The 144179-nt window shown below is 44.0% G+C and overlaps 6 protein-coding genes across 14 annotated transcripts in view; all 6 read right to left on the minus strand.

The window, feature by feature from the left end:
- Positions 1-10815: 10815 nt before the first annotated feature.
- On the minus strand, positions 10816-41730 carry LOC109874192 (dual specificity testis-specific protein kinase 2). 2 transcript variants are annotated; one of them, XM_020466007.2, is made up of 10 exons: positions 41416-41730; positions 40853-40977; positions 22464-22660; positions 16310-16431; positions 16131-16179; positions 15662-15811; positions 13359-13535; positions 13126-13209; positions 12334-12420; positions 10816-12024 (listed from the first exon to the last, which is right to left on the minus strand). In XM_020466007.2, exons 1-10 carry the CDS (start codon positions 41496-41498, stop codon positions 11923-11925), a joined length of 1176 nt encoding a protein of 391 aa, XP_020321596.1. In that variant the 5' UTR covers positions 41499-41730; the 3' UTR covers positions 10816-11922. The 2 variants fall into 2 exon arrangements, with proteins under 2 accessions (XP_020321596.1, XP_020321597.1); XM_020466008.2 differs by lacking the exon at positions 40853-40977.
- Positions 41731-44943: 3213 nt separating this feature from the next.
- Positions 44944-71326, minus strand: LOC109874137 (calcium/calmodulin-dependent protein kinase kinase 2). Of its 3 annotated transcripts, none has more exons than XM_020465938.2 (17): positions 70955-71326; positions 64097-64665; positions 62689-62736; positions 61652-61705; positions 60568-60619; positions 57513-57646; positions 57164-57200; positions 56902-56923; positions 56684-56775; positions 55293-55492; positions 55137-55190; positions 54928-55001; positions 54757-54844; positions 54533-54664; positions 48383-48495; positions 47910-47963; positions 44944-47209 (listed from the first exon to the last, which is right to left on the minus strand). In XM_020465938.2, exons 2-17 carry the CDS (start codon positions 64595-64597, stop codon positions 47137-47139), a joined length of 1728 nt encoding a protein of 575 aa, XP_020321527.1. In that variant the 5' UTR covers positions 64598-64665; positions 70955-71326; the 3' UTR covers positions 44944-47136. The 3 variants fall into 3 exon arrangements, with proteins under 3 accessions (XP_020321527.1, XP_031664720.1, XP_020321528.1); XM_031808860.1 differs by lacking the exon at positions 70955-71326 and adding an exon at positions 68848-68959; XM_020465939.2 differs by lacking the exon at positions 47910-47963 and having other exon boundaries at positions 70955-71321.
- Positions 71327-72066: 740 nt separating this feature from the next.
- On the minus strand, positions 72067-75328 carry LOC109874122 (small nuclear ribonucleoprotein Sm D3-like). Its single transcript, XM_020465911.2, has 4 exons — positions 75197-75328; positions 72756-72894; positions 72430-72622; positions 72067-72287 (listed from the first exon to the last, which is right to left on the minus strand). Exons 2-4 carry the CDS (start codon positions 72879-72881, stop codon positions 72220-72222), a joined length of 387 nt encoding a protein of 128 aa, XP_020321500.1. The 5' UTR covers positions 72882-72894; positions 75197-75328; the 3' UTR covers positions 72067-72219.
- A 5787-nt stretch (positions 75329-81115) lies between these two features.
- On the minus strand, positions 81116-96135 carry adora2ab (adenosine A2a receptor b). Its single transcript, XM_020465379.2, has 3 exons — positions 95885-96135; positions 86928-87752; positions 81116-82827 (listed from the first exon to the last, which is right to left on the minus strand). The coding sequence occupies exons 2-3, from the start codon at positions 87257-87259 to the stop codon at positions 81753-81755; spliced, it is 1407 nt and encodes a 468-aa protein (XP_020320968.1). The 5' UTR covers positions 87260-87752; positions 95885-96135; the 3' UTR covers positions 81116-81752.
- Positions 96136-111339: 15204 nt separating this feature from the next.
- Positions 111340-140168, minus strand: specc1lb (sperm antigen with calponin homology and coiled-coil domains 1-like b). Of its 6 annotated transcripts, none has more exons than XM_020465382.2 (15): positions 140033-140168; positions 133639-133831; positions 133392-133515; positions 131539-133241; positions 131176-131383; positions 130819-130892; positions 130405-130574; positions 130036-130321; positions 123603-123681; positions 118867-118959; positions 118583-118700; positions 117739-117841; positions 113454-113570; positions 112943-113002; positions 111340-112267 (listed from the first exon to the last, which is right to left on the minus strand). In XM_020465382.2, the coding sequence occupies exons 2-15, from the start codon at positions 133792-133794 to the stop codon at positions 112178-112180; spliced, it is 3381 nt and encodes a 1126-aa protein (XP_020320971.1). In that variant the 5' UTR covers positions 133795-133831; positions 140033-140168; the 3' UTR covers positions 111340-112177. The 6 variants fall into 6 exon arrangements, with proteins under 6 accessions (XP_020320971.1, XP_020320970.1, XP_020320969.1 ...); XM_020465381.2 differs by having other exon boundaries at positions 118867-118956; positions 133353-133515; XM_020465380.2 differs by having other exon boundaries at positions 133353-133515; positions 140033-140167.
- A 620-nt stretch (positions 140169-140788) lies between these two features.
- The window catches only part of LOC109874411 (breakpoint cluster region protein), a 129357-nt gene continuing 125966 nt past the window's right edge, over positions 140789-144179 (minus strand). Inside the window, exon 23 of the mRNA XM_031808851.1 lies at positions 140789-144179. This exon is cut by the window's right edge and continues 1532 nt beyond it. The gene's annotated coding sequence lies outside the window, so the exon portion shown is untranslated.

The raw sequence follows: 144179 nt of genomic DNA on the forward strand, positions 1-144179 counted from the left end.
ACGGATGGCACTGTGATAGACTGCATCCAGTTTTCTGAGTAGAGTATTGGGGGCTATTTTGTAAATGACATCGCCGAAGTCAAGGATCGGTAGGATAGTCAGTTTTACAAGGGTATGTTTGGCAGCATGGGTGAAGGAGGCTTTGTTACAAAATAGGAAGCCGATTCTAGATTTAATTTTGGATTGGAGATGCTTAATGTGAGTCTGGAAGGAGAGTTTACAGTCCAAAATACTAGGTATTTGTAGTTGTCCACATATTCTAGCTCAGAACCGTCCAGAGTAGTGATGCTAGTCGGGCGGGCAGGTGCGGGCAGCAATCAGTTGAAAAGCTTGAACTTAATTTTACTAGCATTTAAATGCAGTTGTAGAACTCAGAAGCTCGTTTGGAGGTTTGTTAACACAGTGTCCAAAGAAGGGCCAGATGTATACAGAATGGTGTCGTCTGTGTAGAGGTGGATCAGAGAATCACCAGCATCAAGAGCAACATCATTGATGTATACAGAGAAAAGAGTCGGCCCGAGAATTAAACCCTGTGGCACCCCCATTGAGACTGTCAGAGGTCCGGACAACAGGTCCTCCGTTTTGACACACTGACCTCTGAGAAGTAGTTGGTGAACCAGGCGAGGCAGTCATTTGAGAAGCGAAGGCTATTGAGTCTGCAAATAAGAATCCGGTGATTGACAGAGTCGAAAGCCTTGGCCAGGTCGATAAAGACGGCTGCACAGTACTGTCTTTTATCGATGATATCGTGTAGGACCTTGAGCGTGGCTGAGGTGCACCCATGATCAGCTCGGAAACAAGATTGCATAGTGGAGAAGGTACGGTGGGATTCAAAATGGTCGGTGATCTGTTTGTTCAAATCAAATCAAATGTTATTTGTCACATACACATGGTTAGCAGATGTTAATGCGAGTGTAGTGAAATGCTTGTGCTTCTAGGTCCGACAATGCAGTAATAACCATCGAGTAATCTAACATAACAATTTCACAACAGCTACATTATACACACAAGTGTAAAGGGATGAATAATATGTACAAAAAGATATATGAATGAGTGATGGTACAGAACGGCATAGGCAAGATGCAGTAGATGGTATCGTGTACAGTATATACAGTACCTTGCGAAAGTATTCGGCCCCCTTGAACTTTGCGACCTTTTGCCACATTTCAGGCTTCAAACATAAAGATATAAAACTGTATTTTTTTGTGAAGAATCAAAAACAAGTGGGACACAATCATGAAGTGGAACGACATTTATTGGATATTTCAAACTTTTTTAACAAATCAAAAACTGAAAAATTGGGCGTGCAAAATTATTCAGCCCCCTTAAGTTAATACTTTGTAGCGCCACCTTTTGCTGCGATTACAGCTGTAAGTCGCTTGGGGTAGGTCTCTATCAGTTTTGCACATCGAGAGACTGACATTTTTTCCCATTCCTCCTTGCATAACAGCTCGAACTCAGTGAGGTTGGATGGAGAGCATTTGTGAACAGCAGTTTTCAGTTCTTTCCACAGATTCTCGATTGGATTCAGGTCTGGACTTTGACTTGGCCATTCTAACACCTGGATATGTTTATTTTTGAACCATTCCATTGTAGATTTTGCTTTATGTTTTGGATCATTGTCTTGTTGGAAGACAAATCTCCGTCCCAGTCTCAGGTCTTTTGCAGACTCCATCAGGTTCTTCCAGAATGGTCCTGTATTTGGCCCCATCCATCTTCCCATCAATTTTAACCATCTTCCCTGTCCCTGCTGAAGAAAAGCAGGCCCAAACCATAATGCTGCCACCACCATGTTTGACAGTGGGGATGGTGTATTCAGGGTGATGAGCTGTGTTGCTTTTACGCCAAACGTTATGTTTGCATTGTTGCCAAAAAGTTCAATTTTGGTTTCATCTGACCAGAGCACCTTCTTCCACATTTTTGGTGTGTCTCCCAGGTGGCTTGTGGCAAACTTTAAACAACACTTTTTATGGATATCTTTAAGAAATGGCTTTCTTCTTGCCACTCTTCCATAAAGGCCAGATTTGTGCAATATACGACTGATTGTTGTCCTATGGACAGAGTCTCCCACCTCAGCTGTAGATCTCTGCAGTTCATCCAGAGTGATCATGGGCCTCTTGGCTGCATCTCTGATCAGTCTTCTCCTTGTATGAGCTGAAAGTTTAGAGGGACGGCCAGGTCTTGGTAGATTTGCAGTGGTCTGATACTCCTTCCATTTCAATATCGCTTGCACAGTGCTCCTTGGGATGTTTAAAGCTTGGGAAATCTTTTTGTATCCAAATCCGGATTTAAACTTCTTCACAACAGTATCTCAGACCTGCCTGGTGTGTTCCTTGTTCTTCATGATGCTCTCTGCGCTTTTAACGGACCTCTGAGACTATCACAGTGCAGGTGCATTTATACGGAGACTTGATTACACACAGGTGGATTGTATTTATCATCATTAGTCATTTAGGTCAACATGGATCATTCAGAGATCCTCACTGAACTTCTGGAGAGAGTTTGCTGCACTGAAAGTAAAGGGGCTGAATAATTTAGCACGCCCAATTCTTCAGCTTTTGATTTGTAAAAAAAGTTTGAAATATCCAATAAATGTCGTTCCACTTCATGATTGTGTCCCACTTGTTGTTGATTCTTCACAAAAAAATACAGTTTTATATCCTTATGTTTGAAGCATGAAATGTGGCAAAAGGTCGCAAAGTTCAAGGGGGCCGAATACTTTCGCAAGGCACTGTACATATGAGATGAGTAATGTAGGGTATGTAAACATTATATGAAGTGGCATTGTTTAAAGTGGCTAGTGATACATTTTTAACATGTATGGCAGCAGCCACTCAATGTTAGTGGTGGCTGTTTAACAGTTTGATGGCCTTGAGAAAGAAGCTGTTTTTCAGTCTCTCGGTCCCTGCTTTGATGCACCTGTACTGACCTCGCCTTCTGGATCATAGCGGGGTGAACAGGCAGTGGCTCGGGTGGTTGTTGTCCTTGATGATCTTTATGGCCTTCCTGTGACATCGGGTAGTGTAGGTGTCCTGGAGGGCAGGTAGTTTGCCCCTGGTGATGCGTTGTGCAGACCTCACTACCCTCTGGAGAGCCTTACGGTTGTGGGAAGAGCAGTTGCCGTACCAGGCGGTGATACAGCCTGACAGGATGCTCTCGATTGTGCATCTGTAAAAGTTTGTGAGTGCTTTTGGTGACAAGCCACATTTCTTCAGCCTCCTGAGGTTGAAGAGCAGCTGCTGCGCCTTCTTCACCACGCTGTCTGTGTGGGTGGACCAATTCAGTTTGTTGATGATGTGTACACAGAGGAACTTAAAACTTTCTACCCTCTCCACTACTGTCCAGTCGATGTGGATAGGGGGGTGCTCCCTCTGCTGTTTCCTGAAGTCCACGATCATCTCCTTTGTTTTGTTGACGTTGAGTGTGAGGTTATTTTCCTGACACCACACTCCGAGGGCCCTCACCCTCCTCCCAGTAGGCCGTCTCTTCGTTGTTGGTAATCAAGCCTAACATTCTAGTGTCGTCTGCAAACTTGATGATTGAGTTGGAGGCGTGCGTGGCCACGCAGTCATGGGTGAACAGGGAGTACAGGAGAGAGCTCAGAACGCACCCTTGTGGGGCCCCAGTGTTGAGGATCAGCGGGGTGGAGATGTTGTTACCTACCCTCACCACCTGGGGGCGGCCAGTTGCACAGGGCGGAGTCGATACCCAGGGTCTTGAGCTTGATGACGAGTTTGGAGGGTACTATGGTCTTAAATGCTGAGCTGTAGTCGATGAACAGCATTCTCACATAGGTATTCCTCTTGTCCAGATGGGTTATGGCAGTGTGCAGTGTGGTTGGGATTGCGTCGTCTGTGGACCTATTGGGGCGGTAAGCAAATTGAAGTGGGTCTAGGGTGTCAGGTAGGGTGGAGGTGATATGGTCCTTGACTAGTCTCTCAAAGCACTTCATGATGACGGAAGTGATTGCCATGCGGAGGGAATAGCTACACTGTTTGTATTCGGTCATGTTTCCGGTCACCTTGCCCTGGTTAAAAGCAGTGGTTCGCGCTTTCAGTTTCGCGCGAATGCTGCCATCAATACACGGTTTCTGGTTTGGGAATGTTTTAATAGTGGCTGTGGGTACGACATCGCCAATGCACTTGCTAATGAACTCGCTCACCGAATCAGCGTATTCGTCAATGTTGTTGTTTGAAGCAATGCTGAACATATCCCAATCCACGTGATCGAAGCAATCTTGAAGCGTGGATTGGTCGGACCAGTGTTGAACAGACCTGAGAGCGGGAGCTTCCTGTTTTAGTTTCTGTCTATAGGCTGGAAGTAACAAAATGGAGTCGTGGTCAGCTTTTCCGAAAGGAGGGCAGGGGAGGGCCTTATATGCGTCACAGAAGTTAGAATAACTGTCATGCCCTGACCTTAGAGCTGACCTTTTATGTCTCTATTTTGGTATGGTCAGGGTGTGTTTTGGGTGGGCATTCTATGTTCCTTTTTCTATGTTTTTGTATTTCTTTGTTTTTGGCTGGGTATGGTTCTCAATCAGGGACAGCTGTCTATCTTAGGTAGCTTTTCCCCACATGGTTTTTGTGGGTAGTTAATTTCTGGTGAGTGTTTTCACCTTACAGGACAGTTTCGGTTGTTCTCTTGTTTATTTTTGTTATAGTGTTCAGTTTTAATAAAACAAGCATGAACACTTACCACGCTGCGCTTTGGGCCGATGATTCCTCTTCTTCAGACGACAAAAACAGTTACAATAGCAATGATGGTAGCACAATCGATGTGCTGATAGAATTTAGGGAGTCTTGTTTTCAGATTAGCCTTGTTAAAATCCCCAGCTACAATGAATGCAGCCTCAGGATATGTGGTTTCCAGTTTACATAGAGTCAAATAAAGTTTGTTCAGGGCCATTGATGTGTTTGCTTGGGGGGGGGAATACATGCAGCTGTGATTATAATCGAAGAGAATTCTCTGGGTAGATAATGCGGTCGACATTTGTGAGGACTTCTAAGTCAGGTGAACAGAAGGACTTGAGTTCCTGTATGTTGTTATGATCACACCACGTCTCCTTAATCATAAGGCATACCCCCCCGCCCCTCTTCTTACCAGAAAGATGTTTGTTTCTGTCGGCGCGATGCGTGAAGAAACCAGCTGGATGTACCGACTCCAATATCGTGTCTCGAGTGAGCCATGTTTCCGTGAAGCAAAGAACGTTACAGTCTCTGATGTCTCTCTGGAATGCTACCCTTGCTCGGATTTCATCAACCCTGTTGTCAAGAGACTGGACATTGGCGAGTAGTATGCTCAGGAGCGGTGTGCTATATGCCCGTCTCCGAAGCCTGACCAGAAGAGCGCTTCGTCTGCCCCTTTTACGGCGTAGTTGTATTGGTGTGCTGGCTGGGATCCGATCCATTGTCCCGGGTGGTGGGCAAAACATAGGATCCACTTCGGAAAAGTCGTATTCCTGGTCGTAATGATGGTGAGTTGACGTTGCTCTTATATCCAGTAGTTCCTCCCAACTTTCTGTAATAAAAACCTAAGATTACCTGGGGTACCCGACTCTGCAGCTTTCCAATCTTTGGGGATCTCAGACGATAAGAAAGAGAGGTTGAATCGGCTAGTAATAGGGCTTGCAACAATTTCAGCTGATAATTTTAGAAAGAGAGGGTCCAGATTGTCTAGCCCAGGTCATTTGTAGGGATCCAGATTTTGCAGCTCTTACAGAACATCAGCTGTCTGGATTTGGGTGAAGGAGACGCGGGGGGGGGGGGGGGTTGGGCAAGTTTCTGCAGGGGGTGCTGAGATGTTGGCAGGGGTAGGGGTAGCCAGGTGGAAAGCATGGCCAACTGTAGAAAAATGCTTATTGAAATGATCGATTGTCATAGATTTATCGGTGGTGACAGTGTTTCCTGGCTTCATTGCAGTGGGCAGCTGGGAGGAGGTGCTCCTTATTCTCCATGGACCTTACAGTGTCCCAAAATGTTTTGTAATTAGTGCTACAGGACGCACATTTCTGTTTGAAAAAGCTAGCGTTAGCTTTCCTAACTGACTGAGTATATTGTTCTGACGGTGAAAGGGGGTGCATTGCAACTCAATATTACGAAGGTGTTCCTAATGATTTGTACACTCAGTGTTTACCCAGAGCAGTGATGTGCAGGAGGGAGGGGGAGGGCTAGTAAGTGGGATAACAGGTAGTTAGTGAGAGAAGCAGTGAGCTTGTTGGGCTCATGGCCCAACACACGCCTGTCTAAGAAGAGCTGATTACAGTACAGTCTGTCTCTGCTAGTCTCTCTCTCTCTCTTCTCTTTTCTCTCTCCTCTTTGCTCAGCTGATGAAAGTGCTGAAAAGGGGTTTCTGTGTTTATATTAGCATCTCAAGAGTCAGGAGTGTGGAACTCTGAATTTACAGAATGAATTTGTTACTTTTCCACTCTCGGAGCACACGTTGTGAATATTTGTCTGATGCTGCGAGGTGCAGTGCATTGTGATTTGAAGATTCTGCATAGAGATTAAAAGGTGTGTGTGTGTTTCTGTGTGTGTGTGTGTGTGTGTGTGTGTGTGTGTGTGTGTGTGTGTGTGTGTGTGTGTGTGTGTGTGTGTGTGTGTGTGTGTGTGTGTGTGTGTGTGTGTGTGTGTGTGTGTGTGTGTGTGTGTGTGTGTGTGTGTGTGTGTGTGTGTGTGTGTGTGTGTGTGTGTGTGTGTGTGTGTGTGTGTGTGTGTGTGTGTGTGTGTGTGAATTTCATAGAACTACACTATTCATTTTTCAAACCAGGTCTAACTGAGGGTTATTTTCATTGTGAAGTACTTTGGGAGATTGGAATCAATATTACATGGCCTACATTCCCTGCAGCATCTCCGACGTCCCTAGACTCCTTACACAAAACATTTTCAGGAAATGGATATCTCTTCATCCGACAGTAATGCTAAAGTACCACCAGAGTTTCTCTTACATTTACGACCCAATAATTTATTTACTTTCTCTTAATATTTTATACAGACTGCGGTTACCTGGCTTCTTGCACTACAACAGATCCCAAAATAATATTTTCCTTACATCCCTCTCTCTTTTCCTCCCTCCCTCACCTGCTTTGTCAGCTCCCTCCTTCTCTTTAGAGGCCATTTCTCCAAATGAGGAGACCAGGGAAGGGCAGGGAGAAACAAGAGAAGCGGAGGAGCAAGACAGGAACCCGTGCAATTCTAAAACTGCTGACCTTTATCCTTTGTGTTTTTCTCTCACTTTCTTTATTCTCTCCGGTAAACAATTAAATGTGGACCAGGAGTGAAGGTTCACCATCCCCTCGCAATCAGCCCTTCCCGTCTGCTGACGTGGGGGTTTGGTCCCCCCCACCCCGTTCCCCGTTGGCTTAGCTATACCGCAACACAGCATTGCTGCCTGATATACAACGCTTTGTGATGAAATGAGTGCTGTAGTGTAAATCCGGTCCAAGTTGATCAAAGACTTTTTAAGCTTTGATATAATTGCCCCTTGGGATTTCATCGGCCATCTTCGTCATTGTTTATAACAGAACTGGAATGGTTCACTTTAATATACCTTGGTTTAGGTAAAAAGCTGTCGTTCTGCCCATGAGCAAGGCAGATAACCCACATTTCCCAGGGCACCGAAGACGGGGATGTCGATTAAGGCAGCCCTCCGCGCCTCTCTGATTCAGAGGGGTTGGGTTAAATGTGGAAGACACATTTCAGTTGAATGCATTCAGTTGTACAACTGACTAGGTATCCACCTTTCCCTTTTTCATCAGTTCCTACTAATGTTTGGTGGGTTATGGTTGTGAATATCAATTCCACATGTGTTTCTGCTGGAAACGGACTGGTCAAAGGACAGTTTGGGCAGTATGATGTACAAATCCACTCTTTAGAGATTTCTCATTATGAATGGTAAGCAGAGCAGCAAAACAGAGATCCATCTTTAACCCAGTGGGTCTGTCTGTATTGGGGTTGTTGAACTGAATTATAGTGATTAGGCTAATAATGTGGGCCTCGAGGAAGAAAATGGGCCGGTGTGTTAGAAATGCCAGGGCTGATTTCTGGTCCCAGTCTGTCCCTGGTTCCAGCTCTTTGTTTTGTTTTGCTGCTCTGCTTACCATTCATAATGAGAAATCTCTGAAGAGTGGATATGTACATCATAGAGTTGTTTTGCTTCCCTGGCTTTTTCTCATTTGCACTTCACATAATTTTCCTCTTTCACATAGGGGGAGTGTTTACTTGCTTGGAATGCTAACTAATGCTGTTTTCCACAGTTTGAGTTTCACCCAACCTCCTCTTCCTTCATCATCCTAATCTCCTGTTTCACCCCTGCTCTCTAGCACCCCAATGCAGCGAGGCTGAGCCTTGCTCCGATCACTCCACGTCCTTTTCCCAGTATTACACACACATTGTAAATGATTAACCTACCTCGAGTGAATTATCACCCTCCTCCCGCTGTGCTCCTCAGCCCCAAATAGAATTTTGATCTGTGTTCATCAATTATCCGATGAGCGGCTTGTCGCCCCAACTCTACCCAGCCCGTCCGTGGTGTCCGCTCGCGTTCTTCAAGCACTAGATCAGTAGCCATAGAATTGCAGGGGATTAGCTATCTCTCTCAGAGCAGGAGAGCCGAGTGCTGTCAAGTTCATTTAAAGGTGGGGAAAATAGCTCTTTCAAATGCAAGTGATTTTCTTGCCGTCTTTCTTGCCTTTGACCGATGTCCTATTGATTGGCAAAAATCACGGTCAAAAAGAAAACCCTTCTGTTGGACAAAAAGCAAACGTTTTAAAACCATTATGCTGTTAACCCTCAGGAAATGACGGAAGGCTAGAGAGGACATATAACAAATTAGCTCGTTATGTCGAGATCACGAGAGAAACTCTCTAGGAGTAGGCATATTAATAATAATTGAACAGCGGTGTCATAGTTAACCAGTTGCCGTATGACTCTACAAATATCTATTAGAGTAAATCTGTTGTAAGTAGCCATGTGCTACTCCATTTCAGGCCGGGGTCTTCTTATCAAAGCTTCAGCAATTACAGGCAAGCAATGGCAAACTGAGGAATTACAAATTCCAAACAAACTGGATGCGTCACAGTATGTGTCTAGTCAATGAGATGATTGCATAACTAAATGAATTGTGGAGCTGTCCTTCAGCACCACATTTTGCCCAACATTTTTTGTTGAAATGACAAATAGACTGTAGCCTACATGAAGTGTAGGAGTATTTACAAACCACAAGTGATTCCCTTCACCTGTTCTTCTATTTCTATGTGCTACTTGTTAATTGCTGTATGTGACTGTGTTTTTGCTGCTATTGACAGGCCAACCTCCCTGTTAAAACTATTAAAGAGATTCAAGAGATTGGTAGTCTGGTAAACCTTCATTGGTAGTGTTAACTCAATGTTAACTTTTCTTGCACTGAACATTCCATATTTAATCCATTTAAAATGGATGGGCAACCACATGTTTATGTCTTTAAAATTGGAATGTGTTGGAGCCAAAATTGGAAGCCATCTATAGCTGACAGACATAATGCCATTTTTTGCCTGAGTTAATGCCTGATCAAAATAAAAACAGAGGCATTGATCCACCATTGGCTCTGCTGCCTCAGCCATACCGTCAATCTATCTTCAATATGTCCACTCCTCTTCATTTATTTGTACCTTTATTTAACTAGACAAGTCAGTTAAGAACAAATTCATATTGTCAATGACAGCCTAGGAACAGTGGGTTAACTTCCTTGTTCAGGGGCAGAACGACAGATTTGTACCTTGACAGCTCGGGGGTTTGAACTTGCAACCTTCCGGTTATTAGTCCAACGCTCTAACCACTATAGGCTACCCTACCGCCCAATAGAGGTTATCTCATGATAAAACAACTTTTGTTATGTCGCGATCACGAACCAATTGTCTTGTGATCTTGCCAAAATAATTGTTTTAATTCATTTGTCCTCTCTTGCACAATTATATTCAGGTCTCTCCAGAGATGTTTGATCAGGTTTAAGTCCAGGCTCTGGCTGGGCCACTCAAGGACATTCAGAGACTTTTTTCCGAAGCCACTCCTGCGTCGTCTTGGCTGCGTGCTTAGGGTTGTTGTCCTGTTGGAAGATGACCCTTTGCTCCGTTCATCTTTGCCTCTCTCCTGACTAGTCTCCTAAGTCCCTGCCACTGAAAGAAATCCCCACAGCATGATGCCAGGTTTCCTCCAGATGTGACGCTTGGCATTCAGGCCAAAGAGTTCAATCTTGGTTTCATCAGTCCAGAGAATCTTTTTTCTCATGGTCTGAGTCTTTAGGTGCAATTTGGCAAACTCCAAGTGGGCTGTCATGTGCCTTTTACTGAGGAGTGGTTTATTTCTGGCCACTCTACCATAAAGGCCTGATTGGTGGAATGCTGCAGAGATGTAAATAAGGCAATAACATTTCTAAAAACACGTTTCCGCTTTGTCATTATGGGGTATTGTGATGTCATTATGGGGTATTGTGTGTAGATTGATGAGGAAATAGATTTATTTAATCCATTTTAGAATACGGCTGTAATGTCACAAAATATGGAAAAAGTCAAGGGGTCTGAATACTTTCCGAAGGCACTGCATCAATCGTCTGGAGGAATCACCTTTCGATTCCCCTGTTGCAGTAAAAAAGGAAATATGAGAATTGCAGAATGATCTCCAAGCCCATTTTCTGAGTGATTAACCACATATTGTTTTGAATTATTCAACAGATTGGTTTTAGCCAGACACAAACTAAAGACCTAAAGCTAATGAGGCTAATGAGCAAAATTGTGTCAATCTTTTTTCATCCATGGAAAGTCCAGTTCAATTAAATACACACAAGTCAATTCATGCATTTTATTACAACGCTTCAAATCTTCTTTAAGTAAAGCAAGATCCTAGTTTCCCATAGCAACTAAAATCACAAAATATAAACAGAGTATTGTATGGATTTGATGTGGAAAACAAAATGTATCCCCACAAAAAGGGTGAAGCAAAATCGTTATTGTACAAGCATGACAAGACATAAAGGCATTTCATATAAACTGATACACAACTGCAGTTAAAGTTGAAGTTAGTTAAAGCTGAGGTTAGTGTTTCATTGAGTTTAGTATTATTTCATTCACATCCTGAGAGGGAGGGATAGTGCTCTTTCCTCTGCCTGCTTAACCCCAGTACTGAACACCACTGTACACCAACCCTTACCTAACACCTGCCAACTCTGTTCATCAACAACAGAAAATATGTGACATTATAAACGAGAAAGGATGAGAGAAAGAAAGAGTGTAGTTTGGTCCTCACCCACACAATGGCACAATTCAGCCATCCTATTGACTTCAGCCACATACTGTAACAGTCAGTTCTAGTGCAAAGTCATCCTGACTCCTGTAATCCTGACTCAATGTAATCCTGACTCAATGTAATCCTGACTCAATGTAATCCTGATTCAATGTAATCGTAACTCGTCTCCTGTCCCATCAGCTCCACTGCTGCAGTCCACCAGCGGCCATTACCTCACTGCCAAATGACATCATTCAGATGACTAGTTGGACAGAGAGAGGAATTTCATTTTGCGTGCGTCGCCACGTGGCTGATGAAAGAGAGGAGGAGCAGTCCCTATTCAATGATGATAGGAGGCAGCTTTGAAAGAGAAGAGAGAGTGGACAAATCCTTATGCACTATTTACAATCAAAGGCTTCTACATCCTTAACTTCAAGTGGAAAGATACAATAATATCATACAATTAAAGAGCTGGGGGGGGGGGGGGGGTCATCTGGTCCTGTTTCAGAGAGTCACACAGAGTCAGCAGGGAGAGCTGCAATGGGAGCCCTGCATGTGTTACTGTAAAGAGGTCCTGAAGTATAAAGTGCCTCTGTTGGATAAGACTTTGGAGTGGCTGCCTGCTGCAGTCCACATGCTCCTGGAGGGGTTTGGGGGTGACCCCACACCCTCACCCCGTGGTCAGGTCTGAGTCGAGGGGTTCCAGGCTCTCAGCGATGTCCTCCAACTCGTCCAGCAGCTCTGAGAAGGAGGGTCTCCGAAACGCATCCATCTGAACCACAGGACAAGAGGACAACAAGCGTTAGCTTCTGCAGTAGATCGCACATGCAAGTCTTTCTCACACTCTTGTTATTGAGGTGGATTCTATTACCATGTTCAGATGCTGTTAAAGTGCATTCTAGCGCTACGCACAGAAACACAGACAGTGCGCCTTTGAAATGGAATTTTCCAGAAGATCACGGAGATCGCATTCATGATAAATGCTGCGGATATTGGCTCAAACTTAAATCACTTTAAAAGGGACACCTAAATAAACACTGTGTTGGTCGGTCCCCTCCCCTCCCCTCCAGTCCACACTGACCAGACAGCAGTTGGCTGACAGCTCCAGGATGTGTCGTGGACAGCCCTGCACCATCTTACTGAAGGCCTCCATGTCTAGACCATAGTCCTGCAGAGAGAACAAACACAATGTCAAATGCATCGTACACCATTTGTACAACATGTGTTTGTATGGGGCCATAGATTATCACTAAGTAGTTACAGGCTAGAGAGCTAGATCAGATAACCAATGTCATGGCAAACAAGGAAAGTTATGAGACCACCAGGCTACTGTTCACTCCACTTTTGATATCCGGGGCCTACTGACGAATTTGCAGAACAAGTACTGTATGGTTAGGATAACAGGATGACTAACACCCTGCGGTCCTCCCACTTCCAATGACAAATGTCACAAAACATAACAAATTTAAGTGAAACCTCAACTAGCACATTAAAGTCTTTCTCTACTCCCGGTTTCGACAGACAGGGACAATGTCACTGTCACTAATGGTGCTATCAAGTCACTAGACTTGTGGATGTGTGTGTGTGTGGATGTGTTTAACTATACTTGTGGGGACCACAGGAATAGTAAACAAACCAACATTTGACCAACTGGGGACATTTTGTTGGTCCCCACAATGTTAAATGCTACTTCTGGGGGGGGGTGAAGGTTCGAATGAATGTTAGAATTAGGTTTAAGGTTCGTTTGAGTGTTTTCGAACTAGGGTTAGGGTTAAGGTTAGGTTTTTGTGTTAATGTTAGGGTACAGGTTGTGTTAAGGGTTAAGGAAGTGTGTGTGGTTGTGCGCCAGTGTAAGCGTGTGTTTTGTGTTCACCCGTGTTCTGGGAAGGATCTCAGGATCTGCTGGGATCCGGCCCAGAATCTCACACAGCATGATCCCAAAGGAGAAGACATCCACCTGGAGAAAAAGCAGTTATCTTGTTTACTCAAGTCCTACTTCCATTATTACATTGTTATGAATTACTACATGTGTTAAATGAAGGTTAAATAGACAGTAAAAAGCAGTGTACTAAACTGGGATGCAGAGAGTGTGTGTAGGCTACCAACCTTGCGGTCGTAGGGTTCCCCTCGGAGCATCTCGGGGGCCATCCAGAAGGCAGATCCCACCAGAGACATCTTCCTCTCGGGGTCGTTGACCGGCAGTTCCACCATCACCTCTCTGGCCAGACCAAAGTCTGTCACCACCGCCTCCCTGCCCCGATACGTCTCCCGGATCAGACAGTTCTGAACACACAATGTTCAGACAACAGTTTATATATATATAAATACAGTATGTGACGAAATATGCAAGTATAGTGTAGAGAATCATTCTAGCATCTAAATCGATGAGAAATATATTTTCCGTAACCAAAAATATTGTATTTTCAGCTGTTAGAAGCTGGTGTACAGAACCGAAAGTAGAAAAGAGACACAAAACGGGAAGCATAAAAATAGAGCACACTGCTTCCAATGAGAATGACAGATCTATAACTCACATTTCTACGTGAATTTTGTCGGGTCGCCCAAAAAGTTGCAGCTTGAAACGTACAGTAGATATTCATAGAGCCGGTATTCACGAGAAACACAATCATTGAAGTCATACAGTAGTCACACCGCAGTGCAACATGTTGACCACAAGAGGTCAGTGTGACACTTCTACATCCACACAACAAGGCAACATAAACATCATCCATTCAATAAACGTCTCTTTGCATTTGAGCCTGGAGGTAGCAACCTAATTCCATAGAAAGTGTGTGTGTGTGTGTTTCTACATGATAGGAAACACCTCTTTATTCAGTGTTGAGTGCTGACAGGTATGAATTATCACTGTACTGGAGGTCAAACCACAAGATTCTCAAATGTACAAAGAGGCACAGGGACAGAGAATAGAACACAGTCATAACATTGGATACAACTGTCAAAACACACTTAAGATTACTGATCTGCATATGGCTCCTGCATTAAACAGTAGCCATATGAAACCAGCTGGTTTAGCAGGCTGCCTCATAATCCGGTCTGAAACGTCCCTTCACCAGCCATCCTCTCTGAACAGTGAATTATTGAGATGTGACCTGGGGGCCGAGGTGGCCATTTTGTTGTCCCGATACTAGTGATGACAGAGCGGAACAGTAACGTTCGACCAATACGTCTGTGACAGTGATTTAGACTGTATCCGTATGTAGACCTATGGGTCGGTGGCTAGACAGAGATGATCCGTGTCTGTGTTATATAAAACAGAGTATAGAGATCTCCATAACCTCTGTCCCTGATGCTGGTGATTTGGCTTTTCCTAGTTAGAGCAATGCAGGGCGTTTCCTGACACTGTAGTGACACAGCAATGGGAGGATCACAACCAAACAGCCCGTCGTTATCTCATCACTGATGTGTTTTACCACCAAAGAGAGGAGTTTGGACTGTGGTGGACAAATAATGAGAAAGGAAGACGTGCGTGTGTGTGCGTGCTTTGTATATAAACAACCCCCCTTTCAACCCGTTCACATACAGGGTTATCTAGGAGGTGGAATTACACCCAGCCCCTTCTTACTGGCACTAAAGACTAGAGTCCTGTCCAGGGGGTGTACTTGTACATCATGGTGCATCACGCTACAGAAACAGGAGACAGGCTCCTGCCCTTTGGGCTGTTTTGGCCTGGACAAAGCTTACTGACTGACTGACTTACGGTATAATGTACACGTGCAGGAGTTGGGCCTGTCTGGCAGCATCCCTAATGGTACTACCTAGTGAAGTAGGAATAGTTTCCATTTGTGAAAGGCTTACTGACTGACTGACTTACGGTATAATGTGCATGTGCAGGAGTTGGGCCTGTCTGGCAGCATCCCTAATGGTACTACCTAGTGAAGTAGGAATAGTTTCCATCTGAGAAAGGCTTGTTCTTATCCTTTAGTTGTCCAGTGGAACTAAAACTGACGGTGAAGAACGCAGACCCTGGAGCTTGGCATGTGCGTTGTATACAGTGAAACAGTGAAAGGCTCAGTTCTGCGAAAGCTGCTGGAGGTCAAATCGGCATTAGGTTGGGTCCCTATCAGGAGGGTTTGTGTAGGGGGTCAGATAGAATGGATGTCTAAGGCGGCTCCACGGCTACGTGCTTGAGAAAATAGTCAGCGGACCCCAGTTATCTGATTGACAGATCAAGAAATAATCAGAAACATTTACTTTACTTGTCCTTGATACCTTCAGTCAACTTCCAACTGAGACATGGGGGAAAAATGACGTCAAATGAAAGTGACGTACTTTTTAAATTATTTTGGAGCCCAGATTGCATTAGTAAGGTACTTGGCTCTGGCACCACTGTAGTTATCTGTCCAGACGTGACCCGAGCCCGACCGTGGTGTTTCTGTGTGTGTGTGTACCTTGGAGTTGAGGTCTCTGTGGTAGATGTTCTTGTAGTGCAGGTAGGTCATGCCTCTGCTGATGTCACATGCCAGATCCACCTTCTCCCTCCAACACAGAGACACGTCCTCCTGGGCCAAGAGGTCCTCCAGACAGCCCCCACTCACATACTGACAGCACAGAGAGAGGCTGCGTAAGAACCATAGATATCCTATATCCAAGGGTTATACGTATACATGGCAAACTACTCCCTCAAAACAACCGTGACTATGTGCACAAAATACAGAGGAGGGAATGTGCTGTTGAGATCCCTTACGTGTTTCTATGTGATATACCATATAGGTCGGGTTTCTAGGAGTTTTACACAGGCATACCAGTCTCTTCCCTTCCAACACTGCTACTATGGTGAGATGCACACATGTACTGAGAGGAAAACACATCTGCTATCTGTGATCATCAACACGATCACAAACATACTGACAATCTTACCTCCAAGATTGGATACAGCTTATCCTCCCGCACGCAGATTCCAAGATACCTAGGAAGAATCAGAAAACAGATGATAATAATGGTTAGCGTTAGTATCACAATGTCAAGCTGTTTTGGCAACAACTACACATCTTCCTCTAAAAACAGGCATTTGTCATATATGTTGGACAGGGACCGACCGGACAATGTTGGGGTGTGAGAGCTTCCGCAGTAGACTGATCTCTCGTACGATGCTGTCCTGGTCCACGTCGTTCTTATAGATCTTGACCACCATCACTTTTCTTGTGGTACAGTGTGACACCTAGACAACAGAGGGCGATATAGTGTATTTCTACAGTGGTGTCCTTGCTCAGGGTTGATTGACAACAGTTGGCGCGATCTCACTGTTCTGCATTTGTACAAGTTGTAAACGAGGCTGGATCTCTATGAACTGGAGTGAACGAGAAAAACAAACAGTGAATCGCTTCTTGTTTCTCTTCCAACACAACACAAAAGCGTGCTAAAAATAGAACGACTTAAGCAACAGCCTTAACTTCCTGAGGTGATTAAAGTTTACTGCATCCTATTGTCTCCCTGTAAGGCAATACTGGTTCAGTGGTACACCATGTTGCCTCCACAGTAGCATCCTCTGTCTGCATCCCAAAAGGCACTCTATTCCCTATGTAGTGCACTACTTTAGACCGGTGCACTACATAGGGAATAGGGTGACATTTGGGATTCAGCCTTTGACTGTTTGGCACAGGCTCTAGGAACCATCCATGGTTGACTGACTGCAAACTAATTACGCTCCTATCAGGACTGGGCTTTATATCGCCATATCAAATAAAATACAATTTTATTTGTCACGTGCCAAATACAACAGGTAGACCTTACAGTGAAATGCTTACTTACAAGCCCTACAATGCAGTTTTAAGAAAAAATAAGTGTTAAGAAAGTATTAACTAAATAAACTGAAGTAAACAATAAATAAACAAAAATGAAAAATATAAGAGAATAGAAAACGGGGTACCGGTACAGAGTCAATGTGCAGGGGCACAGGTCAGTCGAAGTAATTGAGGTAATATGTACATGTAGGTAGAGCTAATATGTACATGTAGGTAGAGCTGTTATCTATGCATAGATAACAGAGAGTAGCAGCATAGTAAAAATCGAAGGGGGGTGGTCCGGGAAGCCATTTGGTTAGCTGTTCAGGAGCCTTATGGCTTGGGGGTAGAAGCTGTTAACCTCTTCGAGTATCTGATATGGGCAGAAAGCTTAAATTCTTGTTAATCTAACTGTACTGTCCAATTTACAGTAGCTATTACAGTGAAAGAATACCATGCCATTGTTTGAGGAAAGTGCAAAATTTTTATCATGAAAAGTTATTAATAAACAAATTAGGCAATTTGTGCAGTCTTGATACAACATTTTGAACATAAATGCAATGGTTCATTGGATCAGTCAAAAACTTTGCACATACACTGCTGCCATCTAGTGGCCTAAATCTAATTTGCACCTGGGCTGGAATAATACATTATGGCCTTTCTCTTGCATTTCAAAGACAGTGCAAAAAAAATACAAAAGAACGGTTGTTTTTTTCTTCGTATTATCTTTTACCAGATCTATTGTGTTATATTCTACTACATTCCTTTCACATTTCCACAAACTTCAAAGTGTTTCCTTTCAAATGGTGCCAAGAACATGAAAACCCTTGCTTCAGGGCCTGAGCTACAGGCAGTTAGATTTGGCTATGTCATTTTAGGTAAAATTGAAAAAAAGGAGCAGATCCTTAGATTAAGAAGCCTTTTGGACCTAGACTTGGCGCTCCGGTACCGGTTGCTGTGCGATAGCAGAGAGAACAGTCAATGACTAGGGTGGCTGGAGTCTTTGGCCATTTTTAGGGAGTTCCTCTGACACCGTCTGGTATAGAGGTGTGGACAGGAGTGGACTGAGCACGCACCCCTAGGGGCCCCTGTGTTGAGGATCGGCGTGGCAGATGTGTTGTTACCTAACCTTACCACATGGGGGCGGCCCATCAGGAAGTCCAGGATCCAGTTGCCGAGGGAGGTGTTTTGTCCCAGGATCCTTAGCTTAGTGATGAGCTTTGAGGGCACTATGGTGTTGAATGCTGAGCTGTAGTCAATGAATAGCATTCTCAAATAGGTGTTCCTTTTGTCCATATGGAAAAGGGCAGTGTGGAGTGCAATAGAGATTACATAATCTGTGGATCTGTTTGGGCGGTATGCAAATTGGAGTGGGTCTAGGGTTTCTGGGATAATGGTGTTGATGTGAGCAATGACCAGCCTTTGAAAGCACTTCATGTCTATAGATGTGAGTGCTACGGGTCGGTAGTCATTTAGGCATGTTACCTTGGTGTTCTTGGGCACAGGGACTATGGTGGTCTGCTTGAAACATGTTGGTATTACAGACTCGGTCAGGGACAGGTTGAAAATGTCAGTGATGCCACTTGTCAGTTGGTCAGCGCATGCTCAGAGTACACATCCTGGTAATCAGTCCTATGACATTGTGAATGTTGACCTGTTTAAAGGTCTTCTCACATTGGCTACGGAGAGCGTGATCACACAGTCGTCCCGAACAGCTGGTGCTCTCATGCATGCTTCAGTGTTGCTTGCCTTGAGGCGCACATAGAAGTCATTTAGCTCGTCTGGTAGGCTCGTGTCACTGGGAAATTCATGGCTGTGCTTCCCTTTGTAGTCCGTAATAGTTTGCAAGCCCTGCCACATCCGACGAGTGTCGGAGCTGGTGTAGAAGGATTCAATCTTAGTCATGTATTTACGCTTTGTTTGTTTGATGGTTCGTCGGAGGGCATAGCGGGATTTATTATATGCGTCCGGGTTAGAGTCCTGCTCCTTGAAAGCATCAACTCTACCCTTTAGCTCAGTGCGGATGTTGCCTGTAATCCATGACTTCTGGTCTGGGTACTGTATGTACATACGGTCACTGTGGGGACGACATCATCGATGGGCTTATTGATGAAACCAGTGACTGATGTGGTGTACTCCTTAATGCCATCGAAAGAATCCCTGAACATATTCCAGTCTGTCCTAGCAAAACAGTCCTGTAGCTTAGCATCTGCATCATCTGACCACTTCCGTATTGAGAGAGTCACTGGTACTTCCTGCTTCAGTTTTAGCTTGTAAGCAGGAATCGGGAGGATAGAGTTATGGTCAGATTTACCAAATGGAGGGTGAGGGAGAGCTTTGTCCGCATCTCTGTATGTGGAGTAAAGGTGGTCAAGAGTTTTTTGTCCCTCGGGTTTGCACATTTAACATGCTGGTAAAAATGTAAGTTTCCCTGCATTAAGAGTGCCGCACTAGGAGTGCCGCCTCTGGATGAGCATTTTTTTCCTTCTTATGGCCTTATACAGCTTGTTGAGTGCGGTCTTCGTGACAGAAACAGTTTGTGGTGGTAACTAGACAGCTATGACAAAATATAGATGAACTCTCTTGGTATACAGTGTGGTCTACAGCTTATCATGAGAAACTCTACCTCAGGCGAGCAAAACCTAGAGACTAAATTACATTTTGTGCTACTGCTGTTATTGACAAATAGACACAGACCACCACCCCACTGTTCTATCTTGCCGATGCACGGAAAACCCAGCCAGCTGTATGTTATCCATGTCGTCATTCAGCCACGACTCGTGAAACGTAAGATACAGTAGTACAGTTTTTAATGTCCCGTTGGTAGGATAGTCTTGATCGGAGCTCATCCAGATTATTATGCAATGATTGCATGTTGGCTAATAGGACTGATGGTAGAGACGGGTTACCCACTCGCTGTCTGATTCTTACAAGGCACCCCGACCTACGACCCCTACAGTGCCTTGCGAAAGTATTCGGCCCCCTTGAACTTTGCGACCTTTTGCCACATTTCAGGCTTCAAACATAAAGATATAAAACTGTATTTTTTTGTGAAGAATCAACAACAAGTGGGACACAATCATGAAGTGGAACGACATTTATTGGATATTTCAAACTTTTTTAACAAATCAAAAATGGATAAATTGGGCATGCAAAATTATTCAGCCTTTACTTTCAGTGCAGCAAACTCTCTCCAGAAGTTCAGTGAGGATCTCTGAATGATCCAATGTTGACCTAAATGACTAATGATGATAAATACAATCCACCTGTGTGTAATCAAGTCTCCGTATAAATGCACCTGCACTGTGATAGTCTCAGAGGTCCGTTAAAAGCGCAGAGAGCATCATGAAGAACAAGGAACACACCAGGCAGGTCCGAGATACTGTTGTGAAGAAGTTTAAAGCCGGATTTGGATACAAAAAGATTTCCCAAGCTTGAAACATCCAAAGTAGCACTGTGCAAGCGATAATATTTAAATGGAAGGAGTATCAGACCACTGCAAATCTACCAAGACCTGGCCGTCCCTCTAAACTTTCAGCTCATACAAGGAGAAGACTGATCAGAGATGCAGCCAAGAGGCCCATGATCACTCTGGATGAACTGCAGAGATCTACAGCTGAGGTGGGAGACTCTGTCCATAGGGCAACAATCAGTCTTATATTGCACAAATCTGGCCTTTATGGAAGAGTGGCAAGAAGAAAGCCATTTCTTAAAGATATCCATAAAAAGTGTTGTTTAAAGTTTGCCACAAGCCACCTGGGAGACACACCAAACATGTGGAAGAAGGTGCTCTGGTCAGATGAAACCAAAATTGAACTTTTTGGCAACAATGCAAAATGTTATGTTTGGCGTAAAAGCAACACAGCTCATCACCCTGAACACACCATCCCCACTGTCAAACATGGTGGTGGCAGCATCATGGTTTGGGCCTGCTTTTCTTCAGCAGGGACAGGGAAGATGGTTAAAATTAATGGGAAGATGGATGGAGCCAAATACAGGACCATTCTGGAAGAAAACCTGATGGAGTCTGCAAAAGACCTGAGACTGGGATGGAGATTTGTCTTCCAACAAGACAATGATCCAAAACATAAAGCAAAATCTACAATGGAATGGTTCAAAAATAAACATATCCAGGTGTTAGAATGGCCAAGTCAAAGTCCAGACCTGAATCCAATCAAGAATCTGTGGAAAGAACTGAAAACTGCTGTTCACAAATGCTCTCCATCCAACCTCACTGAGCTTTTTTTTTTCTCTCGATGTGCAAAACTGATAGAGACATACCCCAAGCGACTTACAGCTGTAATCGCAGCAAAAGGTGGCGCTACAAAGTATTAACTTAAGGGGGCTGAATAATTTTGCACGCCCAATTTTTCAGTTTTTGATTTGTTAAAAAAGTTTGAAATATCCAATAAATGTCGTTCCCCCCCAAAAAATACAGTTTTATATCTTTATGTTTGAAGCCTGAAATGTGGCAAAAGGTTGCAAAGTTCAAGGGGGCCGAATACTTTCGCAAGGCACTGTATATCTCCGTCTCTTCTTCATGAGAATGATGGGGATCTGGGCCTTGTCCTGTGTCTGAAGTAAATCCCTTGTGTCCGACTCGTTAAAGACAAAAATCTATGTCCAGTATGAGGTGAGTACTCACTGTTTTGATATCCAAAAGCTCTTTTCGGTCATTAGAGACAGTGGCAGAAACATTATGTACAAAATAAGTTACAAACAACACGATAGAAAACACGCACAATAGCTCAATTGGTTAGGAGACCGTAAAACGGCAGCCATCTCCTCCAGCGCCATTATCTCTGATCCTTATCTGAGCATCTGGGAGTTCCAGCTCAAGACAAACACGCTAACAATAGCAGGAAAGCCACGGTGGCCCTGCTACAATTGTGACCTGACATGGCCTCCAAGGAAAAGGACTAGGACTGTTAAAGACGCTGCCAGTGTTCAGTCATGATCATTTAAATGTTGTTCACTTGACTCTACAGACAGTACCTTACACCGAGACAGTATTAAGGGAACTTAAACTGTGTTCCTTTGTCTCGTGGGAATATGAATGCAGAGAAGAACATGTTTGCAGTGTAATTAATTGGGCATGTTGTGTCTGATGCTCTGAGGGGTGTTTAAGGGATCAGCCAAGGCATAATGTTGTCAGTTTTGACACCGGAGTTGACAGTAGACTAAATGTAGGTTGCTCTTTGTATGGGACTGTATTGTATGTACAGTATGTACTCTGTTAAATATGTTGTAGTACGCTTATCTGGATGTGTGCCATATAAAGCTTGATGCCACTTTTGAAATATGCTGATTTAATGAGGTAATTGTAACTGAAACAAACATGGTAATTAAATCATAGACTTTAATTAGAGGGTGTGTGGAAGGTCAATTCTGTTTTGCTCTATCTTCCGCACACACAAGCGTACACATACATTTTTTCCCCCAGCCATTTCCAAAATGAACAGGTTCGTACCTTGTACACCTTGGAGAAGAAGCCACTCCCAATCAGCTCGGCACTGAAGTCTTCCCAGAATTCCAGCTTGCGGACGGCGGTGCGTAGCTTTTGCCATCGGTCCACCTGGCAGTAGGTGTCTGCTGCCTCTCCGAGCAGTGTGGGGCTGCTGGGTTCAGGGGTCACCTCCACCTCACACCTCATCCTAGGCAGCTCGTCTGGTGAGGCATGGGGCCACAGGGTCAGACACTTAGTCTCACTCACTAGCCATAGCCCAGTGTTAAAGCCATCAGAGGCACTAGAAATGTCTCTGCGCTCTCCTTCAACCCAATTTAGACATCTGGAGGCAAACACTCTAAACTAGTAAACATGAGAGACAAAAGCTTCTGAAAAAGAAAATAGATTTCATCTTTAAGTGGGAGCGCTTTGAAAGATAAATATACTAATTTAAAATGCAAATGAAACGGATTCAGAGGAAAGGGAGAACTGTTTGGTGAGCTGAAACATTCTGAGACGAGAACATAATTTGCACAGAAAATATATTTGGAATGCATTAGAATTCATTCCAAATAACTTTGCAATTTCCATCTAAGAACACCAGTGATTTGACTTGTATCTTCAAGACTGATACAACTTGTAGTCTAACTGCCGAGTATAAGCCAATATGGTTCTGTGAGAAATCTAGTTTCAGAGGTAATTTGTCATGGTAATCTACTATTGGCTGACCTAACTGTGTCAGGTTTAACACCCAGTTGGAGATGCACACTCGCGGTTTAGATTGATTATTCTTTGCTTTTGCGGTGTGTAACCTAAAACTACAAACACATACGTCAGTAGAGGTCTATGACACCATCACAACAGCATATGTCATTGGTGCATTCAGCTCCAAGACAGAAAACACAAGGTTAAAGCCTTGGGTTACTGTATGTGACACCTGCTCAAGGCCAAACAACCTCCTACTTGTTGTCTCCTCACTGAGAGAGGCTTATTCACACAGATATAATCAGACAAGCTTCTCATAGCTTCTGCAATGGTGCAGAGTTGAAAATGGTTATGCTAAATATTTTCATTGCGATGATCAGATAAGGTAGGCGTGACAATACTGTAGTGGGAAAGTACACATGGTGACATAGATGTAATCAAATTAGTTTTATGTGTAGAACATTGTTTGTTATGACAATGTCACCATCTAGCGCAAGGCAACCATGAACCAGGAAGAAGCCATGAGAAACTAGATTCTTAAGTCTTTACAAATCCTCTAGGGTCAGTTTAGCTTGTAAAATATGCTCTAAACGTTTCCCATTTGCAAGTGCAGGAATGTCTTTAATGAAAAGTCTTCAATCACAAGTGACAAGTGGCCACAATATGGCTGCAGTTATCTCTATTCGGTTTCTGGCAACATCTGATGTTGTCACTTTGACATGGAGTAGATTGGGTGGGGAAATCACCCTTGAGGCAGATAGTTCAGCCTTGATGTGACAGACCGAGTTAAACATGACTTCCCAGACTGCCAAGTTCCCTAAAGTGAAGTGACAGATTTCTCCCTTCATCCAAAGGTCCCTCTTTATCCGCAGCAAAAACAGAACACGCTTTCTATTTTCTTCCCGAGGGCCTTGAGAGGGCTTATTTTTGCTCCATTCTCACTCTTTTCCAACATATCTGACACCATAAAAAAGACAGATATCGGTCGAGCCCCAGTTGGAATGTCACGGTTGGGTAAGAAAGTGGAATGACGATGGTATCTTTGCGGGAAAGACGCTACGGCAAATTTCCAGTTAGGCAGCCGTGGCCGTGTGCCCTGAGAAAGCCAGTGAACTCTGACCAACCACCAGGCTACACACAGGTCACCAGTTGAGGCTGCTGAGGGGAGGACGGCTCTTAATAATGGCTGGAGTGGAGCAAATGGAATGGCATCAAACACATAGAAACCATGCGTCTGATACCCTTCCACTAAAACCGCACCAGCCATTACCACGAGCCCGTCCTCTCCAATTAAGGTGCAGGTCACATACAGGCCCCTGTATTACACCTCCCTGCTATGTGTAAACACAGACAGGGACTTCATCTGAAAGGTCAGAGTGTCTTACAAACAAAGTCAGGCCAAGAGTTCAGTACTCCAAGGAATGTCATAATCCACAATCATACAGTCATGGCCCTCTAGGCACACTCTGGTTGAATCAATGTCGTTTCAACATTATCAATGTATTGTCTAATCAACATAATTTCAGCCACCCAATATACTGCATATTGAATACAGTTCAGGGTGAAAAAGTAGAATTTCTAAGTAGAAGTTTCTATGCAATTTCAACGTATACATACTTCTGATGATTACGATGAAATGACCTTGATTGAACAAGCACAAATATAAACGCAACATGTAAAGTGCTGGTCCCATGTTTCATGAGTTTAAAATGTTCCATATGCACAAACATATTATCTCTCTCATCAGATTTTGTTCAGAAATTTGTTGACATCACTGTTAATGAGCATGTTATTCTTTATCAAGATAATCCATCTGCCTGACAGGTGTGGCCTATCAAGAAGCTGATTAAACAGCATGATCACGACACAGGTGCACCTTGTGCTGGGGGCAATAAAAGGCCACTCTAAAATGTGCAGTTTTGTCACCAACACAATGCAAATGCCATTGAGGGAGCACGCAATTGGCATGCTGACTGCAGGAATGTCCACTAGAGGTATTGCTAGAGAATTGAATGTTCATTGCTCTACCATAAACTGAATAGTATTTCTGTTTGTAATAAAGCCCTTTTGTGGGGATAAACTCATTCTGATTGGTTGGGCCTGGCTCCCCAGTGTATTTAACCATCTACCAATACGTGCCCTTCTTTGCGAGGCATTGGAAAACCGACCTGGTCTTTGTGGTTGAATCTGTGTGTGAAATTCACTGCTCGACTGAGGGACCTTACAGATAATTGTATGTGTGGGGTACAGAGATGAGGTAAATCATGTTAAACACTATTATTGCACCCAGAGTGAGTCCATGCAAATTATTATGTGACTTGTTAAGCACATTTTTACTCCTGAACTTATTTAGGCTTTCCATAACAAAGAGGTTGAATACTTATTGACTCAAGACATTTAATCCTTTTTTATGAATTTGTAAGCATTTCTAAAAACATAATTCCATTTTGACATTATGGGGTATTATGTGTAGGCCAGTGACACATGTAATGTATGTTAAAGTCAGGCTGTAACACAACAAAATGTGAAAACAGTGACAGGGTGTGAATACTTTCTGAAGGCTCTGTATGTGTTGGGATGGATATGGGTTTGGAGATGTCATATCCATAGACTTTGACAGTCTTTCCCAAACTGGGTCAAAACACCTTACACAACCTGCATCACGTACCTCTAACATGCAAATAAACCACAATCACTTGTTGACTGTCCTTGTTGATTGTTCTTTGTTGACTTTCGATTAAGGATTCTACCTTAAAAACAAGAAAATATTTGTCTTGAGAAACTAGTCATGACTTGTTGAATGGATGAGAGAGAGATTGGGAAAGCAAGAGCACAAAGAGTCTGTGCACATTTGTGTGTGTGTGTGTGTTATGTGCCGCAGGCCCATTGCGTACAAGACAGATATTATTTAATCAACAACAGATGAACACGTCAGTGTGGACGTCACCACAACATTAAAAAGCCATCTACAACGCGGGGGCTTGCTAGTAATGGCTTTCTTTCTTTTTAACCATCCTTTTACAGCAAAGGCTCAATCCAAACTCCCATGGGCAGTCCTAGCAGCCACACTCCACTCTGCACAGCCATCAGTCCAATGAGTCCATCAGTCCACCCCCTGGCTCTCTCTGCAACCCCGGGCATCCTGACACATCCTCTCACACAATCTGCTTACCAGCCCCCCCCCCCCCCCCCCCCCACAGTGGCACAAAGCACACCATAATAGACAGATGATTGACAATGCAATACTAGGGGGAGTGGAATAACCTCCTCTCACTCAGCGACTGAGCTAAACAAGGCGTAATGTTGTGTACAGACATGCAGACCGGGCTTGGAAGGAGGACATGTTAGATAACTTACATAAAGGCTAAAGCCCTAATATGGGAATCATAATCAGCCCATTTAGGTCCCACAAGGGATTGAGGGGTTAAGAGGTTTACATAGAGAGATGGATCTGAAATCCTTATCCCCACACTTCCTGACTCATGTCAACTAAAGATCAAATCCTGTCAGATTTGTGAAACGATTGCTTCTGCTCATATCTGCATACAGTGCCCCGTTTATTTCCTTCATTCCAGCATCAGCCTTTCAGCACTATGGGATATGTGCATCGTGCATATTTCACTGCACACAGTCAATATCTAGTCATATCCAATCATCTTTCATTGATAGGCTAATGTTTCCTTTCCGCACCCATCTTTTGCTTTGTAATATATTGCTTTCTAACAACCAATGGTGTACAGTACAGTGTAGTACAGTATCATATCAACACAAACAGGCAATTACCTGGTGAAATATTAACTTTCTGCTTCCATGAGCTATCACCTATTGTACATGACACACAAAGAGAAACCTGCTTGGCTGGTCCCTTACCGTAGCACATTTATTCTCTTATAGGACTGAAACGGTTCTGCGCTTCCTCCTCACATTCTCTCCCACTAAAACTCTCAAAGCGTGCAGGAGAGTGGGCAGAAAGGCCTTCCTCATGTGTATATGTATGCGCATGTCTGTGTGCTCATGTATGTGTGAGTGCGTGTGCATGTGTAGATTCATGAGAACTAGCTGAGTTTGTGTGGGCTAAACTGTCTGCCCGAACATTATATGGTGTATGTGTGAGGGCAAGGGCGCAACTTTCACTTGGGACGGGGGAGACTGGGATGGGGACATGTAATTCTGATTCCCCCTCCAGTTTTATAATTGGAATGTGATACAAAAAGAGGCAGCGGTGTGCTTTAGGACCATGCGGACGTCTCCGAGCGGTCACATAGGCTGTGTTTGGAGTGTTTATCCCACTGGGTAAAGATAAATATACAGTACCGGTCAAAAGTTTGGACACACCTACTCATTCAAAGGTTTTTCTTCATTTTTTAAACTATTTTCTACATTGTAGAATAATAGTGAAGACATCAAAACTATGTATCAATGTAGTAAACAAAATATATTTTATATTTGAGATTCCTTAAAGTAGCCACCATTTGTCTTGATGACAGCTTTGCACACTATTTCTGTAATATATATATATATATGTCCCCCCCACTTCTAAAACCAAAGTTGCACCCCTGTGTGAGGGTTTATTCGGACTCTTGCAGGGGTTTGCACTGAGTGGTCCTCTGGAGCATTACGCAATGTCACACCCTGACCATAGTTTGCTTTGTATGTTTCTATGTTTTGGTTGGTCAGGGTGTGATCTGAGTGGGCATTAACATAGGGATGTCTTGTTTGTCTATTTCTATGTCTGGCCTGATATGGTTCTCAATCAGAGGCAGGTGTTAGTCATTGTCTCTGATTGGGAACCATATTTAGGTAGCCTGGGTTTCACTGTGTGTTTGTGGGTGATTGTTCCTGTCTCTGTGTTTTGTACCAGATAGGGCTGTTTTTGGTTTTCCACGTTTATTGGTTTTGTTAGTTTATTCATGTCTAGTGTCTTTATTAAAAAACATGAATAACCACCACGCTGCGTTTTGGTCCGCCTCTCCTTCACCTAAGGAAAACCGTTAAACGCAAACTCTGTCTGCCTGTGTAATTCCCAAGGAGAAATGAATGTGTGAGTACGACATGTCTGAGTATTCGAGCTACTGAAAAAGAGAATGTGGTTGCGCTAATGGGAGTACAGTATGTACCCTGTATAAGTATGGAAAGACAGTGAGTGATAGATGGGAGAGGCAACCACGATGCAAGCTGGGTTAAGCGTTGTTGGACATGTGGAGGGCCACCCACCACTAAACAATCACAGAGCCACTCAGCCCTGATTTCATGAGAGGGCCAGAGAGAGGCAGAGACGGGGGAGTCCAAAAGAGCAAGGCCTTGTGTGGGTGATGTGATGAGCATAACAATATATACAAATAAACCTGATCAACAACAACAACCTTACACTGGCCAGCAGCACAGGCTGGCTCAGACTCAATTAGTTATTTAATACGCAATTTGATATCACTCTCGTATGCAATACAGTTAGTCTAAGATCCTTATAGGCGATGCAACAAATGAGATCAGGTTGAAAATTGACAGAATAGAGCTTTTCCAAATAGGCCTCCCACGCGTGGATAATAATTAATTTATGCTCCTGTGTCATGAGGCTGCATGGAGAGCTGGCAGGGTTTGGAATTGTGTTGATGGAAAGAAGCATCAGGTCCTGACCTGGTTGGGCTTTGCTGTGCTGGGTAAATAATTCAGTCTAGTGGAACTCTAGAGCTGCTGCTGGCTCTCTGCTCCCTCACTTTCTGGCCCCGTCCCCTGTGACATGGCTCTCTGCTCCCTCCCTCTCTGGCCCCGGTCCCTGTGACACAACTCTCTCAGGTTACTTCCTGTCACCCTAGAGGGTTTAGCTCCTGGGGTCACGACCTGCTGCTTCCATAAGGTCAGTCTGTGTGCATGTTTGGGGAGTGTGTGTGTACGTGTGTGATAAACTGCTGGAAAAGACTATGTAAGGAAACCACCCAGGCAGAGTTGAAGGTTCATCATGTAAAACATACAAAACACTGACTCCTTCAGGAAGTTATTCAGGGTGTGGGGCTGTAGATATCTTCATGCTGAATGGCTAAGCGTCTTGGGCAGGGTGCTCTAAGCTCCTAATGCCGTGATCATTATATTCGCCATGAGAGACCTACAGTGGAAGTCAGAAGTTTACATACACTTAGGTTGGAGTCATTAAAACCCGTTTTTCAACCACTCCACACATTACTTGTTAACAAAATATAGTTTTGGCAAGTCGGTTAGGATCTCTACTTTGTACATGACACAAGTCATTTTTCCAACAATTGTTTACAGACAGATTATTTCACTTATAATTCACTGTATCACAATTCCAGTGGGTCAGAAGTTTACATACACTGAGTTGACAGTGCCTTTAAACAGCTTGGGAAATGGCTTTAGAAGCTTCTGATAGGCTAATTGACATCATTTGAGTCAATTGGAGGTGTACCTGTGGATGAATTTGAAGGCCTACCTTCAAACTCAAATCTTGACATCATGGGAAAATCTAAATAAATCAGCCTAGACCAAAACATTGTAGACATCCACAAGTCTTGTTCATCCTTGGGAGCAATTTCCAAACGCCTGAAGGTACCACGTTCATCTGTACAAACAATAGTACGCAAGTATAAACACCATGGGACCACGCAGCCGTCATACCGCTCAGGAAGGAGCATTCTGTTTCCTAGAGATGAACGTACTTTGGTGCGAAAAGTGCAAATCATTCCCAGAACAACAGCAAAGGACCTTGTGAAGATGCTGGAGAAAACAGGTACAATTGTATCTATATCCACAGTAAAAACAAGCCCTATATCGACATAACCTGAAAGGCCACTCAGCAAGGAAGAAGCCACTGCTCCAAAACCGCCGTAAGAAAGCCAGACTACGTTTTGCAACTGCACATGGGGACAAAGATCGTACTTTTTGGAAAACTGTCCTCTGGTCTGATGAAACAAAAATAGAACTGTTTTGCCATAATTTACCATCATTATGTTTGGAGGAAAAAGGGGGATGCTTGCGAGCCGAAGAACCACATCCCAACCGTGAAGCACGGGGGGTGGCAGCATCATGTTGTGGGGGTGCTTTGCTGCAGGAGGGACTGGTTTACTTCACAAAATAGATGGCATAATGAGGCAGGAAAATTATGTGGATATATTGAAGCAACATCTCAAGACATCAGTTAAGTTAAAGCTTGGTCGCAAATGGGTCTTCCAAATGGACAATGACCTCAAGCATACTTCCAAAGTTGTGTCAAAATGGCTTAAGGACAACAAAGTCAAGGTGTTGGAGTTGTCCCAGGGAACTAGGTGTGTGAGGAATGGAATCAGGCGCAGAGAGTTCCACAGGGAAAAGTGCACTTTAATATGGCACAAACAAACAAACAAACACAGGGCGTGGAAATATATGGACCACCCAAAAACACAGCGTACCAGGTCCAGAACACAAACACACCTAACTAACGCACACACGTAACACAAAATTCATCCCGCACAAAACAAGGATGCGTAAACCTACTTTAAATAAGGAAGCCCATCAAGCACACACAAATAGACACAGGTGCAACTAATAAGACAAAACAAACAGACAACAAAAAAGGGATCGGTGGCGGCTAGTAGGCCAGTGACGACGACCGCCGAGCACCGCCCGAACAGGCAGGGGAGCCAACTTCGGCGGAAGTCGTGACAGGAGTGGCCATCACAAAGCCCTGACCTCAATCCTATATCAAATTTGTGGGCAGAATTGAAAAAGCTTGTGCGAGCAAGGAGGCCTGCAAACCTGACTCAGTTCCACCAGCTCTGTCAGGAGGAATGGGCCAAAATACACCCTTGTGGAATACAAGTCTACCTGAAATGTTTGATCCAAGTTAAACCATTTAAAGGCAATGCTACCAAATACTAATTGAGTGTATATAAACTTCTGACCCACTGGGAATGTGATTATTAAAATAAAAGCTGAAATAAATCAGTCTCTCCACTATTATTCTGACATTTCACATTCTTAAAATAAAGTGGTGATCCTAACTGACCTAAAACAGGGATTTTCTTACTAGGATTAAATGTCAGGAATTGTGAAAAACTGAGTTTAAATGGATTTGGCTAAGGTGTATGTAAACTTCTGACTTCAACTGTACATCCACAGATTGTATTCCTTTAATCACATGTATTGTACACATTTTGCTCCATTGTCATTCTCCAGGTCACATTATCTTGTCAAGTGCCGGTGGTGGGAAGAGTCAGACTTAGGGAGTATCAATCAGACGTCAGTGACTGAAGCCTGATAGCACTATTACTGGATCAGTTTTCTGACAAACACTTGACCAACCAAAGACAAATTACAATCTAGGCCCAGCATCTCTGAAGGGAATGAATAGATGGAATGGGTGAGAATGGTTCAGTACCATGCTACGTACAGTACAGAACAACCTGATGTTCAAAGGCTCAGCTAATCCTCACATTCCACAACCCTGCCCAGGACAGCTACCTTCCAACCTAGCTACTGCTGGAGCACAGTCTGCTACTGGTGGTGAACTCTCTACTCTCTACCACTGTTACCCTGGCACACCATCAGAGAGCCCACAAAGACTGGCTAGAAGCAGCGGAGGGCAGCTACTATACAATGTAATGGATAGGATATTACTGGGTTCTACACCAACTAAACAAACAATACCCGTTTATTGAGGGTGAACATTTTCCCTGACCAGAACTGTGTATAATGCAGCAGCTTCGTGTGGGATTCAGGTTGTTTTCAGTTCAATTGTGTAGGCAGGCTTTTTAAGTAGATACGTTTCAAGTAAAAGTGCACCCAGTCATGCTAGTTACTTTTTATGAAGGATTAACCTTGGCCAGGAGAGAAAACGGGCCTGTAGGAAGGATCTTACTTAGGACGGGGGAGGGATCTACCTTGCCTGTGTGTCATCTAAAACAATCCAGGATGTGAGAAGGCACAGCATCGCAGTGCTAGAGGCGTCACTACAGACTCTGGTTCAATCCCAGGCTTGGTCTTAGCCGGCCGCGACCGGGAAACCCAGGCGGGGCACAATTGGCCCAGCGTCGTCCGGGTTGGGGGAGGGATCTACCTTGCCTGTGTGTCATCTAAAACAATCCAGGATGTGAGAAGGCACAGCATCGCAGTGCTAGAGGCGTCACTACAGACTCTGGTTCAATCCCAGGCTTGGTCTTAGCCGGCCGCGACCGGGAAAACCAGGCGGGGCACAATTGGCCCAGCGTCGTCCGGGTTGGGGGAGGGTTTGGCCTGTCCGGGATGTCCTTGACCCATCGCGCTCTAGCAACTCATTGTGGCAGGTCGGGCGCCTGCAAGCTGACTACGGTCGCCAGCTGTACGGTGTTTCCTCCGACACATTGGTGCGGCTGGCTCCCAGGTTAAGCGAGCAGTGCGGCTTGGCCGGGTCGTGTTTCGGAGGACGCATGGCTCTCAACCTTAGCCTCTCCCGAGTCCGTACGGGAGTTGCAGCGATCGGACAAGACTAACTACCAATTGGATATCTTGAAATTGGGGAAAGAAAAAAAGGGGTAAAAAGTATTACATTTTTTTCCCAAACTGGTCACCACGTGGCAGGGTTCATCCAGCAATTGCGTGCCAGCGTTGTGGCACACAGGGAAAGGCTAACTCGTGTGGCTAAGCCCCTAATGAATCGACTCCCTTGTCCATGGAAAAAAAAACACAGATGACCTACGCACATTCATTCAGCTACTTTGCTCCAACTGAACAATCGACTGCAACCACAAAAAAATGTCCCAGGAGTGAAACACCACAGAGCAATAATATCAATATAACCAAGGACGGTACATGGCAAACAGAAAGCACAGACAAAACAGACATCACTCCTAGCGGGAGAGAACCGTCTTAAGAGCATATCTCATTCCTTCTTTAAGTGAGTGAGAATGACTTCTAGATCTGATGAATGCTTTGTACCTGCAGAAAGGACACTGGGTAAGAGATCTGATCTTGTCATTAAAACGCCATAAGAGACTGGGCTGTTCCTCAGGCTCAGAGACAAATGACCACGGACTAGCCCGACAGCCATATTGTCTTTGTCTAATGCACCGTGGATAGATCCGTAGGCTACCTTGCGTACCTCTTACAAAGGCTGATGCAAATCATCTATCCATACAATATTTCTACCAAGTGTGCTGATATTTAACTAAATCTTCAGGTATACTGGATGTGCATCCAGTTAGTGTAAATATCAATACAAAAATACAGTATGTGAATTATAATAATGTAAAGTTAATTTTCTGTCTTACCTGTATTCCAAGCACTGAATCAACTGTACCCCCCCCCCCCCCCCCTTTTACAGAACTTCCTGTACTGAAGGCCCACAATGCCTGTTCTGTTGTCTGATATTAATAACCGATTTATGACTTGTCATCCTCTGTCCTTGTTCAGGGGGGCAGTAGCACAGGTCCTGTTCTTGCCCTGCTCCTGGACAAATCTAATAAGACCAACCACACGCCACAGGCAACCAAGGCTCTCCAACTCTCTGATTCCATTGATGCCTAGCGAGCTCGTAACCGCAAAGCAAGAGAGCACACTTTCTATTCAAACAGGCGCAAAACATTCTCCCAAATCGATGTCGTGCTATTATCTACTCTTCTATTTCCTTTACTCAAGGAAATAGAAATTGGACATACATTACGAGCCTATCTGATCATAATGATTATTACTGCCAGATACACATTTCAGAATCTCCTAAAAGAGCCACAAGATAATGCTTTTCCTTACTACAAGAGATCCTACTCTCTGTGAACAATTTGAACTGAATTGAATGAATTCAAAATTATTAACAAAAATTCTGTCGATGATCCTCTGATTTTTTGGGACGCCATGAATAAAATCACAATTAAAAGAAGATATCATAAATGGAAAAGATTTTAACGGATGTCAGAGTCTTCTCTCAACAAACACTTTTTTCAAACCAGGTAGCAACTACTCTTTTCAAAGTCACGAGAGAACTAAATCTATTGATAAGACAGAGAGCAGAATCTGCCATCCATTGAGTTAGACTCAACCATTACTTCCATGGTTCGACCCAGTCGTCTACTGACCAACAAGCTACGCAGTAATGATCAATTAGCCAATATTGCAACTATTGAATTTGAATCAGGTGAATTACTATCAGAACCAAAATGTATTAACCAAAGATTCTCCCCCATTTTAATAAAGAATTGTATACCTCTGATCCACACCAAGCCAGATCAAATTAAATTAAATTTTATTGGTCACATACACATGGTTAGCAGATGTTAATGCGAGTGTAGCGAAATGCTTGTGCTTCTAGTTCCGACCGTGCAGTAATATCTAACAAGTAATCTAACAAAGATCGTTTTTTAAAAAAGATATAAGAACTCCTCTTCTCTCAACTGAGGAAGCCGGCTTGCTGGAAGCCCACGTCTCTCTCCATGAAATCAAAAGGGCATATTGGATAGCATGAATAAAGGCAAATGACCTGGTTGTGATGGTATTCCTCCTGAGGTCTATTTAACATTTTGGAAACAATTAGGTCCACTGTTACTTGAAATCATTAACTCAGCCATTCACAACGGTTCATTTGGAAGGGACGTAAATAGAGCACTAATTTTTCTGTTGTAAACAATAAGAGGTAAGGATGTCCCCTATCTTTGATAAACACAGATTGGTATATCTAAAGAGGGTTTGTTAAAAAAACTATTATCCTCAGATATCCTATATTACATATATTACAGTATATATTACATATATTACAGTATATATTACATATATTACAGTATATATTACATATATTACAGTATATATTACATATATTACAGTATATATTACATATATTACAGTATATATTACATATATTACAGTATATATTACATGCTTCATCAGAAATCAAAGCTCCTTTGGGCAGTTCTCTCTCTCGACGCAGAAAAAGCTTTTGATAGACTAGAATGGTCGTATCTTTGGTCGGTTTTGGAACATATGGGACTTGGCTCCAATTTGTAAAAATTGTTTGTTAAAATACTATATACCAATCCCTCAGCCATAGCAATAAAAAGGCAATACATGCTTTGTTCCATTCAGAATAACTATAAGTATCAAGCAAGGTGATCCCATCTCACTTTTGCTCAAGTTATAAAATAATCTAACCAAATCTGCCCTATGGAATCTCTATTTATGGAATCCTAATAGATGCCCATTTTAAATATTAGGGAATAGATATTTCCTTCCTTAGATAAAACCATTGCCAGAAACACTCAATTCAATTTGGCCTCATTTGATGGACTAATGTTGCTTTAACCAGACAAATATCTTTTGTCAAAATGAATATATTGCCACGGCTGAATTTCTGTACTTCATTGCTTCCCTTATCTCCCCGTTCTGGCTTTTGGGCTAAAATCCATAGCGCGATTTAAACACTACCCGCAAAAAAGCAGTCTCAATGTCAACAGTGAAGAGGCGACTCCGGGATGCTGGCCTTCTAGGCAGAGTTTCTCTGTCCAGTCTCAACGTCAACAGTGAAGAGGCGACTCCGGGATGCTGGCCTTCTAGGTAGAGTTCCTCTGTCCAGTCTCAACGTCAACAGTGAAGAGGCAACTCCGGGATGCTGGCCTTCTAGGTAGAGTTTCTCTGTCCAGTGTCTGTTCTTTTGCCCATCTTAATCTTTTCTTTTTATTGGCCAGTCTGAGATATGGATTTTTCATTGCACCTCTGCCTAGAAGGCCAGCCTCCTGGAGTCGCCTCTTCACTGCTGACGTTAAGACTGGTGTTTTGCGGGTACTATTTAATGAAGCTGCCAGTTGAGTACTTGTGAGGCGTCTGTTTCTCAAACTAGACATTCTAATGTACTTGTCCTCTTGCTCAATTGTGCACTGGGGCCTCCCACTCTTTCTATTCTGGTTAGAGTCCGTTTGCACTGTTCTGTGAATAGCATAGGTGGAAACTTTCCATGGGAATTAACTGGAATATATGGGAATTAACAGAAATATATGCTAATTCATATTAATACCATTTAAATGTAGATATTTTTCATTTGATATATTTACCATATCATATGCAGACAGAAACAAACATTTGACCTTATCACAAGTAGACATAATTGCAAATGACTAAATCCTTCCAATATAATTTTATTTTAATTAAATGAGTTGACTCTTCACATGGGACGACTTCACTGAACAACAAAAGAAAGGGAATATTGAATGATGCCCAATGTTCCATCGCATCTACCAAAAACGGTTTCAACATCTGTAAAATGATAGTCCAGAAACAAAAGGGTTGGTTGTCTTCCTCTCAAGCTTCCATGTCTTCTCCCTGGACCTCCTCAATGTCCACCTCTAGAACATCAGACTCTGAGGCCTCATCTTCACTGTCACTTTCCAACCTTGTTGAGGATGGCTCGTTGTCAGGCTCAAAAAGCCTTAAATGAGGCGGCTGATGTTGGTGGGATTTGGAGGATGATGGAGGCAACAGGGGAAAGAGCCTCAGATCCACAAAATCCCTTCCACCAGGTGGCTGATGAGATATGTTGGCACGACTGCCATATTGCATCTCCATCCCAAAGCCCTTGCTTGGAAGTGTACTTCGCCAGACTGCCAATAACCTTGCCCTCATCCAGGCCAAGGTGGAGAGACACGGTAGTGATGAAACCATAGGCTTTGTTGATCTCTGCACCAGACAGGATGCTCTTGCCAACATACTTGGGGTCCAACATGTACTCTGTGGCGTGTACTGGCTTCAGGCAGAAGTCTTCATGCTTTTTGATGCATTTCAAAACTGCAGTTTCTTCTGCTTGGAGCAACAGTGAAGTGGGCAGGGCAGTACGGATTTCTTCTCTTAGATCTGCAAGCAGAGTCTGAACATCAGACAGGATGGTGTGGTCTCTCTCAATCCGTACAATGGCTGCTGCTATAGGTTTTAGGAGTTTCAGGCTGCTTACCACGCTCTCCCAAAATACATCATCCAGGAGGAGCCTCTTGATGGGGTTGTCCATATCGGCAGACTGTGATATGGCCATTTCTTGGAGAGCCTCCTTCCCCTCCAGGAGACTGTCAAACATGATGACAACACCAGCCCAATGGGTGTTGCTGGGCAGCTTCAATGTGGTGCTCTTATTGTTCTCACTTTGCTTGGTAAGGTAGATTGCTGCTATAACTTGATGACCCTTCACATACCTAACAACTTCCTTGGCTCTCTTGTAGAGTGTATCCATTGTTTTCAGTGCCATGATGTCCTTGAGGAGAAAATTCAATGCATGAACAGCACAGCCAATGGGTGTGACGTGAGGGCAGGACTCCTCCACTTTAGACCAAGCAGCCTTCATGTTCGCAGCATTTTCTGTCACCAGTGCAAATACCTTCTGTGGTCCAAGGTCATTGATGACTGCCTTCAGCTCATCTGCAATGTAGAGACCGGTGTGTCTGTTGTCCCTTGTGTCTGTGCTCTTGTAGAATGCTGGTTGAGGGGTGGAGATGTTGTTAATTATTCCTGTCCCACGAACATTCGACCACCCATCAGAGATGATTGCAATACAGTCTGCTTTCGCTATGATTTTCTTGACCTTCACATGAGCTCTGCATCCAGCAAATTAGTAGATAAAGCATGTCTGGTTGGAGGGGTGTATGCTGGGTGAAGAACATTCAGAAATCTCACCCAATACACATTACCCGTGAGCATCACAGGTGAACCAGTTGCATACACAGCTCGAGCAAGACATTCATAAGCATTTCTCTGACTACGTTCCTCCATTGAGTCAAAAAAACTTCTGATTCCAGGAGGACCATGAGCTGTTACTATCGATATGGTGTCTGATTCATCATTTTCACCATGAAAATGATCTTGAGAATCAGCTGTACATGTGATGGACTTTTGTCAGAGGTTGCTTGTTGTGAGCGCTGAGGGAACTTTATGCACTTGGCCAGATGATTCTGCATCTTTGTTGCATTCTTCACATATGATTTGGCACAGTATTTGCAAATGTACACAGTGTTTCCTTCTACATTAGCTGCAGTGAAATGTCTCCACACATCAGATAGTGCCCGTGGCATTTTCCTGTTAAGATAAGGGAAAAAAGGAGTAAAAAAAAAAAAAAATATCCATGTACAGATAAATAGTTAAGCAGTTAGATTAAACAACTCCTTTGTAAGATAAATGTTTTAAAATGAAACATATATGGAAACAGGTGAATTAACACTCCTCAGTTAGCAGGCTCAAGCAAGCTAAAACCCACATGGTAGCAAAAACTAACTAGCAGAAATTATTAACAAGTTAGAAATGATTTAAACACACTTTGCCCTAGGCTACTATTTACTAGTTAACAAAAATCATGTATGTCATATAAAATATATTTACCCCACCCAGTATTGTAATCAAAACTTCCCAGAAAGCATGTAGTCCTTGGCTCAGACAGTGTTGTAGTGTGGCCTCAATAGCATCTCATTAGTGTGCAAGATCTTGAGAATCAGCTGTACATGTGATGGAAGATTGCACTGTGCATGCAGAGGGTTGCAATTATATTGAATTGGGGACAGCAACCCTAATCTACACACAATACCTCATAATGACAAAGTGAAAACAGGATTTTTGAAATGTTTGAAAATGTATTAAAACCCAGAAATACCTTATTTACATAAGTATTCAGACCCTTTGCAATGAGACTCGAAATTGAGCTCAGGTGCATCCTGTTTCCATTGAGATGTTTCTACAACTTCATTGGAGTCCACCTATGTTAAATTCAATTGATATGGGACATGATTTGGAAAGGCACACAGATGTCTATATTATGTCCCACAGTTGACAGTGCATGTCAGAGCAAAAACCAAGCTATGAGCTCGAAGGAATTATCCGTAGAGCGCAGAGACAGGATTGTGTTGAGGCACAGATCTGAGGAAGAGTACCAAAAACATTCTGCAGCATTGAAGGTCCCCAAAAACACAATGGCCTCAATCATTCTTAAATGGAAGAAGTTTGGAACCACTAAAACTCTTCCTAGAGCTGGCCACCCTGCCAAACTGAGTAATCGGGGGAGAAGGTTCTTGGTCAGGGAGGTGACTAAGAACCTGACAATCGCTTTGACAGAGCTCTAGAGTTCCTCTGTGGAGATGGGACAACCATCCAGAAGGACAACCATCTCTGCAGCACTCTACCAATCAGGCCTTTATGGTAAAGTGACCAGACGGAAACCACTCCTCAGTAAAAAGCACGACAGCCCGCTTGGAGTTTGCCAAAAAGCACCTAAAGATTCTCAGACCATGAGAAACAAGATTCTCTGGTCTGATGAAACTCTTTGGCCTTTATGCCAAGCGTCATGTCTGGAGGAAACCTGGCACCATTTCTATGGTGAAGCATGGTGGTGGCAGCATCATACTGTGGGGACGTTTTTCAGCGGCAGGGACTGGGAGACTAGTCAGGATCGAGGCAAAGATGAACGGAGCAAAGTATAGCGAGATCCTTGATGAAAACCTGCTCCAGAGCGCTCAGGACCTCAGACTGGGGCGAAGGTTCATCTTCCAACAGGACCACGACCCTAAGCACACAGCCAAGCCAAGAGACCTGAAAATAGCTGTGCAGCAACACTCCCCATCCAACCTGATAGAGCTTGAGAGGATCTGCAGAGAAGAATGGGAGAAACTCCCCAAATACAGGTGTGCCAAGCTTGTAGCGCCATACCCTGCCTAAGGTGCTTCAACAAAGTACTGAGTTAAGGATCTGAATACTTCCCAAAGGCACAGTAAGACTACTTTTGGAAAGCTCTTATTCTGAGCTAGCCATTAAAAAAGTATGGTCCACAGATGTAATAGAATCTGAACAAGCCTGTTAACTGGAACAGAATGTGGAAATATATGACCTTGGCATCCCGTAACCCGAAATATTAACTTAAGTTTGTTCACAGACTGTATTTAACACCAAGGAAACGTTTTACGATGAGATTGGCCTCAACTCCCAACTGTTCACTGTGTCCCCTAAATCAGGTAAGCACATTCCTCCATATGATGTGAGAGTGAGTGCCTGCTGTTAAATGCTTCTGGGGAAAAGTTACAAAATTCATTCACAGTATGTTACTTACTGAGTATAGTTTATTGAATCTCTCAATCAATTAGAGATGATTACTGCTGGCAGGCAGCACTGCCGCAAAATAAGTCTTTGATGTTCTTTTTCCTTTTTTTTGAGGGGAAGCCTACAGGTTTTATAAATGGATCAAATGGATAATGTACCTGTATCTCCCCCAACAATAAATAACAAAACAAAGAAACATTGAGGGAGATTACCACACTGTTCAGAACTCCAAGGTGATTCAAGTTGGAATTGCAAAATCAGCAGTCAGTCAAGGTGGAATAATTGACCAATCATGTTATTATCCAGTTATTACCGTAAATACATGATATTTATTACTGTACAACCTATTTCTTTCAGCTCAAGAAAATTAACTGATTACAACACAAGTTTAGATCTACTTTATCACTGTGACTGGCTTGGCACAATCTAAGTTTAGTTTACATCATTAGGCAAGCCCTACTTCAGTCGTCTAAGCTCTTGAAAAATGTGAAGCACCTGCCGTGCTGATGGATAACATAACATTGTTCAACTCTGGGGTGCACAGATACAGGATTTAAGCAATGCAATCACTTTCATCAAGAGCTTTTCTCCAATTAAAGGGCAGGAATCTGGAGGAATTGAGGGCAATGGAAGAAAAGAAAGTGAGTTAGTAGTAGGTAAGCTGTTGCAAGCATATGGATGGACTAAAAGAGTGTACTACTTACTCCATCGATTCAGTAAGCTATTCATATGCATCTTGTGATGGGTAGACAGGAGGGTTGCACAGTCAGTCCCACAGTGTGTGTAAACACAAGCAAGACCAGCAGAAGTTAGTGCCTTTGTCCAGCAGCTGAGAGAGACCAGACCACAAACATTATATTACAAAGCCACAGACAGGGGACAACGCAACTAAAGGTGATTAAACATGCAAACAAGTGTCACACCACAAGATACACATGAAACATTCCACTATTGGTGATAAAACTATTATTGCACTTTCAGTAGGCTGCTTGTGTAATCTGGATGACATAGGGACCTATAAGAGAGCACCTGTTGCATGTTTCAGCGCTTATTCGTGCATGATCACGTTACGGGTATCTTTACGTTTCAGACGAGGAAACTACGCATTACCTGCCATAAAAATGTCTACTATTTTAGGATGGTAGGCTTAAAAAAATGTGTCAATGATGCAATACACAGCTGATTTATATTACGTAACATTTCAAATTTGATTGGGATATGATTTCATTCTATCATTCGAAGGTGTAGACACCTTACTACTACTTACTGCGGCAAACTGTTGTATAGTTGAGCGTTTTCTTCAATGAACTTCCCTGGCTGCGTCGTAGATGAAAATAAATATTTCCCCATAGAGGTTGCGCCAGCTCCGCAACACTTTTAGCGCGTTCATGCGAGTGTCTCACAAACAGAGTAAACAATGCCTCAATCCCAATCAGTCACCGTCGGGTTCAGTTGTTGTGCAGAAACTGAACCCAAGCAGGTTGATGAAATCAGATTACATGTATGCCTTATCTGTTGCCTCCCTGCAATTACATGACACACTGCCCTTCAACCGGTCACTCGGTAAAAAGTGAGACCAATGACAGCGGTGCCCAGTCCTAGCTCCCCCCCCCCACCCCCCACCCCCCACACACACACACACCACAGACAGCTGCCGCAATGGGAAACTTTCGTATTCCAAAAGAACCGTTTGTTCTCATAACCTTTTCACTTCTGTGTTCTGTAAAGCAAGTCTAGATGACCTCCCAAAATGTTAACCCGGCAATAACTGAACCATTCTTGATTTATTGAATAACATCCCTATTCCACATGTTAAACTAATTCCCCATAGACATTCAACAAGTTTGCTTGCAGCTGGTTTATACAACTCTTATAATACATTCATCTATTAGGCCTATAAGTATTATTCAGCTATAGGCATTTCTTTTTGACCCGAGGCAGTGAATATGCAGAGTCCATATTGTATAATGAAATGGCATAGGACGCACTCTGGTGGTCATCTTGTGTAACATAAATGTATGTTCATAAAGTATAGCCATTACCTATGATGGCCTGAAAACGTGTGACCAAGTGCTTCAACAATACCCGACAGTATGGCCATTACCTATGATGGCCTGAAAACGTGTGACCAAGTGCTTCAACAATACCCGACAGTATAGCCATTACCTATGATGGCCTGAAAACGTGTGACCAAGTGCTTCAACAATACCCGACAGTATAGCCATTACCTATGATGGCCTGAAAACGTGTGACCAAGTGCTTCAACAATACCCGACAGTATAGCCATTACCTATGATGGCCTGAAAACGTGTGACCAAGTGCTTCAACAATACCCGACAGTATAGCCATTACCTATGATGGCCTGAAAACGTGTGACCAAGTGCTTCAACAATACCCGACAGTATAGCCATTACCTATGATGGCCTGAAAACGTGTGACCAAGTGCTTCAACAATACCCGACAGTATAGCCATTACCTATGATGGCCTGAAAACGTGTGACCAAGTGCTTCAACAATACCCGACAGTATAGCCATTACCTATGATGGCCTGAAAACGTGTGACCAAGTGCTTCAACAATACCCGACAGTATAGCCATTACCTATGATGGCCTGGAAACGTGTGACCAAGTGCTTCAACAATACCCGACAGTATAGCCATTACCTATGATGGCCTGAAAACGTGTGACCAAGTGCTTCAACAATACCCGACAGTATAGCCATTACCTATGATGGCCTGAAAACGTGTGACCAAGTGCTTCAACAATACCCGACAGTATAGCCATTACCTATGATGGCCTGGAAACGTGTGACCAAGTGCTTCAACAATACCCGACAGTATAGCCATTACCTATGATGGCCTGAAAACGTGTGACCAAGTGCTTCAACAATACCCGACAGTATAGCCATTACCTATGATGGCCTGAAAACGTGTGACCAAGTGCTTCAACAATACCCGACAGTATAGCCATTACCTATGATGGCCTGAAAACGTGTGACCAAGTGCTTCAACAATACCCGACAGTATAGCCATTACCTATGATGGCCTGAAAACGTGTGACCAAGTGCTTCAACAATACCCGACAGTATAGCCATTACCTATGATGGCCTGGAAACGTGTGACCAAGTGCTTCAACAATACCCGACAGTATAGCCATTACCTATGATGGCCTGAAAACGTGTGACCAAGTGCTTCAACAATACCCGACAGTATAGCCATTACCTATGATGGCCTGAAAACGTGTGACCAAGTGCTTCAACAATACCCGACAGTATAGCCATTACCTATGATGGCCTGGAAACGTGTGACCAAGTGCTTCAACAATACCCGACAGTATAGCCATTACCTATGATGGCCTGAAAACGTGTGACCAAGTGCTTCAACAATACCCGACAGTATAGCCATTACCTATGATGGCCTGAAAACGTGTGACCAAGTGCTTCAACAATACCCGACAGTATAGCCATTACCTATGATGGCCTGAAAACGTGTGACCAAGTGCTTCAACAATACCCGACAGTATAGCCATTACCTATGATGGCCTGAAAACGTGTGACCAAGTGCTTCAACAATTACCCGACAGTATAGCCATTACCTATGATGGCCTGAAAACGTGTGACCAAGTGCTTCAACAATTACCCGACAGTATAGCCATTACCTATGATGGCCTGAAAACGTGTGACCAAGTGCTTCAACAATACCCGACAGTATGGCCATTACCTATGATGGCCTGGAAACGTGTGACCAAGTGCTTCAACAATACCCGACAGTATGGCCATTACCTATGATGGCCTGGAAACGTGTGACCAAGTGCTTCAACAATACCCGACAGTATAGCCATTACCTATGATGGCCTGGAAACGTGTGACCAAGTGCTTCAACAATACCCGACAGTATGGCCATTACCTATGATGGCCTGAAAACGTGTGACCAAGTGCTTCAACAATACCCGACAGTATGGCCATTACCTATGATGGCCTGAAAACGTGTGACCAAGTGCTTCAACAATACCCGACAGTATAGCCATTACCTATGATGGCCTGAAAACGTGTGACCAAGTGCTTCAACAATACCCGACAGTATAGCCATTACCTATGATGGCCTGAAAACGTGTGACCAAGTGCTTCAACAATACCCGACAGTATAGCCATTACCTATGATGGCCTGAAAACGTGTGACCAAGTGCTTCAACAATACCCGACAGTATAGCCATTACCTATGATGGCCTGAAAACGTGTGACCAAGTGCTTCAACAATACCCGACAGTATAGCCATTACCTATGATGGCCTGAAAACGTGTGACCAAGTGCTTCAACAATACCCGACAGTATAGCCATTACCTATGATGGCCTGAAAACGTGTGACCAAGTGCTTCAACAATACCCGACAGTATAGCCATTACCTATGATGGCCTGAAAACGTGTGACCAAGTGCTTCAACAATACCCGACAGTATAGCCATTACCTATGATGGCCTGAAAACGTGTGACCAAGTGCTTCAACAATACCCGACAGTATAGCCATTACCTATGATGGCCTGAAAACGTGTGACCAAGTGCTTCAACAATACCCGACAGTATAGCCATTACCTATGATGGCCTGAAAACGTGTGACCAAGTGCTTCAACAATACCCGACAGTATAGCCATTACCTATGATGGCCTGAAAACGTGTGACCAAGTGCTTCAACAATACCCGACAGTATAGCCATTACCTATGATGGCCTGAAAACGTGTGACCAAGTGCTTCAACAATTACCCGACAGCAAAGCACCCAAAAATAATGTGACAGAGACGGGAGACATTGCAGAAAGTTAACTGTATTTTACTCAAATAATGAACTGGATACAATAGATTCAATTATTATGAGCTCTTGTTTTGTGAGAAGCTCTGTTATGCTATGACAATTCAATGGTATTTTTATAGTATGTTGGCATGCATTTGGGTAGAGGCACCAAAGCTCTCACTACAATGGATGGCATTATGCTACAGTACATTGTGTGATATGGACAGTAAAGGTAATCCTAGCCCTTTCAATAAGATTGGGCAAAGACTGAAACAAAAAGCGAAGATGAAATATATGTATAAATTACAAATATAATACAGAATTCCGTGGGTTGCATTTAATTCAGCCCTGTAGTCAAACCCAACCTCTTCTATGATATAATGAAGGGGAGGGGAGCACTTTCATGTGGAGTGATAAAATAAGTTGTCATTTCATTTTCTTCCCTCGTCGGCTCAGGGATTCAAACTAGCAGCCTTTCGGTTACAGGCCCAGCGCTCTAACCGCCGCTTCTGATCTGGACTGAGGTCATAGTATCAGTATCTCCTTCATTTGAATATTCCATCATATTATTCCTGAACATTTTACACAAGATGGTGAGATCCCCAAACAGGTACTGCCATACCAAGTGGTCAGCTACTGTATACAGAGACCTCAATTAGATACTGTACCATCCAACAACACAGTATACATGACAGACCAATGACAGGGTGGAGCGCTGCACCACAGAGTGACATTTCGTATGCATAGTAAGTAATAAGTCTTAAAAAACACACAACATTCAATTCAGATTGTTTAAACATACAGTAGTGACGTGCAAGAAATGTCCCCCCCTCCCCCAAAAAATTAATTATGTACCTTTGTCATACATTCAACACGTTGGTGCTGAAAAAAATCTGTATGTTGGAAGCATTAATTGTTGAATTAATGTTGTTTCAAAGATATACTAGGGAACCACAAACATGTCCAGCGACTGTAGCTATCCATACACAAACACAGTCTAACTATGTGCAACAAAAACAGGCAAGAGGTAAACATTTAAAAAATAAAAAATAAACATGCCACAAGACAACTAGGAAGATCATTCGACCGCTTAGCCATGGAAAAAGAGTTGCACTCCGGGGACAATGTCAGAGTTCTACTAGCATCTGTATCTTACCATATCTGATGACAACTTTATCTAATTCAAACTAATTCCAACACTTCCGTAACAGATATGTCATGCATAGATTTGTACAAGAGGTCTGCAGCCACACTATATGCCTGGGAGTGAAATTCATTTGTAAGAGACAATAACTCCTATCATTTCACAATGACATTGCAATTAGAAATAGTCACTTGTTTTAAAGGTGTTTGCTATTAGTTTACAAAATACACAATTAAATGTATTTTTGGTGTCCTGAAAATGAGAGGTTTAAAAACCCCAACCGTCAATCTATTAACATATAAACAGCTTAAACAAACATGCCACAAACACATTATTTTGACTTGAGCTTCAACATCGTATCATCCCCCTTTGGCCCGCCACATGTTTAAGAAGTAAGTGCGTTAGAAAACACGTCATTTTTTAGAAGCTCTTCACCAGTTGTAGTAACTGGGAGACATTTTACAACAAACCATTAGTGAGGACTGAATTAATCAAATAAATAGTTTGTGCATCGATAACTAATTCTATAATTGTGCAGTTTATGTAGCGTAAACAATGGCTGCACTGGGAAAGAAACAAACGTGCATACCAGGAATGTAGTAAACCCTCTCCTGTTTATCGTTACAAAACTGGCCACATTAATGGTGAGTGGTCCAGACAATCATAGTTAAGTAACTTGCTCTATTAATATGTGGGGGACAGGGGTCGCCCCTTGAAAATGTACAACCGTCCACAAACACCCCTTCCCGTCCCCATACCCCTGCAGTAAACGTGAGAGCCTTTTCAAACGGAGGAGGCCTAGAGAAACACATGTACCTAGGCTAAAATACAGACCTTTATATCAGAAGCCTGTGACAGAGCATGCTATGACTAGAAACATGAGCATGCATTACAGATGGGTGTTAGTGAGTGACAGTCAGGAGGGAGCTTTCACCAAAAGGGTGTTCAGGCTCCCGTCACATCCCTATAACAGTCCTGTCCACCTCCACAAAAGACATTAGTGGCTTCAACCAACATTATTCGCTAGCATGCCTTCACCCTCGCGCTGAGAAACCACACCGCATCAGGAAAGAGTCTCATCTTCGCCCACCAAGGGCAGGTCCATACTTCTCATGCCCTCCCCGCTCTCTTGTTTCCTAGGAAACAAACCGGAGGAGCACAATTCAATACAGCCACCAGTGCTAAGTACCTGTGTCAATTCTATCACTGTAGAGATACAGCTAGTTAACCTCAGTTTAGCTGGGAAACTGAGTGGAACCATTCACTTGTTAGCTACGTAACTGGAGAGATTGAGCAGAGAGGAAATTTAGCAAGCTGTTAGTTGAACATTCAGGTCAGAGATTTAAAAAACAACAACATCAAAGTAGTTCACTGGTATGTCCTTGGGAGGGAGGAGGGTATTGTGATGCTGCATGCGGAGGAATCAATGACCCATTTTTTAAATACAGATATTCGGCCAAATTTAAAATCAGGGTTTTCACAGGGAAAGTGTTTAGGCTGCAGTTCTATAAGTGCTTGGCCAAGGATGAGATTGATTCATTCTAATTTGCTGACTTGACGGTTTCTGCTCTGCTCATTGCTGTACAGTTCACACTTGACCAGAAACAGTACGGGAACCCCAGGTCACCCCAGTTGGGGATCAGCAAGAGGTTCCCAGACATGGTTTCAAGTACCCCTGTGTATTGGCTATAATTATTCCCTTGACTGCATGTTGATCTGTTACACAGGAGCACTTGACGACAAACACCACTCATGCCTATGGACTTAAGTGAGTTTCATATTGAGCTATTGAGCTTGATAGGCAGGCAAGGCAGTGGCAGGCCCATAGTCCTTTACCTTCTTTGGTTACTATGAATGTAGCAGCATCTCACATTGCCCGCTCTCCCTTTGCTGGCGGAGGAGGGGGAGGGGGGCAGATTAAGAGGTTGCTACAGCAAGCACAGACGAGTATATCACAAGTAAATCTTAACACCATCTACGTGACATCCTACTATAATTGAATGACAATTAAGAATCAATTTCGCAAGATAAGAATAGTTAGCCATGTACAAACGAGCTTTTCTATTCCAATATGAAGCTACATTACATTATTAAGTGATTGTAGGATTGCACATTTCTGGAAACTTTCTTAAAATTGCCAGGTTTACCAGAAATGTTCCGGAAATAAGTAGAAAATCCAGAATCCTACAACCAGGATTTTGAGAGAAACCTGAGAAAAACACAGATATTTTGCAACCCTAACTGTTTAGAAAAGATGTTTCTCTACTGACTAGAGAGCAGTGTAAAAGGCCTAAGAGAGGGGAACTTACGTGAGCACGTGTCCTGGTGCAGACAGACCAGTGCCTCGGTCTTCGGTTCTCTGGCGGCCCCAGTCAAAGGGGTTCCCAAAGGAGCGCTTCCTCAGCATGGTCCTCACCAGGATCTACAGAGACAGAGAGACATTTGAATGGGCTACACCACAGAGTTAAGATTGACACCTGTCACAGAGCAGAGTGGCTATGAACAAATGTCCTACGTTTATCATTCCCTTTTTCTGGTCAAACAGTCGTTTATTAGTTACAACACTTCATATCAAGTTCGCCCTCGTGGTTTAATGACTTTATAACTTCTGTGTAACCAGTGTAACTACCCAGCTGTACAACAGTAATTGTAGATGAAACAATCAAAAGAGCTGAAAGGAAACTGATGATATTAAATCAATGAATGAACATTCATAAGGTATCTTTTGTGAACTGTAAAGTGTGGCCTCTTGTCCCAGTACACCAAGAGACTGCCTGCTGCAAAATGAGCCTGAGTGTGAGTTCTGAGCCAGTGCTATAATGTTTAATCCCGTGCTATCATGTTTAATCCCGTGCTATCATGTTTAATCCCGTGCTATCATGTTTAATCCAGTGCTATCGTGTTTAATCCCGTGCTATCGTGTTTAATCCCGTGCTATCGTGTTTAATCCCGTGCTATCGTGTTTAATCCCGTGCTATCGTGTTTAATCCAGTGTTAAAGCTAGAATCCTTAACTGAAACAATAAACAACGCATTTACCCCGCCCATTTTGGTAAAAAACTGAGGGATGCCTGGAGAAATATAACCACTCTTTAATTCATAAAGTGTGGCCTCTTGTCCCAGTACACTAAGAGACTGCCTGCTGCAAAATGAGCCTGAGTGTGAGTTCTGAGCCATTAATACAGTGCTATCATGTTTAATCCAGTGCCATCATGTTTAATCCAGTGCTATCATGTTAAATCCAGTACTATCATGTTTAATCCAGTGTTAAAGCTAGAATCCTTAACTGAAACAATAAACAACGCATTTACCCCACCCGTTTTGGAAAAAAGCTGATGGATGGGCCTGGAGAAATATAACCACTCTTTAATTCATAAACAGGGATATGGATATCAAAATGATAGTTTAAAACCATGTTTTGAGGCTGTGCAGTGTCCGTTTACATTTACGATGTTAACAAACATTGGAGCAAAACAGGTTTATATGTTGGGTTCTGATGGGGTGCGACAGTTGAACTAAGCTCATGAGGCATTTACAGTGGGGAGAACAAGTATTTGATACACTGCCGATTTTGCAGGTTTTCCTACTTACAAAGCATGTAGAGGTCTGTAATTTTTATCATAGGTACACTTCAACTGTGAGAGACGGAATCTAAAACAAAAATCCAGAAAATCACATTGTATGATTTTTAAGTAATTAATTTGCATTTTATTGCATGACATAAGTATTTGATCACCTACCAACCAGTAAGAATTCCGGCTCTAACAGACACGTAAATTTTTCTTTAAGAAGCCCTCCTGCTCTCCACTCATTACCTGTATTAACTGTACCTGTTTGAACTCGTTACCTGTATAAAAGACACCTGTCCACACACTCAATCAAACAGACTACAACCTCTCCACAATGGCCAAGACCAGAGAGCTGTGTAAGGACATCAGGGGTAAAATTGTAGACCTGCACAAGGCTGGGATGGGCTACAGGACAATAGGCAAGCAGCTTGGTGAGAAGGCAACAACTGTTGGCGCAATTATTCAAAAATGGAAGAAGTTCAAGATGATGGTCAATCACCCTCGGTCTGGGGCTCCATGCAAGATCTCACCTCGTGGGGCATCAATGATTATGAGGAAGTTGAGGGATCATCCCAGAACTACACAGCAGGACTACACAGCTGGTCAATGACCTGAAGAGAGCTGGGACCCCAGTCTCAAAGAAAACATTAGTAACACACTACACCGTCATGGATTAAAATCATGCAGCGCACGCAAGGTCCCCCTGCTCAAGCCAGCGCATGTCCAAGCCAGTCTGAAGTTTGCCAATGACCATCTGGATGATCCAGAGGAGGAATGGGAGAAGGTCATGTGGTCTGATGAGACAAAAATAGAGCTTTTTGGTCTAAACTCCACTCGCTTCTTTGGAGGAAGAAGAAGGATGAGTACAACCCCAAGAACACCATCCCAACCGTGAAGCATGGAGGTGGAAACATCATTCTTTGGGGATGCTTTTCTGCAAAGGGGACAGGACGACTGCACCGTATTGAGGGGAGAATAGAACATCTTTGGAGGTAGCTGAAAGTCCGTATTGCCCAGCGACAGCCCCGAAACCTGAAGGATCTGGAGAAGGTCTGTATGGAGGAGTGGGCCAAAATCCCTGCTGCAGTGTGTGCAAACCTGGTCAAGAACTACAGGAAACATATGATCTCTGTAATTGCAAACAAATGTACCAAATATTAAGTTCTGCTTTTCTGATGTATCAAATACTTATGTGATGCAATAAAATGCAAATTAATTACTTAAAAATCATACAATGGGATTTTCTGGATTTTTGTTTTAGATTCCGTCTCTCACAGTTGAAGTGTACCTATGATAAAAATTACAGACCTCTACATGCTTTGTAAGTAGGAAAACCTGCAAAATCAGCAGTGTATCAAATACTTGTTCTCCCGACTGTATAAGTTATATTCTTTTTTATTTATTTATTTTTTATTTTACCTTTATTTAACCAGGTAGGCAAGTTGAGAACAAGTTCTCATTTACAATTGCGACCTGGCCAAGATAAAGCAAAGCAGTTCGACAGATAAAACGACACAGAGTTACACATGGAGTAAAAACAAACATACAGTCAATAATGCAGTATAAACAAGTCTATATACAATGTGAGCAAATGAGGTGAGAAGGGAGGTAAAGGCAAAAAAGGCCATGATGGCAAAGTAAATACAATATAGCAAGTAAAATACTGGAATGGTAATTTTGCAATGGAAGAATGTGCAAAGTAGAAATAAAAAATAATGGGGTGCAAAGGAGCAAAATAAATAAATAAATTAAAATTAAATACAGTTGGGAAAGAGGTAGTTGTTTGGGCTAAATTATAGGTGGGCTATGTACAGGTGCAGTAATCTGTGAGCTGCTCTGACAGTTGGTGCTTAAAGCTAGTGAGGGAGATAAGTGTTTCCAGTTTCAGAGATTTTTGTAGTTCGTTCCAGTCATTGGCAGCAGAGAACTGGAAGGAGAGGCGGCCAAAGAAAGAATTGGTTTTGGGGGTGACTAGAGAGATATACCTGCTGGAGCGTGTGCTACAGGTGGGAGATGCTATGGTGACCAGCGAGCTGAGATAAGGGGGGACTTTACCTAGCAGGGTCTTGTAGATGACATGGAGCCAGTGGGTTTGGCGACGAGTATGAAGCGAGGGCCAGCCAACGAGAGCGTACAGGTCGCAATGGTGGGTAGTATATGGGGCTTTGGTGATAAAACGGATTGCACTGTGATAGACTGCATCCAATTTGTTGAGTAGGGTATTGGAGGATATTTTGTAAATGACATCGCCAAAGTAGAGGATTGGTAGGATGGTCAGTTTTACAAGGGTATGTTTGGCAGCATGAGTGAAGGATGCTTTGTTGCGAAATAGGAAGCCAATTCTAGATTTAACTTTGGATTGGAGATGTTTGATATGGGTCTGGAAGGAGAGTTTACAGTCTAACCAGACACCTAACTATTTGTAGTTGTCCACGTATTCTAAGTCAGAGCCGTCCAGAGTAGTGATGTTGGACAGGCGGGTAGGTGCAGGTAGCGATCGGTTGAAGAGCATGCATTTAGTTTTACTTGTATTTAAGAGCAATTGGAGGCCACGGAAGGAGAGTTGTATGGCATTGAAGCTTGCCTGGAGGGTTGTTAACACAGTGTCCAAAGAAGGGCCGGAAGTATACAGAATGGTGTCATCTGCGTAGAGGTGGATCAGGGACTCACCAGCAGCAAGAGCGACCTCATTGATGTATACAGAGAAGAGAGTCGGTCCAAGAATTGAACCCTGTGGCACCCCCATAGAGACTGCCAGAGGTCCGGACAGCAGACCCTCCGATTTGACACACTGAACTCTATCAGAGAAGTAGTTGGTGAACCAGGCGAGGCAATCATTTGAGAAACCAAGGCTGTCGAGTCTGCCGATGAGGATATGGTGATTTACAGAGTCGAAAGCCTTGGCCAGATCAATGAATACGGCTGCACAGTAATGTTTCTTATCGATGGCGGTTAAGATATCGTTTAGGACCTTGAGCGTGGCTGAGGTGCACCCATGACCAGCTCTGAAACCGGATTGCATAGCAGAGAAGGTATGGTGAGATTCGAAATGGTCGGTAATCTGTTTGTTGACTTGGCTTTCGAAGACCTTAGAAAGGCACGGTAGGATAGATATAGGTCTGTAGCAGTTTGGGTCAAGAGTGTCCCCCCCTTTGAAGAGGGGGATGACCGCAGCTGCTTTCCAATCTTTGGGAATCTCAGACGACACGAAAGAGAGGTTGAACAGGCTAGTAATAGGGGTGGCAACAATTTCGGCAGATAATTTTAGAAAGAAAGGGTCCAGATTGTCTAGCCCGGCTGATTTGTAGGGGTCCAGATTTTGCAGCTCTTTCAGAACATCAGCTGAATGGATTTGGGAGAAGGAGAAATGGGGAAGGCTTGGGCGAGTTGCTGTTGGGGGTGCAGTGCTGTTGTCCGGGGTAGGAGTAGCCAGGTGGAAAGCATGGCCAGCCGTAGAAAAATGCTTATTGAAATTCTCAATTATGGTGGATTTATCAGTGGTGACAGTGTTTCCTATCTTCAGTGCAGTGGGCAGCTGGGAGGAGGTGTTCTTATTCTCCATGGACTTTACAGTGTCCCAGAACTTTTTTGAGTTAGTGTTGCAGGAAGCAAATTTCTGCTTGAAAAAGCTAGCCTTGGCTTTTCTAACTGCCTGTGTATAATGATTTCTAGCTTCCCTGAACAGCTGCATATCACGGGGGCTGTTCGATGCTAATGCAGAACGCCATAGGATGTTTTTGTGTTGGTTAAGGGCAGTCAGGTCTGGGGAGAACCAAGGGCTATATCTGTTCCTGGTTCTAAATTTCTTAAATGGGGCATGTTTATTTAAGATGGTTAGGAAGGTATTTAAAAAAAAATATCCAGGCATCCTCTACTGACGGGATGAGATCAATATCCTTCCAGGATACCCCGGCCAGGTCGATTAGAAAGGCCTGCTCGCAGAAGTGTTTCAGGGAGCGTTTTACAGTGATGAGTGGAGGTCGTTTGACCGCTGACCCATTACGGATGCAGGCAATGAGGCAGTGATCGCTGAGATCTTGGTTGAAGACAGCAGAGGTGTATTTAGAGGGGAAGTTGGTTAGGATGATATCTATGAGGGTGCCCGTGTTTAAGGTTTTGGGGAGGTACCTGGTAGGTTCATTGATTATTTGTGTGAGATTGAGGGCATCAAGTTTAGATTGTAGGATGGCTGGGGTGTTAAGCATGTTCCAGTTTAGGTCACCTAGCAGCACGAACTCTGAAGATAGATGGGGGGCAATCAGTTCACATATGGTGTCCAGAGCACAGCTGGGGGCAGAGGGTGGTCTATAGCAGGCGGCAACGGTGAGAGACTTGTTTTTAGAGAGGTGGATTTTTAAAAGTAGAAGTTCAAATTGTTTGGGTACAGACCTGGATAGTAGGACAGAACTCTGCAGGCTATCTTTGCAGTAGATTGCAACACCGCCCCCTTTGGCAGTTCTATCTTGTCTGAAAATGTTGTAGTTTGGAATTAAAATGTCTGAGTTTTTGGTGGTCTTCCTAAGCCAGGATTCAGACACAGCTAGAACATCCGGGTTGGCAGAGTGTGCTAAAGCAGTGAATAGAACAAACTTAGGGAGGAGGCTTCTAATGTTAACATGCATGAAACCAAGGCTATTACGGTTACAGAAGTCGTCAAAAGAGAGCGCCTGGGGAATAGGAGTGGAGCTAGGCACTGCAGGGCCTGGATTCACCTCTACATCGCCAGAGGAACATAGGAGGAGTAGAATAAGGGTACGGCTAAAAGCTATGAGAATTGGCAAGAATCAATGGGCACATATCAATGGTCCCAAAAAAAGGAAGTATCAACTACAGATTCTAGCTATGAAGGCAGTGCAGTGTTGCCTGTGTGTGTCCTCCTCCCACCACTCACCACAGTGGCCAGACTGGGGATGTGTTTGACAGAGTTCTCCACCTCCTCCTCAGTCACCTCGATCAGCATGCAGCAGTTATCGTCCTCCAGAGGGAGGGGCTCTGCTCCTCGCCGCGTCACCCACGGGTGCACCTGGAGGGAGCAGAGAGAGGCCCAACGTGATGCAGCCACACACCCTAAGTGCATTACAAACACACACACACACAAATCACTAAAAAGCAGACCTTAATCTGCGGTACTGATATCCTGGTCTCTGGATTCTTGTCAAGCATCTTCAGTAGCAGATCTTTCAGATCATCAGATAAGTCTGAACTGTAGGGACCACAAGAAGAGTTAGGGTCCTTCATTAATCATGGATCATATCCCCTCCCAGTAGAGTTGAATGGAAAACTCACTGCTCTGGCAGCTCCACTGGCTGAGTCTTGATCTTCTGATGCAGACTGATGATGCGTTCATCCATAAAGGGACACTGTTGACAGGAGTCACATTCAAATGAGAACGCGTCAGGTGAAACATGTTCCATATCGGTCATAAGGCTGAACTATTGCATCATGCAGCTGTGGATTGTAATAACATATAGAGCACAGTAGGAGGAGAGGTTTACCACTCCGAACACGAAACAGTACAGCGTCACTCCCATGGCCCAAACGTCCAATGCCTATAAGAAGAAACAGAATTCACTTAAAACCCACATCATTTCCTCATAACAGCTGCCCTTAAGGAATTTCAGAGAGAAGCTCACTGACAGAAGCTCATTCACCTTGCCAGAGAAGTTCTTCCTGGTCTCGGAGAGGGTCTCGGGGGCGAGGAAGGCGGGCGTGCCTACCGTGCTGGTGAGGAGGGCGTCGGCCCCCTCAAACTGGTTACTGACCCCGAAGTCAGCGATCTTAATGTGACCGTCCTCCCCAACCAGGAGGTTAGAGGGCTTGATGTCCCGGTGGATGATCCTCTGGTAATGCACTGGAAAACAACAGCACAGTAAGTCATTTAGCAGAGGCTCTCACGGTAACGAGTCATACATTTGACTACTTTTCATTTCTCCCTCTGTAACCAGCATCACTGTGCTGCTAAACGGTATCGCTTCCTTCACAGTCCCTGTCCATAGCACGGCTCCAACTAGTGACCCTCTGCCCGCAAACACATGACCATCTGCTTGTTATTCTTATTGTGTTACTTTTATTTTTGTCTACTTGGTAAATATTTTCTACTTCTTGAACTGCACTGTTGGTTAAGGGCTTGTAAGTCAGCATTTCACGGTAAAGTCTACACTTGTTGTATTCTGCGCGTGTGGCAAATAAAGTTTGATTTGACAACCTACTAAGCACTGAAAAGGATCTGATTCAACGGCACCATTTTAAGCTGTGGGTGAGTTGTTCCGGGGGGATCTCAATCTGTTACAAACACACCTCTATATAACACCTCCTGAAGATACAAGGAAAGGAGGACTCTTTGTGTTAAAGTGAAGGGGGGGATGTCTGAGTAGTTGTATGTGGGAGAGGAAGAGAGGTTTGAGTGCTGCTTATAGTGCATTTCTCTCCCTCCATCTCTCCGTGGGTACTGCTCTGGTAGAAGACAGAGCTTGTGGTAAGCCTGGGTGCCCCGAATGGCACTCTATGCCCCATATAGTGCACTACTTTGACCAGAGCCCCATATAGGAAATAGTCCCAAATGGTTCCCTATGCCCTATATAGTGCACTACTTTGACCAGAGCTCCATATAGGAAATAGGGTGCCACTTAGGATCCACACTGTGCTTGAGTGCAATAATGCCACTGAAAGCTATTGTGATTATGTGCATTGTGGAAAGGAGGCAGTGGGTGGCTGAAGAGCAGAAGAGTAGCTAATCAGAAGAAGACCATTGTGCTCTCCCAAATGTTTGGTGGGTGGGTAAAACCTGCAAATTCAGACAAGCAAAAAAGGTGTGATGGGTCCACACTCAAAAAGAGGTCGCATGAAGCTTACTTCATTTGTATTATTGTCACTGCGTCAGGGATCGCGTACAGTGATGTTCCGGCTTCACAGCCAGGGTGTGGGTGCAAATCTTTTTCATTAGAACAGCATTTATAGGGAACACAGGTGAGCTACCGGTGTACAGCAACAAAGAGAGGGAGAGCACAGACAGTACTGTGATTAGAGAAGAGAACCCACTCACAGAACTCAATCCCCCTGACTAGGTCTTGGAAGTAGAACCGAGCTTGGTCCTCATTTAGCGGCTTGTCCGTGGGCAACTCCTCCATCACAGCCCTGTGCACGAGCGAGACACACACACAAACAGACACAGCGAGAGAGCAGTAAATTGAGCGTCAGTGCTTAACGAGATTGAGCTCACTCCAGCTTATGCTGATTACAGTAGCAAGAGGATTAACCCACCCCTTTTTGACCAGCTCGAACACTGTAAAAAGAACAGAGATGCCTTCATTACTACATCATCAACGCTTTAGCTAGTTAGTTATCCTGATTAAAATGATCAAATCTGTGAGTGGGTCTGATTAGGAAGTGAGTGGGACGTGTGTGTCTCACACCTCATAACGATGTTGAACAGTGACTGTGTAATGTGAACTGAAGGGATATCTATCGGTGTGTGTGTGTGTGTGTGTATGCACTGCCAAGGGCAGAATCAGGCCAATCTTACCCATGTACAGATGGTCCTCACCAGGATCGTCAAGAACCTGGCAGGAGAAGAGAGGGACGCAGGTTCAGAGGAGCACACATACTAGACCGAGAGCACACTACAATACTAGCAGTCTGTTTGTAAACACAAACCCACTTGCAATCACTGACAGTGCCACGGTGCCAACGAGCAGTCACAATAATATTGTATGACATTTTTTACAAAACAATTGAAGCAGGGAGGTTCCTGTCTCATGAAAATAACACTGAACTCAAACAGTGACATAATGTGTTGCTAATGTATTATGCATTGGCAACACACAACAGCTTGTGTTAAGAGGACAAACACCATCCAGATTGTGGAGCCTCACCTCCACTAGCTTCACTACATTGGGATGGTCCAGCTTTTTTAGGATGGCAATCTCCTGGTAGACCCGTTCTAGCGGTCCTTTTGGCTGAGGGGGGCCTTCGGGGGCTGCTTTGGCTCCGCGGGGGGGTGGTCTCCCTGCAGGTGGACAGGAAGGAGGAGGGAGGGAGGGGAGAAAGTGTAGTGGTCTGGTTAGTCTACAGCAGTGGTCATTAACCGGTTCGATCGCGATCAACTGGTCGATCTGATGGACATCGGACTAACATGAATTAGGGCATGAGGTAGAAATAATGCTGTGCGACTTGAGATTCGCCATCAGTGTCACCTTTTCTCAGTGGAGGGAGAGAGGAGGGACGGTGAGTCGGGTGAGAGAGGAGGGAGAGAGGAGGGACGGTGAGTCGGGTGAGAGAGGAGGGAGAGAGGAGGGAGGGAGAGAGGAGGGACGGTGAGTCGGGTGAGAGAGGAGGGAGGGTGAGTCGGGTGAGAGAGGAGGGACGGTGAGAGAGGAGGGAGAGAGGAGGGACGGTGAGTCGGGTGAGAGGAGGGACGGTGAGTCGGGTGAGAGGAGGGAGAGAGGAGGGACGGTGAGTCGGGTGAAAGGAGGGAGGGAGAGAGGAGGGACGGTGAGTCGGGTGAGAGAGGAGGGAGGGAGAGAAGAGGGAGGGAGAGAAGAGGGAGGGAGAGAGGAGGGACGGTGAGTCGGGTGAGAGAGGAGGGATGGTGAGTCGGGTGAGAGAGGAGGGAGGGAGAGAGGAGGGAGGGAGAGTCGGGTGAGAGAGAGGAGGGAGCGAGAGAGGAGGGACGGTGAGTCGGGTGAGAGAGGAGGGAGGGAGAGAAGAGGGAGGGAGAGAGGAGGGACGGTGAGTCGGGTGAGAGAGGAGGGAGAGAGGAGGGAGGGAGGGAGAAGGGAGAGAGAGAGAGAGAGGAGGGAGGGAGGAGGGAGGGAGAGAGGAGGGAGAGAGGGAGAGAGGAGGGATGGTGAGTCACATGAGAGGAGGGAGGGAGAGAGGAGGGATGGTGAGTCGGGTGAGAGAGGAGGGAGGGAGAGAGGGGAGAGAGAGAGAGAGAGGAGGGAGGGAGGGAGAGAGGAGGGACGGTGAGTCGGGTGAGAGGAGAGAGGGAGAGAGGAGGGACGGTGAGTCGGGTGAGAGAGGAGGGAGGGAGAGAGGAGGAGGAGAGGAGGGACGGTGAGTCGGGTGAGAGGAGGGAGGGAGAGAGGAGGGACGGTGAGTCGGGTGAGAGAGGAGGGAGGGAGAGAAGAGGGAGGGAGAGAGGAGGGACGGTGAGTCGGGTGAGAGAGGAGGGATGGTGAGTCGGGTGAGAGAGGAGGGAGGGAGAGAGGAGGGACGGTGAGTCGGGTGAGAGAGGAGGGAGGGAGAGAGGAGGAAGGGAGGAGGGTGGGAGAGAGGAGGGAGGGAGAGAGGAGGGACGGTGAGTCGGGTGAGAGGAGGGAGGGAGAGAGGAGGGAGGGAGGGAGAGAGAGGAGGGAGGGAGGGAGGAGGGAGGGAGAGTGAGTCGGGTGAGAGAGGAGGGAGGGAGAGAGGAGGGAGGGAGAGTCGGGTGAGAGAGAGGAGGGAGCGAGAGAGGAGGGAGGGAGAGAGGAGGGACGGTGAGTCGGGTGAGAGAGGAGGGAGAGAGAGAAGAGGGAGGGAGAGAGGAGGGACGGTGAGTCGGGTGAGAGAGGAGGGAGAGAGGAGGGAAGGAGGGAGGGAGAGAGGAGGGAGGGAGGAGGGAGGGAGAGAGGAGGGAGAGAGGAGGGAGGGAGGAGGGAGAGAGGGAGAGAGGAGGGATGGTGAGTCAGGTGAGAGGAGGGAGGGAGAGAGGAGGGATGGTGAGTCGGGTGAGAGAGGAGGGAGGGAGAGAGGAGGGAGAGAGAGAGGAGGGAGAGAGAGAGAGGAGGGAGGGAGAGAGGAGGGACGGTGAGTCGGGTGAGAGAGGAGGGAGGGAGAGAGGAGGGAGGAGAGAGGAGGGAGGGAGAGAGGAGGGACGGTGAGTCGGGTGAGAGAGGAGGGAGGGAGAGAGGAGGGACGGTGAGTCGGGTGAGAGAGGAGGGAGGGAGAGAGGAGGGAGGGAGGGAGAGAGGAGGGACGGTGAGTCGGGTGAGAGAGGAGGGATGGTGAGTCGGGTGAGAGAGGAGGGAGGGAGAGAGGAGGGACGGGGAGTCGGGTGAGAGAGGAGGGAGGGAGAGAGGAGGGTGGGAGAGAGGAGGGAGGGAGAGAGGAGGGACGGTGAGTCGGGTGAGAGAGGAGGGAGAGAGGAGAAGGGAGAGAGGAGGGAGAGAGGAGGGAGGGAGGGAGGGAGAGAGAGGAGAGAGGGAGGGAGGAGGGAGAGAGGAGGGAGGGTGAGTCGGGTGAGAGAGGAGGGAGGGAGAGAGGAGGGAGGGAGAGTCGGGTGAGAGAGGAGGGAGGGAGAGAGGAGGGAGAGAGAGAGGAGGGAGGGAGAGAGGAGGGACGGTGAGTCGGGTGAGAGAGGAGGGAGGGAGAGAGGAGGGAGGGAGAGAGAGAGGAGGGACGGTGAGTCGGGTGAGAGAGGAGGAAGGGAGAGAGGAGGGAGGGAGAGAGGAGGGATGGTGAGTCGGGTGAGAGAGGAGGGAGGGAGAGAGGAGGGACGGTGAGTCGGGTAAGAGGCAGCCTCACCGCTGCTCCCTCCCCCCTCAGACTGACTATGAGATGCAGGCCATCAGTCCAGTAAAATTACATAAAAAAGCCAATGATATTGCTCACTCAGCTGTGCTTCACAAGCAATACAACAAATTATCATGGTCATGTATCTACATTTTTTTTTTAAATATAATTTCAAAATGGTCTGAGAAGAACATTGGCAGGGTAATTCAAGCACAGCCAACACGCAGTGATGTAGCCTACTACAAACCTCATTGCTACAAAACTGTTTTCAATAGGTACATGTTTTGTTATCTGAGCGGTAGATCTTGGCTTGCATCTGGACTCAGCAAAGGTTGGTGACCACTGGTCTACAGCAGCAAAGTCTCACTGTCGTGTCCTAGAATATTCTATGTGTTCCCTGCTGGATTGACCATATGCCACAGGCTCAGTACTTACGTGGGAAACCTGCCTGCCTCATCAGCCTCTTCTTGGACAGCACTTTCATCGCCTGGAGGGAGAGAGGGAGGAGGAGGGAGAGAGGGAAAGAGGTCTGACATCAAAGTATGGAGAGATGTACAGTAAAGGGGATTGTTGTTACATGCTACAAACCCGTGCACATCGCAGGAGGTTGGTGGCACCTTAACTGGGGAGGACGGGCTCGTGGAAATGGCTGGAGCAAAAATAGAACTGCTTGGCCATAATGACCATCGTTATGTTTGGAGGAAAAAGGGGGAGGCTTACAAGCCGAAGAACACCATCTCAACCGTGAAGCACGGGGGGTGGCAGCATCATGTTGTGGGGGTGCTTTGCTGCAGGAGGGTCTGGTGCACTTCACAAAATAGATGTCATCATGAGGTAGGAAAATGATGTGGATATATTGAAGCAACATCTCAAGACATCAGTCTGGAAGTTAATGCTTGGTCGCAAATGGGTCTTCCAAATGGACAATGACCCCAAGCATACTTCCAAAGTTGTGTCAAAATGGCTTAAGGACAACAAAGTCAAGGTATTGGAGTGGCCATCACAAAACCCTGACCTCAATCCTATAGAACATTTGTGGGCAGAACTGAAAACGCGTGTGCGAGCAAGGAGGCCTACAAACCTGACTCAGTTACACCAGCTCTGTCAGGAGGAATGGGCCAAAATTCACCCAACTTATTGTGGGAAGCTTGTGGAAGGCTTCCCGAAACGTTTGACCCAAGTTAGACAATTTAAAGGCAATGCTACCAAATACTAATTGAGTGTATGTAAACGTCTGACTCACTGGGAATGTGATAAAAGAAATAAAAGCTGAAATAAATCATTCTCTCCACTATTATTCTGACATTTCACATTCTTAAAATAAAGTGGTGATCCTAACTGACCTAAAACAGGGAATTGTTACTGGGATTAAATGTCAGGAATTGTGAAAAACTGAGTTTAAATGTATTTGGCTAAAGTGTATGTAAAGTTCCGTATGTAAACTGTATGTAAACTATACATGCAAAAATCGCCACTGTGTGTGTGTGTGTGTGTGTGTAAGATGGCCAGCAGGACTCACGTAATAAGTGTTGTTGTCTTCATTGTAGGCCAGCTTGACAACACCATAGGAGCCCTTGTCAGAGAACAGGAGAGCACAGGCAGTGTGACATTCAGTAGCTGTCAATCATCCACACAAATAAAAACCTACAGTACACACTCAAAAGAACACACGCACACAAACACCCACCCACGCACGCACACACACACAATAGCTATCCCAAGCTGACCCACCGGAAATGTGTGGGTCGAGTACTCTCAATGAGAACTAGCTGCTTCAAATCAAGTACAGTAAAAATGTAAATCTACCCGCCCCCCCTTCCACCACACACACATGTACACACACACAGACACTTTAGACAGCAGGCAGAACTCTCTCTCCAACTTCACCCATCCTGAGGCTCCCATTGTCTACTGTTTCACACAGAACAGACCCACTCTGCCCGAGGAGAGGAGAGAGGAGAGGAGACTCTGACTATTTATACCAGCCTCTCATCCTCCTCTAACTCTCCCTGGGACACGGATTTTAGGCAATTTGAAATGAGGACAAGGCTGGCAGGGAGAAGTGAGAATGACGGCAACCGTGTCCTTAATGATCCCCTCCGACTTTTTAAACACGCACAGTAAGGAATGGTGGAGGAATGGTGAAGGAGAATGGTGGAGGAATGGTGAAGGAATGGTGGAGGAGAATGGTGGAGGAATGGTGAAGGAGAATGGTGGAGGAGAATGGTGGAGGAATGGTGAAGGAATGGTGGAGGAGAATGGTGGAGGAATGGTGAAGGAGAATGGTGAAGGAATGGTGAAGGAGAATGGTGAAGGAATGGTGGAGGAATGGTGGAGGAGAATGGTGAAGGAATGGTGGAGGAGAATGGTGGAGGAATGGTGAAGGAATGGTGGAGGAGAATGGTGGAGGAATGGTGAAGGAATGGTGGAGGAATGGTGGAGGAGAATGGTGGAGGAATGGTGAAGGAATGGTGAAGGAATGGTGGAGGAATGGTGAAGGAATGGTGGAGGAATGGTGAAGGAATGGTGAAGTGCTTTGAGGAGCGACAACAGTACCTTTCCGATTTCATCTTTCAGCTTGTACTGGTTGAGCTGCACGCAGTCCTTTGAGAGAGAGAGAGAGAGAGAAGCTGACGTCTTTGCATGACTAATGCATTTTCTTAATCTGCCAGAACCACACGAGGTGTAGCATTAGGAGAACCAACAATCCATGTAAAAGCAATACGTTTACCAAGTCACCATGACTAAACATAAAAAATATATATAAGCCTGTACCATTCATGAGTAATGGGTTCTGCTGGTTTTTATCCTGTAAAGTCTAGGGGTGTTCGGGGAGCAGGGTAACAGCCTAGCAAGCAGAGAGATCATGCCTGCATTCCAAACATGTGAAAGACACACCTTCTCCCCTCAGCCCTCAAATTAAGTGGACACTTCTGACGACATATCATGACGTTATGATGAGTTACACTTGCAGTGCAAGGGAGGAATTCATTCATTTTAAATGGACCGCCCTTGCCCAGGAAATTCCTCGCTCGTCCCACGGTTGTTTTTCGTCCAGGCATCATGGAACCCCCCGGTAGCTATTGTGTCCGCTTTGTATGCGCTACAGTCAATTATGATTGAATTTCATATCTTGGCTAGAAGACAACACATCCACAGGCATCGAAAACTAGCCATCCGACGATATCAGGTAAATCGGAAATGACAACGTATAAGTGTGATGTCAGGGAAAGTTGTATGGGCTAGATAACGCTTCCAAAAGCGAACCAAACAAAAACACCATTACTTTTACGAGACGTGTTTGTAGTACAATTTCTAACTTATTTAAATTTGTTTTTACTTAGACTGGTATGTTGACTTCTCCATATTGATGTTGGTTTCTTAGCAGATGTCCAATCATGACCAATAGAATTCTGGGGCGTTTCAGGAGTGAAAAGAAATGTGCACTCTAACACTCGATCACAAACGAGGGCTGAGGGGCTTTCGTTGCCAACTTTTCTTGCTTGGCTAATTGTTTGGACCGATGGCAAAGATGGCGGCGGGGCTTCCCCCAAGGACCATAAGGCGAGGGTAAGTGGAGGAGGGTGTGCCTTTAAGTGTGTGGAATGCAGCCCATGTCTGCATCCCAAATAGCAGGTCCCATAGGGCTCGGGTCAAAAGTAGTGCACTGTGCAGGGAATAGGGTGCCATTTGGGACACAGCACATCTCTACAGGGAGTCTACTGGACCAAGCTTCTGAGATCTACTGGGGAGTGAGCTGGCATCTACTAACACCATGGACCTTACCTTCACATAGGCTCAACGTTTATACCAGTATGCTGTTTCATTTACCACTGGAGACAAACACACAAGTTCAGCTGATGTGTGTTCATAGAGTTTGACTAACACAAAATTGTGTTTTTATTCCAAAGACCAGGGGGGGGGGGGGTTTAAAAGGCAGAAGGGCTGTGGCGGCATTGCCTACCTGCAGGTCAGTGATGGAGACGCGATGAGACTCCACGGTGGGTCTACGGGGCAGCCGCGGGGAGGATTGAGGCGAGGTGATGGGCGAGTAGGGCAGCGAGGGGTAGATGTAGCGCCCGTTGGGAGACGAGGCTGTCTGGGAGCGCTCCTGCAGGGACAGCTTCCGGTCTGACAGGTTTAGTCTTGCCCTGTGCCCCTGGGACTCAGGGGATAGGGCCTCGGGGTGGCCCACAGAGTGGGACAGCAGGTCACAGGAGTGGGTTCTGAAGGGCGTCTCAGAGCACTCCATGTCCTCCACCTCATCACCCCCCTTGGGCTCATACTCGGTCACCACGATAAGGGACTCCATGTAGTCTGGGACGGGGTGAGGGTTCATCTGCGGGGCAGGGCAGCTGCACAGTAGGTCAGGCAGGGGCTGTGTGTGAGTGTGTGTGGGCAGGGATACATGACCGCAGGGCGACGGGGGCTCAGCAGAGGGCCAGGAGGAAACGCATGGAAACATGACAACGACTGTCCCCAGAGCTTGTATGTCGCTGCTCCATCAGTGGTCTACCTCAGGAGAGCAGAGCACTAAAAACACAAAATAAAAACCAGATTTCACTTTTCAACACAGAGGACTTGATGATGAATGAAAAAGCCTAAATGTCAGACATTTTTGTTATCATTTACAACACAGGTCTGTAGACAGACACAGAGCCTTGGTCCTGACCTTGCTCAAGGGCAAAATAGCAAAACTGTACCTTGCTCTGGATAAGGGCGACTGCTAAACGTAAAATGAGCCAGACACACTTGGAATTCCAACCTGCAACATTATCTTAGCTCTTTCAACTGAAAATGAGTTGAGGTGCCAACAAACAAATCCTAACAAGATGACGCAAACACAAAGCAACTTCATAAACATTCTGCAGAACCAAATCAACCGACAGCTGTTTGAACTTAGGCTAGGCAACGTTACTCGCATACTGCTTCTCCATGTGCTAACAACTTCAAAACAGGGCAGGAATCAGTCACAACTTCTCAGAAGGGTTGGACTCCCAGTCTCTATAGGGGGTTAGGTTATCTATTCCAGCCAAACAAGGTTGTTTACCTCTATCTCAAGTACACCCCCCTGTTCACAACCCAATCTGGGTCCATGATCTGTTCTGATGTTGACTCTGCCCGTCAAGGGTGGTAAAGACGGAGCGGTTTCTCTCGGCAGGTTGATTCCTGACATGGTGTTGAGGGGATTGGAGCTCAGTGTGTGCGAACTGAGTGGGCCCCATAGACTGTGAAGTCAAAGCCGCCAGGAAAATAATACACTCATCCCCCAGCCAAGTTCACAACGAGAAGATAGTGTGTGGGAAGAGACACCCCATCCAGGTGGCCTTGACTCTCGCCCCCCCCCCCCCCCCCCCCCCCCCCCCTTACCTCCACACTGTCTATCTCTCCTATACATCCCTCCATCTTTCTTTACCACCACAGTCTTCTGGGAGTGAATTGCTTATGCTCTCTCCTGGACTCTCTTTCACATTTTCTCTATTCATGTAACTCCCTATAGCTGCCTCTGTATAATCTCTGTCTTCTGTGTCTCTCCTGCTCTGCCTCACACCACTTCTATCCACCCCCCTCCAATTCCGGGTCAATTCAGAAAGTAAACCAAACCTCAATTCCAATTAAAAAACATTGAAAATGTGATTTTCAGTGTACTTCATGAATTGAAATTGACCCCAACTTCTCCAGCCTCTTTCCTCAGCTTTGGGGATACACTTTGTTGTTGCTTCAACTGCTTATTTCACTATGAGTAACTTTACAAGGTGATTACTGTTTTTTATATATTGTGTGACGCAGCAACAAAATGTTTAATCATGGGCTGGTGCCACCAACTGAAAAAGTTAGTGGCCCCAGTGTTACCAGGAGAAAACAGGCTGGAGCAGTGATTCTTGTGCGTTTCTCTTTTGAAGAAGAGAGACATATCCGGAACATGACGTGTAACCCTTGGGAATCTTCCTCCGTCATTAGTTACCAAGTAACAACACAATAACAATATCAAACAGGGGCCAGTTTCAACAGAGAATAAACAACGAAGTGCCCCTTCATTATTTTCAGAGCAGAGCACTGTTCCCTCCCATGTTGACTAAAACTAAACTGTGCAACCTATGTGAATATCACAAGGAATATTCTAGCAACATCCCAGACAACTACCACAGGTTAATTTAAAGAACTTATACCAGGTGTTCTGTCAACATTATAGGAATGTCCTGTGCAACCTAACATCATATGAATGGCTTCACAACAAGGGTTTGCTCATTTTGGGGAATATTCAGAGGTGGAAACATTCCGTGGGAATTAACAGGATTATAGTAAAATTAATATTAATACCATTAATACTTAATTCCATTTAACTGTAGATGTTTTTTGCATTGGATATATTTACCATATCATATGGAGACAAACATAAACCTTTTCATGGTATCCTATTGCTGGTAGTTACGATCTTGTCTCATCGCTACAACTCCCGTACGGGCTCGGGAGAGACAAAGGTCGAGAGCCATGCGTCCTCCGATACACAACCCAACCAAGCCGCACGGCTTCTTAACACAGTGCGCATTCAACCCGGAAGCCAGCCGCACCAATGTGTCGGAGGAAACACCATACACCTAGCAACCTGGTCAGCGAGCACTGCACCCTGCCCGCCATAGGAGTCGCTAGTGCACGGTGAAACAAGGATATCCCGGCCTGCCAAACCCTCCCTAAGCCGGACGCTAGGCATATTGTGCGCCGCCCCATGGGCCTCCCGGGCGCGGCCAGCTGCGACAGAACCTGGGCTCTAACCCAGAGTCTCTGGTGGCACAGCTAGCACTGCGATGCAGTGCCTTAGACCACTGCGCCACTCGGGAGGCAAACATAAGGTAAAATGTTTATCATAAGTAGACATAATTGCAAATGATTAAATCCTTCCAATAGAAATTTTTAAAACTATTTAGTCACAAATTGAACTTTAATTAAATGAGTTGACTCTTCACATGGGACCGTTTCACTGAACAACAAAAGAAAGGGAATATTGAATGATCCCCAATGATCCATCTCATCTCCCAAAAACAGTTTCAACATACATCTGTAAAATGATGACAAAAGCTTCAGGTTCTAGACTGTCTTCCTCTCAGGCTTCCATGTCTTCTCCCTGGACCTCCTCAATGTCCACCTCTTGAACATCAGACTCTGAGGCCTCATCTTCACTGTCACTTTCCAACCTTGTTGAGGATGGCTAGTTGTCAGGCTCAAAAAGCCTTAAATTTGCCCGGACGGCCATCAATATTTCAACCCTTATATTGGTCAGTCTGTTGCGTGCGTGTTCCCAAACAAGGACCAGTTGAGCTCTGAGGCGGCTGATGTTGGTGGGATTTGGAGGATGATGGAGGCAACAGGGCCTCAGATCCACAAAATCCCTTCCACCAGGTGGCTGATGAGATATGTTGGCACGACTGCCATATTGCATCTCCATCCCAAAGCCCTTGCTTGGAAGTGTACTTTGCCAGACTGCCAAGAACCTTGCCCTTATCCAGACCAAGGTGGCGAGACATGGTAGTGATGACACCATAGGCCTTGTTGATCTCTGCACCAGACAGGATGCTCTTGCCAGCGTACTTTGTGTCCAACATGTAAGCTGTGGCGTGTACTGGCTTCAGGCAGAAGTCTTCACGCTTTTTGATGTATTTCAGAAATGCAGTTTCTTCTGCTTGGAGCAACAGTGAAGTGGGCAGGGCAGTACGGATTTCTTCTCTTACATCTGCAAGCAGAGTCTGAACATCAGACAGGATGGCATTGTCTACCTCAATCCGTGCAATGGCTGCTACTATAGGTTTCAGGAGTTTCAGGCTGCTTACCACGCTCTCCCAAAATACCTCATCCAGGAGGAGCCTCTTGATGGGGTTGCCCATTTCAGCAGACTGTGATATGGCCATTTCTTGGAGAGACTCCTTCACCTCCAGAACACTGTCAAACATGATGACAACACCAGCCCAACGGGTGTTGCTGGGCAGCTTCAATGTGGTGCTCTTATTCTTCTCACTTTGCTTGGTGAGGTAGATTGCTGCTATAACTTGATGACCCTTCACATACCTAACCATTTCCTTGGCTCTCTTGTAGAGTGTATCCATTGTTTTCAGTGCCATGATGTCCTTAAGGAGCAGATTCAATGCATGAGCAGCACAGCCAATGGGTGTGACGTGAGGGTAGGACTCCTCCACTTTAGACCAAGCAGCCTTCATGTTTGCAGCATTTTCTGTCACCAGTGTAAATACCTTCTGTGGTCCAAGGTCATTGATGACTGCCTTCAACTCATCTGCAATGTAGAGACTGGTGTGTCTGTTGTCCCTTGTGTCTGTGCTCTTGTAGAATACTGGTTGAGGGGTGGAGATGATGTAGTTAATTATTTCTTGCCCATGACCATTCGACCACCCATCAGAGATGATTGCAATACAGTCTGCTTTCTCTATGATTTGCTTGACCTGCACTTGAACTCTGCATCCAGCAAATTAATAGATAAGTCATGTCTGGTTGGAGGGGTGTATGCTGGGCGAAGAACATTCAGAAATCTCTTCCAATACACATTGCCTGTGAGCATCAGAGGTGAACCAGTTGCATACACAGCTAGAGCAAGACATTCATCAGCATTTCTCTGACTATGTTCCTCCATTGAGTCAAATAAACATCTGATTCCAGGAGGACCATGAGCTGTTGCTATCGATATGGTGTCTGATTCATCATTTTCACCTCGAATAGAAGTAGTGGGACTTGTGTCAGAGGCTGCTTGTTGTGAGCGCTGAGGGAACTTTATGCACTTGGCCAGATGATTCTGCATCTTTGTTGCATTCTTCACATATGATTTGGCACAGTATTTGCAAATGTACACAGATTTTCCTTCTACATTAGCTACAGTGAAATGTCTCCACACATCAGATAGTGGCATTTTCCTGTAAAGATTAGAAGAAAAAGTGAAAAAATACAATTCCGTGTACAGATAAATAGTTAAGCAGTTAGATTAAACAACTCCTTTTGTAAGATAAATGTTTTTAAATGAAACATGTATGGAAAAGGTGAATTAACACTCAGTTAGCAGGCTCAAGCAAGCTAAAACCCACATTGTAACAAAAACTAACTAGCAGGGACTGTTAACAAGTTAGAAATGATTTAAACACACTTTGTATGTCATATAAAATATATTCACCCCACCCAATTTGGTCATCAAAACTTACCAGAATGCATGTCGTCCTTGGCTCAGACAGTGTAGTAGTGTGGGCTCAATAGCATCTCATTAGTGTGCAAGATCTTGAGAATCAGCTGTACATGTGATGGAAGAATGCACTGGGCATGCAGAGGGTTGCAATTCCATTTGATTTGGGGATAGTTTAACCAAAATATGCCACAATACCTATAATTGCCTTATGTGTATCCCACAAAAAATGTTCACTGTTATAAGCTAACTTTTGATGAATTTAAGAAACATTCCCGGGCTTAACTTCCCACGGAAAATGTCCGACCCTTTGCAACCCTAATCACAACATATTTAGTGTTTTGGGAACCTCTCTCTTTTAATGTACCCACTGTTCCACAATAGCTTGATTTAGCTTGAGGAGAGAAACTTGGTGAGAAGTGACCCAAGATGTAGGCCAAGCTAGCCTGCCTAACCCACTGTGTTTGAACCTATAATAGAACGGAGTGGGGTCAACTACCCATGACCTACTTTGATCTCAGATGGGTCTTGACCTGTTTCTCGCCATCTATTTCCACTTGCTTGAGATGCTAATGTACACAGTCAGTGATTGAGAAATTCACACACACACACAAGTAGCAAGATTACTTATTTACACATTGTCACTTTTTGTCAAGGCAGCTATAATGGAGTCCATGGCAGGCAAAGACAGACAACTTACTACCTGGCTCCTAGAGATCTGAGGCTAAAGCCATTCAACTTCTGTGATCCCTCATTACAGTGGATCGCTCAAGAAGCAGCTTCTTTCCAGCCCTGGAAACAAACAGATGCTGCTCTGAGGGCAACAACACAATTCCATCTGGAGCAGAGGAGTATTCTAAGCATCATTACAGATCAACCCTGTCACTGATCTGTAGATAGTCCCGAGACCAGATAAGCCTGTGAATGGCAAAACGAGTCTCTCTCAAGCAGACTACAGCTGCTGTACTATGCTATTTATGCAGAGGTCTCAATGGGACTGATGGTGCCGATTATTAGGCCCATTTGACCAAACAGAGATGCTGCAAGCGTGCACGTGGAAAGTTTAGTATCATGACGATATGGCCATAGCTGTCATGACTTATCGATATGGTCAGTGCTCAATTGAATAGGAAGTCATTTGCATCCATGTCAATGTTATTCTGCAAACCAACAATTATTATCGTCGGTAACCAGATGTTTCAATCCCGAAGATGTTCCCGATGGCCTGTACATACAAAACATATAGGACCACAGTCGCCAGACGGGCGGGGGAACGTCATTTAGCACATCAAAGCAATCAGTAGACGCAAACTAAGGTTAATTCCATGACATTTAAAGTAAATCGAGCTTGCAGGCTAAAAATGTTCATGACCGGATAGAGAATGTCCTGGGCGCGAGACAAGGGCGTTGAATAACGCAAAAGCATGCACACCCGGAACATCAAAGGCCCCCTGGAAGGTTCACATTGATAACGGTTTACATTAAACTAGCAAGCTAGAGCATAAAATATGTATCGCTAGCTAGATTGCTAACCTAAACGAAGATTAGTGGAAGCAACGCTCACGCTTTAAAAAAAAACAATCTCGACCACAAACGTGACGCATGGTAGAAATAACGTTACCATCTAATCGTTGCTCTGAAACTTACCTTTTCGGGTGCAATTATGAACTAAGGGCGTTCCGTATGCTAGCCACCTGACTGCATGAAATAGTGTTGATGTTGCTGGTAAAATATCTAGCGACGTGAAGAAACTGAACGAAGCATCGTGATAGGTGGCGAGCATCCTCTGAAGAACCAATCCAGCTGGGCAGACACCGTGTGGCCAGTGGGTGAAACGCTGTAGGTCGTGGACCACATGACAGTTGTTTTTATTTATCCCTCCCTGAATATTCACAAAAGGAAAATTTGATATTCGCCCCCAATTATCGGAGCATAGTTAAAACACTAACTTTGCATGGCATTGGCCTTTCTTGGCATTGAAGCATAATGTAGCCTTGATTCATTCTGGCGCCACCATGTGGTACAAAAACGATATCATTTGACGACCCAGAAAACCAGGTAAAATAATGGGCAAAATGCTAACTGTATAGTTAGCCGTTCACCAAAAAGCAGTTGCAGTGCACATCACAATCACTCAAAAGTCCACAAAGTCGTGAAGGCATGACAAAGCTGCTTCCCCTTCAGAATGTCCTACAGCACCATTGAGAGCATCTTAACTGGCTGCATCCCCACTTGGTATGGCAACTGCTTGGCATCCAACCACAAGTGCAGTACATCCAAGAGCTCTAGACCAGGCAGTGTCAGAGGAAGGACCTAAAAATGGTCAGAGTCCAGCCCCTCCAAAATCATAGACTGTTCACTCTGGTACCACACAGCAAGCTTGGAACCAACAGGACCCTAAACAGCTTCTACCACCCCATGACTGCTAATTAGTAACCGGACTATCTGAATTGACCCTTCACAGCTGCTACGGTTTATTAGCAATCCTGTTGCCTAGTTACTTCATCCCTACCTATATGTAGATATCTACCTTAATTACCTTGTACCCCTGCACAGCAACTCAGTACTGGTACCCCATGTACTGGTACCCCATGTACTGGTACCCCATGTATAGTCAAGTTACTCCTTGTGTATTTATTCCTCGTGTTATTATTTTTCTATTCATTCAAAATCTCTCAGCATTGTTGGAAAGGGCCAGTAAATAAGCATTTCACCGTTTACAAAGCACACGATAAGAATTAGACTGAGACCAAAGGCAATTCAAATTGACAGGAGAACAATTTATTTAAGAAAAAAGAAAAAGTACAATGTCAAAAAGCTAGCAAAATAATTAGATCAAGTAGAGTGCCAAATTCTCTAAAGATAAAAAGAAACTGTACAATGCAATCGTTTTAAACTAACCAACGCAGATACTACCGCCTTTTCGGGAAAATGGTTCCTCTTCCCATCCCTCCACCACGACCCCGTCCTCTTGCAGCCACTGCAGAAAAAAGACAATTAGTCAAAGATGCAGAAGTTAGCAGTTAATTGCATTTAAAAATAATAAAAAAATCCCCCTATCCTTAGTTGAGCGCAAATGAGCAATTGCCTCATTCGCCATAGGCGCATGCAGCAGCACTCACCCTGAGCTTTGAGAATGGCTGCCTTCCCCCTTCCTGCTCCAGATCCCTGGTTCTTGTTTTTCATGCTCTTTAACATAGGGGCGTTTTTTAACATGTCCGGTAGGATCAGGAAGCGAATCTTGCTGCCCCGGATATAGACCTGCTCCAATTGGGCTACACGGCCATCACGATGCGTCACAGTGATATTGGACATCTGAAAGGAAGCGATATACATTTACAACAACTAAAAAAAGGGACAAACACAACCCTCCTATATAGATGAGCTCACAAATATCCCCTAAAACAAGATCATTTGTCTGAACGCTAAAGGCAATCAGAAGACCTACCTGGCAGTTCATGTTGTCCTCAGCCTCAATGAGCTTGCCCCTGTACACTTCACCAGTGTTGGTCTCACAGGTCACAATGTGGCCCTCTGCTTCATGCAGAACTTTGATGGGCACGCCAATGGACATATTTCCAAGGGTCCTGTAGAAACAGAGACAAGGTATAGACTCATTGTCTGCAGAAACCAATTGGCACCCATCACAATACAAAAAGGTATAAGAGACAGCATTTGGTTTGAGTAAAATGGAAAGGATTAGATTAGCCTACCATACATATATAATACAGTTGAAGTCGGAAGTTTACATACACCGTAGCCAAAAACATTTAAACTCAGTTTCACAATTCCTAACATTTAATAATAGTAAAAATGTCCCGTCTCTGGTCAGTTAGGATCACCACTTTATTTTAAGAATGTGAAATGTCAGAATAATAGTATAGTGATTTATTTCAGCTTTTATTTCATTCATCACATTCCCAGTGGGTCAGAAGTTTACATACTCAATTAGTATTTGGTAGCATTGCCTTTATATTGTTTAACTTGGGTCAAACGTTTTGGGTAGCCTTCCACAAGCTTCCCACAATAAGTTGGGTGAATTTTGGCCTATTCCTCCTGACAGAGCTGGTGTAACTGAGTCAGGTTTGTAGGCCTCCTTGCTCACACACTTTTTCAGTTCTGCCCACAAATTGTCTATTTTGTGAAGTGCACCAGACCCTACTACAGCAAAGCACCCCCACAACATGATGCTGCCACCCCTGTGCTTCACGGTTGGGATGGTGTTCTTCAGCATGCAAGCCTCCCCCTTTTTCCTCCAAACATAACGATGGTCGTTATGGCCAAACAGTTCTATTTCTGTTTCATCAGACCAGAGGACATTTCCAAAAAGTACAATCTTTGTCCCCATGTGCAGTTGCAAACCGTAGTCTGTCTTTTTTATGGTGGTTTTGGAGCAGTGGGCGTGTTCCATGCTGAGCAGGATATGTCGCTATAGGACTCGTTTTACTGTGGATATAGATACTCTTGTACCCGTTTCCTCCAGCATCTTCACAAGGTCCTGCTGTTGTTCTGGGATTGATTTGCACTTCTCGCACCAAAGTACGTTCATCTCTAGGAGACAGAATGCGTCTCCTTCCTGAGCGGTATGACAGCTGCGTGGTCCCATGGTGTTTATACTTGCGTACTATTGTTTTTTTCTCTCTGAGAAGCTTCTAAAGCCATTATATCATTTCCTGGAATTTTCCAAGCTGTTTAAAGGCACAGTCAACTTAGTGTATGTAAACTTCTGACCTACTGGAATTGTGATACAGTGACTTAAGTGAAATAATCTGTCTGTAAACTGTCAAAAAAAATGACTTGTGTCACGAACAAAGTAGATGTCCTAACCGACTTGCCAAAACTATAGTTAGTTAACAGGACATTTGTGGAGTGGTTGAATAACTAGTTTTATTGACGACAACCTAAGTGTGTAAACTTCCGACTTCAACTGTATATAAAGTGCTTGATCTGCTCTGCCTTACCCCTGGTTGTGCTGAGCCAGAGACTTCTTGCCCCACGTTTACCTTCTATCTGGAAAACCGACCCCTGCGATGTGTGGTCTTCAGTTCATGCACTCACCTTGCTGACCCAGTCCAAGTTCTGTCTCCACTGTTGGCAATGGTATGCCTTGCCTGATTCAGCCTTGGACTATTGTTAAAATGAGATGCACTGAACTTGTAATTGGCCAACCAGAGGATGTACTCCCTCTTGAGTGGTTCCTTCCTGGTTTCCTGCTACCTGTGGCAGTTCTTTGCAATTGTATTGGCACCTGGCCTGGCTTACAATTACTGTGGCAATGGTATTCAATTCCCCATAGGCCTAGTTATTTAGTCCTACATGTTGGAGCTCGAAGCCTACAATTTTCACTGTACCCTGAAATCACACCTGCACATGTGACTATTACAACACTGAATCTGAGCATGGCCTTATGTTTTGGCCTACATTGTAAACAAAGTAACACCTTTTCAATTCACCTGAAAATAGAAGGGCGTTTCAGTAACAATGTTGATAATTTCTGAGCCAGGTAAATAAAAATAGGACTTTAAAAACAGTCAAGCACTGCGTCTCAGTGTTAGAAGAATCACTACAGTCCCTGGCTCGATTCCGGGCTGTATCACAACCGGCCGTGATCGGGAGTCCCATAGGGCGGTGCACAATTAGCCAAGCCTCGTCCGAGTTAGTAGAGTATTTAGCTGGGGTAGGCGGTCATTGTCAAATAAGAATGTGTTATTTTTAACTGACTTGCCTAGTTAAATTAAAAAAAAAAATACAAATATGTGGGTCCAGCATGCTGGCAAGGGTGGGTGTGTCGGCCTCGCTGATAGCAAAAGTAATCTAGCAACTAACACAACAGGTAACTAACTACCTACATTAACTACTGTAAACATTCAACATTGGTATTTTGTTTACCTTTCAACGGGAACGAAGTTGATCTTTCTTGAGTTCTGTATTTCAAGCTTACCCAACGTGCGACGAATGAATGAACGAGCAGCGAGAACACTTTGTGCGTTTTCCGACTACCCAGAATGCAACTTGAGAAAGGAAGAAGAAAAAAGTGCTTCCGGTTAAAACATGAATCGATGCCTCATGGGACTTGTTGTCTTTGTCGACATACCCCACATCTTTCAATACAGATGGCCTTACTGTAAAACAAAACAATTTTTTTACGTGTTTAGATGAACGTGTTTAAACAAATTAAATATACGTACAATGTGAAATCCATTTTTTTCATTTTCACTCTGATCTGCTATGATTCAACCAGTGGTGTAAAGTTCTTAAGTAAAAATACTTGAAAGTACTACTTAAGTAGTTTTTTGGGGTATCTGAACTTTACTTAACTGTTATATTTTGATTACTTTTACTTCCCTACATTCCTAAAGAATTTTTCCTGACACGTAAAAGTACATCTTACATTTTGAATGCTTAGCAGGACAGGAAAATGGTCTCACACACTTATCAAGAGAACATCCCTGATCATCCCTGCTGCCTCTGATCTGGCGGACTCACTAAGCACATGCTTTGTTTGTAAATAATATCTTACTGTTGGAGCGTGCCCCTTGCTATCAGTAAATTTAAAAACTAGAAAATCAGGCTGTCTGGTTTGCTTAATATAAGACATTTTTAATTATTTATTCTTTTGATACTTAACTTGACTTCCACTTTTGCTAATTTCCCTTGTTTCTCAGGCTAATTGACAATGACAGCTACAACAAAGCGCCTCAGTGCATGTTTGGTCAGTTTCACAGCTGGTGTGATTAACATTGCCATGACCCTGGCTGCCACTGGATGAAGTAATGTAGACAACTGTAATTTATTCTAAGCAATGCACCCTCTCAATGCTCCTGCCTTTTGCCAGAATTGGTGTACTACAGGATTGTACACCACTGTTGAATCTAGTGGTGGAAAATGTACCCAAAGACTTGAGTAAAAATCCCAAAGTATTTGCTTTTAAATATACATAAGTATCAAAAGTAAATGTAACTGCTCAAATATACTTAAATACATGCTCCTTTAATTTGGCAACTAAGAAAGTATTTGGGCTGGATGTGTCAATGTGTAGTTCACATATGCATAATCTATGAGCAGAATTACTATTTTACCTCAATTAACCACGAAATCCCTAGTTTGAAAGCAACTGTTTTCTTGAAGATGTGCTGTGCAATTTTACTACATTTCCCAACACATGGGCCAGCCCCCTAGCAATTCGAGTTCTAGCCAATGAGCTTCAGCCCTTCGCATTTGAGTGACAGCTAGAAAGAGGCCTGCCCAGCGTTATCCAATGAGGTTGCCGGGTGGGCCCAATGACTCATTGGACAGAATAGAGCTAGAGAGCAATGATGTGGTGCATATATCTGCATATATGTGATGTAGTTAGAAGTTTCCGTAGACCACTTTTGGCTTGTGAGTGCTATTTTCAGAACTAGTTTCAGTTCTCTATGTCTGACAAGTAGTATGGCGCTGCGGCTCTGAGTATTGTTTCTTCATCCTACTGTATGTAATGTTTAATCAGTGAATTGTTTTGATGTTTTTTTTTTTCACTGCTCAGAGAAATTAGTCATTGAAGTTGTTAGATTCATGTCAGGTGATTTATTTTTTTATAGAGACATTGGTTTCTAGTTTATGGACAAGGTATGACAGCAATCCATGCATTGGTTTTGTTGTCCACTGTTTCAAATCCAAAGCAAGTCAATAGTACCTATGTTAGCCATTTCACGCTTCATGTCGAAATCATCCTAAAGTATGTAAAAATTGATTGTGTAACTCAATGATGTTACTTATAGATTATTTGGATATTAACCGCAAAATGCTAAATAGCTACCATTGACTTGCTAAAACGTTAGCATTTGAAACAGTGGCCAAGTAAACAAAACCAAAGTATGAGTTGCTGTCATACCTTGTCCATTAACTGCTTACAGGGTAAGGAAACCAATGTAATTTTGTAATTTGGGTGAAGTATCCCTTTAACATTGAGGGGGGATTCTTAAAAAAAAAACATAGAATTCACTAAGAATACATTACATAGGATGAAGAAACAATATTCCAAACCGCAGCTCAATACTTCTTGTCTGACACGGAGGAACTGATACTGTATACTCATTGTTAGGGTTTATTAATAATAAAAATACAAATTCATTTTTGGGGGTCGGGGGCCCTAAGGGGCGGCAGGTAGCCTAGTGTTTAGAGCGTTGGGCCAGTAACCGAAAGGTTGCTGGATTGAATCCCCGAGCTGACAAGGTAAACATCTGTCATTCTGCCCCTGAACAAGGCAGTTAACTCACTGTTCCCCGGTTGGCCGTCATTGTAAATAAAAACGAAGTCTTAACTGACTTGCCCAGTTAAATAACGGTTAAATAAAAATTTTAAAAAGTGACAGCTTACTGACCTTCGGAAAGTATTCAGACACCTTGACTTTTCCCACATTTTCTTACATTACAGCCTTTTTCTAAAATAGATTAAATAAAACAATTTCCTCATCAATCTACACACAATACCCCATAATGACAAAGCAAAAACATGTTTTTAGAAACTTTTGCAAATGTATTAAAAATAAAAAACTGAAATACCTTATTTACATAAGTATTCAGACCCTTTGCCATGAGACTCGAAATTGAGCTCAAGTGTATCCTGTTTCCATTGATCATCCTTGAGATGTTTCTACAACTTGATTGGTCCACCTGTGGTACATTCAATTGATTGAAACAAGATTCTCTGGTCTGATGAAACCAAGATTGAACTCTTTGGCCTGAATGTCAAGCGTCACTTCTGTAGGAAACCTGGCACCATCTCTACGGTGAAGCAGGGTGGTGGCAGCAACATACTGTGGGGGTGTTTGTCAGCGGCAGGGAGACTAGTCTAGATAAAGGGAAAGATGAACAGAGCAAAGTACAGAGATCCTTCATGAAAACCTGCTCCATGACCTCAGACTGGGGCAAAGGTTCCAACAGGACAACGACCCTAAGCACACAGCCAAGACAACACAGGAGTGGCTTCGGGACAAGTCTCTGAATGTCCTTGAGTGGCCCAGCCAGAGCCCAGACTTGAACCTGATCGACCCTCTCTGGAGAGACCTGAAAATAGCCGTGCAGCAACGCTCCCCATCCAGCCTGACAGAGCTTGAGAGGATCTGCTGAAAAGAATGTGAGAAACTCCCAAAATACAGATGTGCCAAGTTTGTAGCATCATACCCAAGAAAACTCAAGGCTGTAATCGCTGCCAAAGGTGCTTCAACAGAGTACTGAGTAAATTGAGTAAATTTATGTTTTATTATTTTTTATAAAAAACAGTTTTTGCTTTGAGCTCAATTTCGAGTCTCATAACAAAGGGTTTTTGCTTTGTCATTATGGGGAATAGATTGATGACGGAAAAAAACGATTTAATACGTACCATTTAAATGTGGAAAAAGCCAAGAAGTCTGAATACTTTCCGAAGGCACTGTATGTCGCCTATGCATGCGACCGGCACTGCTCTAAGCTTCAGACCAAAACTCAATTCAAGCTTCAAATAAACCTGCCAAGGACCCTGATCTACACATCTCTCCATCCATCTGTTACCTTAAATGCACACTTATTTAGTTTGTGCCAATAACCTAGAGACATGAATCTGAGGGTATATCGGGGTAGGTTCCTTGTTCCTGTCAATCATTGGCTTATTGGTGAAATCAGCAGTCAGGCAATATCTTCTTTAAGTAAATCAATCAAACCTTTATTAGTGCAATTGCAGACAGAAGTTGACAACAGAAACATGTATGTTTCAGAGTAATTTCTGCAAAATAAAAAAGTTCAAAGTTGCTTATCTATCTATTTATTTTTTCTTTATGTATATTTTTTCTCCAAAATCAAATCAAATCAAAATATTTTTTTCTCAAAGTTGCTTTAATAAGTTGCTTTAATATACTTGCAGTCAAACCCTAGTGATGTAACTGCCTACCTCAACACATTCTACTCATGAGACCAAGCCCATGCATATACAGTTATACAAACCTGCAGGAGAAAACAATACTCCACTGTTTTCTAAGGGCTCAGCAGTAATTTCCATTCACGTGTGGCTTACAGTGGTATGTCTGACTTGTCTCTTATCTATTCACTCCCCTGCAGGGGTCTGTGTATCTCTTTTAGCCTTGAGGTGCTTTCTCACAGACACCCAGTTTTGACTGCAATAGCTCACACATCTGCTCAGATTGTTTCTATAAGAGGCAGAGACAAGAAAATAACTGTTGGACAGTATTAAACTTTAAAATGCATATGATGCTAATCTGTGGTCCAGGACCCTATAAATGTAGTGGTGGAGGGTCTTATAGCCCTTCCCCTTCTATTAATACAGCATAAGCATAATCAATCATTTGGTTCAGCCCCTATCATGACCCCAAGGTGACCCCCATCAGGTAAGTGTCCCCTCTTTCCTATTTGCAGTATGTGACCGTGTGTGTGGCGAGAATGCGACAGAGACACATGTAAGGGTTTGTAATGGCATGTTTACAAACCAATAACCATAGTGATGATCAGGTAGGCTAATTGTGTGTATAATCTATGAATGCACCCACCAGACAAATGTTGTATACTATTGCCAGGCTGTCTGTGTGTTACATTTACTATATGACTCGCTGTAAACGTAACCCACTTGAATGAGCCATTGTTTTCTTGCAGGACATCATGGCGCCAAGCCGCCACCTGAAACTTTTCTTTCTTTTACCAAGCTTACCTGGATTGATTATGTCATTCAGAAGGCAAAAACATACCACAGTCATTAATTAGGGATTTTATGATGGTTACCGAAATCCCTGTAAGTTATAGAGCTCATTTTCATATTTCCTTTATCTCGTGTTTATCATAGTAACACAACACAAAGCCTTTTTAAGAGCCTTTTGCTAATGTCCACCTTACATTTTCATTCACTGCATAATGTTATGATAGACGCTCAATAAATGTTTAACTAAGCTGGGAGCATTTATGGAGAGAACTCTTCCTCCACATCACATGATTGCGCTGGGGAGCAAACACTGCTTAATGTAGGTCTTTCACACAGTGGAGGAGCTTTTTAATGAGGAAAAGGAAGGTGTAATGGCACAATAAAAGACATCAAATGCACCTTTATTTTATTTCCATTGCATTAGGCACAGTGACTGGCGTCAGCAAGTACTCAGTAAACACAGTCACACCAGTTGGTGAGCGTGTGTGTGTATGTGTGTGTGTGTGTGCGCGTGTGTGTGTGGGGGGGAGGTTAAAGATGTGTCCACTTTTATTTGAACAGTGAGATAAAATCCTGTGTGTTCTGCCTTGTTGGCAATGCTTGTAGGGGCTTCTGGCTCTGAAGTAAAATTATTACAATTATCTTGTTACTCAATAGATTTGTATCGGGTGACTGGTGCTTTTGACCAGGTTATCGATTTTACATACACACATAGTATATTTGGCTGTAAGATAAGCAAGACTCATTGTTACAGAGGCTATATATGGAGGCTATATGGAACAATACATTTTCCCCTTGGGAGTAATGTAATTTGTTTTCACTTCAGTGGTGAGCGTGCAATCGTAGGATGCTGCGATTTACTATCCAATCAGATGCAGTGTCATAGCTTTCTATAGAAACTACTAGATTTCTACAATCTTAGAAAAAAAGGTGCTATCTAGAATCTAAAAGAGTTCTACCAGCTGTCCCCACAGGATAACCCTCTACATGGAACCCAAAAGAGTTCTACCTGGAATCAAAAAGGGTTCTTCCTGGAACCAAAAAGAGTTCTATGGGGACAGGCGAAGAACCCTTTTGGAATTGCTGTATAATGCACTCTCCTCAACAGGACTCACTTAAATAACCACACACAGTGACAACATGGCTTATTTAGGTCTTTTAATAATCTGACATGGAAACACGCAAGGGACCAGCGTTTGAAAACATGACACAATTGGAGGAATACTGCACTTCATAAGAGAGAGAATACATTCCCGACGTCTCACACTGACATACAGTAGTTGCATTAACTCAGTAGTGGTTGGCCAGCAATACCAAATATTGAGTCATACAGTATTGGACAGTGTCCATGGTTTCGGTCATAATCTGTCAGCATATGACAGGTGCTCAGTAGATCAGACCATTCATTTATATCGTCATACATTTTCAATTCTGAAAGACTATTAGCCTACAGGAAAGAGCCTCAGAGGTAACGTGTACAAAACGTGTCCACCAACAACAGCTATGTGATAAGTAAACAAGAACAACAGATACAATCATTTGAAGAAAGAAAAAAGCTCAATGGCTAGGCATGATTTAATGCCAGTTTGCTGTTGCCCTTTCAGGCTCAAGAAGTCTCCCCCTAAAGAAAGAAAAGCTATTTCTAGTCAGTGCAACCATTTCCAATATTTCGGTATAATTTATTTTACAGGTGAAGGGACCTGGTCCCTCACTTCTCCCCCTCCTAGTTGATGGTGTAGGTTGGGGTATCAGTAACTTGTCCACCATGGAGATAACTATGTCATGACACCTCAGTGAGTTCTACTGAGTGGTTAGGGCTGGTTAGTGTGGGGGACAGAGGCCTGACGTGCACAAAGGATATGTTCCCACTGTCCTTCACCTCCATCAACACGGTTGTAGTCTCAACCCCACTTTGGTCCGCACATCCCATGATGCATTGCTGCTGCCTGGGAGACACCGGGGCATCGCCTTTGTTGTGTCCATTTTCAATGGAGCTGATTGGTGCAGGGTCTGACTGTGGTGGTGACCATTGGCAGGAGTCAGAGTAAGCTTCTTTCCCAGCTCTATGGGTCTCTATGGGGGTCCGAGTGGGGCTGGGTTTGGGGCTGGGCTCCAGGGAATAACTGTTCCCCATGGTGCCACACGAGCTGTCCACCATGCTGATGCGAGTAGAGGCACGCGTGATACTGCTGCTGCTACCCAGCCCTCTGCCACCCCATCCCCCAGCTCCATGCCCCTCCCAGTGCCTCAGGATGTGCTTGCGCAGGATCCTGCGGAAGGTGTGGCGGAACTCCCGGATGCGATATGCATAGATGAAGGGGTTGACCACGGAGTTGGCGTGGGACAGGATGATGGCGATGTTCATCACCCAGACGTGCGGGCGCCCACAGTCCTGGCAGAACAGGTTGAAACAGTTGATGATGTGAAGGGGCAACCAGCAGAGGGCGAATAGCCCCACGATGATGGCCAGAGACTTGGCTGCGTGGACCTCCTTCTGCAGGGTGGAGCGGGACGATGTGGATGATGAGCATGCCCCAGGGGCGTGCATGTGAGCCAGCTTCAGGTCCATCAGTCTCAGCTGGCGCCGCGCCGCCATGAAGATGCGGGCGTAGATGACCAGCATGGCTAGCAGGGGCACCAGCACACAACCAAAGAAGTTGAAGTAGACCATGTATTCCAGGGTGACCACACCCTCGAACAGGCACTCTGTCATGCCTTCGGGGCACGAGCTGCTGTTGGTGCCGTTGACACCCCTGTTCCAGCCCAGCATGGGCGTGAGGCCGATGCCCACAGAGAGAAACCAGCACACTGCGATGATGCCCTTTGCCCTCCCGGACGTCACAAGACTGTTATACCTAGAGGATCACGTGAAAACATGAGAGGAATTCAGATAGGCATTTTGTATTGTTACATGAAACAGAAATGCTCCCAGGATGAGAGGGCTCCTCTATTCAGGTCCAAATCAAATCAAATCAAATTTATTTATATAGCCCTTCGTACATCAGCTGATATCTCAAAGTGCTGTACAGAAACCCAGCCTAAAACCCCAAACAGCAAGCAATGCAGGTGGAGAAGCACGGTGGCTAGGAAAAACTCCCTAGAAAGGCCAATACCTAGGAAGAAACCTAGAGAGGAACCAGGCTATGTGGGGTGGCCAGTCCTCTTCTGGCTGTGCCGGGTGGAGATTATAACAGAACATGGTCAAGATGTTCAATGTTCATAAATGACCAGCATGGTCGAATAATAATAAGGCAGAACTGTTGAAACTAGAGCAGCAGCAGCAGCAGACACTCCCAGTAACACTCAATAAGAAAGCAAGTTCACTTTTCCTGGACCCAACCAATTAATTTTACTTCCTGTAATCAGAGAGCTTAGAGAACGTATGGGACAGGCTTCAGAGGGTAAAAAGCCTTTATCCCGAGAACATACTAGTATTTGCATATATAGCAGTAAGCTCTTGGAAAATGAGTCCATTGTTTGGGAGACTCGACCAGTCATGCCATACTAGGAGATGGAGCAGTGGATATCAGGTCACGTACTACATGTAGATTTAAGAAAGCATTTTTGTGGGCTATACTCAGCCTTGTCTCAGGATGGTAAGTTGGTGGTTGAAGATATCCCTCTAGTGGTGTGGGGGCTGTGCTTTGGCAAAGTGGGTGGGGTTATATCCTTCCTGTTTGGCCCTGTCCGGGGGTGTCCTCGGATGGGGCCACAGTGTCTCCTGACCCCTCCTGTCTCAGCCTCCAGTATTTATGCTGCAGTAGTTTATGTGTCGGGGGGCTGGGGTCAGTTTGTTATATCTGGAGTACTTCTCCTGTCCTATTCGGTGTCCTGTGTGAATCTAAGTGTGCGTTCTCTAATTCTCTCCTTCTCTCTTTCTTTCTCTCTCTCGGAGGACCTGAGCCCTAGGACCATGCCCCAGGACTACCTGACATGATGACTCCTTGCTGTCCCCAGTCCACCTGGCCATGCTGCTGCTCCAGTTTCAACTTCCACCTGACTGTGATGCTGCTCTAGTTTCAACTGTTCTGCCTGATTATTATTCGACCATGCTGGTCATTTATGAACATTTGAACATCTTGGCCATGTTCTGTTATAATCTCCACCCGGCACAGCCAGAAGAGGACTGGCCACCCCACATAGCCTGGTTCCTCTCTAGGTTTCTTCCTAGGTATTGGCCTTTCTAGGGAGTTTTTCCTAGCCACCGTGCTTCTACACCTGCATTGCTTGCTGTTTGGGGTTTTAGGCTGGGTTTCTGTACAGCACTTTGAGATATCAGCTGATGTACGAAGGGCTATATAAATAAATTTGATTTGATTTGATTTGATTTCCTACCTGTATTGTGATTTAGGGATCATTGCACAAAAGCTTATCTATAGTCTGATGTAACTCTTCTTGGCGTTGCTTTGTTTCTGCATCAGACATTAGACAAATGGAAATCAGTGTCATGAACAATGTATCAGGCTATATTAGTTTTGCTGTCTGTATTCTTCCATTGGTCATGTCTAAACCAGAGTTCATAATGTACACCAGGGTGGAAGTCAGAAGGCAGCACCACAGGCACATGACCCTGTTGTTTGTGGTTATGGGGGTGGGTTTGGGGGTCCAGTGGGGATTTAGTCCTCTTTGACTGAGACCTCTGTGGACCAGGGTGGCGGCAAGTTTATTAAGCCCCTTGGATCTATGGTCATTGGCACCAAAGCTCCGGCTCTAATGGAAGCTCAATCATATCCACACACACACACACACACACACACACACACACACACACACACACACACACACACACACACACACACACACATCCTGGCTGGGCCCTTTTGCAATAAACACCTGCTTTAGGACTTTTCCATGAAAGCAATGTCTTCCCACTGTAGAATCAAAATTGCAATTGCGACTGTGACCAAACAGGTGCTTTGATTCCCCACACATTTGTAGTATGAAGCATTAATGCGTGTCTTAATATTTCACTCTAGTAAAGAAAAGGGATTTACAAGTTGAACTATTTGGTTGTTGCCAAGTTGTTTGCAGGTTGAGTTGTTACTTTCTATGGGTTCTATTTTCGGCTCGTTAAGGTGGCGCTCGTGTCAAAAGTACGTTAGCTTGCAAATTCGTCATGTCAAAACTGGGGCACTGGCATTTTCCAGACCTAACGCCAGGTTCGGGAATTGATCTGTCATATCAGCTTAGATGGGCTGGTTGGAAATATTTGAGGTGTGTCCTTAAAAACATGATCCAAAGTTCGAATTTCAGGCAGCGATGGTAGGTACTTTTAAGACCAAACAAAAACTGTTTTTAGAGGTAACGCAGTTGGTTATGACATTAATTTTGAGAGCGGAAACACAGCCTATCCAGGCATGACGCACACTGTCCATATTCGCATGGAACAAGCGTAGACTAATGTGCCTTTGATGCATGTGTACGTTGTATTTAGTTAAAATAGCCAATGCAATCGCGAAGTAGTCAATACTGTCCATAAAGGGTTTGGCTCCTGAGACCGCTTGAAAATACATCTTAAATCACCAACGATTTATTAAAATATCAAGTTTGAGTGGAGTAAAACAGTGAGCTGACATTCCCTTTTTATCTATGCATTGTGGGCAGGCCCACATTATTTTAGCCATGCAGGTCCCGTTTTGGATGTGCGTAAAACCTCCATAGTCTGCGTTATTTTAGTATTATATGCCCACAGGGGGAAATGATGGTGTACGGTAAGTGTGACATAGCCTATTTAAAATAAGTTGTTGTTTTGTTTTGTTTCAAATAACCCTTAACAAATGTTAAAAGTTACATATTTGTCCCTTGCAAGCTTGAGTGTCTTATTAACCAAACATTATATAGCGTCCTAATAAACTAGCTATCTCGATTTTTATTGCTGGAAATTTATTGCAGTTAATGTTGCTAATGACTGGTGTTGAGCAGATAGCATTATCTACCTGTCATCACACCCTGATGGAGAACTGGAAAACAGAAAAATAACAATGCTCTCTCACTCGCTAAAGCAAAGAGTGTCAGAAGCACACTTGACAGGCTCTTCCGGCAGCGCAAAAGCAAAGAGTGTCAGAAGCACACTTGACAGGCTCTTCCGGCAGCGCAAATGGAGACAATTCAGGCTGAGGATTGAGTTTGACAGATCCTAATCTGCTACACAGTCACAGACCAGTATAGAATACAAGAGGCACATGGGACATTCCACATACAACACATTATAAAAGATCATTAGACATAACTAATAAAGACAACAAATAATTGTCATAATTATTAACTCATCTGACCCTACTGGACATCCACAAAAATATTGTTTATTTCAGTTATTGTTATGTATAAACAATCTCCATTTGCTATTAAAGGCAAGACTAATTAAAACACGTTCCTACATTCTTTGGGGAAACTGACTATTAATTGAAGAGGGATGACAATGCTCTGTGTCCACCCCGTCACACTGACAGAGAGGCTACGTGAGCTGATACACGTTTCTGCTAAGGTGATCCGGGGCTGTTTAAGGTGAGAACACTGGCCTCTCTATCGATACGGTGCTTGGGCCTGCCCCCTCACCGCTCTCCCTTGGTGTTGATTTACCAGGAGGATAACGATCAAAGCCTTCAGTCCTTTCAGTCCTTCCAACAGCACACGAACACTAACCCAATGAAGCCTGTGGAGACATTTACCTCTGTCTGCCCTACGCTGGGGAGAACAACCCTAATCCAATAACCTCACTGTAATTCAATGTGTTTTGATACACAAATGCATTTTGTTGTGCGTCACTTAGATCACAGCCAAGATCTAACAGGTCAGAGGATCTGCCTTTGGTGTTCTGCAAATAAAACAGCGTATTAAACATGGATGATGATACCTGTTTATGTTTCATTGTTGGTTTCTAGAAAAAGACCAGGAACAGAGTGTCACCACCACCCTCAGCCCAGTCCCCCTCCCTCTCCTCCCCTGCTAAGATCACCTGAGGGGGCTCTTGATGGCGATGTAGCGGTCCACAGCGATGGCCAGCAGGCTGAAGATGGAGCTTTGGGTGAGCACCAGTACGAAGCAGGCGATGAACAGGCAGCCGTGGAAGTTGGCACAGAAGCCCGTGCTGATGGTGATGGCGAAGGGGATGGCCAGCAAGCCCACAGCGATATCTGCCACTGCCAGGGACACCACGAAGTAGTTGGTGATGCTCTGCAAGGTGCTGTTGAGGCACACGGCCCAGCAGACCAGCATGTTACCGGTCACGGCCAGAAAGGCTATGACCAGCTCCAGGGCGATGTAGACAAGGGAGGCATTGTTCAGCATGGTGGGGCTGGGGTCACGTTGAAGGTCACAGCCAGAGTCTGAGTCAGGTAGCAGGGAAGGGGCTTCTTCGGCTCTACACGCATCGCTACACGTGCAGACACTCCCCCTCCAACAGCAAGCCTCACACACACACACGCACGCGCACACGCACGCGCACACGCACACACACACAGGTGAGGTGCTATTGCAGTGCTGCCAGGGACTGTCCTTTCAGTGATTAGCAGGACCCACCACCACTAACCACTTCCTGTTTATACACCCGACGCCCAGGAAATGGTGCCACTGCCAACCACAGAGCAAATGAAGATGTGAGTTGAGATTCACTCTAATGTATTGTCACTCTACAGAAGGTTATTTGGTTCTCTTCTTCTTCCACTTCTTATGTCCAATCGTGCTTTCTGTTGCTAACTTCAGCAACCTCCTCAGTGGCTGGACACTGGGAGTGGGCGGGGTGTTGCCATGGCCAACCCACTGTCACATGAAGATCCGTGTCCTAAGGAGACAGAAAGAGAGAGGAGAGACTGTGAGAGAGAGAGAGAACAATCTCATTACAAGTCCCTGTACAAACAGGTTAACCCACACACCCCAGGCCACGACAGCAATCTGTCTTCCAAAGCCAGCAGCTCTGTTTTCCAAAATACAGATTTGTATTTTAGAACAGCTTCCCTCCCCAAAAAGCTCACACATCATTAGACCCTGTCACACTTTATTTTCTATTCTCCAAGATGTATGCCCAAGAGCATATCTGTATGAATTATAGCGACACAGCTAGTTTCCATAGTAATCATTAACATGGCTGTGCTTGTTCTATTCAAGGTGTGGTCGTCTTCTCCAAAGTATTTACTATAGTCAGTTACTTTATTCTAAATCTAAAGCAATTGTTGGCATTTGGTAGCCTGGCGGGTAGAAGTGTTGGGCCAGTAACGGAAAGGTTGCTGGATTGAATCCCCAAGGTAAAAATCTGTCATTCTGCCCCTGAGCAAGGGGCACCTGCATTGCTTGCTGTTTGGGGTTTTAGGCTGGGTTTCTGTACAGCACTTTGAGATATCAGCTGATATACGAAGGGCTATATAAATACATTTTATTTGATTTAACCCACTGTTCACGATGTCGATGAAGGCAGCCCCCTGCACCTCTCTGATTAAATGCAGAAGACACATTTCAGTTGAATGCGTTCAGTTGTACAACTGACGAGGTATCCCCCCTTTCCTTCCTGTTGCCAGTACAAACCCCTAAACAAGGAGAGATTTCAATGTGGGCTAGTCTATTGAGTTTAATGAGTTCCACAGAACAGTGCCAATTATTACTGTGTATCAACCTTTATACAAACCTTTATACAAACCTTGATGATTGAGGTCAGGAAAATTGTACAATATTTCAAAAGAACCGTTTTGAACCAACATACACCTCTGGATCTGTATAAATGGATATTACCACTTGAATGTTCAGCATGATGACAGAACAGTAGACAGAAGGAAACTATGACGCGGTATGAGAGGAAGCATTTCTAATGTGAAAACACTGCTGTTCCCTTACTGATAATATGTAGGGGTCTTCCTCTCTTCTGTTTATAGTAAGTAGCTCGTTGCTATCAGGCCCTCTTGGCTACTCTCTTGAATATCTTCTTGGCTATCAACCCTCTTGGGAACCCTCTTGGCTATAAAGTTTAGACAAAGATTAGACAGCTCGTTCCCCTGGAACCCATTGAACTCTGTGTTGGCAGCCATGTCTGAGAACGTGGCAGAGCGAACATTAAAAAAAGCGTGCCTTTAATCAGAGTGAATGCTCTTTAATCCTGGCCCAAAGGGTCAAAGGGGCCGTTTCTTACACCTCACCCCCTTCCTCACCCTGCAACCTCATGTGCCCCTCTGGAGTGATATAAGGACAGTGGAATCTAGGGAGAGGGGGGCAAAGGGTCGTAATAGGGGTGCTGGTCCGGGAAAGAATTCCTTGAGAGTAAGTTAGTGGGCAGACAGACAGGCAGATCACGGGAGCTGATAAATGGAAGCTGACATTTCCACAACCTGGTCTTTTAAACTACAATGACACATCATAACATGGGCTCTTCCTTCTGAATGGTACTGAGGGCAATTCGTGGGGTTTGAAGGCAAGGTGCATGTCCTATAGACACTGAGTGTACAAAACATTAGGAACACCTTTTTAATATTGAGTTGCACCCCCTTTTGCCCCCAGAACAGCCTCAATTCGTCGGAGCAGGGCTCTACAAGGTGTCGAAACCATTCCAGAGGGATGCTGGCCCATGTTGACTCCAATGCTTCCCACAGTTGTGTCAAGTTGGCTGGATATAATTTGGGTCGAGGACCATTCTTGATACACACGGGAAACTGTTGAGCGTGGGTTAAACCCAGCAGTGTAGAAGTGTTGCAATTCGTGACACAAACCGGTGCGTCTGGCACCTACCTCCATGCCCCGTTCAAAGGCACTTAAATATTTTGTCTTGCCCATTTTAACGCTCTGAATGGCACACACACACAATCAATGTCTCAACTGTCTCAAGGCTTATAAATATTTTTTTCACCTGTCTCCTCCTCTTCATCTACACTGATTGAGGATCATAGATAAGGGATCATAGATTTCACTTGGATTCACCTGGTCAGAGCAGGTGTGCATAATGGAAAGAGCAGGTGTGCATAATGTTTTGTCCATACATATTTAGGCAACATGAGTGGATTCGGCTAATTCAGCCACACCCATTGCTAACAGGTGTATAAATCGAGCATACAGCCATGCAATCTCCATAGACAAACATTGACTGTAGAAACCCCTTACTGAAGAGCTCAGCGACCTTCAACGTGGTACCGTCATAGGATGCCACCTTTCCAACAAGTCAGTTTGTCAAATGTCTGCCCTGCTAGAGCTGCCCCGGTCAACTGTAAGAGAAGTTATTGTAAAGAAACGTCTAGGAGCAACAACGGTTCAGCTCCAAAGTAGTAGGCCACACAAGCTCACAGAATAAAAATCGTGGAGTTCCAAACTGCCTTTGGAAGCAATGTCAACACAAGAACTGTTCGTCAGGAGCTTCATGAAACAGGTTTCCATGGCCAAGCAGCTGCACACAAGCCTAAGATCACCATGCGCAATGCAAAGCGTTGGCTGAAGTGGTGTAAAACTCGCCACCATTTTGACTCTGGAGCAGTGGAAACGTTCTCTGGAGTGATGAATCACGCTTCACCATCTGGCAGTCTGACGGACAAATCTGGGTTTGGTGGATGCCAGGAGAACGCTACCTGCCCTAATGCATAGTGCCAACTGTAAAGTTTGGTGGAGGAGGAATAATGGTATAGGACTGTTTTTCATGGTTCGTGCTAGGCCCCCTAGTTCCAGTGAAGGGAAATCTTAACTCTACAGCATAGAATTACATTCTAGACGATTCTGTGCTTCCAACTTTGTGGCAACAGTTTGGGGAAGGCTCTTTCTTGTTTCAGAATGACAATGCCCCTGTTCACAAACCGAGGTCCATACAGAAATAGTTTGTTGAGATCGGTGTGGAAGAATTTGACTGGCCTGCACAGAGCCTTGATCACAACTCCATCGAACACCTTTGGGATGAATTGGAATGCCGACTGCGTGCCAGGCCTAATCGCCCAACATCCGTGCCAAACCTCACTAATGCCCTTGTAACTGAATGGAACCAAGTCCCCACAGCAATGTTCCAACATCTAGTGGAAAGCATTCTCAGAAAAGTGGAGGCTGTTATTAATGCCCATGATTTTGGAATGAGATGTTCGACAAGCAGGTGTCCACGTACTCTTGGTCCAGTAGTGTATTTAGGTGACATGATAATAGAGGCATACAGTACCAGTCAAAAGTTTGTACACACCTGTACACACCATTTTTATTTATTTTTTTAAAATTTTCTACATTGCAGAATAGTGAAGATACTAAAAACTATGAACTAGCACATATGAATCATGTCGTAACCAAAAGTGTTAAGCAAATCATGCCTTGATGACAGCTTTTCAGACTCTTGGCATTCTCTCAACCAGCCTCATGAGATAGTCACCTGGAGGGCATTTAAATTAACAGGAATGCCTTGTTAAAATGTAATTTGTGGAATTTATTTCCTTCTTATTGCATTTGAGCCAATCAGTTGTGTTGTGACAAGGTAGGGGTGGTATATAGAAGACAGGTAAAAGACCAAGTCCATATTATGGCAAGAACAGCTCAAATAAGCAAAGAGAAATGACAGTCCACCATTACTTTAAGACATGAATGTCAGTCAATCTGGAAAATGTCAAGAACTTTTAAAGTGTCTTCAAGTGCAGTGGCAAAAACCATCAAGCACTAGGATGAAACTGGCTCTCATGAGGACTGCCACAGGAATGGAAGACCCAGAGTTAACTCTGCTGCAGAGGATAAGTTCATAAGAGTTACCAGCCTCAGAAATTGCAGCACAAATAAAGCATTCACAGAGTTCAAGTAACAGACACATCTCAACTTCAACTGTTCAGAGGGGACTGCGTGAATCAGGCCTATTCGAATTGCTGCAAAGAAACTACTACTAAAGGACACCAATAACTTTTAAAGTTACTTCTTTGCTCGCTTTGAGGACAATACAGTGCCACTGACACGGCCCGCTACCAAAACCTGCGGACTCACATTCACTGTAGCCGACGTGAGTAAAACTTTTAAACGTGTTAACCCTCGCAAGGCTGCAGGCCCAGACGGCATCCCCAGCCGCGTCCTCAGAGCATGCGCAGACCAGCTGGCTGGTGTGTTTACGGACATATTCAATCAATCCTTATCCCAGTCAGCTGTTCCCACATGCTTCAAGAGGGCCACCATGGTTCCTGTTTCCAAGAAAGCTAAGGTAACTGAGCTAAACGACTACCACCCCGTAGCACTCACTTCCGTCATCATGAAGTGCTTTGAGAGACTAGTCAAGGACCATATCACCTCCACCCTACCTGACACCCTAGACCCACTCCAATTTGCTTACCGCCCCAATAGGTCCACAGACGACGCAATCGCAACCACACTGCACAATTCCCTAACCCATCTGGACAAGAGGAATACCTATGTGAGAATGCTGTTCATCGACTACAGCTCAGCATTTAACACTATAGTACCCCCCAAACTCGTCATCAAGCTCGAGACCCTGGGTCTCGACCCCGCCCTGTGCAACTGGGTACTGGACTTCCTGACGGGCCGCCCCCAGGTGGTGAGGGTAGGTAACAACATCTCCACCCCGCTGATCCTCCACACTGGGGCCCCACAAGGGTGTGTTCTGAGCTCTCTCCTGTACTCCCTGTTCACCCACGACTGCGTGGCCATGCACGCCTCCAACTCAATCATCAAGTTTGCAGACGACACTACAGTGGTAGGCCTGATTACCAACAACGACGAGACGGCCTACAGGGAGGAGGTGAGGGCCCTCGGAGTATGGTGTCAGGAAAATAACCTCACACTCAACGTCAACAAAACAAAGGAGATGATTGTGGACTTCATAAAACAGCAGAGGGAGCACCCCCCCTATCCACATCGACGGGACAGTAGTGGAGAGGGTAGAAAGTTTTAAGTTCCTCGGCGTACACATCACGGACAAACTGAATTGGTGCACCCACACAGACAGCGTGGTGAAGAAGGCGCAACAGCGCCTCTTCAACCTCAGGAGGCTGAAGAAATTTGTCTTGTCACCAAAAGCACTCACAAACTTTTACAGATGCACAATCGAGAGCATCCTGTCGGGCTGTATCACCGCCTGGTACGGCAACTGCTCCACCCACAACCGTAAGGCTCTCCAGAGGGTAGTGAGGTCTGCACAACGTATCATCGGGGGCAAACTACCTGCCCTCCAGGACACCTACACCCCCCGATGTCACAGGAAGGCCATAAAGATCATCAAGGACAACAACCACCCGAGCCACTGCCTGTTCACCCCGCTATCATCCAGAAGGCGAGGTCAGTACAGGTGCATCAAAGCAGGGACCGAGAGACTGAAAAAACGCTTCTATCTCAAGGCCATCAGACTGTTAAACAGCCATCACTAACATTGAGTGGCTACTGCCATACATGTAATACATGTATCACAAGCCACTTTAAACAATGCCACTTAATATAATGTTTACATACCCTACATTACTCATCTCATATGTATATACTGTCTATACCACCTACTGCATCTTGCCATCTTTATGTAATACATGTATCACTAGCCACTTTAAACAATGTCACTTAATATAATGTTTACATACCCTACATTACTCATCTCATATGTATATACTGTACTCTATACCATCTACTGCATCTTGCCTATGCCGTTCTGTACCATCACTCATTCATATATGTTATGTACATGTTATTTATCCCTTTACACTTGTGTGTGTATAAGGTAGTAGTTGTGGAATTGTTAGGTTCGATTACTCGTTGGTTATTACTGCATTGTCGGAACTAGAAGCACAAGCATTTCACTACACTTGCATTAACATCTGTTAACCATGTGTATGTGACAAATAAAATTTGATTTGATTTGATTTTAAATAAATCACAGACAGTGTCACCAGAAATGCACCCCCACACCATCACATCTCCTCCTCCATGCTTCACAGTGGGAACCACACATGCGGAGATCATCCGTTCACCTACTCAACGTCTCACCACAAAGACACAGTGGTTGGAAACAAAAAACTAAAAAGTTGGACTCATCAGACCAAAGGACAGATTTTTTTTTTTTGTAATGTCCATTGCTCATGTTTCTTGGCCAAGAACGGATGATCTCCGCATGTGTGGTTCCCACTGTGAAGCATGGAGGAGGAGATGTGATGGTGTGGGGGTGCATTTCTGGTGACACTGTCTGTGATTTATTTAGAATTCATGGCACACTTAACCAACATGACTACCACAGCGATATGCCCTCCCATCTGGTTTGTGTTTAGTGGGAGTATCATTTGTTTTTTTTAACAGGACAATGACCCAACACACATCCAGGCTTTTTAAGGGCTATTTGACCAAGAAGGAGAATGATGGAGTGCTGCATCAGATGACCTGGCCTTCACAATCACCCGACCTCAACCCAATTGAGATGGTTTGGGATGAGTTGGACCGCAGCCAACAAGTGCTCAGTATAAGTGGGAACTTCTTCAATGCTGTTGGAAAAGCATTCCAGGTGAAGCTGGTTGAGAAAGCTTTCATCAAGGTAAAGGGTGGCTACTTTGAAGAATCTCAAATATAAAATATATTTAGATTTGATTAACACTTTTTTTGGTTACTTCATGATTCCAAACTTTTGACTGGTACGAAATGGGTGATAGACATCTAAATTAATACATACCATACGAAATGTAACATATCATACTAAATGGAGTGTCACAGATTTACATACAGAATAATGCGAAATGCTCTGAGACCAAGTTGTCACTGGCCTTACCTAACCTCAGAGGCAGGAATAAGCTACATGCCTGGCTTCACATGGATCATTAATGTGTTATATGATAAAGGTGGTGCAGGAATTTAAATGGGGATGCTTTTTTTCAGTTTGTTTGCTTCTACACTATGGCTGTCCCCATAGGAGATCCCTTTTTGTTTCCAGGTACAAGTCTTTTTGGTTCCAGGTAGGACCCTCTGTGTAAAGCATTTTTTTTAAACCTGAAACCCAAAAGGGTTCTCCTTTGGGGACAGCCAAAGAACCCTTTTAGGTACTACATAGCACCTTTTTTCTAAGACTGCACATAGATAGGTGTACTGTAATCTATGAGTCAGTGTACAATGTATAGTGTGTAAATCGGCATTAATGTGCGTGGGTGTGTGTGTGGATGTGTGTGCGCGCGCCCTGAAGGACGTGATAAGCTTCGCACATCCTTTGGAAGGACTGTATTGCAGACCTGTCTATCAAAGGACCAGTTTTGGAGAGGACCACCACAGAGAATGAAAACCAATTACTGGAATGTTGCTGTTGGCCATACCACTATGTGAATTGCTGTTGTAAGGAGAATAAGGGCTTGACTACATCTTTGTCCTGAAATACAGACACAAACTACGCCGGGGTAATTTACGGTTGGTGTAACAGTGATGGTAATTCATAGTTGGTGTAACAGTAAGGGTAATTGATGGTTGTTTTAACTGTGGAATAGGTCTTTGAGGTCGAGACTACATAGCCCAAAACAAGCGACCAATCAGCATCTGCATTATAGCCAGGTGATGCAGATGATATTCATTCTCAGGATAAAGTTTATCAATATGTTTACATAATCAACATATTTCTATATTGATAGATAGCAGGGTCGGGGTCAATTCCAATTTCAGCTCAGTCAATTCAGGAAGACTGCAAGAAGTAGGTTTGTTGATCATGTTAGTATACTATAGGTAGTAATTGAGTTATGAAGCTTATTGTACACCCTATTTCTTTTCAGTTTCAATTTAGTTGACTCATTTAATGAGGAGGGAACAAGTAAATGAAACCACCAAAACTATTGCGTCTAACCTGAAATAAATGGACACAAAAAGAAACTCGAACATTTCCCAATTTAGACAATTATATTTAACCTTAATTAAATTAAGAGCCACTTTGAGATTTGGGACATTTGAATCCTTTTCGACCAATAGTTATTCCGATTACCCTTTATGATTAACCATACAGTGAAAGTGAAACATGTAAATTATACTTGCCTTTTTGTCTTGTCAAGACACACACTGACACAAATGCACAACATATGTTCAAGCCTTCTCTCCAAAGGCTACTAGCGTATTCATAGTATTCACATAATCCATGCTTCTTCAAAATGTGAAAGTTTGTCTATAGGAAAATATGCCTGTAAATGAATTAGATGTTCCGCCTGTTGGAGAGGTTTCGGTCTTGATGCACTCAGAAGCTAGAACAGGAAAACGCGGTTGCATGCTCTGATTAACGCGCCGTTCTGAAGACGTGCAATACAACACTTTCTTACAGGTCGTCAAGAGGAGGTGGGATTTAGGCAGCTCAGCTATGTGTGTGTAACGTAACTATTGGTCTGTTATAATTGTACATTTACTTCAGAATAGCTGTACCTGGACCAGTTTCAATGATGAGCAGATTACATTGATACATGTTGAAGTTGATCGTGGCTGAAAAGCATTGCGGTTGGGATAAACGTCAATCCCCAAAGTGACATCAGAGTCCACAGAAATTCTACCGATCTGTTGCTAAAATTAGACCATGGTAAAAATGTATCCATTGTTACTGTACAACCATCATATGACCACTAATCTATCTAATAGTATAAACCTGGCATATGACCACTAATCTAGCCCTTTACTGTGGCAGGGGTAATCTATAACAGTTCTGGGGGTACCAGCTCACTGAGGTCTAGAGATCACTCAATGTATCTATTTTTTTTATTAGTCACGCTTCGTAAACAACAGGTGTAGACTAACATTGAAATGTTTACTTATGGACCTTTCCCAACAATGCAGAGATTTTTTTTTTTTAATAATAGAAAAAGAATAACGCACAATTAGCAACGACAATTTGGCTAAATACATGTTTGTTCCAGACTTGGTGCAACAGTACTGCTTGCGGTGTGGTAGCAGCTGGAGTCTTTGACAATTTCTAGGGCCTTCCTCTGACACCGCCTGGTATAGAGGTCCTGGATGGCAAGGAGCTTGGCCCCTGTGATGTGCTGGGCAATACGCACTACCCTCTGCAGTGCCTTGCGGTCAGATACCAAGACAAGCGCTGATGCAGCCGGTCAAGATCCTCTCAATGGTGCAGCTGAAGAACTTTTTGAGGATCTGAGGGCTCATGCTGAATCTTTTCAGTTTCCTGAGGGGGAAGAGGTGTTGTCGTACCCTCTTTACGGCTGTGTTGGTGTGTGTGTGGACCATGATCTGTCTTTCGTCTCTCTGTGATTTCACATTTTTCCTTTCATTCACAAGAGACTGTGTCTCACCGGAGAAAGCATCCGAGCAAGCGAGACAGCACCCCTCTGTTGTGGTGTGGACACAGAGGAACTTGAAGCTCTCGACCTGCTCCACTGCAGCCCTGTCGATGCGGGTGGGGGCGTGCTCGGCCCTCCGTTTCCTATAGTCCGCGATCAGCTCCTTAGTCTTGCTGATGTTGAGGGAGAGGTTGTTGTCCTAGCAACACACTGCCAAGTCTCTGACCTCCTCCGTGTAAGCTGTCTCATCGTTGTCGGTGATCAGGGCTACCACCGTCGTGTCATCTGCAAACTTAATGATGGTATTGGAGTTGTGCACGGCCATGCAGTCGGGGGTGAACAGGGAGTACAGGAAGGGGCTAAGCATGTACCCCTGAAGGGCCCCCGTGTTGAGTGTCAGAGTGGCAGATGTGTTGTTGCGTGTAGTGTTGTAGTGTTCAACGTTCTGTTTATTGACTACAGCTCAGCGTTCAACACCATAGTGCCCTCCAAGCTCATCGCTAAACTAAGGACCCTGGGATTAAACACCTCCCTCTGCAACTGGATCCTGGATGGGCAGCCCCCAGGTGTTCATTGACTCATGTAGGTGTTCCTTTTGTCTAGGTGGGAAAGGGCAGTCATCTGTCGATCTGTTGGGGCGGTATGCAAACTGTGAATGGTCCTGGTGCACCAAAGGAAAATGTTAAGGGAAGCCAGTTTGGATTTGGCTTCTCTCCTATCACATCGCATCAAGAGAAATACATAATTAACAGAAACAACTTCAATTGTTGCATCTCGTTGTTGAATGCAGATAGGGATTTGGACTTCTGGTTTTACATTCATTCTCTGTACTGGCCAATGGTTATAGCAGTGATTCTGATACAACCATAAATTCATACATTGTGCCCCTGGACTGAGGGAATGAAAGTTTAATATGTAGCGAGCTAACATTGCCCATGAAAGGAAGTTAAGCTAGTGAGCAAGCATTTTAGCCAGGTGGCCTAGGGCAACAAAAAATACAAGTGTGTACTGTATGACAGAGTCATAGACCGTTTCATCAACGTGAAAGAGAGGAGGATGGCATTCTCTATAAGTAGGGTGAGTCAACATGTTTTTTCTCCTTGCATGAACATATGCACACACTCACACAGCACACACACACGCACACACACACACACACAAATCAGAACCTTGGACAGCCACATCATATTTATTTTACGTTGATTGAACTAAATCATTTTTGGAATCTTTTAGTTGTCACTGTTTTAGACTTAGCAGAGGTGATTTGATGATGTTGAAATGTTGAAGTTTAAATGGTGCTGGAATAGTGGAGGCAGCTCCTGTATTCTTTGCGACTTGCGGTAACTCTTTGTGGTTCTAAATCTATAGTTGTTTAGTAGTCTGAAAATGATGGAAACTTTAATTTGCTTGATCATACTGTAGGTCATGTAACTGTTTGTTACATGCAATATGCTTTGTGGACTTCACCAGACGGAGGTTGCTTTCCGGTTTGTGATGAAACAAAGGTGTGGTTGAATTTATTCTGCCACTGTGCCTATTGTCTCGGTCTTAGATGTAGGGTAGCCTGGGGCGGCAGGTAGCCTAGTGGTTAGAGCGTTGGGCTAATAACCAAACAGTTACAAGCTCAAATCTGAGCTGACAAGGTACAAATCTGTCATTCTGCCCCTGAATAAGGCAGTTAACCCACTGTCATTGAAAATAAGAATTTGTTCTTAACTGACTTGCCTAGTTAAATAAAGGTCAAATAAAAATGTTTCAAGGCATATTAACGAAAATGTTATAGAGCAAACAATGCAATTATCACAACACATAGGTTGTAATAAAATATTCATTTTTTTCTGGCTTGGCCAGTGATTTTACCCACGCACCACTACTGGGTGGTCTGCTTGAAACATGAAGGTATTACAAACTGGGTCAGGGAGAGGTTGAATATGTCAGTGAAGTCTCACATCGGCTATGGAGTGTGTCCACACAGTCATCCAGAACAGCTGGTGCTCTCATTCATGGTTCAGTGAGGCTAGCCTCGAAGTGAGCATAGAAGGTATTTAGCTTGTCTGGTTGGCTTGTGTCATTGGACAGCTCGTGGCTGGGTTTCCCTTTGTAATCCGTGATAGTTTGCAAGCCCTGCCACATCCGACGAGCATTAGAGCCAGTGTAGTGGGATTCGATCTTAGTCCTGCATTGATGCTTTGCCTGTTTGATGGCTCGTTGGAGGGCGTAGCGGGATTTCTTATAAGCTTCCGGGTTAGTGTCCCACTCCTTGAAAGCGGCAGCTCTAGCCTTTAGCTCAGTGCGGATGTTGCCTGTAATCCATGGCTTCTGGTTGGGATATGTACCTTAGGAGAGCTGTGTCTCACATTGGCCCAATGGGGATTTAAAAGGAGATGTCACAAAATTTAGTCTACGGAAAGGACCTGCTTTGATTTGGCTATAATTCGGCTACGGAATTTAAATAAACAGACAATAAAAGAGGTGTCAAATTGTGCACCATTGTGACCGCAATCTTGTTACAAGAGTGTTGACAAAAACCTTCAGGCAGCAACACATTCACAAACCATTTCCTTCTGAGGCTGATGAGGAGAGAAGCTCAGGGTCTAGCCCACACAAATAACCCATGTCAAATCGGAGGGCATGCTGTCCGGTCCTCTGGCAGTCTCTATGGGGGTGCCACAGGGTTCAATTCTCGGGCCGACTCTTTTCTCTGTGTATATCAATGATGTTGCTCTTGCTGCGGGCGATTCCCTGATCCACCTCTACGCAGACGACACCATTCTATATACCTTCGGCCCGTCTTTGGACACTGTGCTATCTAACCTCCAAACAAGCTTCAATGCCATACAACACTCCTTCCGTGGCCTCCAACTGCTCTTAAACGCTAGTAAAACCAAATGCATGCTTTTCAACCGGTCGCTGCCTGCACCTGCATGCCCGACTAGCATCACCACCCTGGATGGTTCCGACCTAGAATATGTGGACGTCTATAAGTACCTAGGTGTCTGGCTAGACTGCAAACTCTCCTTCCAGACTCATATCAAACATCTCCAATCGAAAATCAAATCAAGAGTCGGCTTTCTATTCCGCAACAAAGCCTCCACTCAAGCCGCCAAGCTTACCCTAGTAAAACTGACTATCCTACCGATCCTCGACTTCGGCGATGTCATCTACAAAATGGCTTCCAACACTCTACTCAGCAAACTGGATGCAGTCTATCACAGTGCCATCCGTTTTGTCACTAAAGCACCTTATACCACCCACCACTGCGACTTGTATGCTCTAGTCGGCTGGCCCTCGCTACATATTTGTCGCCAGACCCACTGGCTCCAGGTCATCTACAAGTCTATGCTAGGTAAAGCTCCGCCTTATCTCAGCTCACTGGTCACGATGGCAACACCCATCCGTAGCACGCGCTCCAGCAGGTGTATCTCACTGATCATCCCTAAAGCCAACACCTCATTTGGCCGCCTTTCGTTCCAGTACTCTGCTGCCTGTGACTGGAACGAATTGCAAAAATCGCTGAAGTTGGAGACTTTTATCTCCCTCACCAACTTCAAACATCAGCTATCTGAGCAGCTAACCGATCGCTGCAGCTGTACATAGTCTATTGGTAAATAGCCCACCCTTTTCACCTACCTCATCCCCATACTGTTTTTATTTATTTACTTTTCTGCACACCAATATCTCTACCTGTACATGACCATCTGATCTTTTATCACTCCAGTGTTAATCTGCAAAATTGTAATTATTTGCCTACCTCCTCATGCCTTTTGCACACATTGTATATAGACCCCCCCTTTGTTTTCTACTGTGTTATTGACTTGTTAATTGTTTACTCCATGTGTAACTCTTTGTTGTATGCTCACACTGCTATGCTTTATCTTGGCCAGGTCGCAGTTGCAAATGAGAACTTGTTCTCAACTAGCCTACCTGGTTAAATAAAGGTGAAATAAAAAATAAATAAAAAAAATGATGTTGGTGGAGAGGATGACACCTTTCTTTTATCAGCAGGACCACTTAGTTTCCATCTACTGTCTGTGGTGCCTTTGGAGTCATATCTAGTGTTCTATTCTGCAGTGGAGCGAAGCAAAGTGGCCAAGAATTCAATTATAGCTCACATTTTTTAAGAAAGTCGGTAGAATAAATAAATAAAAATAAGCCTGTAAGCCATGTATCTTTCAGTGTGTTAGTTTTGTAGAAATGGGGAAATAAAATAGCTTGCTGATGAGGTGTATGGCACTACAGACTGGTAAAAAGAAAAGAAAAAGAACTGCAGTCATAATTGTATTGCTTATAGATATCTTGCAAACACATACAAGTGGATAAAAAACATAATACATACATTTTTCGTTAAATCTACTTCTCAACCTCATTCATCAAATTTAACAAAGCTTTTTGTAATTTCATAATAAGTTAAACGGTCTTGTAGTGTTAACGTTACATTGAGGACTTCAAAGACCTGTTCAATCAACCCAGTTTGTACTTCAGAATGCTATTAATTGAATGGTCCTCTGATACATACTGTAAGTAGTTGGAGTTTTTACTGGTACATGCCAACAAAAATACATCGTGCCCATAGGCTCAAACCATATACTTAGATAGACGTCACATTATTGTATCCGCCCGCCCTATTGTGGCGTCTGTGACCTGCAGTTATGGAACGTTTCCAAACTAGTATAAATAATTGGCTGAGCCATCCTGGTGACCTGGATGGAATTGTATGATCCTTCCTTAAACTATAGGAAGTCCCACCCAGTTGACAAATAAAAAAATGGTAAAAACTCGTCAATGGCGCTGCCCGTGATTAAACGGCTTTTAGGTACTAGCCCTCTATTCACTTCAATTCAATTCAATTCAATGGCTTTATTGGCATGGGAAACATGTGTTAACATTGCCAAAGCAAGTGAGGTAGATAATGTATAAAGTGAATATATAAAGTGAAATAAACAATAACAATTAACAGTAAACATTACACATACAGAAGTTTCTAAACAATAAAGACATTACACGTCATATTATATATATATACAGTGTTTTAACAATGTACAAATGGTAAAGGACACAAGATAAAATAAATAAGCATAAATATGGGTTGTATTTACAATGGTGTGTGTTCTTCACTGGTTGCCCTTTTCTCGTGGCAACAGGTCACAAATCTTGCTGCTGTGATGGCACACTGTGGAATTTCACCCAGTAGATATGGGAGTTTATCAAAATTGGATTTGTTTTTGAATTCTTTGTGGATCTGTGTTATCTGAGGGAAATATGTCTCTCTAATATGGTCATACCTTGGGCAGGAGGTTAGGAAGTGCAGCTCAGTTTCCACCTCATTTTGTGGGCAGTGAGCACATAGCCTGTCTTCTCTTGAGAACCATGTCTGCCTACGGCGGCCTTTCTCAATAGCAAGGCTATGCTCACTGAGTCTGTACATAGTCAAAGCTTTCCTTAATTTTGGGTCAGTCACAGTGGTCAGGTATTCTGCCGGTGTACTCTCTGTGTAGGACCAAATAGCATTCTAGTTTGCTCAGTTTTTTTGTTAATTCTTTCCAATGTGTCAAGTAATTATCTTTTTGTTTTCTCATGCTTAGGGGACTCTTCTCCAGGTTCATCTCTCTGTAGGTGATGGCTTTGTTGTGGAAGGTTTGGGAATCGCTTCCTTTTAGGTGGTTATAGAATTTAACGGCTCTTTTCTGGATTTTGATAATTAGTGGGTATCGGCCTAATTCTGCTCTGCGTGCATTATTTGGTGTTCTACGTTGTACACGGAGGATATTTTTGCAGAATTCTGTGTGCAGAGTCTCAATTTGGTGTTTGTCCCATTTTGTGAAGTATTGGTTGGTGAGCGGACCCCAGACCTCACAACCATAGAAGGGCAATGGGCTCTATGACTGATTCAAGTATTTTTAGCCAAATCCTAATTGGTATGCTGAAATTTATGTTCCTTTTGATGGCATAGAATGCCCTTCTTGCCTTGTCTCTCAGATCGTTCACAGCTTTGTGGAAGTTACCTGCGGCGTTGATGTTTAGGCCAAGGTATGTATAGTTTTTTGTGTGCTCTAGGGCAACAGTGTCTAGATGGAATTTGTATTTGTGGTCCTGGTGACTGGACCTTTTTTGGAACACCATTATTTTGGTCTTACTGAGATTTACTGTTAGGGCCCAGGTCTGACAGAATCTGTGCATAAGATCTAGGTGCTGCTGTAGGCCCTCCTTGGTTGGTGACAGAAGCACCAGATCATCAGCAAACAGCAGACATTTGACTTCGGATTCTAGTAGGGTGAGGCCGGGTGCTGCAGACTTTTCTAGTGGACGCGCCAATTCGTTCTCTATGTATCTCTATGGTTCAAACATCAACGAGCCCAGGTCTCTTAAATCATTGACTGAAGAGAGTTGCGCTATAAAAGGAGAGGGGGAAGGAAATAAGACGACATTGGCATCCTGTCGACAGTTAGCTATGACGGACTGATAAATTCAACAACTGTTTACTTTATAAAGTGTTCCCCACACAGTACATAACATGCTCTGGCTATGCTCACCCTACTTTTAATCTAATTTCTATTTCAGCGAGACATCAGTGACCTTTGTCATGTAGTCGACTGCTCTTCCTAGCCAGTCCATTTATTCAGATAACACATTAAAATGAGCAAACCAGGAACTGTAGAACCCAGAAACCAACCACAACATGACCACAGTGTTCGTGTGAGGCAACAGATGTCATTAGACAAGGTTTTCATTGATCAATGTTTATTCGATAAAAACAATGTCGCAAGAACAAAAACAGAAACGGCAGCTATAGGAGAAACGTTCTAAAAATCGACACATTTTGTATCCGTTTGGCATAGGTGGATTTGTATTTTGTCAAACTTTCTTCATCGCGAACAATTATGGAAACGGTGTTTAAAAAATAAATAAAATGATTGCCGAATAAATTTGAAGGTACGTGATGTCATTACGTTATTATAAAGCTCCACTCCACATCTAATTCTAAATACCTACTGCTTGCTAAAACTATTTTTTACATCTAAAACAGTTACATCTAAATGTTTCTTTGCAGAACAAGGATGGTCATAATCGCCTTGCTTTTCTGGTTGGCTGAATTGCAAGTTTCACTATCGAATTATATCAGATCTAGGCTACAGGAGCGCAAGTTTCACCATGGCACAGACTGTGCATTCTATCCATGCTGGCTTTTGCGGGCTACCTGAGACATGAAACAGATAGGTGGGAGGAAATACAGGTTGTCAGCAATATATTAATGCACAATTTGCCTAAATGGATAATAGAAACACTTCAATCACTTTTTTATTTTTCACCAGGTTTGTGTGTGATGTCGTTGCGTCCAGCTGTTTTTTTTTTGCGACAAAATAGTTAAAAGGAAACGCCGGAGTATTTTCAATGCAACCTTTCTAAATGTCAACAAAAAAATACTTAATGTAATGTAATAATATACTTATACTTAATACTTAATAATGTAGCCACTGGTAAGACCCTGAACAAGAGTGTTGATCTATTTCACTGACATCAGATGGGCAACCTTTCAACCACGAATATATCAAATATCTTACTTTATTTGAATGTGACAATGTGAAGAGGTGCAGTTTATTTATAGGCAAATTCAAAAAGAGAAGAAACCAGTTCACCTGTGGAAAATGTGGACACATACAGTGGGGCAAAAAAGTATTTAGTCAGCCACCAATTGTGCAAGTTCTCCCACTTAAAATGATGAGAGAGGCCTGTAATTTTCATCATAGGTACACTTCAACTATGACAGACAAAATGAGAAAAAAAATCCAGAAAATCACATTGTAGAATTTTTTATGAATTTATTTGCAAATTATGTTGGAAAATAAGTATTTGGTCAATAACAAAAGTGTATCTCAATACTTTGTTATATACCCTTTGTTGGCAATGACAGGGGTCAAATGTTTTCTGTAAGTCTTCACAAGGTTCACACACTGTTGCTGGTATTTTGGCCCATTCCTCCATGCAGATCTCCTCTAGAGCAGTGATGTTTTGGGGCTGTTGCTTGGCAACACAGACTTTCAACTCGCTCCAAAGATTTTCTATGGGGTTGAGATCTGGAGAGTGGCTAGGCCACTCCAGGACCTTGAAATGCTTCTTACGAAGCCACTCCTTCGTTGCCCGGGTGGTGTGTTTGGGATCATTGTCATGCTGAAAGACCCAGCCACGTTTCATCTTCAATGCCCTTGCTGATGGAAGGAGGTTTTCACTCAAAATCTCACGATACATGGCCCTATTCATTCTTTCCTTTACACGGATCAGTCATCCTGGTCCCTTTGCAGAAAAACAGCCCCAAAGCATGATATTTCCACCCCCATGCTTCACAGTAGGTATGGTGTTCTTTGGATGCAACTCAGCATTCTTTGTCCTCCAAACACAACGAGTTGAGTTTTTACCAAAAAGTTATATTTTGGTTTCATTCTCCCAACCTTCTTCTGGATCATCCAAATGCTCTCTAGCAAACTTCAGATGGGCCTGGACATGTACTGACTTAAGCAGGGGGACATGTCTGGCACGGCATGATTTGAGTCCCTGGTGGCGTAGTGTGTTACTGATGGTAGGCTTTGTTACTTTGGTCCCAGCTCTCTGCAGGTCATTCACTAGGTCCCCCCGTGTGGTTCTGGGATTTTTGCTCACTGTTCTTGTGATCATTTTGACCCCACGGGGCGAGATCTTGCATGGAGCCCCAGATCGAGGGAGATTATCAGTGTTCTTGTATGTCTTCCATTTCCTAATAATTGCTCCCACAGCTGATTTCTTCAAACCAAGCTGCTTACCTATTGCAGATTCAGTCTTCCCAGCCTGGTGCAGGTCTACAATTTTGTTTCTGGTGTCCTTTGACAGCTCTTTGGTCTTGACCATAGTGGAGTTTGGAGTGTGAATGTTTGAGGTTGTGGACAGGTGTCTTTTATACTGATAACAAGTTCAAACAGGTGCCATTAATACAGGTAACAAGTGGGGGACAGAGTAGCCTCTTGAAGAAGTTGTTACAGGTCTGTGAGAGCCAGACATCTTGCTTGTTTGTAGGTGACCAAATACTTATTTTCCACCATCATTTGCAAATAAATTCATTAAAAATCCTACAATGTGATTTTCTGGATTTTTTTCCCCTCATTTTGTCTGTCATAGTTGACAGGCCTCTCCATCTTTTTAAGTGGGAGAACTTGCAAAATTGGTGGCTGACTAAATACCTTTTTTGCCCCACTGTATATACACACTACCAGTCAAAGGTTTGGACACACCTACTCATTAAAGGGTTTTTCTTTACTTGTACTATTTTATACATTGTAGAATGATAGTTTTAATGTCTTCACTATGAAATAATACATATGGAATCATGTAGTAAACAAAAAATTTAAAATCAAAACACATTTTATATTTGAGATTCTTCAAAGTTGCCACACTTTGCCTTAATGACAGCTTTTCAGACCCTTGGCATTCTCTCAACCAGCTTCATGAGCTAGTCAGCTGGAATGCATTTCAATTAACAGGTGTACCTTTGAAGCATGGAGGAGGAGGTGTGATGGTGCTTTGCTGGTGACCCTGTTGTGATTATTTTAGATTCAAGAAAAACTTACTGTTCTGCCTGCGGCTATGGAACCCTGACCTGTTCACCGGACATGCTACCTGTCCCAGACCTACTGTTTTCAACTCTCTAGAGACAGCAGGAGCGGTAGAGATAGGAGTAAGTGTCAGTTAGCTTTTCATAGCCTGAGGTGCTGACTTGTTGCACCCTCGACAACTACTGTGATTGTTATTATTTGACCATGCTGGTCATTTGTGAACATTTTAACATCTTGGCCATGTTCTGTTATAATCTCCACCCGCCACAGCAAGAAGAGGACTGGCCACCCCTTATAGCCTGGTTCCTCTCTATGTTTTGGTCTTTCTAAAGGAGTTTTTCCCCAGCCACCGTGCTTCTACACCTGCATTGCTTGCTGTTTGGGGTTTTAGGCTGGGTTTCTGTACAGCACTTTGATATATCAGCTGATGTAAGAAAAGCTATATAAATACATTTGATTTGATTAACCAGCATAGCTATCACAATGTTCTGCAGCGATACGCCTTCCCATCTGGTTTGCGCTTAGTGGGACTAGAATTCGTTTTTCAACAGGACAATGACCCAACACACCTCCAGGCTATGTAAGGGCTATTTTGATCACTATTATTCTACAATGTAGAAAATAGCACAAATAAATAAAAAAAACCTTGAATGAGTAGGTGTGTCCAAACTTTTGACTGGTAACTAATATATATATAAATATATTATCCTTGAATCCTTGCAATGACCAGTACCTATTCAATGAGTGTAGCTCATCTTAGCAGAGGCATGTCAGGCAACCTTATCAGATGCCTTTATGAGCAACAACAGAATGTTGTGAATTATTCACATGGAATCTTAGGATAAGGAGACTATTGGAATGTACCAAAAACACCACTCATAAGTTCTCACACTCACACTTGAAGTCAGTTTGGAATGTGAACTTCTAAGTGTGTCATTAAAACTCATTTTTCAACCACTCCAAAAAATGTCGTTAACAAACTATCGTTTTGGCAAGTCGGTTAGGACATCTACTTTATGTATGACACAAGTTATTTGTCTAATAATTATTTAGACAGATTTCACTTATAATTCACTGTATCATAATTCCAATGGGTCAGAAGTTTACATACACTAAGTTGACTGTGCCTTTAAACAGAAAATTATGGCATGGCTTTGGAAGCTTCTGATAGGCTAATTGACATAATTTGAGTCAATTAGAGGTCTACCTTCAAACTCAGTGCCTCTTTGCTTGACATCATGGGAAAATCAATCCCAGAACAACAGCAAAGGACCTTGTGAAGATGCTGGAGGAAACGGGTACAAAAGTATCAATATCTACAGTAAAACGAGTCCGAAATCGACATAACCTGAAAGGCCACTCAGCAAGGAAGAAGCCACTGCTCCAAAACCGCCATAAAAAAGCCAGACTACGGTTTCCAACTGCACATGGGGACAAAGATTGTACTTTTTGGAGAAATGTCCTCTGGTCTGATGAAACAAAAATAGAACTGTTTGGCCATAATGACCATTTGGAGGAAAAAGGGGGAAGCTTGCAAGCCGAAGAACACCATCCCAACCATGAAGCACGGGGGTGGCAGCATCATGTTGTGGGGGTGCTTTGCTGCAGGAGGGTGCACTTCACAAAATAGATGGCATCATGAGGGGGAAAATTATGTGGATATATTGAAGCAACATCTCTTGACATCAGCCAGGAAGTTAAAGCTTGGGTCTTCCAAATGGACAATTACCCCAAGCATACTTCCAAAGTTGTGGCAAAATGGCTTTAGGACAACAAAGTCAAGGTATTGGAGTGGCCATCACAAAGCCCTGACCTCAATCCTATAGAAACTGTGTGGGTAGAACTGAAAAAGCAAGTGCAAGGAAGGAGGCCTACAAACCTGACTCAGTTACACCAGCTCAGGAGGAATGGGCCAAAATTCACCCAACTTATTGTGGGAAGCTTGTGGAAGGCTACCCAAAATGTTTGATCCAAGTTAAACAATTGAAAGGCAATGCTACCAAATACTAATTGAGTGTATGTAAACTTCTGACCCACTGGGAATGTGATGAATGAAATAAAAGCTGAAATAAATCACTCTATACTATTATTCTGACATTTCACATTCTTGAAATAAAGTGGTGATCCTAACTGACCTTAGACAGGGAATTTTTACAAGGATTAAGTGTCAGGAATTGTGAAAAACTGAGTTTAAATGTATTTGGCTAAGATGTATGTAAACTACAAACACACACACACACACACAGTTGTATACTTTCCAACCTCAAAACAATTGAAGATTGTACGCTTTCCCAATGCATGGGAACATACCTAGCGAATTTGATTTCACTGTGCTGGAGGAAAGAGATTTACTGTGTACGATACCAAATGTTTTGGGGTAATTCCTCACGAAACCAGAACAAAAAGCTACCATGATTTTTGGGAGATTTTCATGAAATTTATTCTAAAACTATATTCGAGAAATCATTTATCAAAGTTGGCATTTTAGCCTTACCCAGGCAGGCCTCTTTTAAGACTCCATAATGTTTCATCTGTAGGTGACACAAATGAAGCTTTACCACTATCACAACGGGCCGTGTTTAGGAGTCCCATAGGCCGGCGCACAATTGGCCCAGCGTTGTCCGGCATTGTAAATAAGAATTTGTTCTTAACGGACTTGCCGAGTTAAATAAATGTTGAAAAAAATATTTTAAAAAATACAGCTTGCTCTGAAATGTGTTTCGATTTCAATAACAATTTTCTTAATTTAATGAATATAAAACAAATATTAAAATGTAATGGCCCATTTTAAACAGAGAAATTGGCATAGTGGGCAATATAACCAATCACAGCCCTCCTTTTACTTGTATCATTGAACATCCTGCAACTAAAAGCAGCAGCGATCCCACTCTGGGACTTTGATATGCCCAGGTAATAGGCAAATCACATTTTTTTATATTTTCATGTTTATATTTTTCAATATTCATAAATAATGTAAGAAATTATTGAATTCAAAATACTACTCATATTACAGAGCAAGCAGTAAAGCTTCATATGACAAATGTTTGCTTTGTGGCACCTACAGATAAAACATCATGGAGTCTTGGAGGCCTGGGTAAAGGCCAACATGCAAGAAATAGGACAACTTTGATTAATTATTTCTCAATTATGCTTTTAGATGCTAAATGACAGTGTCTTCATAAAGTATTCAGACCCCTTGACTTCAACATGATTGTAATCGAGGCACAAATCTTGGGAAAGTTACAAAAACATTTCTGCAGCATTTAAGGTCCCCAAAAACAATGGCCTCAATCATTCTTAAAAATGGAAGAAGTTTGGAACCAACAAGCCTCATCCTAGCGCTAAACTGAGCAATCGGGGGAGAAGGGCCTTGGTCAGGGAGGTGACCAAAAACCCAATGGTCACTCTGACAGAGCCCAAGAGTTCCTCTGTGAAGATGGTAGAGTGGCCAGACGGAAGCCACTCCTCAGTAAAAAGCACATGACAGCCCACTTGGAGTTTGCCAAAAGGCACCTAAAAGGAAACAAGATTCTATGGTCTGATGAAACCAAGATTGAACTCTTTGGCCTGAATGCAAGTGTCACGTCTGGAGGAAACCTGGCACCATCTCTATCATGTTGTGGGGATGTTTTTCCGCGGCAGGGACTGGGAGACTAGTCAGGACAGAGGCAAAGATGAATGGAGCAAAGCACAGAGAGATCCTTGATGAAGTCCTGAGCGCTCTGGAGCAGGTTCTCAGACTGCGGCAACAGTTCACCTTCCAACAGGACAATGACCCTAAGCACGTAGCCAAGACAACGCAGGAGTGGCTTTGGGACAAGTCTCTGAATGTCATTGGATGGCCCAGCCAGAGCCCAGACTTGAACCCGATCTAACATCTCTGGACAGACCTGAAAATAGCTGGGCAGCGATGCTCCCCATCCAACTTGACAGAGCTTGAGAGGATCTGCAGAGAATAATGGGAGAACCTCCCCAAATACAGCTGTGCCAAGCTTGTCACGTCATACCCAAGAAGACTCGAGGCTCTAATCGCTGCCAAACGTGCTTCAACAAAGTACTGAGGTAAAGGTCTGAATACTTCTGTAAATGTGATCAGTTTTTATTTTTAATAAACTAGCAAAAATTTCTACAAAACCAGTTTTTGCATTGTAATTATGGAGTATTGTGTGTAGAAAAAATAAATAATACTTCTTAATACTTTCCGAAGGCACTGTATGTCAACAATCATTCCTCCAAAGGCCCATTCTATGGAATACATGTCATGAAAATCCCCAAAATCAGTCTATTTTTTGGTCCTGGTTTCATGAGGAATCACCCTTTGAAACCTTCAAAGTGTTTTTCATGGCATTGATGAAGGTTTAAACACATTCCATTTGAGTAAAGAGCCTCCCCTCGTTGTGCTTTGAAACCAGTGAGGATTTGTGGAACAGTAAGGGGTGCCTTTACCGTAATGACAAAACTGTTAGCTTATCAGGTCAGCTCCCTGTGTTGTTCAGCCTATTTATGGATTGGTGTGCTACAGGGCAACTGACCCTCACTATACACCCAGAGACTGGCCATGATGGCCAACCATCAGTTTCGCAGAGTTTGGACACAACAGAATCCTAGACTGAGAAAAAATAACAAAATGTAAATGGTGTAAAAGACTTCAATGCGATTGACATCTGTTACTAATGGTCAATGCTTATTGTATTGGCCAATTATGACAAACAAGAGACTAACATGGCACTGATTATTGTGAAGTTCAAGATATCATCTGCCAAACTTGTACATTATCTCTTTGGAATATATATATCAAAGCAAAGCATCAGGCTAAAACAGTACACAACACCTACCGTGACAGTTAAGCTGGACCCTCTATCAGGTAAGGCACACTTACCATTAAAGTCATTGCTCGGACAAAATGGGCAAACCAATTTTTAAAACGCAGTCCTGTTCTCTGCCGTATTCCAAATCCAAAAACCATACCCGCATTATTTTTCAGCTCGCTAAACATGTACTACCCAACTTGAAGTGTAGTGTTGGAGGTGATCATGGTGTTATTATAGGCTACTGCAGACAGCGCAGAGTTCACAGAGGGCTGGGGTCAAGAGGTCAAAAGACTTGAGTATACAGGAAGTCACTGATCCAAGGGAATTTGAACGACAGATGGGGGCCTGGTCAACACATTGTCCAATACCCAGGGCCTCGGTCTATCCATAACATAGTCTTCGAGGGTTTCAGTCTAGCTGAGAAACCACATGAGCGTCCCAAGCCAAGAATTTGTGGAACATTGCAGCGTACACATGGAACATACTGGATGGAGTTAAGTGCTAGCTCTTAAAATGTACAACTCAGGGTCCCAGAAGTCTTTGCAGGTAGCATTAGCTGATGTTGCTCTAAGGTTGTCCAGTGTTGTGATGACAGCCCTGGCTGGAAATGTGGTCTGGGGTGTGCGGGGCAGCGAGGGGTTCAGGCTTGAAGATGGGTCACGTCTCAAAGTACTTGTAGATGGCCGTGACGTAGGTCATCACACTCTGCCAGTCAGGCCTCTCTGTGTACACCATCTCTCCAATGTCCTGAGAGAGTGAGTCAGAGAGATAATATGGGTTGCAAATACAAATGCGTAACACACTGCATAGTTTCTTTCGCTGCAAATTGTACATGCAGAATATTCTCTGAGTAAGAGATGGTGAGGAATAAGCAAGCATGGCCTAAGAGTAAGAAGTCACAATACTTTCCACCAGAGAAAGGTGGAGAGGTGTTCCTGCCTCTACTTAATATCTAAATGGTCATATAATTGTCAAGAACACAGAGAGCGTCTCTTTTGTTTTAATAGCAAATCTCCTCCCCCTCTGTCAGCTCCCTGGAGTGTGTATTGGGGAAAACAGTGGATCACACACAGAGGAAACCCAGCCCATCTCTTGTTACGCTGAAGTCAACTGGCCTCAGTGTGACACCGCTCCTAAATAACCTGGAGCTGCTTGCTATTGACATGAACACATCTTCTTTTAAGGCCTCACAGGCTACAGCCGGCCAAACTATGTGACGTTGGTGCGCATTGCTGCTGTAGGTGCAACTATACATCAGCCCAGTCAAGCCTTACAAAGGGGAGGAAGACACATGGAATGTCTCTCTCATCCCCCTCGAATAAAGCATCTGACTCATTTCATTCTACGCTTTTAGTGGTAGTCAAATATCCTTTCGTTCAAATGGTGGAGCCGTCTTGGGTTCCTTTTAGCTCGGACACCTACCAACGTGGACTTGATCCCGACACTTTCCGCGGCCTGGAAAGCCAGTGTGAAATTCTCCTTCTGAAAGAAAAGGGAGAAAATAAACGTTTTTTGATGAACGAACAACAAAGTGCATACATGACACAACATTTCCAAACACTTGTAGGGGCGGATTCCTGGACACAGCTTAGGCCTAGCTATGGACAATTTTTTATTTTATTTGACCTTTTTTTAACTAGGCAAGTCAGTTAAGAAAAAAATCTTATTTTCAATGACAGCCTAGGAACAGTGGGTTAACTGCCTGTTCAGGGGCAGAACGACAGATTTGTACCTTGTCAGCTCGGGGATTTGAACTTGCAACCTTCCGGTTACTAGTCCAACGCTCTAACCACTAGGCTACCCTGCCGCACCAGCAGGCAAGCTCAATAGAGAATATTAATTGAAAATGCTTTTAAGTCCACGATTAGACTTAATCTGTGTCCAGGGACTCCACCATGACTGCCTTAGTTGACAGTGGAAGCCTCGATCTCACCTTGTCCTGGCTGGAGAGCTCCAGGTAGGGGATGTGGGCAGGCAGGTAGGTGTGGAGAACAGCACAGAAGGCCAGCCCGTCGTTCCAGCTGCTGCTGAAGTTGGTGATGTCAATGTTCTGCAGCGAAGGTGCACAACAGTAAGGGATCAACAAAACCCCATTCATAGGCTATCCTGATGTTTGACCATGTCATCCCAAACCACCAGCAACAACGTAGATTACGCAAACCGTGGTCTTTCAAGGGAAGTGGAAGAAGGAACATGTTTTAGCACACTTGTGGTTACTCACACTGCCTTGCACTCGAGCGAGAGAGAGTTTGACTTCAACCTTCCGCCACCCCCTTCTGCGTGCCCAATGAGCCCTGGTCAAAAGTAGTGCACGATATAAGGAATAGGGTGCCATTTGGGACGCAGGCCCTGTCTACAGCAAGGCAGCCCTCACATGTCTTCTAAGGGTCACAGGGAACCTTTGTCAGTTATCAGAGATGTCGCGTGTCAAGGGACATGGGGAGAAGAAAAATGGTACAGATACCAGGGCGCCATTACACAAGGGACACCGCAGTGTGGAGCATGGAAGAGGAAGGGGGTGCCTGCTTACTCCGCCAAGAGGCGTCGCTGCTCTCTGTGGGACCCCAATTCACTGGCTCTCCGGGATCACAGCACCCGTCTCATTGGTGTTAACCAGGACTACACATGCTGCAGACAAAGGCACTCTAGTCACTAACTATGGTGAGTCACACTGGTTGCGTAGCTTTGCCAACTCGTCTTTTCCTAGGAACCTTCCACCCACACAAAAAACTGACAACTATTGAGAAAGGACTGTTAAACCGCTGACATAAAAATGAGGCATGTTTAACTTCTTGGATATAGGGGGCGCTCTTTTAATTTATGGATAAAAAAACGTTCTGGTTTTAAACAAGATATTTTGTCATGAAAAGATGCTCGACTATGCATATAATTGACAGCTTTGGAAAGAAAACACTGACGTTTCCAAAACTGCAAAGATATTGTCTATGAGTGCCACAGAACTAATGCTACAGGCGAAACCGAGATGAAATTTCATACAGGAAGTGCCCCAGATTTCAAATGCGCTGTGTTCCAATGTCTCCTTATATGGATGTGTATGGGTCACGAATGAGCTTAGACTTTCTGTCGTTTCCCCAAGGTGTCGACAGCATTGTGACGTATTTGTAGGCAAATCATTGGAAGATTGACCTTAAGAGACTACATCTACCAGGTGGCCGCTTGGTGTCCTCCGTTGCAATTATTGCGTAATCTCCAGCTGAGTGTATTTTTCGTTTGCTTTGAGGAGAAACACAGCTGCCACGAATGATTTATCATCGAATAGATATGTGAAAAACACCTTGAGGATTGATTCTAAACAACGTTTGCCATGTTTCTGTCAATATTATGGAGTTAATTTGGTAAAAAGTTTGGCGTTGTAGAGACTGCATTTTCAGATTTTTTTCTTAGCCAAACGTGATGAACAAAATGGAGTGATTTCTCCTACATAAATAATATTTTTTGAAAAAATGAACATTTGCTATCTAACTGAGAGTCTCCTCATTGAAAACATCTGAAGTTCTTCAAAGGTAAATGATTTTATTTGAATGCTTTTCTTGTTTTTGTGAAAATGTTGCCTGCTGAATGCTAGGCTTAATGCTATCAATACTCTTACACAAATGCTTGTGTAGCTATGGTTGAAAAGCATATTTTGAAAATCTGAGATGACAGTGTTGTTAACAAAAGGCTAAGCTTGTGAGTGAATACATTTCTTTCATTTCATTTGCGATTTTCATGAATAGTTAACGTTGCGTTATGGTAATGAGCTTGAGGCTATAATTACGCTCCCGGATACGGGATTGCTTGACACTAGAGGTTAAAGCATGTATTCTCTATGCATCCCTTTTACCAGAGGAGTATATGAAGCAACGATGCATAGTAGAGTTCACGCGACAGGAGGATCCCAGCAGAGAGCATTAAAGTATAATCTGTTGAAAAACAGGGCTGAGCTACGTTAGGAAAGGCTGGGCTGGTAGCAGTGTGTTTACAGTGAGCATGGCAGTGAGTCAACTGGCACAAAGCACTCCGAGCAGCAACAGAGCACAGGTAATGAACACATTAACTATGGGCCTCATGAAAACAATGCCACATAGGTCTATATACCGTATATATAAAAGAGAACAAGAGAGAACACTGTTTGTGGAAAGAAAATGTACAATTTAGAAGGGAGCCAGGGGACCAATAGAAAATACAAACTAGAGAGGCTATTTAGCATTGTAGCAAAGGCCTTGCCGTTCCATTTCCCAGACTGAACAGCTAAAAAGTTGTGGGCAACTCCGTAGGGCACCCCCCCAAAAAAGAGGTTTATACAGTCGTTGCCAAATGTTTTGAGAATGACACAAATATGAATTTTCACAAAATCTGCTGCTTCAGTGTCTTGAGATATTTTTGTCAGATGTTACTATGGAATACTGAAGTATTCATAAGTGTCAAAGGCTTTTATTGACAATTACATGAAGTTATTTGATGTGTTGACCCTTCTTTTTCAAGACCTCTGCAATCCGCCCTGGCATGCTGTCAATTATCTTCTGGGCCACATTCTGACTGATGGCAGCCCATTCTTGCATAATCAATGCTTGGAGTTTGTCAGAATTTGTGGGTTTTTGTTTGTCCAGCCGCCTCTTGAGGATTGACCACAAGTTCTCAATGGGATTAAGGTCTGGGGAGTTTCCTGGCCATGGACCCAAAATATCAATGTTTTGTTCCCCGAGCCACTTGGTTATCACTTTTGCCTTGTGGCAAGGTGCTCCATCATGCTGGAAAAGGCATTGTTCGTCACCAAACTGTTCCTGGATGGTTGGGAGAAGTTGCTCTCGGTGGATGTGTTGGTACCATTCTTTATTCATGGCTGTGTTCTTGGGCAAAATTGCGAGTGAGCCCACTCCCTTGGCTGAGAAGCAACCCCACACATGAATGGTCTCAGGATGCTTTACTGTTGGCATGACACAGGACTGATGGTAGCGCTCACCTTGTCTTCTCCGGACAAGCTTTTTTCAGGATGACCCAAACAATCGGAAAGGGGATTCAGAGAAAATGACTTTACCTCAGTCCTCAGCAGTCCAATCCCTGTACCTTTTGCAGAATATCAGTCTGTCCCTGATGTTTGTCCTGGAGAGAAGTGGCTTCTTTGCTGCCCTTCTTGACACCAGGCCATTCTCCAAAAGTCTTCGCCTCACTGTGCATGCAGATGCACTCACACCTGCCTGCTGCCATTCCTGAGCAAGCTCTGTACTGGTGGTGCCCTGATCCCGTAGCTGAATCAACTTTAGGAGACGGTCTTGGCGCTTGCTGAACTTTCTTGGGCGCCCTGAAGCCTTCTTCACAAAGGCCCTGAAGCCCTTTTTGTGCAAAGCAATGATGACGGCATGTGTTTCCTTGCAAGTAACCATGGTTGACAGAGGAAGAACAATGATTCCAAACACCACCCTCCTTTTGAAGCTTCCAGTCTGTTATTCGAACTCAATCAGCATGACAGAGTGATCTCCAGCCTTGTCCTCGTTAACACTCACACCTGTGTTAACGAGAGAATCACTGACGATGTCAGCTGGTCCTTTTGTGGCAGGGCTGAAATGCTGCAGAAATGTTTTTGGGGGGGATTCAGTTCATTTGCATGGGAAAGAGGGACTTTGCAATTAATTGCAATTCATCTGATCACTCTTCATAACATTCTGGAGTATACGCAAATTGCCATCATACAAACTGAGGCAGCAGACGTCGTGAAAATTAATATTTGTGTCATTCTCAAAACTTTTGGCCACGACTGTAGTCTCTGTTGTAGCACAAAATGCCCATTTATACCAACGTGCCCCAGCCCATGCCGTGGAGAGATTCAGAGAAAGGGAGAGGGCAGAGGAAGGGCCGGGACGTCGGTGAAGTCTGGCACACTTCCTGGAGAGGGTAAAGCCTAACTGCTACCATGGTAACTAGACAGGGCAGACCTTAATGCTTCCTGGTGGGTAAACATCTTAAAAGCCTGGAAGGAGTAAGAAGTGGCTCTGATTGGAAACGCAGCGTTTACCGTCTGTGTTTGCAGCTATTGGAGAAAGCGCATACGGCAATGGCCCTATTGATTAAAACAGAGTAACGGTAATGATCTGATATTCTTTCCTGCTTCTAAACCTGTTGAGAAATCAAAGCATTGTCCAATGGGATGGAATAAGTACGGTGCGCTAGGTGGGGTGTGCCTGTACCCTCGACCCATTCCCCACCCTGTTAGTTCATACCTGGTATCCTTCAGTCTTCTTCTGGCACCACTTGAGCAGGGCGTTCCTCTTGGATCCCCCGTACTCCCTGGCCAGTGCAGACAGGGCGTCTTTTCTCCCCTCCCTATGGACACACACCAGAAATGAAAGAGCACACAGACAGAAAGAATGATCCTACACAAAGGGGTGTTTTACAGACACAGAGTAAGCCTGATCTTGGACTAAAATGCATTTTCTATGGAGATTCCCCATTGAGCTTGATTTTTTTTGTCCAGCACTGGGCTTTATCTGTGTCCAGGAAACAGTCTCATCGTGTCTCTTTCAGAAGATGATCATCTACAACACGTCAGGGGGGGACATTGAAAAACATTTGTCTTTTTGTCTGTCATCCTATGTAACTATACTCTCCCAGCCCCCTGCATTCACCAACTAGCATGTCAAGATGGTGAACAATAGAATCCTTCCATGAGATTGAATAATTCAGAGAGAGGGGAATACAGAGATGGAGCTCAGGAACGAGAGGGAGATAGTGAAAGGAGAAAATGTGTCCTTTCAGTCGAGCCCCTCAGCCATTCAGAGCAGTGTGTGTTGTCAGCGGTCAATATATGGTTCAGGTTGCAGTCAATTAGATTTCCAGTCAACGCCTCCCGAATTACCTGGCATTTCCAGTTCGACCCCTGCGTCCCTCTGTTAGACTGGACAATCAATCTGTCACTTTTCTCATCTACTTATTTGTTCATCTACAGGGCAGAGGAGCCATGGGGACATGGGACACAGACACACACACACAAACAGATAGTGACGTGCACGCCACACAGATACTGACGCACACAGACGGAGAACAAGAGAGCGAGAGAGAGCATACCGTAAGCGTCCCCTTGTGGAGGGGGGGACTGAGGCGGTGGGGGAGGAGGCTGCAGGGGAGGAGGTGTTCTCTAAGGAAGACATGTCTCTCTTCAGCTCCTCACTGCTCCTGCGAGACACTGGGGACACAGGTCACTGTTTTAGTAGTAGCTTACCACAGTGTCATCAGTACCACAATCACATTACTTTTAACTATCAAGCCGCAATCAGGTCACTTGGAGCACACAGGCACAGATTTATGTTACAGCCTCTGACACAGGTACATATGGTGGCGTAAACACACACCTGAGAGGGACTTGGAGGAGGAGTCCATGTTGGGGACCCTCTGAAGGGCAGAGGGGGTGCGGGTCCCAGAGGAGGCCCGGAACAGGTGATCTGCTGTTGGGGATGGAGAACACACATCAGTCCCTATTACTCTAAATGAACACATAGGGGAACTAAGAGCCCTACCAGTAAAATAAGCTAACTTCAGAGCCCAAGTTAAAACCTTCATTAATACCTGTTAATGCAAGCAGACTTTTCCCCCAAAATACAAAAGCAGTGGGCTGCTTTTGTGCCAAGCTTAGTGGAAAAACAGTGTGAGCTGAGCTAGCAGGGGTGGCTCTAAATTAGCGTGTGAACGGGGGGCTAAATCCAACGTGGCACACTCCCATTTCTCCTGGTCCGCAGCACAAATAGCACCCTAATAAATGCACTACTTTTGACCAGGGCCTATAGGGCTCTAGTCATAAAAGTGGTGAACTATACAGGGAATAGGATTCCATTTTCCCCAAGCCCTGCTGTCTGGGCCTGTGGCCTCCCCACTGAGAGCTGCCTGCTATATGAACCTCATTTTAAAATGAAAGAGTGTTAAGGGTCTGGGGCTGATGGGGGGGCTTCTTCCATTATTACACCTGACACTCAAGATAGAGGTCAATCTCACAGTCCTGGTGGGTCGGAGTTATCCAATCCCCTACCTCTCTGCTACACACTGCCCTACCATTACAACCACCACTGTCCAAGCGATACCTCCTAGACGGCAGTCTTGTCTTGCGGGGTTCTTCGCCTGAGATGTCACAGCGCAGTGAGGAAACCTACTAAACTAGTTGAAGGCCCTGACTAAGTGGAGAAGAGCATCTACTAAATGACAAGTGTCATGTGATAGCCCGAAATCGTAGTCGTCTGTTCTTTCGACCAATCAAATTAGTCAAAATATTCAAATTCAAATGTTTTATTAAAAACACCCTGAGTTTTCATGAAATCAACTATATGCATTGAGCTTGTCTGATGCTTTAAGCACACTGTTTGAAGAAATAGAACACAAATGATTCAAGAGAGCCAGAGATCAAGATAACCAGAAGAAACACAATTAAAAACGCGCATGCTGGGTTTCGGTTTTCTGCCGTTACTCTCCTGAAGTTGCCGGTAATAGGCTACAGAAGTCGGAAACTTTTCTCATGTGGAATGCCAATTTATCTTACCATTTCTACCGATCTGCGTGCCAGTTATGGTTTTCAAAGTGGAAGTTTCATTTCATTTATAATAATGTCTTCATATCGCAAAATCATTGTCATGTGGTTAATCAGAACTCTATCCAAATCTATATTAAAATTATAAACCTAAAAAGTAACTTCTATTGCCAACTACAGTGCTTTGCGAAAGTATTCGGCCCCCTTGAACTTTGCGACCTTTTGCCACATTTCAGGCTTCAAACATAAAGATATAAAACTATTTTTTTTGTGAAGAATCAACAACAAGTGGGACACAATCATGAAGTGGGACACAATCATGTGGATATTTCAAACTTTTTTAACAAATCAAAAACTGAAAAATTGGGCAGGCAAAATTATTCAGCCCCTTTACTTTCAGTGCAGCAAACTCTCTCCAGAAGTTCAGTGAGGATCTCTGAATGATCCAATGTTGACCTAAATGACTAATGATGATAAATACAATCCACCTGTGTGTAATCAAGTCTCCGTATAAATGCACCTGCACTGTGATAGTCTCAGAGGTCCGTTAAAAGCGCAGAGAGCATCATGAAGAACAAGGAACACACCAGGCAGGTCCGAGATACTGTTGTGAAGAAGTTTAAAGCCGGATTTGGATGCAAAAAAAATTCCCAAGCTTTAAACATCCCAAGGAGTACTGTGCAAGCGATAATATTGAAATGGAAGGAGTATCAGACCACTGCAAATCTACCAAGACCTGGCCGTCCCTCTAAACTTTCAGCTCATACAAGGAGAAGACTGATCAGAGATGCAGCCAAGAGGCCCATGATCACTCTGGATGAACTGCAGAGATCTACAGCTGAGGTGGGAGACTCTGTCCATAGGACAACAATCAGTCGTATATTGCACAAATCTGGCCTTTATGGAAGAGTGGCAAGAAGAAAGCCATTTCTTAAAGATATCCATAAAAAGTGTTGTTTAAAGTTTGCCACAAGCCACCTGGGAGACACACCAAACATGTGGAAGAAGGTGCTCTGGTCAGATGAAACCAAAATTGAACTTTTTGGCAACAATGCAAAACGTTATGTTTGGCGTAAAAGCAACACAGCGCATCACCCTGAACACACCATCCCCACTGTCAAACATGGTGGTGGCAGCATCATGGTTTGGGCCTGCTTTTCTTCAGCAGGGACAGGGAAGATGGTTAAAATTGATGGGAAGATGGATGGAGCCAAATACAGGACCATTCTGGAAGAAAACCTGATGGAGTCTGCAAAAGACCTGAGACTGGGACAGAGATTTGTCTTCCAACAAGACAATGATCCAAAACATAAAGCAAAATCTATAATGGAATGGTTCAAAAATAAACGTGGCAAACATATCCAGGTGTTAGAATGGCCAAGTCAAAGTCCAGACCTGAATCCAATCGAGAATCTGTGGAAAGAACTGAAAACTGCTGTTCACAAATGCTTTCCATCCAACCTCACTGAGCTCGAGCTGTTTTGCAAGGAGGAATGGGAAAAAATTTCGGTCTCTCGATGTGCAAAACTGATAGAGACATACCCCAAGAGACTTACAGCTGTAATCGCAGCAAAATGTGGCGCTACAAAGTATTAACTTAAGGGGGCTGAAGAATTTTGCACGCCCAATTTTTCCGTTTTTGATTTGTTAAAAAAGTTTGAAATATCCAATAAATGTCGTTCCACTTCATGATTGTGTCCCACTTGTTGTTGATTCTTCACCAAAAAATACAGTTTTATATCTTTATGTTTGAAGCCTGAAATGTGGCAAAAGGTCAAGGGGGCCGAATACTTTCGCAAGGCACTGTATGTAAAAAATGCCTACGTAAAGCCAACAAATAAAAATATTGCAGCCACAGGTAGAAAATATCCTGATAAAAATGAACATCCTACAAATCACATTGGCTATACATTGCCTGTCTGCAACAAACTTGAAACATTGTATCACCTATTAACTTGGGTCAGGCCTGAAGCTGATTCCAGCAATCTTGCAACATGGTATAAAATATTCTGGGCCTCAGAGTTTCCTGCACAGACACAGCTGTAGTCTATTTGTGCTTTAGGCTATTCAGGTAGGCCTATTTTCAAAAGTTGACACACCTACTCATTTAAGGGTTTTTATTTATTTAGACTATTTTCTACATTGTAGAATAACAGTGAAGGCATGAAAACTATGAAATAACACATGGAATCATGGAATCGTGTAGACAGCTTTGCACACTCTTGGCATTCTCTCAACCAGCTTCACGAGGTAGTCACCTGGAATGCATTTCAATTAACAGGTGTGCCTTGTTAAAAGTTCATTTGTGGAATATCTTTCCTTCTTAATGCGAATGCGAAATGACAGTCCATCATTACTTTAAGACATGAAGGTCAGTCAATGCGGAACATTTCAAGAACTTTTAAAGTTTCTTCAAATGCAGCCGCAAAAACCATCAAGGGCTATGATGAAACTGGCTATCATGAGGACCACCACAGGAATGGAAGACCAAGAGTTACCTCTGCTGCAGAGGATAAGTTCATTAGAGTTATCAGCCTCAGATTTCAGCCCAGATAAATGCTTCACAGAGTTCAAGTAACAGACACCTCTCAACATAAACTGTTCAGAGGAGACTGTGTGAATCAGGCCTTCATGGTTAAATTACTGCAAAGAAACCACTACTAAACGACATCAATAAGAAGAAGAGACTTGCTCGGGCCAAGAAACACGAGCAATGAACATTAGACCGGTGGAAATCTGTCCTTTGGTCTGATGAGTTCAAATGAGAGATTTTTGGTTCCAAGCACCGTGTCTTTGTGAGAGAGAGAGTAGGTGAACGGATGATCTCCGTCTGTGTGGTTCCCACCATGAAGCATGGCGGAGGTGGTGTGATGGTGCGTTGCTAGTCACACTGTCTGTGACTTATTTAGAATTCAAAAAGTCACACTTAACCAGAATTTTGCAGCGGTACGCCATCCCATCTGGTTTGTGCTTAGTCCCACTATCTTTTGTTTTTCAACGGGACAATGACCCAAAACACATGTCCAGGTTGTGTAAGGACTATTTGACCAAGGAGAGTGATGGAGTGCTGCATCAGATGACTTGGCCCCCACAATCACCCGACCTTAACCCAATTGAGAGGGATGGTTTGGGATGAGTTGGACCGCAGAGTGAAGGAAAAGCAGCCAACAAGTGCTCAGCATATGTGGGAACTTCTTCAAGACTTTCGGAAAAGCATTCCTCATGAAGCTGGTTGAGAGAATGCCAAGAGTGTGCAAAGCTGTCATTAAGGCAAAGGGTTGCTACTTTGAAGAATATCAAATATATTTTGATTTGTTTAACACTTTTTTGGTTACTACATGATTCCATGTGTGTTATTTCGTAGTTCTACAATGTAGAAAATAGTAAAAAATAAAGAAATACCCTTGAAAGTAGGTGTACAAACTTTTGACTGGTACTATATATTTGCTACTGCTCGACAAAAAAATGAATCTTTCTCGACCAAAAGCCTACTGATCAAACAATCGACTAATTGGAGTCATAACGGTTGTCCAACAGAATATAGTTGATATGAATGAAGACTGTTGTACCCACCTGGCATATTGAGGTCTGTGTAGCTGGACCTTTTATCCACCATGGAGGACAGGGGTTTGGGGGTCGACGCAGTGTGCCTCTAACATAGCAACAGAGGAGAATTAGACACACACACACAAATATTCTTCATTAATGACAGGATAGCTGTACTACTCATAAAGTACTGATCTTCCTAATAGTTTAGTCGCACCAAAGAAAAGTGATAAGAGATTTTTTTTAAAACAGAGTACAGTTGTGGTTGGAAGCCCAAGGGCTTATATGAAAACCACACCAAAGTGTAAAAACAAATTGAAAAAAGGAGGAAAAAGGCAAACAAAACCTACTAATTATAAATGAATTGATCAGTGAACTTTGGGGTTGGTTAATTAAGGTGAAGTGTAACATCATTATGTAATAATGTTGGTGCTGAGTTTGATCCACAGAGCAAAAATGCTCGCCTGAGTGGCATCCATGTTGTTTGTGCTGTCATGCCAACTCCTCGTCACACCAAAACATAGTTGGCTTTGCAATGACAGCGATGGAGTTGGCAAGACAACGGCTAAACAGATGGGACTAGGCTAGGATAACTCATGGTGTAGTGGAAGAGGACGTGGGTCACAGAGTGCTTCTACTTCCAGAGTGACTTGAGCCCATTTCCCTCTATTTCAGGGGCGTCAACTCATTTTGCCCTGGGGGCCACAGTTGGTCTTCAACGAGGTCCGGACTTCAGGACTGAAAATTGGTTAGATTAATTCACCGTCAGAATTTGCAAAAAAAAATGTGTCCTCTATCCATCGTTTTTTGAATTTTCGATGCCCTCTGACTGTCTAGCTTTCATTTCGGTGATTATTAGCGAGCTGGACAATCAAGAAACTGTAGGATTTTTTACTCAAAACTAGTCGTGGTCCAGATGTTTGACACCCCTGCACTGCTTTGTCCTCTCGGACTCACTGCACTAGTCGTTCTATTCCAGTAGGCCTGCAATTACTGACTTGGCACAAATAATCAAACCCAGTAGCATTGCAGTTCTTGACACACTCAAACTGGTGTGCCGTCACCTACTTCCATACCCCATCCAAAAAGGTGCAAATCTTTTGTCTTGCCCATTCACCCTTCATCTGAATGGCACACATACACAATCCATATCTCAAGGCTTAAAAATCCTTCTTTAACCGTCTTCTATTCTTCATCTACACTGATTGAAGTGGATTTAACAAGTGACATCAAAAAGGGATCATAGACTGACCAGGTGAAAGCTATGTCATGGAAAGGGCAGGTGTTCCTAGGGCTGTGGGGGTCATGACAGCCGGTGATTGTCATGCAAATAACTTCCGGTAATTGACTGCCAATTAACATAAACATGTTTAGCATCTCCTGGCTTCCACGCATAGCCTACAAGCCACTGCTGTGGACCTTTGGAACATCTACATTTTAAAGAAGTATAATAAATCCATTTATACTGAACAAAAATATAAATGCAGCATGTAAAGTGTTGGTCCCATGTTTCATGAGCTGAAATAAAATATTATTTGTGCACAAATTTGTTTACATGCCTGTTAGTGAACATTTCTCCTTTGCCAAGAATCTCTCCACCTGACAGGTGTGGCATATCAAGAAGCTCATTATTAAACAGCATGATCCTTGCACAGGGGACAATAAAAGGCCACTCTAAACGGTGCAGTTGTGTCACACAACACAATGCCACAGATGTCAGAAGTTTTTAGGGAGCGTGCAATTGCATGCTCCCTGGCTGCAGAAATGCCAGAGAATTTAATGTTAATTTCTCTCCATAAGACTCCATAAGACTCAATGTCGTTATAGAGAATTTGGCAACCGGCCTCACAAACGCAGACCATGCCTCACAAACGCAAACCATGCCAGCCCAGGACTTCCACATCTGGCTTCTTCACCTGTGGTATAGTCTGAGACCAGCCACCGAGACAGCTGATGTCCTTTATTTAACTAGTCAAGTCAGTTGAGAACAAATTCTTATTTACAATGACAGCCTACCCCGGCCAAACCCAGACTGGGCCAATTGTGCACCGCCCTACGGGACTCACAGCCAGTTATGATGCAGCCTGGATTCGAACCAGGGACTGCAGTGACGCCTCTTGCACTGAGATGCAGTGCCTTAGACCGCTACGCCACTCAGGAGCCTGATGAAACTGAGGAGTATTTCTGTCTGTAACAAAGCCCTTTTGTGGGGAGAAACTAATTATGATTGGCTGGACCTGGCTCCCCAGTGAGTGGGCCTGTCATGTGAAATCCATAGATTAGGGCCTAATGAATTTATTTAAATTGACTGATTTCCTTATATGAACTGTAACTCAGTAAGATAGATGAAATTGTTTGCTGAGCTTATATTTTTGTTCAGTATAGTATACACAATCAAAATAAATCCATTATTTATTTTAGGCAGGTCTAAAGAAACATTATGACGTGAAGAAAATGTAGCCTATTTCAGAAGAACACAATAGCATATTCTGAGTCGTCCTTATGTCCGGTCCTGATCTGGCTATGCCATATGTCAGTGGGTTACACTAGTTCACTAGGCAGGTAAGATTTGCTTATAAGTCCTATGGCATTATTTTATAGTAATATTACAATTGAACATGGCTGAATAAAATAGAAAGGATATTTTCCCCAAACGATTTCCGAGGGAGTGCACATATGCGGGTATTCTGTGTTGAGCGGTTACCAAAAGAAACATGTCCTCCTATATGATTCATTGAGTTATTCATGCAACTTCAGTTGTGATAAAAACGTTAGGCTATATGTTTTGATCTCTAATACATTCGAAGGTTGCATGAGGCTACTCTCAGAGCAAGCACTCTGCTCTGTTTCTTGTGCAGGCTGCACACACTTAATCAGTCTCTCGTTCAAAATTTGACAAGCACTTGATAATATTCTCACCCATCAGACTTTCCTCAATTTAATCTGTTCTTTACATTATTTTAGAACCTCCCACAAAAAAAACACTTAACTAGGCACTGTAGTCTATAGGCTCTCCAACCATGTTCCAGGGGTCCTAGGCCTTTACGTTTGGTTATTTGGCCACTTTAGTTGCGATAGAAACCTTAGCAAAACATATATGCTACATGATGCATGAAACTATGATTAAAAAAAAGGTCGCAAAAAAAATGCATGCGCTGTCTCTTGCCTGATTGTACACTCTGGGCATTATTCACAAGTGATAATATTCTCACTTATCACACTATAATCTTGTCTTTACAAATACTAAATAATACACTACACGGCCAAAGGTATGTGGACACCTGCTCATCAAACATCTCATTCCAAAATCATGGGCATTAATATGCTTTGCTGCAATAACAGCTTCCACTCTTCTGGGAAGGCTATCCACTAGATCTTGGATCATTGCTGCAGGGACTTGCTTCCATTCAGCCACAAAAGCATTAGTGAGGTCGGGCATGGATGTTGGTCGATTAGTCCTGGCTCGCAGTCGGCATTCCAATTCATCCCAAAGGGCATTTGGTATTTTATTATGATCGACATTGCCTGTTGTAAAAGCAGCAGCTACTCTTCCTGGGGTTGAGGTCAGGGCTCTTTGCAGGCCAATCAAGCTCTTCCAGACCGATCGACAAATAATTTCTGTATGAACCTCGCTTTATGCACTGGGCCATTGTTATGCTGAAACAGGACAGGTCCTTCCCAAAGCTTTGTGCACAGAATCGTCTAGAATGTCAGTGTATGCTGCAGCGTTAAGATTTCCCTTCACTGGAACTCAGGAGCCAAGCCCAAACCATGAAAAAACAGCCCCAGACCATTATTCCTCCTGCACAAAACTTTACAGTCGGCACTATGCACTAGGGCAGGTCGTGTTCTCCTGGCATCCTCCAAATCTAGATTCATCCATCGGACTGCCATATGGTGAAGTGTGATTCATCACTCCAGAAAACGCGTTTCCACTGCTCCAGAGTCCAATGGTGGCGAGCTTTACACCACTCCAGCCGACGCTTTGCATTGCGCATGGTGATCTTAGGCTTGTGTGCGGCTGCTCGGCCATTTCATGAAACTCACGACGAACAGTTCTTGCACTAACATCGCATCCAGAGGCAGTTTGGATCTTGATGGTGAGTGTTGCAACCGAAGATAGACTATATTTATGCGCTACGCGCTTCAGCGGTCCCGTTCTGTGAGCTTGTGTGGCCTACCACTTTGCGGCTGAGCTGTTATTGCTCCTAGATGTTTCCACTTCACAATATCAGCACTTACAGTTGACTGGGGCAGCTCTAGTAGGGCATAAATTGGACCAACTGACTTGTTGGAAAGGTGGCATCCTATGACAGTGCCACGTTGAAAGTCACTGAGCCCTTTAATACGGGCCCATTCTACTGTGAATGTTTGTCTATTGAGATTGCATGGCTGTATGCTCGATTTTATACCCTTTTTAATCCATAAATCTATGTTCACATACTTTTGGCCATGTAGTGTATGTGTAAAATAATGTTTTATTTCGAAATAGGCATTATGGGCTTTTCCCGTAGTTCATTTTCATGCCAACCAGATAGGTTACCCGTTTATAAAGCAAAGCAATGTGCTTAATATTAGGACAGTTGAGAAACAAATATAGTAGGCCTAGCCTAAGAAAGCTGATGGAATCCTCCTCTTTTTAATAGAGGCCATTACAACTGTTCTCACGCAAATGCATAGCCTATAGAAATGTTGCGTAACATGAGCTTATAGGAACAGCTGGCTCTCACTGGGCAACAGGTGATCCTATTGTACTCAAACTCTGAATTTCAGGCCTCTCATGAACGGTTTGATTATATTTACGATTGCATTTGCATCAGAGTGATTTAGAGGAACAATAAAGCACTGAGTACCGGTCATTAGAGACGGCCGTTAGCAAGTTTGGTAGGCTACAAATGACAATCAGAGGCAACAGAGCGCAGTTTCGGAGAAGCCTAGTTACTGTGACTCAACGGTTATGTGGAATTTGACTGCGGTCATGACTCGTGACTGCCGGTGTGGCGGTAATACAGTCACCGTAACAGCCTTAGGTGTTCCTAATGTTTTGTACGATCACTGTAGAATAAATAAATATCATCATGTTGTAAAGTGCGTAATTTATTCTACACCAACCTAGATATATTGTTTCCATCTGACCACTCAGACCTGATCTTCATTAAAATGCGAGTGAGGTCCCTCAGAGTGAGGGACGGGCATCTCCCTGGCGCCTGCTATATTGACCGCTCTCAAAAGAAACTCCACAGGGTAAATGAATGTTTCATGACCATCGTCTGTCTGCTCTGGGAGAGCTTTGTCTGTCTGCTCTGCTATACAGAGCTTTGTTTCACGGAAGAGCTTTTCCTATAGCTTGAACCAAAAATAACGCAGGCAGCGACCTTCCAATTCACTGAAAAGATTGGCTGCGCGCCAAACAGACAGAACCCACCGATCCAAATGAACAATGTTACAGAGTGATTGAGTGAATGGGCTCCCTGTGTATGTTGATTTACACTTTGGTGGTGGCAATATGAAGACCAACCAAAGGTATTTTGGTTTAACTTCTTTGGGACTGTGGGGCAGTATTGAGTAGCTTGTATGAATAAGGTGCCCAGAGTAAACTGCCTGCTACTCAGGGCCAGTTGCTAATATATGCATATTATTAGTAGATTTGGATAGAAAACACTCTGAAGTTTCTAAAACTTTGAATGATGGCTACCGGGACGCTACCGTCCCACATATCCCAGAGATGTTTAAGGCTTCTTTTTAGAAGCCAGTTTATAATTGTGAACATGTAGCCTACAAGAAAAAAAAAAGCCTAATTCAAGACACATGGCTCTATTTCTGTGGAGACAGATCTCTCTGATATCTAGAGCTTCAGATGCTCTATTCCCCAAAAGGTCAGACTTAAACTGGACTTGACACTCAGGGCCTTAGAATGAGCAAGGCTAACATAGCTGGCACTGGCAACAAACACAGGAGCTCAACTCAAACAACATGCTGCAGCTAGCTCTGAAAGCTTGCCTTAATTCACTGGTCTTATGATTGGTTAGAACAGGCCCAAAGGCATTTTAACTAAGGTTGGCCAAGACATTAAACTGAACCCATTAGAAGTTAAAATGTTAATGTTCAAGAATCACCCTTCCTCATTCTCCATAGAACCCGACTTGACACACAAACATCCTGTTTTGTGACATAATTGTCATGTGCCACATATTCAGAACATAAACCTCAAGTTAACTTGAAGAGGACATCTTGACTGTTAGGGTAGAAACCATCAGGTCTTGCATGGGTCTGGAATTCTCAGTAGTTCTACAAAGACAAGGACAAAGGAACGATAGAGGGGCTGACATCTAACAAACCAATCAGGATGGGGTTAGAGATCTACAGCTTCCTCCTTCTCAGGGGTGACCTGTGCTGCCTGGTGACCTGGTTCAGAATGCTGTTTATGGGCTACTGGTCTACCATCGGGTGTTTTTCTTACCTGTATGGGAGAGATAGCAGCAGCAGGTGGGGTTTTCAGAGGACTGGGGCTGAGGGGTGTACGGGCAACCATTGTGGTAACTGCTGGCACGGCTGCTGTGGGGGAGGTTGGGACAGGGCCTGCAGTGGAGGCGTTGTCAAAGTTTTTGATGAGGGTCTTAACGGTTGGAGAGGGCTCAGAGGAGGTAGAGGAGAGTCGGCTGAGACCCATGCCCTGCCTCAGGGCAGCTAGGTCCCTCTCAACTGCATTCATGTAGTTATACACCCTGCCCCTCTCTTCATCCTGCCTAGAGACATAACAGATGGTCAATATCTTTGACACAGGGAGATTGGAACACACACACACGCAACAACAACAAAGACCACATACTTCTTGAGCTCCTCCAGCTCTTTGCTCATCTTCTCATTTTTCTCCTGTGTGTCCAGTAGGCGGCGCCGCAGGTCCCCGATCTCCTCCTGAGCCTCGGACTTGATGTCGTTGGCGATGACCACCGCCGTCTGCAGGTCGGCCTGGAACTGACGCCACTCCATAGACTCCTCCTGCAACGGGAGGTGTGAACACATATGGACGGACACACATCACATGGTCCCTATGGGCCCTAGTCAAAAGTAGTGCACTATATAGGGAGTAGGGATGCAGCCATGGGCTAACACTAAGGGCCTTCACACCCATGTTTATTACATCTGTGTTAAATATCTTCATGTTATGTTCCATACAAGAGCAACATTTAACTCCGATATGGATGAGGCACAGGACAGTATTCCTCCCGCTTCCCCAAATTACCCGTAGCTTTCGATGCAGAATCTTGATCTCACGCTCCATGTCATGTTTTTGGTCCTGTAGTTTTTTGACGGAGTCTGAAAGAAAAATGATTAATGATTAAATGAATGGAGATGGGATAAACTGGCTTACTTGGCTGTGTTATAATGGTCCCACATCCCCACCTTGTGGTCACACATCAGGTTTCCCCCTAGTCCATATACCTGAGAGCTACCACATCCCAAATAGCACCCTATTCCCTAAATAGTTCACAAATTTTGACCAGAACCCTGTTGGCCTTGGTTAAAAGTAGTGCACTACAAATGGAATAGGGTAGGGTGCCATTTGGAGATGTAACCTAGGTGTCCATCCAACACTCACTCTCCAGGTCTGTGATCATGAGGTTATCGTGGAGTTTGAGGGCTCGGTGTTGCTCCACCTCGTCCTCCAGCTCAAAAATGGTCTCCTTCATGTCAGAGACCTCTGTGTCCCTTTCCTCCAGCTCAGAACACTGCTGGGCCAGGCCCCGCTTCTGCTCAGCCAACTGCTTCTGCACCTCTCCACGGAACGCACGGAAGTCCTCCTCTAGCTGACGGGAGAATGGGAGATACATAGATGTATGTGTGAGCACACGTGTCATAAACACACAAAGATATGAATTGGGAGAAATAGTAACACTTAAAAAATATCCCGGACTGATAGATAATCTGAATGGAAAGTGTTTTAACTATGAGAATATGTGACCTTGCGGATGCCGTCCTGTAGCCTGGCGGCCTCGTCGTGGGTGTGGTCCAGGTCCTCCTGCAGCTGAACAGACTCAGCCTCTGCCCTCTCCTTGTCCCTCCTCTCGCTCTCCAGCAGGTGGCGGATGTCAGTCTTGTCCCCGGCATTGTGGATGGAGTAGAGCTCAGCCACCCTCTGCCTCTCCTGCTCCAGCTGGACTCTGCACCGAGCCAGCTCCGCCTGCTCCCCCCCAGCCGCCTCCCTAATGGCCTCCAGCTCTGCGGCCGCCATCGCTCTTTCCCTGCGCTCCATATCAGCCTGCCGCTCTGCCATGTGCACCCGTTCCTTCAGCGCTGAGATGAGGCCTTGGGCCTCGGCGTTGTCCTGCTCTGCCATTTTCAGCGCCCCGCTCAGGTGCTGCTGCACCCCCAGCAGTTGCTCCCTCTCAAAGTGGGCGCCCTGCGTCAGGTCCACGTAGCGGCGCTCCAGCTCCAGGTAGCGCCCGCTCTTAGTGTCCTCCTCGTCGGCCGGGGCGTACGCCACGCGGTGCTCATCCAGCAGGCCCCGGAAGTAGTCCATCTGCCGGCAGTAAAGCTCCAGCCGGTCGCCCTGCTGGCACAGGGAATCCACCAGGATGGTCCGCTCCTCGCCCAGTCGCTCGTTCTCTGTGCTTAGTTCCTGGGTAATCTGCTGCAGATCAGCCAACTCCTGTAGTGTGGCCTGGAGCTCCTCAGAGGTGCAGTGCTGGTTCTCTTCCATCTGGTGAATGCGCTCCGTTAGACAGGCCACCGACACCTCGCTGGTGTTGCCACTACTGCCTCTACGGGAGCGCTCGCCGTGACTCGGTGGCCCGCCCTCTGACTCGGAGGAGGAGCCGCAGGCAGAGGCAGAACCAGAGGGGGCATCCAGGGCATCATCGCTGGAGGTGATTGGCTGGTAGGCTTCGCTGCATTCGCTGTCGGCCGCCTCAGGGGAGATGACTCGCCGGGGGTCAAGAAGGTCTTCAGTAGAGCCGCAGGCAGAGCTGTGAGGGGAGACCTCATGTAAAAAAGAGGCCCGTGGGCACCCGCCATCTCCATAACTGCCATCGCGGGCTGGGGGAAGATCCGAGCTAATGCAGGGGCCTTGCAGGGTCTTTAGGGGGCTGTCCAGCCTCTGCTCCAGGGAGAAACCCAGGGCGTTGAGCCGGTCCTTCAGCATGCGGTTCTCACTCTTCAGCATGTTCAGCTCTCCGCGGATCCCCTGGTTCTGGTCCTGTAGCAAGAGCAGGGTGGATTCCACGTCTGCAGAGATGAGAGGAGTAGGGGCTTCCTTCTCCTGGTCCTGTGGAGGCTTAGCCTCAGCAGTCTCCTCTCCCTCGCCTTCCTCTCTGGCTCTGCTCCCCCCATCCTCTTCCTCCTCCTCGGGCAGGCCTAGCTGGACACGGATGCCCCGGAGCTCTGTGCGCAGGTGGAGGATCTCCACGTCTTTGCTCTTGGCCAGGCCCAGCAGGTCCTTCACCCTGCTCTCCAGGACCGTCTTGTCGCTGAGCTGCCCGTTCGACCTGGACTTGCTCATACGGGACTCAGATTCAGTCACAGTCCGGCAGCGGACTCTCTTGGGCGGTGACAAGGCATCGGAGGGTCCGGAGAGCTTCCTGCTGGTGGTGCAAATTCTGGAGCGATCCCGCAGTCCCTCCCGGGATGAACCAAGCTCCTTCACTACGGAGGAGGTCCCACGCTTGCCTGAGGAGTACAATACAGAACATTATTATTGAAGTTGGCATTTTTATATGGGTCAGAGCTAATCACAAACAGAGCATAGTCTGTAAGTAGCTCTATGTGTTGATGATGTACCGGAGTTGGTCTTTGTCTTGCCCTCTGGGTTGCTGGTACCTGTAGTGGAGGAGTTTGAAGAGTGGACAGAGCTAGTCTTCTTCGCCTTGGGAATAGTGCTGCTCCCAGCAGAGGCTCCACTGCCTACTGTTGATACTGATGGAAGGTCATCATTGCTCTTCGCCTGGCCAAAGAGAAACATGACAGTTATCATACCAGCTATTGGACCTATAAAGATAAAAAGGGGCTTCCATGGTTGTCGTTGCAGTATGAAGCCAGTGCTCGCTTTTGCCTTCTGCATTCGTACCTTAGACAGTGGCGCGGTGGCAGAGGTCTTGGCTGTAATCTTGCCAGCTGTGCCCATGGTGGTGGTGGCGCCCTCAGGCTTGACTTTCTCAACGGTCTGGGCCTTGGTGACTGTGGCTTTGGAGACGCCTGCCACTGGCCTGGTTGCTTTCCTCATACTGGGCTCTCGGTTTCTCTGACATTTACAGCGTAGTCTGTGTGGAACAAAAACACACAAGCACGCAGGATAAGTTAATAACAGGACGATGCGGTAACACATGCATGTATCAGAGGGTTTCTTGTTTCTTAGCCAGAGGAAAAAAAGTAGTATTTTTGCACCATAATTAACCTCAGTCAACAACCTCTTACAGCTACTATAAATACTAAAGAACAAGACTGACAAACGCTTAGCCTAAAAACTACAAGTGTTATAGGATGCAGCCCCTCTAAATACTAGTTTGTAAATCATTAGTTTTAAATCTATTACAAGAACACTCAATTAGCCTAGATTGAATTTTGAAAATCCTGTTAGTTACCTGATGCCTGCGGTAGTAGTTTTCTTGGGAGAAGACATGGCCTGTGATCTAGAGGCTAGGTATTAGCTAAGGAGTTGCTGTCTAATCTGGAGGAGAGACTAAATGACTACAATTCTCCCGTGCTGCGGTCTATTTATGTTCAAACGCCAGCCAGCACTACCTCCTCCTCAGACACAAACACAGACCACATGGTGATAACGGTCATTGGATGCAGGTTTGAAAGCACACAAAGCAAAGCGTGTGATTGGACGTCTCAAGCGTGTAGCTAGCTGCCTCTCTCATCACATCATCATGAGGCGGTTGAACTGCGGCTGCAGTAACTGTGGTCTGGGCAGGCCAGCTGGGCCTTGCCTTAAAAAGGCATGAGGAGCCTTTGTGTGCAGGCCTATAACGGTGCCCAGGCAATGAAAAAAATCCCTCACTTTAGTCATAACATTTCACTTTCAGTACAGTAGCTGGCATTTGGAAGTATTCTACTACATGTCGGCCTATGTCTGAGATGGCGACCCTCTTCTTCTTGAAGACTGATTATTCAAATTGAACAGGCTACTCACAATCACCTAGAATGAATCGCATATTGCCTGCTTGATGAAGTCTAAGTCCCCCACTCACAGATCAGTCGATTTAAATAACAAGATAAATCTTGACCATTATGACCACTACTAAACATTTCCTTTTCCCAGCCCCCTTGCCTTTGAACTTGACCTGTTTGTACTGCAGACAAAACAAAGACGCCTGGAGACGCACCCTGGACAGACAAAACAAAGACGCCTGGAGACGCACCCTGGAAAGACAAAACAAAGACGCCTGGAGACGCACCCTGGAAAGACAAAACAAAGACGCCTGGAGACGCACCCTGGAAAGACAAAACAAAGACGCCTGGAGACGCACCCTGGAAAGACAAAACAAAGAAGTCTGGAGACGCACCCTGGACAGACAAAACAAAGAAGTCTGGAGACGCACCCTGGAAAGACAAAACAAAGACGCCTGGAGAAACACCCTGGACAGACAAAACAAAGAAGTCTGGAGACGCACCCTGGAAAGACAAAACAAAGACGCCTGGAGAAACACCCTGGACAGACAAAACAAAGACGCCTGGAGACGCACCCTGGACAGACAAAACAAAGACCCCTGGAGACGCACCCTGGACAGACAAAACAAAGACGCCTGGAGACGCACCCTGGACAGACAAAACAAAGACGCCTGGAGACGCACCCTCGACAGACAAAACAAAGACGCCTGGAGACGCACCCTGGACAGACAAAACAAAGACGCCTGGAGACGCACCCTGGACAGACAAAACAAAGACGCCTGGAGACGCACCCTGGACAGACAAAACAAAGACGCCTGGAGACGCACCCTGGACAGACAAAACAAAGACGCCTGGAGACGCACCCTGGACAGACAAAACAAAGAAGTCTGGAGATGCACCCTGGAAAGACAAAACAAAGACGCCTGGAGACGCACCCTGGACAAACAAAACAAAGACGTCTGGAGAACACCTTAGACAGCAGCCCACCAACATGGATCACTGGCTGGGATGGGGCCTTCAGTAACAGGGAGAATTCTTGTAGCGCATCATGTTCAAACAAGAGGCTAGTAGACGTCAACACCACCCTGAGTCAGACAGTTTCTAGAAAGGCTTACTTGAAACAACCCAACAAGACCTGTCAGACACAGAATGAGTGGCAGTGGTGAAGAAATGACCTAATCTAGATCCTTCTGTAGAGTGAAGCATTATGCTAAATGATTTACAACCACTACCAGAAGAATTGTGTTATTTAAAAATAAATAAATAAATACATAGGCCTAGCATAAAATACAGTAAATAAACATAGGCTGGCCATGGTGAGCTTCATGATATTAGTACCAGGGGGTCAGGGTAGACATTCTACCCTGAAGATGGACCGGACAATAACAGACTACGAAATCCTAACATAACCTAGCTGGAATTCTGGACTTCAAGAGGAGGGGGGAGGAGAGGGGGATGGGATGACATGGTAATAGCCACTAGCAGCTAGAGGTTTCCACCAACTCTTAACTCAGCGGTGTGTGAGAATAGGATATACTCCCTCATTTCGCATTTAGTTTCTCACACACACACACACACACACACACACACACACACACACACACACACACACACACACACACACACACACAGCCAACTCAGGAATTTCAAATGGTAGGGCAGTCAGTCAGCAGATGTATTTCTGTTGTTTCAAGTCCACATGTTAAATAGCTTCGCCCATAAAAAAAAAAAGGAGTAACAAAAATTGGACTGATCTGAAATAGCCTATAATTTAAAGCTTTCTTAATGCACTCTTAGCTTACAACTTGAATCAGTTGCCTATGATTAAAATCTAATTGAATGGTAATGCAATTAGTGGACAGGCCAAGGGCGAGCCAGAGTCTAATGATCGAGCCTAACCTTGAGTAGGCCACTGAATGGGTAAAAGTCAGCTGAGCTTAGTCTTGAGTCTTTGGATCCCCACTGAGCATGGCTTACTCAACTCAAATTGTATTTGTCACATGCGCTGAACAACAGACCTTAGCGTGAAATGCTTACTTACAAGCAATGCAGTTCCAAGAAATAAGAAAATATTGACAAAATAAACTAAAGTACAAAATAAAAAAGTAACAATAAAATGACATAACAATAACAAGGCTATAAACAGGGGGTGCTGGTACCGAGTCAATGTTTGGGGGTACAGGTTAGTCGAGGTCATTTGTACATGTAGGTAATGTAAAAGTGACTACTATAATTTCCTATCGACCTAATTAAAGCCAATACTAAATCAGACCAGATAGTTACTGGAGGAAGTGAGCAGGGACTATGTATGGTTTGTACTAGGCCTATATAGATTGGTGCTGCTGAGGCTTGAGAACGGACAGACTTTCGACACAATCACCAGGAAACAATGCTGATAACTAGAGTGTAGAGATAGACAAAGGTGTAGAGGACAAAGGGTTGTAGGGGGGGGGGGGGAATTGTTGATCTGCGGAGCAGGAAGGAAATTGGAGATCAGCTGAATGAAACAATCATGTTGGTTGATGACTACCAGTTAGACTACGTGAGCATTGTTTGAGTACGACTCTGTCTCTCACACAGGACGGTAACACTGCTGAATCCCACAAACGAACCTCAAATGAATATGGGGCAGGTTTTCAAAACACTGCTGTCTTCTAAGAGGCCATCTGCACCATTATTTACAGCACCAGATGGCTCCTGTCAGGTACCCCATCATATCAAGAACACCCGAGTTGAGCATCACAGAAGAGGAATGCATAAGGAATGCTGTCCCAAAACCCAGAACATGATTCACTGTCCATGCTTATATAGAGAATAGGCCCACATGTGCTGCTCCACAATGTATTTAAGCTGCAGTCTTTCAATGTATAAACAGAGCGAGAATAAAAATCACACACTAGATAGGCTAGTCTCTCTATCGCTTCAAATTCCTCATCTTGCTCCTAAAAACCATGCCCTATAAGAGTGCTGCCTGGCCAGCCTGGACTCATAGACTAGACGTAACATTGTAAATGTAAATATGGGGCAGTCAAATGTGACTCGTTTCAGGAAACTAGGCATATGCCGCACGTCATTACTTCACAGGAGTGGCATTTGCGTGTAAAACATGTATTTTTTTTTATTTGATCAAATAGTGTTTTTCCCCCCCAGAAATGCCTTCTGGAACATGTGAACTTGCATGTGCTTTAATAACAAACTTGTACTCCATCCGTAAATACAAATAAAAGTTAAATTATGAGCCTAGTTGGTTTAGCCATGGAAAAAGACAGGAACTTTCCTGCTAGCCATTATTGGCTGAGATAATGGATGGGCTGGACCTGCCGGGAAATGAGTTTGGATTGGTCTGCCATGTAGAGTGCTTCTGTCTATAGCGAGAGCTGCTCAGTATGTGTTAATAGTCCTATCTACCGCGCTGTTTTTGAAAGATATAACGTTAGCCATCGAGAACTACAAAAAAAGTTTTGCTACCTTTCTCAACAACATTTATGCACTGAATTTAGCAGGTACTATCGACAGATCAGTTGGAAAAAGTGATGGGCTACTTTCTGCACACACCCTGGTCAGTGTGAACTGGAGTGGCTTGACAACACTGGCCAAACAAGATGTAGCTACGAACAAAACAGAGTTAAATGGTTCCAGTCTGCCATCCATGTATTCGGGTAAGAGTCTAGCTACATTTTCAGATAATATACATTTCTAATTTTGTCAAAAAGTAATTTTCTTTGCAAGTTAAAGCATACTATTCGCTAGTTAGCGAATGTTAGCTTGCTGGCTCGCTAGCAAACATTACGTGTATGATCTGTGCAGTGATATTATTTGAGTCAGAAATGAATTTGTATTGCTAGTTACAGCCTAATGTTAGCTAGCTGACAAGGAACCTAGTTGGCTAACCTTTAGCTACCTGCATATTCATACTACAGCTATGACAATGTTTGTATTGATAGTCGGAGGAGTTTGGATGATGCCAGTTCATTGTTTAGCTAGCTAGCTACATGTCTAAACAAAAGACTCCACTTTGTCAGATGTTTACATAACCCATCAAATTAGCCAGGTGTGTCTGGGGTTGATTACAGATGTGGCTGGGGGGTGGTTATACTATTTCATTCACATGACCCATCAATTTAGACAAGTGTGTCAGGTATACATCTGATAATTATATATTTTTTATTTATAAAACATTTATCTGGACACTTTGTTTTTGATATTGCTACTATGCAAGTAACCATTTCACTGTACTGTTTACACCTTGTTTCCTGTGAATGTGACAAATAAACACACATCTTATTTGATATAGTGTGTGTTCCCAGTAACAGTAATGTGAGTAACAACATGACCTGCACCAACATCAGATTAGGATATAGGCCAAGGACTAGATAAAGTGTATTTGTACTTTATCCTTATTGTAGGCTACTACTTTTAGTCTTGAAATCTTTGGTTGTTTACTAAACTATTCACTCTGTTTAGCACATGGCCTCCCTCACATGTCTATCCTTAAAGAGATCGTCCCACCTAAGGTTTAAGAGGGTGTGAACAATGCTGAATGGGTGTAGACAAAGAAGAGTTCTCTAGTAGGTGTACTGGGCCATTTCACCAAAAGTGGGGTTACAAGTTCATCAACTTTCAAAGCAAAATTACTTTCCCCATTGTTCCTTTGTACGATGTAGCATCTTCTAGTTCTGAGTCTCTACTTTTATCCAATGTAAAAAACGAAATTACACATTTTGCAACGTAAGACCGAATCGAGGCGGTCGGTCACAAATTAGTATGATATGTTACGTTTAGTATGGTTACATTAGACATATGGTTAGGTTACTTAATGCAATAACGAAGGTTGGTTGGCGTATAATGGATCACAACACACAAGTCACTGGCAGTGCACTCACGGACAAGATATATTGGGTAAAACTGAGATTAAGTTGTTATAAAAATGAAACTGAATAAAGAAAACAAAACCATCTGTTATTATAACGTTATGCCATTCGGAACTACTGGAGCTGACAGAGCCAACGACGCTATAGCTATAAACACTGCGGAATTTGTTAAGTGTCCCAACTGGAAATTATGACAACTAGCGTTAGCTCCTCAAGTGACGTTAGCTAGCTGACTTAGCTAGCGTTAGCTAGCTCACGAAATCAAAGAGAGCAAAGACAAAGGTAATTTATTTTCTATTAGGTTAGCTGACATTAGTTAGCTAGATACGTGTGGTGTACTGTTTCGATACGGTTACATTGTAACGTTAGCTAGCTAATTATCAGAGACACTGCTGGCTCGATGAAGTTAACTAGCTAGCTAATAACCTAGCTACCACAAGCAACATTAGAATATAAAACACGTCCAACCCGTTTTACCTGGAATTCGTTCGTTCACACCAGCGATAATCGGTTTCCAAATATTGTTAATTTCATGCACTCCATCCCCGGCGTCCCACCCCTGTCTCTTGTCTTTGACAGGACGCCGACAGCACGGAGGTCATCATTACGCCGATTGTGTTGTCACACCAACGCGTTTACGCCCAACTGAAAACGAGAGTTTCTATTGGACAAATGAAGGTAGGTCCCGCCTCGCTTCATCCCATTAGCTCTGTTCGCTTCCGTATGGTTCTTAAACCGTAAACGGTTTGTTTTTTTGGATCCCCATTACCTTTTGCAGAAGCAGCAGCTAACGTTACTCTTCCTGGAGACCGTAACAAATAAACCCTTGTCCATAGAGCACCATAGTAAACCGATTACGGCTTCGAATTGTGAGATGTCGCCTGACATTTTTGGTCGGTAGCAGAAATGATACAAAGTAGGGTACCAGCCAGAGCCATATATCATCTAAATACAGGCTTTCTCTCTGCTGATGTTGAGAAACATTTCTCATTTTATAAAATAATGACATGTACATCTGTGATGTGGTGACACTGGTGATATGTCTGCAATCTTTCAAATCTAGTAATATGGATCAACAGTTAGGCCTTGAAGATATAAGGCATTGACAAATTTTTTACATAGATACTGGAGATTTTATTTAACATTTGTTTTGTACAAACAGAGGCTGCAAATGCCTTCCAAACCTGTATTGTCCTCAGAATACAGTATCCCTTTTACAGCTCCAAAACAAAACATGTATGTTAACCAGAAGAAAATAAATCTAATTTGAAAAAGAGACAAAGGTCAAATGTTTCAGTGGATGACCAGCAAGTTCCATTTTAGCCTCATACAGTTAACTAGAAAACATGGAATAAATCTAACATATTCCCAAGAAGAAAGAGTAATACATGAATTATGATAAAACTATTGCCAGGCTCATGTCACCTTACAAGTACTGAAATAATACTCATTCCACATACAGTATGCATACACTGAAATGCTAAAGTCATACATAGAGTAATATATTCCATATTTTTAGACTTTAAAATCCATTCCACATATTTAGAATAACAATGTATCTTATGTTGCCATATATTACTTTTTCATGAAAGAAGGGAAGCGACTAGCCCTATAAAGGAAATTATATGTATCACACTGACAATCAATAACCAAGTTCTCTTTCAGTTGAAGCCCAATTGTTCAACTGTTTCATCCTAAATGTTATTGGCCACACTTTGATGAACACCACAATAAATAAACCTAAGAACCCAATGTAAGCACTGTCTCTAGCATGACGCAGTACGTATTGTACAACCATAAGACGAGGTTAGAGCGATAACTAACCCATATAAACTCAAAGAACCTTCATCTTTCCATGCAAAGGTTTTCTACACACTCAAAATGTCCTAATGCATCACAGTGGGCAGTCTGGAGTAAAAACAAAAGTAACTGAAAGTGTAGGTTATGTTCTGGATTAGTGACATGTTGATACACACATACATACATACATACATACAGTAGCAACAGATAGGACAACAGGTGGTTACAGACTGTTTGGCTGTTATTGGAAAACAAACAAAGGACATCTTACAAATGAGCGATACACAGCATAGCATAGAGCCTTGAGCGATATGATCTAGATATGAGTCATATAACTGACAGTGATTTTTGAAAGTGTCCTCCTACAAGTATAGATAGCACTTAGTTACTACTAATATCATTTCCTTCAGATGAGGGTATTCAACTCTGTAAATACAGTAGATTTCATTTTTACACAGAACTGGAACAGAAAAGCTGAAAATGAGATATGTTGTTATTGTCGACAGAGCTAAGGCAGAGTGAGGGTTATTGACTAAGCATTTGTCCATTGTCAGCATCGTATTTATTCCAAAAATGAATTGGACTCAGTTTGGTATCATAATATTCAGACGAGATCTCCAACACAGGCTAGTATCATGAATGGAGATACCAAACTCTACGGTCATGTATTGGTCTCAAAATATGTGCCAGAATGACATATCGGTTTTCTCAAAAGGCAAGGGAGACTAAAGCACCCAGTAAGTCTCCTAACAGCAATTCCAATTACATATTGAAACCCACGGCATACATACTGAATAAAAGCTATAGCGTGGAGGCACAATGGAGCAGAACAGTGCACATTAAGCACTAATTATGGAGATCAAAGTGATCCAAATGACTGGTCAATGCACTGCCTTTCTCTCTCATAGCTAATGGCTTGCTTCATGTACAGTTACATGTGTGTGGGATATGTGAGGATACATTAGGCCAAAAATGAGGACTATGGCTATTAACCGGAACTGAGTTAGTTGATATATGGTTAAGTCAGGATTTGAAACATGTCTTAATTTCCTTTTTTATACAGTAAATAATTGTCCCATTAATTCATTCACTCACACATTTGTGGGCATGAATGCTTGCATACACACCCACACACTCACAAATGCCAGATTTTACACTACCTACTGTACTGACTACAGTCAAAACTGCCAGAAATGTCTCCGGCTAACTTCAAAATGCCGGAGTCCTTCATGAAATCTCAGTAGCGTAGAGAGTAGTACAGTCTCTGAGTTAGTAAACTAAACACGTTTCTTGTTAACAATTTGTCAGCCAGCATGAAACATTATAACCTATTTTAAGCTTCTTTATCAGAACCAAAGCACATCCTGTGGCCCAACATGACAACAACAAGTACAGTGAGCTTTTTTGTTGTTGTTTTGGCTCTGTAATCCAGCACTTTGGATTTGAAATGATACAATGACTATGAAGTTGTAGGCTGTCAGCTTTAATTTGAGGGTATTTTCATCCATATCGGCTGAACCGTTTAGTAATTACAGGACATTTTGTGCCCGATAGAAATGAATAGTATATCATGTATTGTGTCATTTTGGAGTCACTTTTATTGTAAATAAGAATAGAATATGTTTCTAAACACTTCTACATTCATGTGGATGCTTTTAATTCAGGATGATCCGTAATCATGGTAGCATCCACATTAATGTAGAAGTGTTTTTTTTTTTTCACAATTAAAAGTGACTCCAAAATGACACAATACATTATTTACCATTAATTTATATGGGTCACAAAATAATCTGAAACAACCAAAACAAACAGCAAATGCATCCAACACATGTTTTGAGTCACAAGCTTGACGTAATCCAATGAATATGGGACTAAATATATACTTAACTTTTGACTACTTGAATACACATAAGTGAATTTGTCCCAATATTTTTGTCCCCTAAAATGGGTGGACTACATACAAAGAGTGCAGTAATTTCTATACGGTTCACCTGATATGGATAAAAAATACCCTCAAATCAATGCTGACAGTCTGCACTTTAACCTCATTGTCATTGTATCATTTCAAATCTAAAGTACATGAGTACAGTGCCATAACAACAACAAATGTGTCGCTGTCCCAATACTTTCGGAACTCACTATAGATGACAACACAGTGAAGAAAAGAAATGTAATCAAACATGCCTGCATGTTAAATCAAGGTACTGAAATTAAAACCCTACTAATATAATCTTCTCTTTTTTTTTCTGAACAAAATATTCTAAGAGCATTTTCTTTTCCAGGTCCCTTTTGTGGGTTACTATCAGGCAGACAGGAGGGGTGTAGGGGACGGTTTAAGACAGCTGTCCAAACACCCACCAAAATATTGGTGAAAATAGGATAAACAAGTATTCTTTCATAAAAGCAACAGAATGGTTCACTTTAGACAAAAATGTAGAGCGCCTGCAAATCAAAACAACCAATTTGAAATAGGCAAATTACCTTAATTTACATGATAATTACTTTTACAAGACCACTGAGACAGTTGACAAGAGGAAACACGTTATTGTATGTACTGTATACTACTAAATGTATCGTTTTGTTTACTACTTCAGTAACACAGCAAGATTTCAGGGCCGGTGGTAGTGGACTAGGACAATCACCGGGAAGGTTACCCAACAGATGAAGAGAGGTTGTGACATTTCCACAGCAGCATTCAAAATCATAGAGGGAGTGTTACCTTCATGATGGATAAATGGCTAACAAAAGGCTGGACAAAACTGCAGTTATTCCCACAACAAGGCTACATCCTGGTTACGTAGGCAGGATATGATCTGCCATCACC

The sequence above is a fragment of the Oncorhynchus kisutch genome, linkage group LG29, assembly GCF_002021735.2.
Source record: "Oncorhynchus kisutch isolate 150728-3 linkage group LG29, Okis_V2, whole genome shotgun sequence".
In the NCBI taxonomy this organism is placed as follows: domain Eukaryota; kingdom Metazoa; phylum Chordata; class Actinopteri; order Salmoniformes; family Salmonidae; genus Oncorhynchus; species Oncorhynchus kisutch.

Excerpts from the sequence above, each read along its gene's own strand:
- LOC109874137 (XM_020465938.2), bottom strand. The coding sequence starts at position 64,597 with ATGTTTCCATGCGTTTCCTCCTGGCCCTCTGCTGAGCCCCCGTCGCCC. Across the intron at positions 55,191-55,292 it reads GGAAGAACTTCTCTGGCAAG|GCATTGGACGTTTGGGCCAT; the intron begins GTGAATGAGCTT and ends TTCTTCTTATAG. Across the intron at positions 47,964-48,382 it reads GCACCAGGACACGTGCTCAC|CAAAGGGAGAGCGGGCAATG; the intron begins GTAAGTTCCCCT and ends CTCCTCCGCCAG.
- LOC109874192 (XM_020466007.2), bottom strand. The coding sequence starts at position 41,498 with ATGGGGAAATATTTATTTTCATCTACGACGCAGCCAGGGAAGTTCATT. Across the intron at positions 22,661-40,852 it reads TAGCTTACTGAATCGATGGA|ACGAGCTGCCTAGGATGAGG; the intron begins GTAAGTAGTACA and ends ATGCCTCACCAG. Across the intron at positions 16,180-16,309 it reads TCACACCCCAACATTGTCCG|GTATCTTGGAATCTGCGTGC; the intron begins GTCGGTCCCTGT and ends GATTCTTCCTAG.
- LOC109874122 (XM_020465911.2), bottom strand. The coding sequence starts at position 72,881 with ATGTCCATTGGCGTGCCCATCAAAGTTCTGCATGAAGCAGAGGGCCAC. Across the intron at positions 72,623-72,755 it reads AGGACAACATGAACTGCCAG|ATGTCCAATATCACTGTGAC; the intron begins GTAGGTCTTCTG and ends GCTTCCTTTCAG. Across the intron at positions 72,288-72,429 it reads AGCCATTCTCAAAGCTCAGG|TGGCTGCAAGAGGACGGGGT; the intron begins GTGAGTGCTGCT and ends TTTTTTCTGCAG.
- specc1lb (XM_031808852.1), bottom strand. The coding sequence starts at position 134,190 with ATGTCTTCTCCCAAGAAAACTACTACCGCAGGCATCAG. Across the intron at positions 133,832-134,152 it reads ACTACTACCGCAGGCATCAG|ACTACGCTGTAAATGTCAGA; the intron begins GTAACTAACAGG and ends TGTTCCACACAG. Across the intron at positions 133,242-133,352 it reads CAAGACAAAGACCAACTCCG|GCAAGCGTGGGACCTCCTCC; the intron begins GTACATCATCAA and ends TGTACTCCTCAG.
- adora2ab (XM_020465379.2), bottom strand. The coding sequence starts at position 87,259 with ATGCTGAACAATGCCTCCCTTGTCTACATCGCCCTGGAGCTGGTCATA. Across the intron at positions 82,828-86,927 it reads GCCATCAAGAGCCCCCTCAG|GTATAACAGTCTTGTGACGT; the intron begins GTGATCTTAGCA and ends GTGATCCTCTAG.